The 121,896-nt window shown below is 44.6% G+C and overlaps 1 protein-coding gene across 2 annotated transcripts; it reads right to left on the minus strand.

The window, feature by feature from the left end:
* Positions 1 to 9,313: 9,313 nt before the first annotated feature.
* Positions 9,314 to 104,660, minus strand: IFT88 (intraflagellar transport 88). 2 transcript variants are annotated; one of them, XM_073662369.1, is made up of 26 exons: positions 104,510 to 104,660; positions 100,499 to 100,612; positions 96,122 to 96,184; positions 86,240 to 86,296; positions 84,157 to 84,210; positions 83,552 to 83,615; positions 83,399 to 83,468; positions 80,170 to 80,260; positions 79,976 to 80,080; positions 79,619 to 79,721; positions 72,201 to 72,315; positions 71,779 to 72,010; positions 71,123 to 71,193; positions 52,180 to 52,266; positions 51,650 to 51,749; positions 50,556 to 50,642; positions 47,523 to 47,709; positions 47,099 to 47,207; positions 40,753 to 40,903; positions 39,945 to 40,060; positions 28,885 to 28,937; positions 25,243 to 25,308; positions 23,953 to 24,059; positions 17,870 to 17,939; positions 12,180 to 12,290; positions 9,314 to 9,548 (listed from the first exon to the last, which is right to left on the minus strand). In XM_073662369.1, the coding sequence occupies exons 2-26, from the start codon at positions 100,583 to 100,585 to the stop codon at positions 9,427 to 9,429; spliced, it is 2,478 nt and encodes an 825-aa protein (XP_073518470.1). In that variant the 5' UTR covers positions 100,586 to 100,612; positions 104,510 to 104,660; the 3' UTR covers positions 9,314 to 9,426. The 2 variants fall into 2 exon arrangements, with proteins under 2 accessions (XP_073518470.1, XP_073518475.1); XM_073662374.1 differs by having other exon boundaries at positions 104,470 to 104,522.
* Positions 104,661 to 121,896: the final 17,236 nt, after the last annotated feature.

Raw genomic sequence — 121,896 nt, forward strand, 5'->3', positions numbered from 1 at the left:
GATGAGGTTTGCGCACATGTCAGGAGGAATTTTGGTCCACTCCTCTTTGCAGATCATCTCTAAATCATTAAGATTTTGAGGCTGTCGCTTGGCAACTCGGAGCATCAACTCCCTCCATAAGTTTTCTATGGGATTAAGGTCTGGAGACTGGCTAGGCCACTCCATGACCTTAATGTGCTTCTTTTTGAGCCACTCCTTTGTTGCCTTGGCTGTATGTTTTGGGTCATTGTCTTGCTGGAACACCCAGTCACGACCCATTTTTAATGTCCTGGCGGAGGGAAGGAGGTTGTCACTCAGGATCTTACGGTACATGGCTCCATCCATTCTCCCATTGATGTGAAGTAGTCCTGTGCCCTTAGCAGAGAAACACTGCCAAAACATAATGTTTCCACCTAAATGCTTGACAGTGGGGACAGTGTTCTTTGGGTCATAGGCAGCATGTCTCTTCCTCCAAACACGGTGGGATGAGTTAATGTAAAAGAGCTCAATTTTTGTCTCATCTGACCACAGCACCTTCTCCCAATAACTCACAGAATCATCCAGGTGTTTATTGTCAAAGATCAGACAGGCCTGCACATGTGCCTTCTTGAGCAGGGGGATCTTGCGAGCACTGCAGGATTTTAAACCTTTAATGTGTAATGTGTTACCAATAGTTTTCTTGGTGACTGTGGTCCCAGCTGCCTTGAGATCATTAACAAGTTCCCCCCATGTAGTTTTAGGCTGATCTCTCACCTTCCTCATGATCAAGGATACCCCACGAGGTGAGATCTTGCATGGTGCCTCAGATCGATGTCGATTGACAGTCATTTTGTATTTCTTCCTTTTTCTTACTATTGCACCAACAGTTGTCTCCTTCTCACCCAGCGTCTTACTTATGGTTTTGTAGCCCATTCCAGCTTTGTGCAGGTCTATGATCTTGTCCCTGACATCCTTAGAAAGCTCTTTGGTCTTGCTCATGTTGTAGAGGTTAGAGTCTGACTGATTAATTGAGTCTGTGGACAGGAGTCTTTTATACAGGTGATTATGTAAGACAGCTGTCTTTAATGCAGGTAATGAGTTGATCAGGAGCGTCTAACTGGTCTGTAGGAGCCTGAACTCATAATGGTTTGTAGGGAATCAAATACTTATTTCTCACTGCAAAATACAAATAAATTTATCTAATTTATACAATGTGATTTTCTTGATTTTTTTTTGGATATTCTATCTCTCAATGTTAAAATTAACCTACCCTTAAAATTATAGACTGTTCATGTCTTTGTCAGTGGACAAACTTACAAAAACAGCAAGGGATCAAATAATTATTTCCTTCAGTGTAGATCAGCAAAACTAAATACATTGCCTGACTAGAATAGAAAACCTATTTGAAATACTGGATTAGTAAATTTGGAAAGAAATGTCCCCAATATAGAACCCAAATAAACAAAGAGCACCTCTGATTCAGTATAAAAGACACCTGTCCGCAACCTCAAACGGTCACACTCTAAACTCCACTATGGTGAAGACCAAAGAGCTGTCGAAGGACACCAGAAACAAAATTGTAGCCCTGCACCAGGCTGGGAAGACTGAATCTGCAATAGGTAAGCAGCTTGGTGTGAAGAAATCATCTGTGGGAGCAATAATTAGAAAATGGAAGACATACAAAACCACTGATAATCTCCCTCGGTTTGGGGCTCCACACAAGATCTCACCCCGTGGAGTCAAAATGAACCACACGGGGGTACCTAGTAAATGACCTCCAGAGAGCAAAGTTACACAGGCTACCATCAGTAACACACTATGCTGCCAGAGACTCAGATCCTGCAGTGCCAGACGTGTCCCCCTGCTTAAGCCATTACATGTCCGGGCCCGTCTGAAGTTTGCTAGATTATTCAGATGATCCAGGAGAGTATTGGGAGAATGTCATATGGTCAGATGAAACCAAAGTAGAACTGTTTGGTAGAAACACAACTGTTTGGAGGAGAAAGAATGCAGAGTTGCATCCAAAGAACACCATACCTACTGTGAAGCATGGGAGTGGCAACATCATGCTTTGGGGCTGTTTCTCTGCCAAGGGACCAGGATGACTGATCCATGTACATGAAAGAATGAATGGGACCATGTATCGTGAGATTTTGAGTGCAAACCTTCTTCCATCAGCAATCGTACTGAAGATGAAACGTGGCTGGGTCTTTCAGTATGACAATGATCCCAAGCACACCGCCAGGGCAACGAAGGAGTGGCTTCGTAAGAAGCATTTCAAGGTCCTGGAGTGGCCTAGCCAGTCTCCAGCTCTAAAACCTTTGGAGGGAGTTGAAAGTCCGTGTTGCCCAGCGACAGCCCCAAAACATCACTGGTCTAGAGGAGATCTGCATGGAGGAATGGGCCAACATATCAGCAATAGTGTGTGCCAACCTTGTGAAAAATTACAGACCACGTTTGACCTCTGTCATTGCAAACAAAGGATATATAACAAAGTATTGAGATGAGCTTTTGTAGGTGACAAAATACTTATTTTCCACTACAATTTGAAAAAAAAATTCTTTCCAAATCAGACAATGTGATTTTCAGGATTTGTTTTCTCATTTTGTCTCTCATAGTTGAGGTCGACCTATGATGTCAATTACAGGCCTCTCTCATCTTTTTAAAGTGGGAGAACTTGCACAATTGGTGGCTGACTAAACACTTTTTTCCCCACTGTATGTCGTAAAAATCACGGTCTCCATTAAAAATCATAATATCCAATGTCTGTAAAGCACTGTGGAATATGAGGGCGCTATAGAAGTAAAATAAATGAAAAAAAAAAAGTGGGAAAGAAATATAAATATGTGACATTTTCCGCATGGTTATCCCTGGCTATGCCTGACATATTGTATGCCCCTCTTACCCTTTGAAATACCCAGTGATTAGTTGTATACTCTATGCCAGGGATGTGGAACCATTTTTCTGCCAAGGGCCATTTGGATATTTATACCATCCTTCAGGGGCCGTACAAAATTATTAACTTGAAAATTACCCTATTATATTTGGTAAAACATTTAATTAAATCTCCCTTTATGTGACGGCTGGAGCTGCTTCTCTGTGATGCGGCTGTGATGGTAGGTGGTATGGATGATGTTGCTACACATATATTTTCCAAATTTGTGTCTGTGTGGAGCGCAGGAGACTCTTTGTGATGATAAGTTTTGTAAAGAATTTGCAGCAGTTAGTGGTACCGAACACAGATGTAAATTAGGATATGTGCGCACGATGCGGATTTGAAGCAGATATTTCCTGAGCGTTTTTGCCTCTCCCTCGCATAAAAAACTAATGCGGATTTTAAAGGCGTTTTTTAAATGCGTTTTTTGAAGCATTTTTGTACATCAACATGAATGCTTTTTGGAGCTAAAGTTATTTGGTGGGACATTGCTTAAACCCTTGGATTACCATAAGAACTGGGGTGAGTATATTGGTTAATTTAAATGATTAAATAATGTGTCTGTTGTATTTCAAATAAAGTGTTTACACTGTGTGTGTTTATTTAACTCTTTACTTTAAGTTTGGTCATGAAAAGGTCTGATTGACATCTTGTCATCACCAAACAAAAGAGCTGGGTGTCAGCTAGTCCCATTCACCCAATCGTCATTAGCATTTCTATTCATGTAATTTATGCGGCAGCTGTGAGCTGCTAATTTTAGCCTGGAAAGGTGCCATTAGGCAAACATGGTCCCTGGCCATAATTAACATCTCACAGCTGGTTCGTTAGCGGCTACGTATCCCCGATCAGCACTCAGCAACGTTTTGGACACAACGTATTTTTGTTGCGTCCAAAATGCGGTGTTCTAATGCAGCATTTTTGTTGGCAGTACATGTGAATCCACCGCATATAATGACACTTCAATCGGTCAAAATCTGCAGCGGAGACTGGAGTGTCCGCTACAGAAATTTACATGCTGCGGGTGCGTTTGGGTACGTGGCCACGATCAGGAGCCGCTGCAGGTCTGACGCTGTGTGTTTATACAGCGTCAAACATGCAGCGTCCAGATGTTACAGCATAGTGGATGGGATCTCTAAAAATCCCATGTCCGCTATGTGTGCATCAGAGGCTGCTGATCACCCGTGGACACTGACATGCGGCGTGTCTTTCAGGACCGCAGCATGTGAAATTCTCTTGCGGAGTCGCTAGAGCAACAGAAATTTTACCACTAGAAAGTATTGAATGCGGTAAATCCGCATGGTTCAGTGAACACGTGGATTTACCTGCGCTCAATAGAATGCAACGTTTTGGATGCAGCAAAAAATATGCGTCCAAAGCGCTGCTACATACGGATCGTGGGTACAGAGCCGACAATGTAAAAAAAAAAAAAAAAAAAATGGCGTGGGCTCCCGCATCATTTTTATAACCAGCAGAGGGAACGCTGACTGCTGGGGGCTGATATTAGTAGCCGGGGAAGGGGCCATTAGCCAACAATGTTCCCTGGATATTAGCGGTTTGTTTAGCATTTACTGGCTAGATTGCAGAGGGGACCCCAGAAAAAAATTGACATAGGGTCCCTCTATAAAATCTAACCAGCAAAGGCTAAACTAGCTGCGGGCTGATATTAATAGCCAGGGAAGGGGCCATGGATACTAGCCCCCTCTGCGGCTATTAACATCACCCCTCAGCAGTCCCATAAAATGCGCCAAATCTGGCGCTTAGCCTCCGCTCTTCCCACTGCCCTGTAGCGGTGGTGAGTGGGGTAAAGGGGTTGGGGTTCACGTCAGCCTTGTATTGGCAGCTGACGTAAAGCCCAGGTTAGTAATGGAGGATGTCTATAAGACGCCCCCATTACTAACTGCATAGTAAAATGGTTGCCGCTTTTTCAATAAAAGACACGGCCAAAATAAAGTATTTTAATGAAATAATTCTTTTTATTACACGGGTCTTCGACGCCCTTGATCTCCTGAAAAAAACAAAATAAAAAACAACCATATTCCTTACCTGTCCGCCGTCAATGACGCAGTCCACGTACCACCGAGTGTCCAACGACGATTCGTGTCACTTCTACAGCAGTGACATCAGCCATCACTGATGTCACTGCTGTAGAATACAGCAATGTATACTGACAGGAGAGTAAAATCACCCCGTCAGTATACATGCTACAGGAGGTCACTGGGGTTGATCAGCTGAAGATCAGCTGATCAGCCCCGGTGAGGATCAGTTGACGGTCACGTGACCATCAGCTGATCTGTGACGTCAGCGCAGGTCCTGACGGTCTCATGACCATCAGGACCTGCGCTGATGTCACTGCTCAGCTGATGGTCACGTGACCATCAGCTGATCTGTGATGTTAGCGCAGGTCCTGTAAGTACCGCCGGCTGCCCGGAGAAGATCGCCGCTGGGGGCCACCGGACAGGTGAGTATAGAGGTTTATTTTTAACTTTATTTATTTTTTTACCACGCATGGTAGCCGGCTTGGCTGGGAAGGCTACTTCTCCTCCCATCCCCATGAGAAGAGTTGTAGTCTCCTCTTCATCCCGGGTACCATATGCACCGCAAATTCGCGGCCATTGAATTTAATTGAAACGCAGCAAATCCACATTTACTTGCAAGTTTGCTGCGCTTCAATGTAACTCAATGGCCGCAAATTCGTGGGGTGATCGCGCTAGAAATGGCCATGCTGTGTTTTGCAATTGAATGCGAATTTGGCACGTTAATTAACGCATCATGTGCACAGCACATCCGAATTCGCATTGCTATGCATGGCAAACCAATTAACAAGCGTTTTTCGCAGCCGGAAAAACGCTTTAAAAACGCTACGTGTGAACTTAACCTTACACTGCAGGTCTCCTCACAGTGGGAAATCCATCACTGATCACGTTACATAGAACTCAATCAGTGGGAGGTCTGCAGTATACATAACATAGGAGACACCGAGGCTGCTGTATACACATCACAGAAGGAGACACCGGGGAGGAGACCTATATATCAGGAGGAGACACACGAGTTGCCGCTGCGGTCTTCTATGGCACGGGAGCGCATAGCGCACTAACTCTGCCCACAGAGTACATCCTAGCGCTGCCACTGGTCAGAACGTAATCGTTTATTGCATGCGCTGCAGCATTCAGTAGTGAACACTGCTTGCTTGCGCAGCAAGAGAAAATTAAAGGGCCGGCAGCCGTCAAAACGCAGCTGCCGGCCCGAGCACTGTGGTCCTTGGGAATCTGCCTGAGGGCTGTAGAAAAAGTCCAGTCTAGCCATAAACAGCCAGAGGGCCTGAGGTTCCCCACCCCTGCTCCAGGCAAATAAAGCAGCTAGTGTTCAATTTCTCTACAGCGCTTCCACAGGGTAAATGAAGCATTACATGATGCCCATTGAAATGCACAGACATGTGGGGTCTTGCAGAGAAAGAGGCAACTTTGTAACCACGGATCATCCTGGATCCATGGTGGGTGGCCAGCTGTTTTTTTTTCTTTTAACTAATTCTTATCATCTGCTTTTTAATACACGCACGAATATGTTTTGCCCATAATAAATGTAGACTGTGATCCCCCCTGGTGGTCGCGGTTTATATTCACGGATGGGATTAGAATAAAAAGCAGCAGGTGTGTAATGTCAGGCTTCCGCTTTTTCCACAAGGTGGCCACTTTTTTTTTTTGTATTCCGGGAGGGGCACTGTTCTCCATCGAAGGTTACTATGATGTTCTGCCAACTCTTATAGTGTTTCCATTGGATTTAGAGGCATATGTAAAACATTACTAAGCCGTAAATTGAAAACAGCGCATGTTAAATTAATAAGGAGTTTTATGAGCAAGTCTCAGCGGTGGAGAAGGTAACATAACCCAATAAATTCTAGCAACTAACTAATCATTTCCTGCACATTACATTTTACAAATAGGGCTTAACAGTTATTGTACATGTGGGAAGATGTATAGAATTCATTTGAGTGCACTTAGAAGGGCTGTATCAAGGATAGATTATCTCCCGGCAATAGGAAAGGGGATAACTTATGGACAGAGGAGGTTCGACTGCAAGGACTTCCCTCAGATCTCAAAAACAGTGATTTGCAGAGTCTCGCAGTACTCCTTCACCAGCAATCCTGCAGACAATGAATGGAGCAGAGGTGCACATGCTCCATCTCTAAAAAGCCCCATTTTCGGGATCTGCTGGGAGGGGATATCTAAGCAGTTGAAGGCCCTGTAATCAATAAGTTATCCCCCAACCTATTGATAGGAGACAAATTATATACTTGGTACAACGCCTTTAAAACTCTCAAAGTATTAAATCTAAAATAAAAAAAAAGTTTCTCTTGGAGTGGACCTTCCAGGAATCAGAGTTCAGCTTTCAAATTTCTAAACTGAATGGGAGAAATGGACAATTACCAGTTGGTATAAGAAGTGATCGGCTGTCTATCTGAGCTATGGGCTCTATTCTGCCTGAAAATCCAGCCTTTGCCTCAATGTTCGATCCACACGGTCCCTGACGATCAGAGGAGTTTTGGATGTTCTCTGGCAGGTCTCTTCTGAAGCTGCCTGGGAACTTGTATAGAAAAAATACCCACAGTTATTTACGCATCAAAGTAATTCCTTAGAGAGCTTTCACACTGCGTTCGGTTGCCCCACCGGGGGCATACGTCCGAAATCCCCCGCAAAACGGGGTTCGGGACACATGAGCCAATGATGACTGTAATGATGCAGACAGAGTGAATGTGTGCCCGGACTTGCATCATTTTTGGGAGTGTCAGCCCATAGGAGGTGGACACTCAGACATAAGTAGACTGAGTCTGGGTGTGTCCTCCTGTAGGCAGACACTTCAGAAAGTGGTGCACGTTACAGCGCATGGTCGCTCTGCCGTCAAACAACAGTCTATGGCCCCACGGGCGCACATGTCCGGACCTCGTTTTGCAGGTGGATTTTGGATATATGCCCCGACAGGGACACATAACGCAATGTGAAAGCACCCTTGGGGTATAGTCACACAAACATTTTTTTAATTATTGATGTATAAAAATAGATGTCACACGAATGGCATATAGATGTCAAAAATGGACATATGGATAGCATATGAAAAATGAATTATTTTTATATGCTCGTGTGAACTTAGCCTTAAGCCAAAGTTAGATGTCTGTGAAACACGTTTTGTGTACGGATATACAAACTGGACAGGTCTCCCAACCAGAACTCAAAAGCCTCATAGCCATTTATGAGGCTGCTGCCTTTAGGTCGAGAGACCCCCGCCCAGTCTGTATATCATGGTCCGTACACTGCAGACTGGACTTCACAGATAAATTCAGCTTATACAGATTCTCCGATCAATAAAACAGCGGCTCGGTTCCTCAGTGTATAGTTAGGCTGCAGGGGCGGCACACAGAAAGTCACTGCTGATTCTCCAATCCATGGAAGCCATGTCAGTGATACTTTGGTGAAGCCCTTTATACATATCACCGATTTCCCATATATTACATACTTATACATAAACTATACGGCCATAAGTATGTGGACACCAGATCATCAAACCTGTATGAGCTTGCTGGACATCTTAGTACAAATCCATAAGCATTAATATGGAGTCGGGTCTCTCATTTGCAGCTATCGCAGCCTCCACCTTTCTGGGAAACTTTTGATCAAGATATCTGGACTGCGTTTGTCTGTTTTTTGGCTAAATGGGCAAAAATTGCCAACAGATATTGATTTTGGGGGAGAAAGTCTGGCTTACAACGGACTTCCCAATTTATCCAAGTTAAATGGATTTTAGATCAGGGTTCGTCCACACCAAACTCACCCAATCATGACTTTATGGACTTCGCTTTGTGCACACAGCTGGAGAGACACCGATAAGAGACCATTGCCTGATAGAATAATCTTTGCACAAGGAAAATTTTGGGCCGTATGAGTGTGGACCCGACCTAGCAACAGGTCTGAAGAAAACCTCACATCTAACTACTCTGATGGACTGGAGATGTCACCATGAAGACTAGGCATACACTGCTGATTGGTGCCAGAAAAGCTGAAGTTGACATCAAGTAGAAGATACATTGCCTACCAGCTGGAGAATCCGTTATATCTTACACCAACAGGCATCAGAAAATTGTGCTTAGTGTCCCTGAAGAGCAGTTTTCAGTCATGTAACATACTATGTGCACCTCCAGATGACACTTCCATAAATCATTACATCATATGTGAGCTTATGGAAACACGAGCTTTCCCATGACAACTGCTAGAAATCAGCTGATTGCAAGTGGTTTACTGCCTCTTCCATGGAGGGACTATGGAAAGTGTGAGTATTTCCACCCAAAGAAAGAATGAATGACTTCACCATAGATCCTTCTCCCTCAATGACACCATCAACTATTCCATGAAATCAGCACTCAGCCCTAGCTCCGTGAATATATTTTATGAAAACAGTATAAATAGTCTTGTTAATATGTTGTATAACCATACAAAAAAAAATATGACAACACATAAATAACACAATGAAAAACTGCAATAGTATTATTCAGGGAGAAGGTCGTCTCCTAATTCTTCATCTGCAAACTCTTCCTCTTCCACTCTCTTCTTGGCTGCAGTTTTCGGTCTTTCCATTTGAGGGCCGAGAGGATCTACATAGGAAACATCTGTAGGACGAAACATGAAAGAGCACAGTCAATGGCGGAGCTGCAAAAGTAGCCCTGATGCCTGAGACGAGCCAGAAGTGGGATACAGATTTTGCATTGGGGTCCTAAAAGTTACACCTCTGATCACAGTCTACAAAAATACAGGAACCAAATACTGCATTAACCCCCCTCCGTCACATATCATTTTCATTTGTGTGCTGTTTTGGGGTTTTGTGTGAAATTATGTCCAATTTGCCTTTTTTGTCTTTTTTTGTGTTGTTCTAAAACACACAAAAGAAAAATAACTGTGTATAAAAAAAAACATGTGTAATTGCAATGATTTTCTGGGAAAAATACTTCATTTTCTGGAACAATATCAAGGTGGCCAACACTTTCGGCCATGACTGCAAGTGATATGAAAAGCACAACCAAAACTAGTGAACGGAGCGCTCACGTTTTGTTGGGTAAGCCTCCCACTAGACACTTTAGAGATTGTCATGGTAGGGATTGGAGAAAATGAAAGGTGACCAGTATTGGGGAGGATCTACGTAGGGATTAGTGGTGGGATTCTAGGAAGCGTCTTTTGCATGCCAAACAGAGGATCGCTCCCCTCAATACCTTGTCTCTTAATGGTAATGAGAGGTAGGATGCAAAGCCTAAACTCTCATTAAGTTTGTTATTTGCTTTTAATTGCTTTAGATTTTTGCATTTCTATTGCTCTCTTCAGATACAGCACGATGAATGAGGGAGGTTGATATCATCTCAGTTTTGTTTGTTTTTTACAATTTGGGACTTCAAATTCATTTATCCATGAGATCTTCCCAGTGGAATTATTATTTTTTTTACATATTTGTCTCATTTAAAACTATTTTTCTTCTCACTATTTCTTATGCGGCCGCATAGTTCATCTTCGATGACCATTTGAGACTTTAGCCTTCAGCCTCAATAGTCCACTATATATATTTATACGTGGGTGTTTTTTTTATTATATTCCTGCGAGAGTATCTTTTGCTTTCTTCCTTTGGCTTCAGGTGGACCCCTTCGCATCACATGGTTATTTTTATTTTGGTTCACTTTTTTGATAGTAATACCCTATTTGCTATATAATTATTATATGTATTGATTTTTCTAAGGTATTTATGTATTAAATGTATGGTTGTCAATTTTTAATTCTATTTGGTATATGTATATATTACCACTTGATCTCACACATTGCACTGACGAGGGGCAGTACCCCGAAACACAGGGTCTGCAAATTGAGATTCTGGTTCTGGCTTTTATCCTAAGTCATGTGACAAGGCTCGTTAGAGAGTGGATATTGACTTGTAGGATTGCTGCTTCCTATAGGTGGCGCTAGAGCTCTAGTGCTCTTCTTCTCTGAAGAGACAATTTGCATTCTTGATGAAATCATGTTATACATTCAGTCCGCTCACCTAATATGAATACATCATGATTGATGCGCATGCACAGTGGTGGCGCTGGCCCCGCTCATCCAGAAGTTGTCAGAGTTTGGGCTGAAGTACTATTGTAGATATCTCCATTTGTCTTACCTATACGCTCTACGACACGAATGGTAGGTGGCGTCAGTGTTACCCGTGCTGTGTGGTCATACTGTTTTCTAGCAGATGTGCATCGGGGTGCCTGATTAGGTCTCCCCTGTATGTCTGCCTCTTTATGTCTACATGTATCTACTAACGATGGCAACTGATATTAAGGGAATTTGCATCCTATGGTTCCCACTTTGGATTAGTTGGTGTTTGTGAGTAAGGCTTTCCACTGGGGCTACCTGTTTTTTTTTAGGGGGTAGTTAATGTATTTTCTTGTTGGGTTTGTCTTACATTTATTATATGCCATCATGTATTAATAAAGTATTTTTTTATGTTTTGTAATTTTTAAAGCATGCTTGTACTCTAATAATAGCCTGTATGAGAGATTATTTGTGGCGAGATGTCGTTTTTATAAGTACAATTTCGGAGTATATACTACATTTTTGGAGGTTTAGAGAAAGAGAAGCGATCATTTTCGGAGGGTTTTTTTTTTGCCCCATTGACCATTTTCTATTTCTTCAATTTTTTAAATGGGAAAAGGAGTTATTTCAACATTTAAAGGTTTCTTTTTTTTAATGTTTTGAACCTATATTTTACGTGTTTTTAGCCCCTTCTTTACAGGGAGACTTGAACCTGCTGCTTTTATTCCCTGGTACAATACACTGCCATGCTTTAATATTGCAGTGTATAGTGACGTTAAGGATCTCCTATGAAGGCCAGACACATGCAGGGCTTCACAGTACTAACAGCGTCGACCACGGCCGTCAGCAGGCACCCAGCTGCTAAAGTAATTATTGGCGCCTCACAATTGCGTCACTGGGTCGCTGTTGGGTGGCCAATGGGAAACTTATAATACTCAGCTGAAGATCTAACTACTTAAATGGACATTGCCATTTAATCACTTAGATGCCAAACACGGGAGCCAGCTCTGTCTACTGCTATTTGAGGCAAATGCTGCTGTGTATGGAGCGGATTCAGCTCCCAAGCCCGCTCCTTACACCTGTATATAACATCTCACATACAGTAAAAAATCAGACCTGTAGGCGCTCAGTGTTGGAAAGTTTTGATGAGATAAAACGACTCTTTGTGGCTAGAAATGTCTTACCTATTTCTTGGTTATTGCTGGTCTCATAAGGATCATTAGCAGCTGGGAGTGATTTTAGTTTAGCGCTAAGACGTTCTCCTTTAGCGCTGGTGCTACTACTCTGCCCGCTGTCTGAAGTAACAGAAAACAGAAGGATTTACATGAATGGTGAAGTACTTAAAGATATCCAGATCCAGACACAACTTTCAAACAAACAGTTTATGATAAGAGGGAACTCGTTACCAGGTTTTTCCATTATAAACTGGCAGCACCATGTACATTTCAGATGTTAGTTTCCTAAAATATCTCTTTACAGGCCCAGCGTAGCTCGCAAATCAATCTTTAAACTTGTCCTGTGCTGAATGCTGATTGGTGCGGAACGGTCCTGATGACGTACCAGGATCATGCTCAACGCACCATTACTGCCTGTAGTTGCCGCCTCCTTAAATCACAGCAAAGGTAGAAAGCAGAGCAAATTGCACATGTGGTGGTTGTTAGTGATGTATCTTGCACATTTGGTTTTTTTTTCTTAGAAAAAGGAGCCAGCCCAGTGCTAAAATGCATTGGTAATATAAAAACCTTACGTTGATTGCCAAGGCTTCTTCATTCCCTCAGCGCAGCCCGCTCATCGTGATACATCCACACCTTGTAAATCTACATCTAGATCTAATTCCTCCAGCCACAAAGCAGCGATTTTCCATGGTTCTTTAGGTTTTGTGTCTTACACATTACCTCCAACTGAGCGTTACCACCACTTTTCACCCCCACCTTACTCTACCGTATTGCCTTATTGTATGCGCTTCTGTCCGTATTCAGATTTCCTCAAAAGTGGCACATCGACTGAGTAACACAAGCCCAAAACATATGCAAGTAGTCTATTTAAAGAGAATAATAACAGGGTTCTTGGTACCATCTATTGGAGGAAACAATCCTAGAAGTCAATATTGACCCTTTTAAGGGTCTGGTGACATGACTTAGAATATAAAGCCAATCCAGAATCTTCTCCAAAATGCAAAGAATGCCATTTGCAGAAAGGTGTTTTGGGGGGCTTTAGCTCCTCATCAGTGCAAAGCCAGAGTTTGATTGTCAGGGTGAGTGGCCTTTGTAAAAGGCCTTGGTTGGGGGGGGGGTGAGCTTTCTTCAAAGCAGCTGTCTGCAAATGGAGGTCATTTCCTTTTAGATAAGATTTTGGCTTGGCTTTATAGCTTCAGTCGGCTCTTTAAAAGGTTTATCATTGGCTTTTAGGTTCGCTACCTCCAATTATTGGCACTGGAGCCCCTGCTCTCTTCTGCAATGCAGTGAATATTTGCATACTTTTTTCCCAGGGAGCATTGCCTGGCATAAAAAGTGCTGCTCACCAATATTGGCACCCCTTCATTTATTTCATAGATTGTACAATATCTTCAGAAATAAATGAAAATGTACCAAAGTTATATCCTCAGGATTTTTTAATTAGTGGTCCAATGTAATACAACAATAAAACATTGTTTTGTCAACTTCCATGTTGCAATTTCAAAGAAAAAACTGAATAAACAGCATGTGCAGCAATAAAGGCATCCCTAATACTTGGTTGCACACCCTTTGGCATTGCTGACAGCCTCCAGACGTTTCTTGTAGCCATCTATAAGCTTCTTGCACTTTTCAGCTGGACTTTTCTCCCACTCTTCCTCTGCAGTTTGTTCAAGCTCTTGAATGTTTGCAGGTTCCTTTTCCCAATGGCAGATTTCAGCTCACCCCAAAGATTTTCAATGGAATTGAGGTCAGGACTCATTGCTGGCCATTTTAAAACAGTCCATTTTTTCTTTTTTCAACAATTTCTGTGTACTTTTGGATGTGTGCTTTTGGTCATTGTCTTGCTGGAAGACCCATGATCTTTGACTCAAACAAAGTTTTCTTACATTGGGTAGGACATTTCGCTCTAAAATCTCTTGATAATTCTCTTATTTCATGATTTCTGTAATACGGTCAAGCCCCCCAGTACCAGACGCAGCAAAGCAACCCCACAGCATTATGGATCCTCCACTATGCTTTACTGTTGGTAAGGTATTCTTTTCCTAATAAGCTTAATTGCGCCCTCTGTAAACAAACTGTTGCTTTGCATTACCAAAAAGCTCTATTTTTGTTTCATCTGTCCACAGAACATTTTCCCAGAAGGATTGTGGTTTGTCAAGGTACTCTTTGGCAAAGATCAGTCGTTCCTTTTTATGTCTTTTCTCAAACAATGGTTTCTTCCTTGGCATTCACCCATAAAGCTCTGCTTGGTTTAGTGTGCGGCATATGGTACTTGTTGAAACCATGACCCCAGACTGTTCCAGATTGGCCTTCAGGTCTTTGGATGTTTGACGTGGTGTTTTTTCCACCATTCGCACCAACTTTCGAAGACCTCTCTTGTCAATTTTCCTCTTTCCCCCACATCCATGGAGGCTCTTGATAGTTCCATGCTTGGCAAACTTGTTAATAACATTGCGCACTGTTGAAACTGGGATACCAAGGTCTTTGGAGATGGCCTTATACCCTTTGGAAGTCTTGTGTTTGCTAATAATAGCAGTTCTGATGTCCTCAGACAGCTCCTTTGTCTTCGTTATTGTGACAAAGGAACAGGGCCTACCATGTGACTTTTTAAAACACTGAAGTCATCATTCAGTGGCTAATTCATGTCACGTGGGCACCGACAATTAATCACAGGTGAATCTCTTTTGTGATTTACCACAGGTGAGTCAAAATGTGTTTCCATACTAAATTAATGTAAAGGGTGCCAATACCAGTGACACAGCAAGATTTAGGTTTTTCTATTTTTCCCTCCCATTGTTTTAGTTTTGAATTATTGTTTATCAATTGCTCTTTTGTATTTAACACGAGTGCTCTATACAAAAAAACTGTTTCACTTGATTCATTTTTATCAGGAGATATTTCTCATTATGTATATTCCACATCATGGGTGCCAGTAACGATGAGCAGGACTGTAAGTCTCTCTCTGCCTACTAGGTGCTCTCCTCCAAGAGAAACTATACACTCCCAAAACACATACATTGGTGGAGGGTTTGCTCGCCCAGCATTTGGTACATGTACCCTGGTGACAGAAACCCACAAACACTTTTTATGCAGAGTGTTAAAAAAAAAAAAAACCTTCATGTGAACCCTTTTACCATCCATGTGGTTTCACTTACAGTTGCTGTCATACATCCTTAAACACGACTGGCATGGCTCTAGCTACTAGAGAACCATGGATTGCATACTCATGTGCTGGTCTCTGCGTTAATATGTCAGCAATTTCATAAGAACATTCTCTGTCTTCTATACCATGTTTTTTTACTTTCATAGCTGGAAGCAGAATCAATTTTATATGTTTTTGTACAATGTGGCTGTTTTTTATACACCCCACCACACACCTAACACGGATGCATTTTTGCAAAAATGTTAAAAAGCAATGACAGCTCAGATGAACGGTTCAAGTTGTTTCCATTTGGATTTTATTATCCGTGAAAATTTTGTGGTTGTGGAAATGTAAATCCGAGCAGACCTATAACCCCACATAAAGCACAGCAGCTGTTGCATATCTTTCTGCATTTAGAAATCAGAACTACAACCCCCTGCATTGTGACAACATATCGGTCACCCACTGCATTGCCGAGCTACAGTGTGTTCCATATACGCACCCCAGAATTCATACAGCAAATCCTCTCCAGAAGACTTCTGCTCCAAACGTAACAAGACTAATGGTACATGGACATGAAGTGCAGATGCGGAGGTTTTTCCAGATTAAAAATAGGCTGCATATTACAGAAGCAATGCTATATATGAGATCTTAAGAAATCTCATGTACTCTATGTAGAAAATATAAAGATTTATGATGTGAAATTGGTGAATTTTGCAAGGAAAGAGTGAACTTTGCAGCCTAAAAACACTCAACAAAAACTAAAATTGTGGGAATGTAGCCCAAGGCTATGTTCACATGCAGCGTTTTTGGCGCATTTTTTATTCTGCAGCCAAAACTTGCTCTCTTGGCAGTAAAAACTCTGCATTCAAACACCTGTTTTTGCATCTTTTTTGCAGAATTTTTTGGGTGTGGATTTCATGTGTGTTTTGTCTACAGTGCATGTTTAATAAAGTTAGTTTGATTCACCAAAAAAGCTGCAAAAATATTTCTTGGTGTTTTTTGCAGCATTTTTTCACTTTCTCATTGATTTCAATGGGCGAAGAAAACACTGAAAGAGCTGACATGCTGGAGATTTAAAAAAACTGCAGTTCTCAAAATCAGTCAGGAAACAAAAATCAAGTACGTTTGTGAGATTTCTGAAATCTCATAGCTTTTGCTGGTAGTGTAAAAAGCAGCTTTTAGTTTGCCTAAAAAACGTAGCAAAAAACGCTGCATCTGAATTTGCAGCAGAATTTTTGCACCAAAGTGCTGCAGTTTACAGTAAACTAAAACCAAGACAAAAACAAAATAAATACCCTGCTGTAAGTAAATAAGTAAAGGCAATAGTGCATATAAATAACATTGGGTACTTAGTAAAGACCGTTTTTGATATAAAAAAAAGCGTAGAAGCCGGTCCTTCTCAGCCCTTATTCACACATGATGTCACTATGACGCAGGGTAAGGTTTTAATATGAGAGGTTAGGACCATTCCGAACTTTGGTACACCTTGACGTTGGTGGCTTCTATGTTTTTGATAAAAGAAATAAAAAAAAGTGTTTACTAAGTACCCAATGTTATTTATATGCACAATTGCTTTTACTTATTTACTTACAGCATGGTATTTATTTTGTTTCTGTCTTGGGTTTTATCTCTTTTTTGGCCAGTCTTGGCTCCAGTTTAATTTTTTTTTGGTATAGCTTTAGTTTACAGTACTAGCAAAAAATAAGGAGATTTCTGCAGGCTCATGCACACAATGCTTTTTCTTTGCAGATTTGAAGCAGTTTCATACCTGCAGCATGTCAATTCTTTCAGTGTTTTTGACCAATTCAAATGAATAGGGAAAAAAAACAGCATAAAAAAAACTTGCAAAAGTGCGTCACAACTGCGTTAATAACACGTGTATTTCAAACAGTGTTTTTCCTGCCAAGAGATATGTTTTTGGTGCAGAAATTTCTACGGCAAATACTTAATAGGTTCCAGCAGTGTCAGGACTTGTGTTCCCGGGGCTCACGTGACCAATCAGCGCAGGCGCAACTGTTCCTGCCTTCTGGCGCATAAGTAATCAAGAGGAAGTCAGAACTGCGGCTGGCCGCTCACTTCCTGTTGATTACTTATATGTCTGAAGGTGGGGACAGTGACGCCAACGCTGATTGGGTGCAGGGCTCACATAACATAACGTCACGTGAGCCCCGAGAACGCGAGTGCCGAGACACTGCTGGAATGGTGCCGGAACGGCAGGGGAGTATAAGTGTTTTTATTTTAACCCGGGTGGGGGGGAATCTTCAGATTGAGAAGGGGTTGTCCTAGTACTGGACAACCCCTTTAAGGAGGTTGTGATTTAGCATGCCCATAGCAACCAAATCTGTCTCAGGTCTACAGTTGGAGGCTCCATAGCTACTGAACTGAGGATAGTGAAGGGGCAAATTGTAACAAAATCTTTTAAAAGATTAAGAAAAATATGATTACAGGCCCAAAGCACAACTATTGCTTTCTCATCACGGCACCCATGCAGGCAGCGTCCTCCTATTCTAGGGTTATTGCAGAAAGCAATAAAAGTATAAAAGCAAGGACTTACCGCTGCTCGCACTGCCCTCTCTGCCTTCCCTTCGACTGCGGGCACTGCCGTCTCTACCAGATTTTACACGCTGTAAAAGAAAAGAAGAATGGCGAGGCAAGATACAAACATGATTGGAGGCATAAATCAAGTAAAGATATTCATTTATGTGTTGATCGTATTTCTGAAAACATTCTGCTCTTCCCCTGATCTCCGACCCCCCTGATGGATACAATGATGTGTGACTGGTACCAATGACATATGGGATCTGCATGGTTTTGGTTAAAAAATAACACATGTGGTGCCGCTTCCCATCAGATATTGCAGATTCTGTTCCCTCTTTTTTTTTCAACCAATAGCAGCAAATAAAGAGTTAGCAAAAGTGACATGTTGGCAAGATCTATGCAGTCTGGAAAAGAACGACTCCTCCTTGAAAACGCTTGCGAAAACCTTAATATGAAGAAGATTTTTAGAAATAAGATGGGAATTTGCAGAGGAAATAGCTTTTACATGGAATGTTGGCTTCAATTCGCTGAATATATATAGACCACGCTGTCAATAATAATTTATTACATCAAACATGTTTGTCTCTGTGGAGGACTGATATATATCTGGATTCAGAAGTTAAAAATACCTTTATTTTATTTTGACTTTGCAGACATAATTTTACAAAACAAAAAAAAAATACAAAACAACCCAACAAGTGTGTTATTTTTTCTTTTCTATTGCTTTTTTATGTATAGTTTTTTTTTTACAATAATGTTCTGGGATACTTACATTATTATCTACTATCCAGGTGTATTAATAGTATGCAGTCAGCTGTAAGGGCACACATAAAAATGCCCCTGCAACAGGGAATATTACTAGACAGACCCAGGGGTGTCTAGAAATATCGATGTGGCCAGTCACACATCCGCTGTATCCACATAAGACAGATCGGCAGACGGAGATTAGCTGATTGTTTTCAGATATAAGATTTGGAAAAAAGAGGGCCTTATCGTGCATTTACACTAAAAGATTATCGTGAAGAAACGTTCCTAGAAACGCTTGCTTCATGATCATCTTGCAGTATAAACAGGCTGCCAAAAAATAATCTTTCTTGGCAGCACATTGTCCTGTGTAAATAAGATTCGTGCTGCCGAGAACCAGGGCTGTGGAGTCGGTAAGCCAAACCTCCGACTCCAACATTTCCATGACTCCGACTCCCTCATACATGGCTCATGTTTAAGTGATAAATTTACTGTAGCACAGATTCATCTCAGCTAAAAGTCTAGACCCTTAGATCAGGAATAGGACAGACATTTATAGGACATGAAAAAATATTCCCCACAAACTGCATTGAACTACTGTACCCAATTTATTATATATTTTAGGAGTCGGTCCATTATACCGACTCCACCAAAATGGGCTTAGACTCCGACTCCACTGCCCTGCCGAGAACAATGGCAGTGAATGTGCACTGAAGATCTATTACCAATCATTCATTGCCCATCATTTAATGCAGCTTTTAAACGACCGCCGTTCTGTAAATATATACCCATCGGCGGTGATTCAGTGTCACCGGTCGGTGCGTGTTAGTCTCTCCCATTGCAATCAATGTAGTTTGAGGCATTTAAAAGAGCTGAGAGCAGAGGTTTCTGGTCTTGAGTCAACATCAAGATAAACAAGACCTGTCAGATCTCCTGACATGTCAGATTTAGTAAATTCTTGTACTTTCTTCAATGGTAAAGCATCTTCCACTTGGCAGATCCTCTAATTCCTCCTGGATATGTATAAACACTGATAACTGGAGATTACCTTTCCATCTGACAATAGCACGTGTACGGACATTGGGATAGAATGGGGCTGTTAGTGGATGATCAGCTCCTCCTTGCTAGTTATATAGGCACGTTTTCTTGTAAATTATATAGTGTACTGTATACATCCTCTGTGCTCACATCAGACTATGTCTTTATTGAAGCTTGCAAATTTCCACTCTCTGAAACAAGCATGAGACGCCTCAAAGCTACTACACAGTTATCCACGTAATGTCGGACGGCCAGAGACTTTTCTTGGACCCATACATTACAGGTTGGGTTATGGAAACTATAGGAGACATTATCTGGACTCATTACTAAACAGCTTCTTACACACAGACTGGAAAAGTGCAGATTTTTAGGAGACTTGAGTTTTGTGTTGAACCTGAAATTTAGTTTTATCTATTTTAGGACTCATTTGGGATCAATTTATCAATTTTCCCTGATGTTGAAAATGTTTATAGCGCAGAAGCCTGGATGACATATCGCGGTCTCTCATAATCTATTCCTTATGCTTGCGAAATGTGTTTTTCTTCTCTACTTTAGCAGACGAAACAAGCCGAGTAAGTCGATAGACTCATTCTTATTAATATTAAAAACAGGAGCTCAAAGGGGCACTAAACCTACAATTAAAAATCACAGACTAAAGCAAATTCCATAACAAGTAAGGGAATACATGACCTCCAATATTGCTGTAAACGTTAAAAACGTAAGGTAGTTAGTATTTTTTGATCAAAGAGCGCAAAAGCCTCCAACCATGTCAAGGTGACCTAATTATGAATAGCCCCTATCACTATATGTCCTACCTCTCCATGTGCCAAACCAGCCGCATCTGAATGGGGAGTAAAAAGGAAACCAGGAGGAGTAGCTGGTAATTAAAACCCTGTATGGGAAAATGGGTGGATAAGAGGGCTTAGCCCTGGAGGGGCCACACACCCTGAAGTATACTGCAAAAAAAGAAAAAAAAAATTAGGGCCTGCACACCTTTAGTATTTAATTAATGTTCCGGTGCAAGGTTTTATTTGCGAGCTACGCCTGGTTTCCTTTTCATTCCCATTCATATATACTGGTTTGGCACATGGAGAGAGAGGACATTAGTGATAGGGACCATCCATATTAAAAGGTGGGATGGTTTGGCGCTGTTTGATAAAAAAATGTTACCCGAGTACCTTACGTTTTTAATGTTTACAGCAATATTAGAGTTCATGTATTCATTAGTCGCAGTGTGCTGACGCATCGCGTAGGTATATGCTTGTATATTGGCCACATAGCCTATTTCTGCACCTGTCCATTAATTCAATACTATAGGTGTGCGGGCCCTATTTTTTATTTTTTAAGTAAGAGAGCAAAGAGAAAAGAAAAAGAATAGTAAATAGGAGGAATAAAAAAAGAAGGACATCTGCTTTTCAACAGACAGCCAGTACGATATAACATAAACCAACCTGCTGAACTAACAACTTCTGTGGATGCCCTTTTGATAGGTGAGAAAACAGGATAGATAGGTGTGTGTGTGTGTGTGTGTGTGTGTATGTGTATATATATATAGATAGATAGATAGATAGATAGATAGATAGATAGATAGATAGATAGATAGATAGATATACACACACACAGTACAGACCAAAAGTTTGGACACACCTTCTCATGTAAAGATTTTTCTGTATTTTCATGACTTTGAAAATTGTACATTCACACTGAAGGCATCAAAACTATGAATTAACACATGTGGAATTATATACTTAACAAAAAAGTGTGAAACAACTGAAAATATTGCCCTTTAAATGTAGGTGTTTTTAGCCCAGAAGAAGACATGTTTGTCCGTTTAGTTGTAGCCCAAAAGTGGCATGTTAGGCAGAGTACTTACCCATCAGGGGTAGGTTACCTTGCCGTGGTTGATGGGCACACATGAATTGGCCAATTTATGCACTAAAAACCTTCATGGTTTGTAAGTACTTGTTGCTAAGCAAAACAGTTAATATTTTCATGGTTAAGATGTATCTTGGCCACATGGAGTGCTGCTGCATTCTTTTGATATATTGTGTGTGTGTATATATATATATATATATATATATATATATATATATATATATATATATATATATATATATATATATATATATATACATACATACATACACATATACAGTGCCTACAAGTAGTATTCAACCCCCTGCAGATTTAGCAGGCTGACACATGCGGAATTAACTTGGCATTGTGACATTTGTACTGTAGATCAGCCTGGAAGTGGGAAATGCACTGCAGCAAATTTTGTTTTTGTTTTTTTTGTTTTTTTAAAACGTAAAAAGTTAATTCAGAGTGTCATTTATTATTCAACCCCTCAAACCACAAGAATTCTGTTTGGTCCCCCTAAAGTATTAAGAAGTAGTTCAGGCACCAAGAATAATGAGCTTCACATGTGTGGATTAAAGATCTCTTTTGCCAGCCTTTTCTGACTATTTAAGACCCTCCCCAAACTTGTGAACAGCACTCAGACATGGTCAACATGGGAAAGACAAAGGAGCATTCCAAGGCCATCAGAGACAAGATCGTGGAGGGTCACAAGGCTGGCAAGGGGTACAAAACCCTTTCCAAGGAGTTGGGCCTACCTGTCTCCACTGTTGGGAGCATCATCCGTAAGTGGAAGGCTTATGGAACTACTGTTAGCCTTCCACGGCCAGGACAGCCTTTGAAAGTGTCCTCCCGTGCCGAGGCCAGGCTTGTCCGAAGAGTCAAGGCTAACCCAAGGACAACAAGGAAGGAGCTCCGGGAAGATCTCATGGCAGTGGGGACATTGGTTTCAGTCAATACCATAAGTAACGTACTCCACCGCAATGGTCTCCGTTCCAGACGAGCCCGTAAGGTACCTTTACTTTCAAAGCGTCATGTCAAGGCTCGTCTACAGTTTGCTCATGATCACTTGGAGGACTCTGAGACAGACTGGTTCAAGGTTCTATGGTCTGATGAGACCAAGATCGAGATCTTTGGTGCCAACCACACACGTGACGTTTGGAGACTGGATGGCACTGCATACGACCCCAAGAATACCATCCCTACAGTCAAGCATGGTGGTGGCAGCTTCATGCTGTGGGGCTGTTTCTCTGCCAAGGGGCCTGGCCATCTGGTTCGCATCCATGGGAAGATGGATAGCACGGCCTACCTGGAGATTTTGGCCAAGAACCTCCGCTCCTCCATCAAGGATCTTAAGATGGGTCGTAATTTCATCTTCAAACAAGACAACGACCCAAAGCACACAGCCAAGAAAACCAAGGCCTGGTTCAATAGGGAAAAAGTCAAGGTGTTGGAGTGGCCTAGTCTGTCTCCTGACCTTAACCCAATTGAAAACTTGTGGAAGGAGCTCAAGAATAAAGTCCACATGAGACACCCAAAGAACCTAGATAACTTGGAGAAGATCTGCATGGAGGAGTGGGCCAAGATAACTCCACAGACCTGTGCCGGCCTGATCAGGTCTTATAAAAGACGATTATTAGCTGTAATTGCAAACAAGGGTTATTCCACAAAATATTAAACATAGGGGTTGTATAATAATTGACCCACACTTTTATGTTTAAAATTTAATAAAATTCAACTGAGCAACATAAATTTTTGGTTTGTAAGATTTATGCTTCTGTTCATAAAACCTACTCTTGTTTGCAGTTTGAAGGCTCTAACTTATTTGCATCTTATCAAACCAGTTAAATCTGCAGGGGGTTGAATACTACTTGTAGGCACTGTATATATACACACACACACACATATATATATATACACATACACATATATATACATACACATACACACACACATACACATATATATATATATATATATATATATATATATATATATATATATATATATATATATATATATACACACATACAGAAAATATATTATATTATAATACATATACATAAATATATATATATATACATACACACATATACGTATATATATATATATATTTGTTCAAAATAGCCCAACAGTCCTTCTGCCAGCCCCCCATATATCAGGTGAGCAGGAGTTCCATAACATCCGCCGGGCAATCCAGAGTAACTTCTGATGGACAAGAAAGTAGAAGAAAAAAATGACAGATAAAGCATGTGCTCCGATTGTCCAATTGCCATCTATCGTAGTCACAGAAATAGCCAAGCCAGTGCACTAGGCTGTTTTTGAAACTTTTAAAAGAGAAGGGCATGCCAACCTGCTAACTATTTATTCTCCTCCCTTCCCTGACCACCACTGGTGTAAACTTTGGATAATTTATAAAGGTCTACTCAGAATCATTTTGTCCCTAGAGAGAAAGATTACCTGTTCCTTTAATTCCTTCATTTTCTCTGCCTTCTTCAGCTTTGTTGTATACTCTTGAACTTCCTTCAACCCAATGTCTGTGCAAAGCCGCACCAGGAAGCGCAGGCCTGTGGATCATTAATGAAAAAGTAAAACATATTTTAGAGTTAGGAATTGAAATGGACACAAAAATCTTCCAGTACAAACTATATATGTGTATTAAATTTGCCCTGCATTTAAAGGAATAAGCTGGTTTGTTACACCTGTGCCTTTCAATCATCCACATGTCCTTCTAAATTAACTATTGTATATTTCGGACTATGAGACGCACTTTTTTCCTCTACAATTTTGGAGGAAAGTGGGGGGGGGGGGTTTGCGTCTTATAGTCTGGATGTACGGTACCTTATAGTCTGGCTGTGGATGGTGGGGGATGGGGAGGAGCAGCAGCGGCGGAGGAGCAGGTCACAGGAGGCAGGAGCCGCCTGCTGCAGCTAACACTGTGCCTGCTGTTACAGAAAATTAATATTCACTGCTCCCGATACCCATGGGAGTGGAGAGAAGTGAATATTCATTCTCTTTAATAGCGGGCACACTTGATTGCCGAGCAGCTGCAGGAGCGGCGGCTGTGGCTAACACTGTGAGCACTATTAAGGAAAATTAATATTCACTGCTCCCCACGCCCATAGTCCCAGGGGTGTGGGGAGCAGTGAATATTCCGGCAGCTGACCTCAGCGTGTGAGGGTGCATGGCAGTGACGTCATGCGCTGCTCACATGGTGAGATCAGCTGCTGGCAGAACAGGACGCAGTGCTGGAGCAGAGGGAAGGTGAGTAGACTTCTTTATATTTTTGTGTGCGCAGCGTGATGAGGATGAGGGTGCCATGCATACCAGGATGGGGATGGAGATGCCATGCATACCAAGATGGGGGGCCATGTATATCAGGAAGGGGATGGAACCACGTATAACAGGAAGGGAGGCCATATATACCAGGATGGGGGCATATATATACACCAGGACAGTCAGTGTCGGCGACAGACCCCCCCCCCCCCCCCAATAACAGGGCATCATGACCACATTTTTTGCTTCAATCTTTTTCTATTTTCCTCCTCTAAAACCTAGGTGCGTCTTATGGTCCGGTGCATCTTATAGTCAGAAAAATACGGTACTTCGACTGAGGCTCCCCACTATGGATGATTTTTTTGTTCGCTCCAAAATATTGGGAAAAAAAAAATAATAACTAATTCAATAAATATTTTTTTTCTTATACTGAGATTTTATAATACTGGTACTAGTAAAACAAAAGTTCCTTACATTCAACGTTGTCTGGGAACTTCTGATGAATTTCCTTATATTTATCCAGCGCTTTCTGATAGTTGCCTGAAAAAAAAAATTAGAAATGGAATAACAAGAGGCGTGGAATATTAAATGCAAGAAAAACAATATATGAGATAATTACAGCATTTCACGTCCCGCATAAAACATAACGTCTCACAAACTGGAGTAACTCAAAAACGGTTGTTACAGAGTCTTAAAAAAAAAAAAAAAAAAAAAAAAAGAAGTGAAAATACAGGGTGATTTACTCGCTACTTTACCTGGAAAAATTGCTATAACTTCTAAAAGACATGGTCGACTGTACTGAAATTTGGACTGTACATACTTTTGGGGTTCTGTGTGAGCTTATGTCCAATTTGCGTTTTTTTCTCAGGTTTTTTGTGTTGTTACAATGCACACAAAGGAAATAAACCTGTTTATAACAAAATGTGTAATTGCAATAATTTCCTGGGAAAAATACTTAATTTTTTCTGGAACAATTTCAAGGGTGCCAATACTTTTGGCCATGACTGTATAACCTGTTGGGCCTCATGCACAGATTATAATCAAAATCAGCTTTCAACCCCAGAATGAGTTAATGTAGTTATTGTATCATCAGATCATGACGTATGTGGCGAATAATAGATTGGTGCGCACATCTGGTGACTACCAAAAAGACTTCAGGCCAGATTCATCATTTGCACTTTTTTTTGTTTTTCCTTTCTTTTTCAGACACTTTTCTTTTTTTCTCGTGGCATTCGCTAATGTGTTTTGCACAAAATTTATCAAAATGGCTTGTGCTGACCATAAATTTTGTACAAAGTCAAAAATGTTTTTTTCATTCCTGTCTTTAACCATTCTTGCAACTTTTTAGAGCAAAAAGTTGCATGTTTTTCAAAACGTCATAAAAATTGCTCAAAAAATTGCTGGGGTACAAACAATTATTCTAAGAAGGGACTGGAACAAATTCACAATTTTTTATTTTTTTTCCTTTTTTTTAATGAATGAGGCGAAAACATCTGAAAACCCTAAACCCTGCACACGGTGGGGAAAAAAAATAAATAAATAAGTTTTATCTATATACAGTACAGACCAAAAGTTTGGACACATCCTCTCATTTAAAGATTTTTCTGTATTTTCATGACTATGAAAATTGTACATTCACACTGAAGGCATCAAAACTATGAATTAACACATGTGGAATTATATACTTAACAAAAAAGTGTGAAACAACTGAAAATATGTCTTATATTCTAGGTTCTTCAAAGTAGCCACCTTTTGCTTTGATGACTGCTTTGCACACTCTTGGCATTCTCTTGATGAGCTTCAAGAGGTAGTCACCGGAAATGGTTTTCACTTCACAGGTGTGTCCTGTCAGGTTTAATAAGTGGGATTTCTTGCCTTATAAATGGGGTTGGGACCATCAGTTGTGTTGTGCAGAAGTCTGATGGATACACAGCTGATAGTCCTACTGAATAGACTGTTAGAATTTGTATTATAGCAAGAAAAAAGAAGCTAAGTAAAGAAAAATGAGTGGCCATAATTACTAAAAGAAATGAAGGTCAGTCAGTCCGAAAAATTGGGCAAACTTTGAAAGTGTCCCCAAGTGCAGTTGCCAAAACCATCAAGCGCTACAAAGAAACTGGCTCACATGAGGACCGCCCCAGGAAAGGAAGACCAAGAGTCACCTCTGCTTCTGAGGATAAGTTTATCCGAGTCACCAGCCTCAGAAATCGCAGGTTAACAGCAGCTCAGATTAGAGACCAGGTCAATGCCACATCAAGTTCCAGCAGCAGACACATCTCTTCAACAACTGTTAAGAGGAGACTTTGCGCAGCAGGCCTTCATGGTAAAATAGCTGCTAGGAAACCACTGCTAAGGACAGGCAACAAGCAGAAGAGACTTGTTTGGGCTAAAGAACACAAGGAATGGACATTAGACCAGTGGAAATCTGTGCTTTGGTCTGATGAGTCCAAATTTGAGATCTTTGCTTCCAACCACAGTGTCTTTGTGCGACACAGAAAAGGTGAACGGATGGACTCTACATGCCTGGTTCCCACCGTGAAGCATGGAGGAGGAGGTGTGATGGTGTGGGGGTGCTTTGCTGGTGACACTGTTGGGGATTTATTCAAAATTGAAGGCATATTGAACCAGCATGACTACCACAGCATCTTGCAGCGGCATGCTATTCCATCCGGTTTGCCTTTAGTTGGACCATTATTTATTTTTTAACAGGACAATGACCCCAAACACACCTCCAGGCTGTGTAAGGGCTATTTGACCAAGTAGGAGAGTGATGGGGTGCTACGCCAGATGACCTGGCCTCCACAGTCACCAGACCTGAACTCAATCGAGATGGTTTGGGGTGAGCTGGACCGCAGAGTGAAGGCAAAAGGGCCAACAAGTGCTAAGCATCTCTGGGAACTCCTTCAAGATTGTTGGAAGACCATTTCCGGTGACTACCTCTTGAAGCTCATCAAGAGAATGCCAAGAGTGAGCAAAGCAGTCATCAAAGCAAAAGGTGGCTACTTTGAAGAACCTAGAATATAAGACATATTTTCAGTTGTTTCACACTTTTTTGTTAAGTATATAATTCCACATGTGTTAATTCATAGTTTTGATGCCTTCAGTGTGAATGTACAATTTTCATAGTCATGAAAATACAGAAAAATCTTTAAATTAGAAGGTGTGTCCAAACTTTTGGTCTGTACTGTATAGTACCAGTAAACGGGAGATAATCGTCAGTCCAAAGACTTTCTACATGGTCCTAAACCAAATTGTTGTCAAATCTCGCAGAGAGGACAGGGTTATATTTCCTACTGACTGTTTCCTTTCTGAGGATATAGTGATGGGGTATGGCTTAATAAAGGGGACAAACCCAGAAGTATTTTTCCTACTGCAGACAACGCATTGTAGGGGAGGCTCCTGCTGCAGCCATTGATATTACAGCCATATACCTGCAGCTAACCTTCGAGCTCCAATTTCAGTGCGAGCGGTGACAGGAAGTGCTGGGATGCGGAGGTCCGGCATGAGGCGAGTATCTGCGGCGGTGAGTAGTGTTCGCAGCCTGGTAATAGAAGTATGATACCAGGCTGCTGATTACCATTCCCCGCCGCCACGGTGTTCAAAGCACAGCAGTGTAATCGTCACGCTGCTGTGCTCAGATCAATGACACAACTTCGCTATGTCACTGTATCTGAAGGAGCCTTTACACTGACTTAACAGACCATGTATCTAATCCCAGCCTGGTGCTACCCCACAGAGCCATGTATCTCATCCCAGCCTGCATGCTACCCCACATAGTCACACATTACACTGCGGCGCCCACAAAAGTGGACAGAGCGGTGTCACCGCTAAAGTGGACGGAGTGGGGTCAAACATTACACCGCTTCTACGCTAGAAGTGGACTGGAGTAGAAAAAAACGACATAGGGCTATATGGGCAGTTCCCACAAAGCTCTTACATAAGATAGCACTATGATAGCCATACTCTACTCAGTACATCAAAGCTGTCAGGTTGTCATTAGTAAGAATAATGTAGAATGGTTTTTAGTTTCCAAACCTAAAATGTTCTATTTATTTTTTTTTTAATTATTAAAGCACAAAACTTGGACAAGTGCAACCACTAAAGCATGCTACCCACCACTTCTTCTGTGACAGCTTGCCAACATTAATTGCCATTTCACTTGCGTGGGTCTGTAAAAGAAGATAAATTAATGTACATTAATGACAACAGAGGTCATTTATAAAGTGAATATTGACACCAAATGGTCCATTTACAAAGGGAATAGACACACAGCATATGAAACTCGTCATGAAACTTTGTGTTTCGTTTCCAAAATTTCAAAAAAAGTCACCAGGATTATATTTCCACAAATGATCCTTAAGGCAAATGTCTCATGAAGGCTTATAAATAGAAGTTGGCCTGGCAATCAGCTGTAATTGTTAAACAGGTTGTCTGGTATAAAGAAGTTATCATCTATCCACAGGATAGTTGGGGGGGAGGGGGTCTAACTGCTGGGACTTGCTTCGTTTCCCCAAAGGAACAAGGGGAATGTAGCATTACGTGCCGACCACTCTACACTTGAAGGGACTGGTTCAGTCAATGTAATGTTTATGAGCAGCTCCTCCCTATGGAGGATGATATTTCTATTATGCTTTATATTTTCTCATCATTTTTAAGAAATAGACTAGGTATTATACAAGTTTGCAGTTTCTGAATATAAACAGCGATGTCATTCCCTGACAGCAAACACCATGAAGATGGTGAGGAACTAAAAGCCTAAAAGGAGAAATTTACCATCCATCCCATCTATGCCTGAAACTCTCGCCACAAAGTCAGAAATTTTGTCTCAAGTGGTACTGTGCAACTTTTTGCCATTTTGCTTTGGCCCCGGCACTTTTTCAAAAAGCGGGTGGGATTTAGCAAAATGAGTCATAGCCTATACAAAAGTGTATGCCAGTTTAATGTATGTAATGAAAAAAAAACACACATTGTAACCAAAATCTATGCTAGCTCAGATTCAATTTTCTTGAGCATGCGGTAAGCGCAAAGATTTGAGAAATTTACAGAAATTTTGGTTACAAAATTTACAAAAGAAGGGGAAAGGAGGTCTGAACGATCTGGGAGTCTCCACGGGACATCTGCGATGAGATTGATCACTTCTGCATACCAAGCTCTTCTGGCTCAGTTAGGAGCCACAAGAAAGACTAGTACTCCCTCTGTCTTGATCTTCTTGATGAGTCTGGGAATTAGCGGCAGAGGTGGAAGAGATATGGCAGGCGGAAATGCGACTAAGAGAGGACCAGAGCGTTGAAGATGATTGCGAGGGGGTAGCGAGACATGGAGACGAACCGAAGAACTCGGTTGTTCGTCCTGGATGCCATCAAGTCGACGCCGGGTGTGTCCAAACTTACGCAGATTTGCTTGAAAACCGATGGGTTCAGGACTACTCGCCTGAAGAGAAACTCTGGCAACTTAGGAAGTCGGCTGCCCAGTTGTTCACACCAGGAATGTGGACTGCTGATATAGCGGGCACTTTCTTTTCAGCCCAAGCTAGAAACCGATGGACCTCAGACATGATGGATCTGCTTCGATTTCCACCCTGGTGATTTATGTACGGGAAGGCTGTGGCATTGTCGGACTGGATGGGCATGGGTCTACCGTTAGAAGATCCTGCCAGTGCCAAAAGGCAAGGTAGATGGCCCTGAGTTTCAGGATGTTGATGGGAGTGAAGACTCCCATGATTTCCAGGGGCCTTGGACTGTGAACTGGTGAAATACTGCTCCCCAGCCGAGCAGGCTGGCGTCTTTCGTCACGATCTGCCAGTGTAATGGGAGAAAGGACCTCCCACGGGGAATGAGGGGGGATAGAAGCCACCATGTCAGCGACTATCTTACATGTGAAGGGAGAAAGATGTAGCTGTCCAGAGAGGAGGTTCTCTTTTCCCAACTAGATAGGAGTGCGAGCTGCAGAGGACTGCACGAAGGGAACAGTCTCCATTGTGGCTGCCATCTTGCCCAGCACATTCATACAGGTCCAAAGCGGATGGGTGGGGATAGGCGTCTGAGCAAACGAACCCCAAGAAGGAGATCTTTTTATCGGGTAGAAAGACTGGCTCATGCGGTATCAAAAAACATGTCTAAGAAAATTAGGCACCGAGTCAGGATGAGAGACGACTTTGCCGTGTTGATGAGCCAGTCCAAGCGAGACAGCGTGTTGAGAGTCTGTGGAGGCTCTCGCAGCAAACCCGGCAGGACGAGGCTTTGATCAGAAGGTATGTAGGGGATGATCAGAATTCCCTTGGGGCGAATGAAGGCCATGATGGTCGCCATAACCTTCATGAAGACCTTTGGGGCAGAGGCAAGCCCAAAGGGGAGCGCCGTGAATTGAAAGTGAGAATCCTGGACAGTGAAGCGAAGTAACCTCTGAGTAGATTCGCAAATTGTGATATAAAAGGTAAGCATCTTGAATGTCCACAGAACGGAGGAACTCATCTGGTTCCATAGAGGCAATCACAGAATGGAGGGACTCCATCGTGAAGTGGCGAAGTCGCACTCGTTTGTTCAAAAGCTAGAGGTCCAGGATGGGGCGGAGAGAACCATCCTTTTTTGCAGGGCTGTGGAATCGGAGTCGTGGAGTCGGAGTCTGTGTTCATTTTGGTGGAGTCGGAATAAAATTGTCACAGGTGTGTCAGAAGTGACAGACAGTCGCCCTGCAGTTGGTTGCAGGAGATCTCTACGTTTGGAATTACAGACACCTTCTTAGAGGCTGTCTCTAGGACCTAGCGGCTACCTTCCTCTGGCTAATTAACACCCTGGCCTGGGTGTATAAATACTTGTTTTGTGTCAGGCGGAGGTGCCCGCGATATTCATTACTCCTTGTGAAGGCTTCAGCGAGAGCAGCACTTCTTCCTCTTTGGTGCATGAGGACGTGAACACATTTGTCTGGAGTCGTCTAAAGCTAAGCAATTTTCCCTTGTTTCTCCTCCCTTGTTGTCTTTAGTGTTCAGAGGGGATCGACTAGTGCTCATCCCCTTCCTTCCCTAGCCAGGGCCACATGCCAGGGAAACACAATCATGGAAATTGAGGAGTTGGAGTCGGAGGTTTGGCTTACAGACTCCACCACCCTGATAGGGACGTTAGGGGAGACAGGTTGATATTCTATCAGCCAGGAGGTCTCCACCCCCCCTTTTCCTATAGTCGGGGCTTCCTTTCCCTCTTCCCATTGTGTTGCACCAAGTATTCCTCACACCTTGAGTGACAAAAATGGACTGACTCAGACTTCTAAAATATATAATAAATTAGGTACAGCAGTTCAATGCAGTATGTGTTGTAAATTTTTCATAAAAATTTGGAGAAGTTATGAAATGTCCTAAAAATGTGTGTTCTATTTCTGATCTAAGCTTTTAGTTGAGATGAATCTGTGCTGCACTTTATGTACATGCTCAGTAATGGGGCAGTGCTGTGGAGTTCAAGTTGTGGAATCAGGGAAATTGAGGAGTCGGAAGTTCGGCTTAACGACTCCACAGCCCTGCTTTTTTGGGACCACAGAGATTGGAGTAGAAACCTGAAAACCACTCCTGAGAAGGAAAGGGAACGATGACTCCGGATTGAAGTAGGGAAGTGATGGCTTGAAAAAATCCGGGAACCAGTGAGGGTTCTCTTTGGGGCTGGGATTCGAAAAAACGGTAACAGGGGAGAGATGAAAAACCTATTTTGTAACCGGTGGAGACACCCTCTCTGACCCAGGTGTTGACAACCACGTGTCCCTGAACAGAAAGGGGAGACTAATGAGGGATTTTTTGGAAGCAGCGTCTACATTCCAAGCCTTAAGCGAAAAGACTCAGCACATGGCCATAATGTTGATAAGAGAGATTGCTGAACAACCTGCAGCGCGGAGAGACACTGTGAGGAGATATTTACCACTGTGGGCAATTTCATCAGTGAGATCGGCTAGTTCATCAGGTGGGGCACCTGAAAGGATGCCTTGACGAAGGAGCTTTGCTCAGCCAGGAAACCGGAGACTCCGTAAAAGTTTGAGCAGGTCGGGAGGGAAGGGGTACAGGATATACATATGTCTCCTTCTCTGGACATCTGAAAACGTTTGTCCGGGTGCTCCCACCCGTGGGAACATATCTTGTCAAACTCCTAATGGTTTGAAGACACCGGGGAAGGGCGTTTTACCCTTTTGAAGGATACTGTCGGTTCCGTAGAAGAGGAGTCCTGTTCCTTGATGATGAGGGTCTGATTGATTACAAGAAACAGACTGTTCATCATGTCCTGCAGGTTCAACGCTTGCTCAGAATTAAGGTTTAAATCTGACTCAGAGTGGAGGTCAAACCCCTGGCTGTAAGGGGGCTGGGAGAGGAAGAGTGGGAAATAGATGCTATTCTGGAGGATGTGGATGGTGAAGGAGATCCAGAGGAAAAGGAATGAAACCGCCTCGTTGATCTCATGCATGATCTGCTATGTCGGAGTGAATGGGAGGGTGAGCCCAGTCCCTCCGTAGCGTGGAACGATCGGGGCACCAGCGTCTGCTGCTGTATTAGGCAAACATTTGATGACCGAAACCATCGTCTCGGAAACCCTGGTCAGATCGGCAACAGATTTCGATAGTGAGGCGGCCCACTTGGGGGGAGTGGTTGCACTCTCTTCCCGGGCAGTGCACATGCTTCAGGGTAGCTTGCATCACAGGAGGGCTACAGTCGGGGCAAGTGCTAGCCAGAGGGCAGTTTTTTATTACAGGAAGAACAGGCAAAGTGAAGAATGATAGGGGTGGGAGATGGGCGTGAGTCTCCCTAGAGCTGGACATAAAGCAGGTACTAGTGTGGGTACTGCTGAGGAGTGCTGAAGCCTGTCTGCCCTATTAGATGGACAGAAAAATCCGGTCGGGCAGAGGAAATTTGTGCTGTGGAAGAGTTCCTCTCCAGAGGTGATGTCAGGATGGGGCTGGCACTGCGTGCGTGGTCCGTGGAGGAGATATGTGCCAAGGATGTATCCTATTCTCATGCGGTGGACATTGGAATGCCGCCGGCAGCATGAGTGGTGCAGTCGGCGGCAGAGAATGATGGCGACAATACGGGAGGAAGGGGCAGGGCCCAGGGAGGCACGCGATGATAAGGTGACAATACCCGACCAGTCAAGAAGGAGAAAGCGGATTGGCTGCCGGGTGGGGCCACAGAAAAGAGACTGGAGAAAGCCCGTGCGAAGGCCCCAGGAGATGGGGGCGTGGCCAAGAAACGTAGGCCTCAGGAAAGCCAGGACTTACAAGATTAACATTCACGTCTGGAGAAGTGCATGGGCTGTGAGCATAGCCAAGGCCAGTAAACTGCTGGGCCCGAAATGAGCAAAATGAACAAAAAACAGTAATTCAGGATTTTGGTTTTTTATAAAATGCCGCCGTTCACTGTGTGGTAAAAGTGATCAGACAGCTTTATTCTTCCGGTCAGAACAATTACAGGGATACCATATTTATATAATTTTTTTTATGTTTTTGCGCTTTTACACATCCATTTACGGGAACGCACCGCAAAATAAGATGTACTGGTACGTCCAATGTCGGGAAGGGGTTCACTGCAGTAGGCCGTTTCAAGGCTGGCGCATAAAAAGATACATTTTTCCCAAAGTTTTTTTATTTTTTTTACAGAACTATATAATATCAGACCAAAAGTTTGGACACACCTTCTCATTTAAAGAAATTTCTGCATTTTCATGACTATGAAAATTGTACATTTACACTGCAGGCATCAAAACTATGAATTAACACATGTGGAATTATATACTTAACAAAAAAAGTGTGAAACAACTGAAAATATGTCTTATATTCTAGGTTCTTCAAAGTAGCCACCTTTTGCTTTGATGACTGCTTTGCACACTCTTGGCATTCTCTTGATGAGCTTCAAGAGGTAGTCACCGGAAATGGTCTTCCAACAATCTTGAAGGAGTTCCCAGAGATGCTTAGCACTTGTTGGCCCTTTTGCCTTCACTCTGCGGTCCAGCTCACCCCAAACCATCTCGATTGGGTTCAGGTTTGGTGACTGTGGAGGCCAGGTCATCTGGCGTAGCACCCCATTACTTTCTTTCTTGGTCAAATAGCCCTTGCACAGCCTGGAGGTGTGTTTGGGGTCATTGTCCTGTTGAAAAATAAATGATGGTCCAACTAAACGCAAACCGGATGGAATAGCATGCCGCTGCAAGATGCTGTGGTAGTCATGCTGGTTCAGTATGCCTTCAATTTTGAATAAATCCCCAACAGTGTCACCAGCAAAGCACCCCCACACCATCACACCTCCTCCTCCATGCTTCACGGTGGGAACCAGGCATGTAGAGTCCATCCGTTCACCTTTTCTGCGTCGCACAAAGACACGGTGGTTGGAAATAAAGATCTCAAATTTGGACTCATCAGACCAAAGCACAGATTTCCACTGGTCTAATGTCCATTCCTTGTATTCTTTAGCCCAAACAAGTCTCTTCTGCTTGTTGCCTGTCCTTAGCAGTGTTTTCATAGCAGCTATTTTACCATGAGGGCCTGCTGCACAAAGTCTCCTCTTAACAGCTGTTGTAGAGATGTGTCTGCTGCTAGAACTCTGTGTGGCATTGACCTGGCCTCTAATCTGAGCTGCTGTTAACCTGTGATTTCTGAGGCTGGTGACTCGGATAAACTTATCCTCAGAAGCAGAGGTGACTCTTGTTCTTCCTTTCCTCAGGCGGTCCTCATGTGAGCCAGTTTCTTTGTAGCGCTTGATGGTTTTTGCAACTGCACTTGGGGACACTTTCAAAGTTTTCCCAATTTTTCGCACTGACTGACCTTCATTTCTTAAAGTAATGATGGCCACTCGTTTTTCTTTACTTAGCTGCTTTTTTCTTGCCATAATACAAATTCTAACAGTCTATTCAGTAGGACTATCAGCTGTGTATCCACCAGACTTCTGCACAACACAACTGATGGTCCCAACCCCATTTAGAAGGCAAGAAATCCCACTTATTAAACCTGACAGGGCACACCTGTGAAGTGAAAACCATTTCCGGTGACTACCTCTTGAAGCTCATCAAGAGAATGCCAAGTGTGTGCAAAGCAGTCATCAAAGCAAAAGGTGGCTACTTTGAAGAACCTATAATATAAGACATATTTTCAGTTGTTTCACACTTTTTTGTTAAGTATATAATTCCACATGTGTTAATTCATAGTTTTGATGCCTTCAGTGTGAATGTACAATTTTCAGTCATGAAAATTCAGAAAAAGCTTTAAATGAGACGGTGTGTCCAAACTTTTGGTCTGTACTGTATATATATATATATATATATATATTTTTTTAATTGAAAATCACTCAGCCGAAATGGCCTGCAAGAATTCACAATTGTGAGGACGGTGGATCTCACACTTGTTGGGTAATAGGCAAGATATTGGGAGTGGGGTGGGTGCATAGACTTCAGGTTAAACTGGGAATAAAAGCTTTTGCTTTGCTACATTACTCTTGCCTGCATGGTTCTCAAAGGACCTTGCTCCTCTATATCCATTGTGTTACAAATCTCCATATATATACTGGACTATACACTTCTGTACACTATGGTCTTCTATGGAGGACTGAGCTCATGTAGCTTTGTTGGCACACATCCTGGACAACCTAAAAGCACCTACAATGAGTGAGCTCCTGTGCACATCTCACCTGAACATGGAATATAATATTCTTCCTGAAAGTAGTCCCTTCAGTTTTATTAAAGGGAACCTGTCAGCAGGTTTTTGCTGCCTCATCAGAGAGCAGCCTGATGTAGGCAAAGAGAAGCTGAATCCAACAATGTATCACTTAGTTTACTGGGTGCAGCTGTTCTAAAAGATCTGACGGTGTCAGATTTAAAATGAAGCAGAGCTGAGAAAGCAAACCCGACCCACAGCACAGTAAACCCCGCCCACACCAAGCTCTCCATGTGTAAAATGTATGAAGTCAATAGACAGTAAGGTGCTTTTCACAGGAGGGAGTGTTGCCGGACTAGTCCGCAATGTTAATCTTTTAGTGATAAATCATGCACGGTTAGTAAACAACAGCATGCACTTTTATAAGTGACACATCCCTGAATTCTGTATTGCAGCCTCTATCTCCAGCTGTCTTCAGATTACACAGCAAAAGCCTGCTGACAGATTCCCTTTAATAGTTGAATTCAAAGGGTGAAACATTACTAAGTTACTATTTCTCTTCCTTTAATCCAAAAATAATAATGATTACGGTTTGTGCAGTCGAGAAAGTCCAGGCAGTGCACATAAACATAAGCCTATGGATGAATGAAGTGGTTGTTCAAGTGTCCTAGTTATAAGCGGTGTATCAATCAACAGTAATCAACATTACACAGCTCTGCTCAGAGATCCTCAATGTTCAAAAAGAAATAATAAAAAATAAATACTATGGAGTTGGTCTCTTTTTAGCTGCAATACCTTAAAGTCTTCTGAGAAGGATTTTTACAAGATTTTGGAGGACTCTGTAGGATTTTTTACCCATTCGTCCGTAAGAGTATTAGTGAGGTCAGACGAGGGCTCGGTTCACAGTCTCCACTCTAGCTCATCCCAAGGGTGTTCAATAGCGTTGAGGTCAGGACTCTGTGCGGCCAGTGAAGTTCTTCGAAACTCGCTCAGCTATGCCATTATGGACCTTACTTTGTGTACTGAGTCAGTCATCGGGAACATAAAAGGGTCTTCGTCACTTAGAAATTCTATTGAAAGTCAATCATGAGACACCTCATCAATGCAGAAAGAGCTTCCATACCAGCATCATGGCAGCAAACGGAACGGCTTTCTCTTAATCTGTGCATCCAAAAGGTTGAAGAGACACATGGAAGAAATTCCAAATTTACAACTGTTTTGATACGTTCTCACTCATATGGTTCTACTGGATTGAGTTCCAAGAATCAGGAGCATACTAATCTATTTTGACAAATTACCACTGACTCATGTGTTGCACAGAAGATCTGTGGCCAGTTCTCTAAGATGTTTGGAACAACCTCCCTGCCGATTTCCTTCAAAAACTGGGGTAAATGTTTAAGGCTATGTTTGCTGCAGATTTTTATGCAAATTTTTAGCTGCGTTTTGCAGTACCAGCAAAGTCCATGAGAAACAGAATTCTCTGTTCAGACATTGTTTTTGTTTTTTTTCCGTATTTTTTGCCTTGGTTGGGTTTTTGGAAAATAGAGCATGTCACTTCTTTCAGCGTTTTTTCACCCATACGAAGTAATGGGTGGTGAAAAAAAAACGCTAAAAAAAAAAAAAGCGTTAGAAAAAAAACGCACCAAAATTCGCATCACCGTTTTTTTTAGCATTTCTGTTGGCAAAATAGAATGGGGTTCCTTTTTATTCACAGAACTTTATGTACAGTACAGACCAAAAGTTTGGACACACCTTCTCATTTAAAGATTTGTCTGTATTTTCATGACTATGAAAATTGTACATTCACACTGAAGGAATCAAAACTATGAATTAACACATGTGGAATTATATAGTTAACAAAAAAGTGTGAAACAACTGAAAATATGTCTTATATTCTAGGTTCTTCAAAGTAGCCACCTTTTGCTTTGATGACTGCTTTGCACACTCTTGGCATTCTCTTGATGAGCTTCAAGAGGTAGTCACCGGAAATGGTCTTCCAACAATCTTGAAGGAGTTCCCAGAGATGCTTAGCACTTGTTGGCCCTTTTGCCTTCACTCTGCGGTCCAGCTCACCCCAAACCATCTCGATTGGGTTCAGGTCTGGTGACTGTGGAGGCCAGGTCATCTGGCGTAGCACCCCATCACTCTCTTTCTTGGTCAAATAGCCCTTACACAACCTGGAGGTGTGTTTGGGGTCATTGTCCTGTTGAAAAATAAATGATGGTCCAACTAAACGCAAACCGGATGGAATAGCATGCCGCTGCAAGATGCTGTGGTAGCCATGCTGGTTCAGTATGCCTTCAATTTTGAATAAATCCCCAACAGTGTCACCAGCAAAGCACCCCCACACCATCACACCTCCTCCTCCATGCTTCACGGTGGGAACCAGGCATGTAGAGTCCATCCGTTCACCTTTTCTGCGTCGCACAAAGACACGGTGGTTGGAACCAAAGATCTCAAATTTGGACTCATCAGACCAAAGCACAGATTTCCACTGGTCTAATGTCCATTCCTTGTGTTCTTTAGCCCAAACAAGTCTCTTCTGCTTGTTGCCTGTCCTTAGCAGTGGTTTCCTAGTAGCTATTTTACCATGAAGGCCTGCTGCACAAAGTCTCCTCTTAACAGCTGTTGTAGAGATGTGTCTGCTGCTAGAACTCTGTGTGGCATTGACCTGGTCTCTAATCTGAGCTGCTGTTAAACTGCGATTTCTGAGGCTGGTGACTCGGATAAACTTATCCTCAGAAGCAGAGGTGACTCTTGATCTTCCTTTCCTGGGGCGGTCCTCATGTGAGCCAGTTTCTTTGTAGCGCTTGATGGTTTTTGCAACTGCACTTGGGGACACATTCAAAGTTTGCCCAATTTTTCGCACTGACTGACCTTCATTTCTTAAAGTAATGATGGCCACTCGTTTTTCTTTACTTAGCTGCTTTTTTCTTGCCATAATACAAATTCTAACAGTCTATTCAGTAGGACTATCAGCTGTGTATCCACCTGACTTCTGCACAACACAACTGATGGTCCCAACCCCATTTAGAAGGCAAGAAATCCCACTTATTAAACCTGACAGGGCACACCTATGAAGTGAAAACCATTTCCGGTGACTACCTCTTGAACCTCATCAAGAGAATGCCAAGAGTGTGCAAAGCAGTCATCAAAGCAAAAGGTGGCTACTTTGAAGAACCTAGAATATAAGACATATTTTCAGTTGTTTCACACTTTTTTTGTTAAGTATATAATTCCACATGTGTTAATTCATAGTTTTGATGTCTTCAGTGTGAATGTACAATTTTCAAAGTCATGAAAATACATAAAAATCTTTAAACGAGACGGTGTGTCCAAACTTTTGGTCTGTACTGTACATGCATAAACAGAGACAGAAGGACAGTGAAAAAAAACGCTGAAAAAACTCACAAAAAAACACAGCAAAACCTGGGTTTATGACACAGCTGATTTCCTGACAGAGATTAGGTTTTGCTGCAGATTTGTGTGAACATAGCCTAAGATGGGAATACAGTTTGACTGTGTGTAAGAAGGCACTAACGTTGAACCAAGTGACTCCATGTACTTACTGGATAAGTGCAGCTCTCTCAAAGTACTTAACAGCCTTTTCACAAAACTTCTTGTCAATGTAGTAGGCTCCCAACCATTCAATCACCTCAATGTTTGATGGAAAATAGCGATAGGACTGCAGAAAAAAAATAATGTAATTTTAATTTTTAGAACAAAAGGAGCTAAATGCAATTCCAATAACCAATCACAGCTTAGAAAGATCTTAACAAAAAGAAATAATGAAGCAGTGACTGGTATCAATTAAGAATATACAGTATGAATGGCACTAATGTACAAAAGTAGTACACAAATACAAGGAAAAAAGAAATGCAAATCGTCAAAACGCTAGCTGCTGGTACCTATTGTGGCAATGCCAGATAGGCTAGGGTTAAATCCTAGCTCTGCAGGCTTTGATTAGTGCACCGGGTTGGCTCTACATATAACCAGGCTAAGTGTTCATACAAAGCAGTCAGCTCAGAGAAGCTGACCAGACTGGATGTGTCTTGGAGCTTGAAAGAGAGAGACAGGCCAGAATCCCTCTCTGAGAAGAGTCTGCACAGACGTGTATGAGTAGCCAGAGTCTGCTCTGTTTAGTTACTGCCTGCACAAGGCTAGGGATTTATGTTTATGAGTTTGTTTTGGTGCTGCGAAATCTGTGAAAAGCAATAAAAACTGCACGTGTTTGGACCAAAACTGCATTGCTTGTGTGAACGCTACCTAAGGCCTAATGACTACCAGAGAGAGTGAATCCCTACACTATGAATTAGTTGATGTAACTATTAACTTTAGCAGTATAGTTTTGCAGATTTCATAGTACATTGAACACACCTCACAGTAGAACTGGAATGCTTCGGACTTGTCACCCTGAATATCGTACAGTTCTCCCAGTTTAGCGAGTGCATGGGAATCAGTCGGTATAATGTTTATCAGTTGTAACAGCCATTCGATTGCTTGATTAGGATCGTCAAGCATTTCATACCTAAATACACTTTGTTAAGGTATGTATGCACAATGAACAACTTATAAGGTTAACATGAAAGAGCGTTTCCATCCATGTGTGTTTTGAGGGACAAAAAAGAAAAAGTTCCCTTAAAAGGGGTTATCTCATTTTGTCAAATGAGCAAAATTGCTACTACAAAGTGCTTGTAAAAACAAAGTTGGCAATTTACCTCTTATTAAAAATCCTCTCCATTCTGAAGAACAGAGGGATTTTCAATTTTATGTACTCATGCACTGCAAAGCTGTCAGGGAAGCAGCGTCGGCTGTCCCTCTATGACTGAAAACAGGAGGCTGCCGAGGGAAATAAAGTTAATTTCCTCCTGGTTGCCGGACTTTCAGTGCAGCGGTCGTACGGCTATAGAATGCTATTAACCTGCAGATTAACCCCATATCTGCAAGTTAATAGGGTTTTTTTGACAAGGCAGGTTCCCTTAAAAAGTAGAAGCAGTATATTGTAATAGCATACATGACATGCATTGCACACTGTTATATTAGTACGCATTACAGCATGCGCGCATGTTATGCTAATTTTGGTGATCTATTAACTTTGATAATGAATTAAAAAGGACATTTTACCAGAATATTAAACTGGCCACATCAATGAATAGTGGATGCAGAGCTGAGTAATAAGTAGTTTTTTAATTTCTCCGTTGTGAAGATAAGCTTTTAAAGTTTAGGTTATAATTTATGCTAAATTTAAGGGGGAATTACCAGAGATTCTTCTCTGTGGAAGGGGAGGGGTTGCACTTTGTCCCCTGTAGGACGTTGACCAATCAATCATAAGACGGAGGCATCATGCAGGGTGAAAAAAAAGCTCCCAGAAAAGCTTAGAGTAGTATTTTTCTGTGCGAGACTTGTAATGATACACAGCCCTGCTCTCCTCCATGAGCTCTGCACCCACTGAATAGAGTAGAGCAGACCTGTGTGTTTTTTCACACTAGACACATACATATTGTTCTGTACAGATGACTTTTCAGCAGGGCTGTGGAGTCGGTAAGCCAAACCTGCGACTCCGACTCCTCAATTTCCCTTACACCAACTCCGACTCCACGATTCCGACTCCCACATATATTGCTTATATTTAAATAGATAGATAGATAGATAAAGTCATAGAGGGATAGGTAGATAGATGGAGGGATGGATAGATAGATAGAATAGAGGGATGGATAGGTAAATAGAAGGATGGATAGATGGAGAGATAGATGAAGGGATAGATGAAAGGATGGATAGATAGATAAGATAGATAAAATCATAGATAGATAGATGGAGGGATGGATAGATAGATAGATAAAATCATAGATAGATAGATGGAGGGATGGATAGATAGATAGATAAAATCATAGATAGATAGATGGAGGGATGGATAGATAGATAGGTAAATAGAGGGAGAGATAGATGGAGAGATAGATGAAAGGATGGATAGATAGATAAGATAGATAAAATCATAGATAGATAGATAGGTAAATAGAGGGAGAGCGAGATAGGTAAATAGAGGGAGAGCGAGATAGGTAAATAGAGGGAGAGCGAGATAGGTAAATAGAGGGAGAGCGAGATAGGTAAATAGAGGGAGAGCGAGATAGGTAAATAGAGGGAGAGCGAGATAGGTAAATAGAGGGAGAGCGAGATAGGTAAATAGAGGGAGAGCGAGATAGGTAAATAGAGGGAGAGCTAGATAGGTAAATAGAGGGAGAGATAGATAGGTAAATAGAGGGAGAGATAAATAGATAGATACAGGGATGGATGGATGGATAAATATATGGATAGATAGATGATAGATAGCCATATGGATGGATAGCTGGAGGGATAGATGAAAGGATGGATAGATAGATAGATAGATAGATAGATAGATAGATAGAGGGATAAATGAAAGGATAGATGGAGGGATAGAAAGATGGATAGATAAAGGGATGGATAGATAGATAGATAGATGAATACATGGAGGGATAAATAGAGTGTGATAGACAGATGACAGCTACAGACAGCAAAGAGTACATTGCACATATAGTTCACACATTGTACAGAGAGCACATAATAATCACCTACAATATTAGCATTAGTTACCTTCCTGTGACAGAGATGAGCAGTAGTACTTTCACTTTCTCCAGCTCGGGGCCCAGGAATCGGATCCTGTACAGGGCAGGCACCCCTCCCCCTCCTCTCTCTGGTGAAGACGGCAGAAGACAGGATAGAGGAGGGGAGATTGCCCCCTGCAGTCTGGAGCCAGGGCAGGACGGGAGCACTGCAGCATACAAGTGAGTTCTGATAGGTGCGTGCCCCTGCTTCTAGGGGAAGGGGAAGTTGCCCCCCCCTGCCCCTCGCTGGCTACGGCCATGATTCACACACAGCGTTTTTGTGGATCCGTTTTTTACAGTAAAATGCAGTGACTCTGGGCATCCCAGCAAAGTCAATGGGTTTCAAGATATGACATTCAGACACATCGTTTTGTGAGGATCCATTTTTGGGCTCAAAAACGGATCCTCACAAAGAATGAGCATGTCAGTTTGTGCGGCGTTTTTCTAATTTGCTTTTGCTATTGAAAACATTATCTATGAGCACAAAAACCTTTCAGGTGATGCGTTTTGTTTTAAAAAGCTGATCTGCTTTTGCAGCTGAAAAACGGATCCTCAAAAAACGCAGCAAAAACGCTGTGTGTGAATGTAGCCTTAGACCAGGAATAGAACAGCCATTTATAGGAAATTTCATAACTTTCCTAAATTCCTATGAAAAAATATTCAGCACATTCTGCATTGAACTACTGTACCCAATTTATTATATATTTTAAGAGTCGGTCCATTTTATAACGACTCCACCAAAATGAGAACCGACTCAGACTCCACAGCCCTGCTTTTCAGCAGTCTCATTATCATCACAGACATGAATGCAGTGAAGGGCAATACATCTGTATACAGCAGATAACAGGATCCATCATTCACAACAGGTAATGTCACAGCTCACCTCCACCCCCTCCCTTAACAACCTTTGCCTAAATTAAAGCATGCTGAGATAATCCCTCTAGAAAAAGAGATAGGGTCCGAGTCAGTCTATCTCTGCTAATATCCATGTGCCCAGCAGGAAGAAGGAATCTTAAATTAGGCCTAGTGACCAGTGTGAACGCTGAAAGATTTTTATAATATTTCTAGTGAGATTAATAAATTAGACAATACTGTGTGTGTGCTATACCACCTTGCATATGGTTCTGAAGCTCCCAAAAAATAAGGTCAGAATAATAAAGGAGAAAAATAAAAATAAATAGGAGAAAAACAAATGAAGATAAAGCGAGTCCTTACATATTAAATTCAGAAATATTGCTTCTATATTGAAGAAAAGAGCTTCTTCAGGATTCTGACGTTAAAGGGATTTTCCCATGAACGAAAGTTGATTTTAATCAATAGATCTTGGAATAATAATAATTTCCACAATTGGATGTGTTTAAATAAAATGTTCCTGTGCTGAGATAATCTTATAAATGTGTCCCTGCTGTGTACTGTGTAATGGCTGTGTCTGACCGTACAGGAACATGGTCTGATCATACCACATCTCCTGGGCAGGGGAGGAAGCAAAAGAGTATACAGACATTACAGCAAGGGATCACAGATCATTATTTTTGTGAGGTAAAACATTTCTCAGCCTGTTTTTAAGCAATGTTTTACCTCAAAGAAAGAATCAGCTGTAATCCCATGCTGACCTGTCTGTATACTCTTTTGTTTCCTCCTCTGCCCAGGATCATGTTCCTGCACGGTCAGACAGAGCCATTACACAGGGGCACATTTATAAGATTATCTCCGCACTGGAACATTTAATTTAAACACATTCAATTGTGGAAATTATTATTATTCAAAGATCTATTGATTAAAATGAACTTTTGTTCATGGGAAAACCCCTTTAAGTAATACATGGAGCTTCACTTCACCAGGTGTGCAAAGCAGTAGACTACCCGTCTACTACAACCCCTGGCAAAAATTATGGAACCACAGGGCTCGGAGGATGTTCATTTCAAATGGCAACTTTATGGCTTTAAGAAACACTAAAAGAAAAAGATAAAAAATGTGGTACTCAGTAGGGGTAATTTTTTTCAGACCAAGCAGAGGGAAAAATTATGGAATCACTCAATTCTGAGGAAAGAATTATGGAATCATGAAAAACAAAAGAACCCTCCAATACATCACTAGTATTTTGTTGCCCCACCTCTGGCATTAATAACAGCTTGCAGTCTCTGAGGCATGGACTTAATGAGTGACAAACAGTACTCTTCATCAATCTGGCTCCAACTTTCTCTGATTGCTGTTGCCAGATCAGCTTTGCAGGTTAGAGCCTTGTCATGGACCATTTTCTTCAACCTCCACCAAAGACTTTTAATTGGATTGAGATCCAGACTATTTGCAGGCCATGACATTGACCTTATGTGTCTTCTTTCAAGGAATGTTTTCACAGCTTTTGCTCTATGGCAGGATGCATTATCATCTTGAAAAATGATGTCATCATCCCCAATCATTCTTTCAACTGATGGGATAAGAAAACTGTCCAAAATATCAATGTAAACTTGGGCATTTATTGAAGATGTAATGACAGCCATCTCCCCAGTGCCTTTACCTGACATGCAGCCCCATATCATCAATGACTGTGGAAATTTGCATGTTCTCTTCATGCAGTCATCTTTATAAATCTCATTGGAACGGCACCAAACAAAAGTTCCAGCATCATCACCTTGCCCAATGCAGATTCGCGATTCATCACTGAATATGACTTTCATCCAGTCTTCCACAGTCCACAATTGCTTTTCCTTAGCCCATTGTAACTTTGTTTTTTTCTGTTTAGGTGTTAATGATGGCTTATGTTTAGCTTTTCTGTATGTAAATCCCATTTCCTTTAGGCGGTTTCTTACAGTTCGGACACAGACATTGACTCCAGTTTCCTCCCATTCGTTCCTCTTTTGTTTTGTTGTGCAATTCCGGTTTTGGAGACATATTGCTTTAAGTTTCCGGTCTTGACTCTTTGATATCTTCCTTGGTCTACCAGTATGTTTGCCTTTAACAACCTTCCCATGTTGTTTGTATTTGGTCCAGATTTTAGACACAGCTGACTGTGAACAACCAACATCCTTTGCAACTTTGCGTGATGATTTACCTTCTTTTAAGAGTTTGATAATCCTCTCCTTTGTTCAATTGACATCTCTCGTGTTGGAGCCATGATTCATGTCAGTCCACTTGGTGCAACAGCTCTCCAAGGTGTGATCACTCCTTTTTAGATGCAGACTAACGAGCAGATCTAATTTGATGCAGGTGTTAATTTTGAAAATGAAAATTTACAGGGTGATTCCATATTTTTTTCCTCAGAATTGAGTGATTCCATTATTTTTTCTCTTTGCTTGGTCTGAAAAAAATTACCCTTGCTGAGTACCACATTTTTTTTCTTGATTTCTTTTCGTGTTTCTTAAAGCCATAAAGTTGCCATTTGAAATGACTTTAGTTTTGTGCCATGTCTGTGATTTGCTTTTTTTCAACAACATTAAACAACTGAATGAACATCCTCCGAGCCCGGTGATTCCATAATTTTTGCCAGGTGTTGTAGATATACTAGCTCCCTTTGAGATGTACTGACCGGCTTTATCCTTGTGACTAATTGAAAGCATTTTACAAATAAAATTCTCACACTAAATAGTCGGATCTCTGCAAGCGCCATATTTAACCACCTATCTGATGGATTACATGAGAAATGTGATTTCAAACTATGATGGCACAGAAAAGACTCCTTGTAATTTGAAAAATATTGTAAACTGAGGCTTTATAACCCATGGGGCGACTTGTGTTATCGTTTTTACAGGCTAATGTTCATTATGGCCGATCTCTAAAATATGTAATCACTTTTTGATTGATGGGGACTCAATCCTGAGAATGAAAAAGCTCTACCAGAACAGCAGCCTCTATAAGTTTTCCCTGCACAATGATGCTTGTGGCCTCTCGGCCGTGCGTAGAACTGTGACTCAACCAATTAATTCTCAGGAACCAGATCAGATCACCAAATCAATATCATATATATACTAATGCTCAATTTAATTGTTTGGAATAACTCTTTACTAACCTTTAAACCCTTTCTGCGCCTGGCATCTACTTTACAATCTATACTCCCTGCCCCATAGGTATATAGACAACAAACCCTTTAACTCAGACAAGGATACAAGTTTGCGATCTGACTGACAACCTGTGCGCTGTTCCTCAGGATCGCATGAAGTTTATGAAAACAATCCAAAGCTTCCTCCAAGCGATTTAGTTTCTTGTACGTCAAACCTGTGGGGAAAAAAAAATGGTGTGTTTATATAAGACTTTAGTTTGCAATAAAATACGAAAGATCACGGCTAGGAAGCTGAGAGCAAGAAGACTACTGAGGTCACCGCAAAGCGACATGTTACTGGTTCAGAAGATACGTTGTACATGCACTATCAGTATTCTGTGACATCTGGATGATGCTCGTGTGTTTAATTTTCTGTCTCACAGTGCTATGGAGAGAGAAATTGCAATATATTACAATATAATATTGTGGTTCCTCCATTAAAGGAAACCATGGATTGTAACACACCTATAAGTTAAGAAGAGATTTCTCACCCAGGTTATAAAGTGATTCGGTGCAGGAGGAGTCATTTCTCAAAGCTTCTTTGTAAAATTCAGTTGCTTTTTCATAGTCTCCACTTACAAAAACTGAATTGCCTTTATTTGTCAGCGCTGATGGATTGTAACGATCAGCGGTAACGGCTAAATCTGCATACAGGTCGGCCTGGGAATAATCTTTTTCCTGGAAGAAAATAAAGAAGAAGAAAAAAAATAGATATCTAAGCATGTTTATAAACTAGCATGGTCATCATGAGAGAAGAAACCATTTAAAGTGGGTACGAAAAGTATTCAGACCCCTTTAAATTTTTAACTCTTTGTTTCATTGTAGCCATTTGGTAAATTCTAAACAGTTAATTTTTTTCTCATTAAAGTACACTCTGCACCACATCTTAACTGAAAAATACCAGAAATGTAGAAATGTTTGCAAATTTATTAAAAAAGAAAAACTGAAATATCACATGGTCATTAGTATTCAGATCCTTTGCTCAGACACACATATTTAAGTCACATGCTGTCCATTTCCTTGTGATCCTCCTTGAGATGGTTCTACTCCTTCATTGGAGTCCAGCTGTGTTTAATTAAACTGATAGGACTTGATTTGGAAAGGCACACACCTGTCTATATAAGACCTCACAGCTCACAGTGCATGTCAGACCAAATGACAATCATGAGCTCAAAGGAACTGCCCAAGGAGCTCAGAGACAGAATTGTAGCAAGGCACAGATCTGGCCAAGGTTACAAAAGAAATTCTGCATTACTCAAGGTTCCTAAGAGCACAGTGGCTTCCATAATCCTTAAATGGAAGAAGTCTGGGACCACCAGAAGTCTTCCTAGACCTGGCTGTCCAGCCAAACTGAGCAATCGTGGGAGAAGAGCCTTGGTGAGAGAAGTAAAGAAGAATCCCAAGATCACTGTGGCTGAGCTCCAGAGAGGCAGTAGGGAGATGAGAGAAAGTTCCACAAAGTCAACTATCACTGCAGCCCTCCACCAGTCGGGCCTTTATAGCAGAGTGGCCCAATGGAAGCCTCTCTTCAGTGCAAGACATATGAAAACCCGCATAGAGTTTGCTCAAAAACACATGAAGGACTCCCAGACTATGAGAAATAAGATTCTCTGGTCTGATGAGACAAAGATAGAACTTTTTGATGATAATTCTAAGTGGTATGTGTGGAGAAAACCAGGCACTGCTCATCACCTGCCAATACAATCCCAGCAGTGAAACATGGTGGTAGCAGCATCATGCTATGGGGGTGTTTTTCAGCTGCAGGGACAGGACGACTGGTTGCAATTGAAGGAAACATGAATGTGGCCAAGTACAGAGATATCCTGGATGAAAACCTATTCAATAGTGCTCTGGACCCCAGATTTGGCCAAAGGTTCACCTTCCAACAAGACAATGACCCTAAGCACACAGCTAAAATAACAAAGGAGTGGCTTCAGAACAACCCTGTGACCATTCTTGACTGACCCAGCCAGAGCCCTGACCTAAACCCAATTGAGCATCTCTGGAGAGACCTGAAAATGGCTGTCCACCAACGTTCACCATCCAACCTGACAGAACTGGAGAGGATCTGCAAGGAAGAATGGCAGAGGATCCCCAAATCCAGGTGTGAAAAACTTGTTTCATCATTCCCAAGAAGACTCATGGCTGTACTACCTCAAAAGGGGGCTTCTACTCAATACTGAGCAAAGGGTCTGAATACTTATGACCATGTGATATTTCAGTTTTTCTTTTTTAATACATTTGCAGAAATTTCTACATTTCTGATTTTTTTTCAGTCAAGATGGGGTGCAGAGTGTACTTTAATGAGAATAAAAATGAACTGTTTAGAATTTACCAAATGGCTGCAATGAAACAAAGAGTTAAAAATTTAAAGGGGTCTGAATACTTTCCGTACCCACTGTATGATCATGTTCCTAAACAGCAGCACAGATGTTGTGTTTCCCCATCTCCAGCACTATAGGACATAACGTCATTACACAGCTACAGCTCCCGGACTAGATAGGCTGCATACAGTCCCGAGCTGCATCCTAGTGCAGCACATGCAGGAGGTGGCACTATAGGACATAACGTCATTACACAGCTACAGCTCCCAGACTAGATAGCCTGCATACAGTCCCGAGCTGCATCCTAGTGCAGCACATGCAGGAGGTGGCACTATAGGACATAACGTCATTACACAGCTACAGCTCCCAGACTGGATACTGGAGCCTGGATACAGTCCTGTGCTGCGTCCTAGTGCAGCATATCAGCACATACTGGAGGTAGCACTATATAATATAACGTCACTACACAGCTACAGCTCCCGGACTGGATACTGGAGACTGGATACTGCTTCCTAGTGTAGTACATGCTGGAGGTGGCACTAGAAGACATAACACCATTACATAGCTACAGCTCCTGGACTGGGTACAGTTTCGTGCTGCGTCCTAGTACAGCAAATGCTACAGGTAGAACTATTGGACAGAACATCGTTACCCAGCTACAAGCTCTAGGACTGGATACTGGAGCCTGGATACAGTCCCGTGCTGCTTCATTGTGCTGTACATCCTGGAGGTAGCACTATGGGACATAACTTCATTACACAGCTACAGCTCCTGGACTGGATTCAGTGCCATCCTGCGTCCTAGTGCAGCACATGCTGGAGGTAGCACTATAGGGCATAACGTCATTACACAGCTACAGATCTCGGAATGGATACTGGAGCCTGGATACAGTCCCGTGCTGCTTCATTGTGCTGTACATCCTGGAGGTAGCACTATAGGACATAACGTCATTACACAGCTACAGCTCCAGGACTGGATTCAGTGCCGTGCTGCGTCCTAGTGCAGCACATGCTGGAGGTAGCACTATAGGGCATAACGTCATTACACAGCTACAGATCTCGGAATGGATACTGGAGCCTGGATTCAGTCCCGTGCTGCGTCCTAGTGCAGCACATGCTGGAGGTAGCACTACTAAGTGAGACTCCAGTCCCCAGACCAATTTCATGATTTCTTGGTTACAAATTACACATGAGAACTTACCAGAAAGTAGAGGAATGACAGGTTAGTTGCTGCTGCACTTTTTACTCTTGTGTCTTTTTTCTCAAAAATTTTTAAAGTTTCTACAGCCTAAAAGGAAAAAATAAAATCTTAATATAAATGACTTATAAAAACGGACGACTCCACTCTTCAGTGAAGGCTAAACAGGAAGAAGATAACATTATATCATCAGGTCATTGGATGGTCATAGAGCTAATAATGTTCCTTTAGCCTAAACCCCCTGATAGCTATTCACTAATCTACGTAACAGAACAGTGAAGTACATACCATATCGTACTGACAATGTCAAGCAAATAGTAAAAAAAAAAATTACAAAGTTATTTTAAAACATAATCAATAATAAAAAAAAAAATAAAAACTATTTCATAACTGTTCTTCTAGTTCCAGGATTGGCCGCTGATGAGGATCCACTTCTTGTAACCCTACTGATAACTAAAGCAAAGAGCCTGCCGCATTAATTGGGACACACGCATTAAGAGCAGTCCAATGTGCCACCTTCCTTTTAAAAATGGGTTGTTGAGATGAAACCACTCTTTCAAAGGCTGTTGGTAACATATAAAATGGGTTTTACAGGGAACCTATCAGCTGATTCATGCTGCCCAAACCACGATTGCAGCCAGGTATATTTTGCTCTGGAACTCTCGGGTGGTTAAGATAAGATATAGTTTGGAGATCCAGCTGGGGACCATATTTAGAGATGACACTATTCCGGCACCGCTCCTGGCCCGCTTGCCCCCGCACCGCTCTAATCCATAAATAGGTCTTTCCCTTGTGTGTATGAGAGACCTGTCAATCCCCTAGAGCAGTATGGGAATAAGCCGCTGGGCTAGTGTGGTCTTTGGCTAGGGTCATCTCTCTGCAACTGATCATATCCGGCCACCGCAAGTACTGGATATTGCTGATCAGCAGAGGTGCTGGTTGTTGCACCCCCACCGATCTGACATTGATGATCTATCCTTAAAATAAGCAATCAATATAAAAATCCTGGACAACCCCATTAATAATGTAAGGGATGAAGTTATAACAGGTATATATGTAAATCACAGAGAAAACTGAAAGCAGTGAGGAGAATATACCTGGGTGAAGTTCTTCTGTTTCAGGAACGTAATAGCTTTGTTGATCTCCAGGTCATTAGCTAGTTCCACATATTGTGATGTTTTGACAACCTCCACGCACCTAAGAGTCCAAATGACATTAAATTCATTCTTCTACATCAATATAAAGCACTGCAACGTACCAGTACATGGTGACGATATGCACCACACCACAGCCTCTATGCACCTTCAGCTATTCTTCTCACCCCCCACATCCATAGATGTTATGCGCCTTAGAGAGCATTTGAAGGAATGGGAACGTCCGGGAATCATATCCGATTAACTCTCAATCAACAAAGGGCACTATAAAACTAAACGTGTTAATAACTAATAGTTGATCAAAAAGATTCACAATGTTCTTGTCGCAGGATCAGCCTGGGCCCCAGCAGAAAACAGTCTGTGGTGATCTACACTCCTGTGCCTGACATATTGGGTACCCCGACTAAGGACTGGACGCCAAACTAGGGCAACGCAAATCTTTTTGGTCACCCTGATAACTTAACAGTTCTTACCAGTCATAGCCAACATCAAATGAGGTCTCAATAACAGGTGCTATCAATTTTGCTGCGGTCATAATATACTTTTCAGCCAATGCTTTCCTAATAGGTGGAAAAATGTGAGAGGTAAGAGTTAAAAGGAATGTGCATAATATAACACAATATGCCATTTTTTTTTATCAATAGGTTATGCCCAAATCATTGAAGAAAAATTTTAGTCACGGATATTTCCTCTAGTGAAAAAAATCCTGCAAACGACTCCAAGATCTGAGCTTTCTAGAGCTCTACGAGTATGGCACATGGGCAGGGGTGGTATGGCACAGGGGACAGGGGTGGTATGGCACAGGGGCAGGGGTGGTATTGTGGTATGGCACAGGGGACAGGGGTGGTATGGCACAGGGGACAGGGGTGGTATTGTGGTATGGCACAGGGGGCAGGGGTGGTATTGTGGTATGGCACAGGGGCAGGGGTGGTATTGTGGTATGGCACAGGGGGCAGGGGTGGTATTGTGGTATGGCACAGGGGGCAGGGGTGGTATTGTGGTAGGGCACAGGGGGCAGGGGTGGTATTGTGGTATGGCACAGGGGGCAGGGGTGGTATTGTGGTATGGCACAGGGGACAGGGGTGGTATTGTGGTATGGCACAGGGGCAGGGGTGGTATTGTGGTATGGCACAGGGGACAGGGGTGGTATTGTGGTATGGCACAGGGGACAGGGGTGGTATTGTGGTATGGCACAGGGGGCAGGGGTGGTATTGTGGTATGGCACAGGGGACAGAGATGGTATTGTGGTATGGCACAGGGGTGGTATTGTGGTATGGCACAGGGGGCAGGGGTGGTATTGTGGTATGGCACAAGGGACAGGGGTGGTATTGTGGTATGGCACAGGGGTGGTATTGTGGTATGGCACAGGGGACAGGGGTGGTGTTGTGGTATGGCACAGGGGACAGGGGTGGTGTTGTGGTATGGCACAGGGGTGGTATTGTGGTATGGCACAGGGGACAGGGGTGGTATTGTGGTATGGCACAGGGGTGGTATTGTGGTATGGCACAGGGGGCAGGGGTGGTATTGTGGTATGGCACAGGGGACAGGGGTGGTATTGTGGTATGGCACAGGGGACAGGGGTGGTATTGTGGTATGGCACAGGGGACAGGGGTGGTATTGTGGTATGGCACAGGGGTGGTATTGTGGTATGGCACAGGGGTGGTATTGTGGTATGGCACAGGGGACAGGGGTGGTGTTGTGGTATGGCACAGGGGACAGGGGTGGTGTTGTGGTATGGCACAGGGGTGGTATTGTGGTATGGCACAGGGGACAGGGGTGGTATTGTGGTATGGCACAGGGGACAGGGGTGGTATGGCACAGGGGACAGAGGTGGTATTGTGGTATGGCACAGGGGTGGTATTGTGGTATGGCACAGGGGTGGTATTGTGGTATGGCACAGGGGACAGGGGTGGTATGGCACAGGGGACAGGGGTGGTATTGTGGTATGGCACAGGGGACAGGGGTGGTATTGTGGTATGGCACAGGGGTAGTATTGTGGTATGGCACAGGGGACAGGGGTGGTATTGTGGTATGGCACAGGGGTGGTGTTGTGGTATGGCACAGGGGTGGTATTGTGGTATGGCACAGGGGTGGTATTGTGGTATGGCACAGGGGTGGTATTGTGGTATGGCACAGGGGTGGTGTTGTGGTATGGCACAGGGGTGGTATTGTGGTATGGCACAGGGGACAGAGGTGATATTGTGGTGTGGCACAGGGGTGGTATTGTGTTATGGCACAGGGGACAGGGGTGGTATTGTGGTATGGCACAGGGGACAGGGGTGGTATTGTGGTATGGTACAGGGGGCAGGGGTGGTATTGTGGTATGGCACAGCGGACAGGGGTGGTATTGTGGTATGGCACAGCGGACAGGGGTGGTTTTGTGGTATGGCACAGGGGTGGTATTGTGGTATGGTACAGGGGACAGGGGTGGTATGGCACAGGGGACAGGGGTGGTATTGTGTTATGGCACAGGGGACAGGGGTGGTATTGTGGTATGGTACAGGGGACAGGGGTGGTATGGCACAGGGGACAGGGGTGGTATGGCACAGGGGACAGGGGTGGTATTGTTTTATGGCACAGGGGACAGGGGTGGTATTGTGGTATGGCACAGGGGTGGTATTGTGTTATGGCACAGGGGACAGAGGTGGTATTGTGGTATGGCACAGGGGACAGGGGTGGTATTGTGGTATGGCACAGGGGTGGTATTGTGTTATGGCACAGGGGTGGTATTGTGGTTTGGCACAGGGGTGGTATTGTGGTTTGGCACAGGGGTGGCATTGTGGTATGGCACAGGGGACAGGGGTGATATTGTGGTATGGCACAGGGGACAGGGGTGGTATGGCACAGGGGACAGAGGTGGTATTGTGGTATGGCACAGGGGTGATATTGTGGTATGGCACAGGGGACAGGGGTGGTATTGTGGTATGGCACAGGGGTGGTATTGTGGTATGGCACAGGGGACAGGGGTGGTATGGCACAGGGGACAGGGGTGATATTGTGGTATGGCACAGGGGACAGAGGTGGTATTGTGGTATGGCACAGGGGACAGGGGTGGTATTGTGGTATGGCACAGGGGTGGTGTTGTGGTATGGCACAGGGGTGGTATTGTGGTATGGCACAGGGGTGGTATTGTGGTATGGCACAGGGGTGGTGTTGTGGTATGGCACAGGGGTGGTGTTGTGGTATGGCACAGGGGTGGTGTTGTGGTATGGCACAGGGGTGGTATTGTGGTATGGCACAGGGGACAGAGGTGATATTGTGGTGTGGCACAGGGGTGGTATTGTGTTATGGCACAGGGGACAGGGGTGGTATTGTGGTATGGCACAGGGGACAGGGGTGGTATTGTGGTATGGTACAGGGGGCAGGGGTGGTATTGTGGTATGGCACAGCGGACAGGGGTGGTATTGTGGTATGGCACAGCGGACAGGGGTGGTTTTGTGGTATGGCACAGGGGTGGTATTGTGGTATGGTACAGGGGACAGGGGTGGTATGGCACAGGGGACAGGGGTGGTATTGTGTTATGGCACAGGGGACAGGGGTGGTATTGTGGTATGGTACAGGGGACAGGGGTGGTATGGCACAGGGGACAGGGGTGGTATGGCACAGGGGACAGGGGTGGTATTGTTTTATGGCACAGGGGACAGGGGTGGTATTGTGGTATGGCACAGGGGTGGTATTGTGTTATGGCACAGGGGACAGAGGTGGTATTGTGGTATGGCACAGGGGACAGGGGTGGTATTGTGGTATGGCACAGGGGTGGTATTGTGTTATGGCACAGGGGTGGTATTGTGGTATGGCACAGGGGTGGCATTGTGGTATGGCACAGGGGACAGGGGTGATATTGTGGTATGGCACAGGGGACAGGGGTGGTATGGCACAGGGGACAGAGGTGGTATTGTGGTATGGCACAGGGGTGATATTGTGGTATGGCACAGGGGACAGGGGTGGTATTGTGGTATGGCACAGGGGTGGTATTGTGGTATGGCACAGGGGACAGGGGTGGTATGGCACAGGGGACAGGGGTGATATTGTGGTATGGCACAGGGGACAGGGGTGGTATTGTGGTATGGCACAGGGTACAGGGATGGTATTGTGGTATGGCACAGGGTACAGGCATGGTATTGTGGTATGGCACAGGGTACAGGGATGGTATTGTGGTATGGCACAGGGGTGGTATTGTGGTATGGCACAGGGTGGTATTGTGGTATGGCACAGGGGACAGGGGTGGTATTGTGGTATGGCACAGGGATGGTATTGTGGTATGGCACAGGGATGGTATTGTGGTATGGCACAGCGGACAGGGGTGGTTTTGTGGTATGGCAGAGGGGACAGAGGTGGTATTGTGGTATGGCACAGGGGTGGTATTGTGGTATGGCACAGGGGACAGGGGTGATATTGTGGTATGGCACAGGGGGCAGAGGTGGTATTTTGGTATGGAACAGGGGGACAGGGGTGGTATTGTGGTATGGCACAGGGGACAGAGGTGGTATTTTGGTATGGAACAGGGGACAGGGGTGGTATTGTGGTATGGCACAGGGGACAGAGGTGGTATTTTGGTATGGGACAGGGGTGGTATTGTGGTATGGCACAGGGGACAGAGGTGGTATTTTGGTATGGAACAGGGGGACAGGGGTGGTATTGTGGTATGGCACAGGGGACAGGGGTGGAATTGTGGTATGGAACAGGGGGACAGGGGTGGTATTGTGGTATGGCACAGGGATGGTATTGTGGTATGACACAGGGGTGGTATTGTGGTATGGCACAGGGGACAGGGGTGGTATTGTGGTATGGCACAGGGGACAGGGGTGGTATTGTGGTATGGCACAGGGATGGTATTGTGGTATGACACAGGGGTGGTATTGTGGTATGGCACAGGGGACAGGGGTGGTATTGTGGTATGGCACAGGGGACAGGGGTGGTATTGTGGTATGGCACAGCGGACAGAGGTGGTATTTTGGTATGGAACAGGGGTGGTATTGTAGTATGGCACAGGGGACAGAGGTGGTATTTTGGTATGGAACAGGGGACAGGGGTGGTATTGTGGTATGGCACAGGGGACAGGGGTGGAATTGTGGTATGGAACAGGGAGACCGGGGTGGAATTGTGGTATGGAACAGGGAGACAGGGGTGGTATTGTGGTATGGCACAGGGGTGGTATTGTGGTATGGCACAGGGATGGTATTGTGGTATGGCACAGGGGTGGTATTGTGGTATGGCACAGGGGACAGGAGTGGTATTGTGGTATGGCACAGCGGACAGGGGTGGTTTTGTGGTATGGCACAGGGGTGGTATTGTGGTATGGCACAGGGGACAGGGGTGATATTGTGGTATGGCACAGGGGACAGAGGTGGTATTTTGGTATGGAACAGGGGGACAGGGGTGGTATTGTGGTGTGGCACAGGGGTGGTATTGTGATATGGCACAGGGGACAGAGATGGTATTTTGGTATGGAACAGGGGGACAGGGGTGGTATTGTGGTAGGGGACAGAGGTGGTATTTTGGTATGGAACAGGGGACAGGGGTGGTATAGTGGTATGGCACAGGGGACAGGGGTGGAATTGTGGTGGGGGACAGGGGTGGTATTGTGGTATGGCACAGGGGACAGGGGTGGTATTGTGGTATGGCACAGGGGACAGGGGTGGTATTGTGGTATGGCACAGGGGGCAGGGGTGGTATTGTGGTATGGCACAGGGGACAGGGGTGGTATTGTGGTATGGCACAGGGGACAGGGGTGGTATTGTGGTATGGCACAGGGGACAGGGGTGGTATTGTGGTATGGCACAGGGGTGGTATTGTGGTGTGGCACAGGGGACAGGGGTGGTATGGCACAGGGGACAGGGGTGGTATGGCACAGGGGACAGGGGTGGTATGGCACAGGGGACAGGGGTGGTATGGCACAGGGGACAGGGGTGGTATTGTGGTATGGCACAGGGGATATGGGTGATATTGTGGTATGGCACAGGGGACAGGGGTGATATTGTGGTGTGGCACAGGGGTGGTATTGTGGTATGGCACAGGGGTGGTATTGAGGTATGGCACAAGGGAAAGGGGTGGTATTGTGGTATGGCACAGAGGACAGGGGTGGTATTGTGGTATGGCACAGTGGTGGTATTGTGTTATGGCACAGGGGACAGAGGTGGTATTGTGGTATGGCACAGGGGTGGTATTGTGTTATGGCACAGGGTACAGGGATGGTATTGTGGTATGGCACAGGGGTGGTATTGTGTTATGGCACAGGGGACAGGGGTGATATTGTGGTATGGCACAGGGGACAGGGGTGGTATGGCACAGGGGACAGAGGTGGTATTGTGGTATGGCACAGGGGTGATATTGTGGTATGGCACAGGGGACAGGGGTGGTATTGTGGTATGGCACAGGGGACAGGGGTGATATTGTGGTATGGCACAGGGGACAGGGGTGGTATTGTGGTATGGCACAGGGTACAGGGATGGTATTGTGGTATGGCACAGGGTACAGGGATGGTATTGTGGTATGGCACAGGGTACAGGGATGGTATTGTCGTATGGCACAGGGGTGGTACTGTGGTATGGCACAGGGTGGTATTGTGGTATGGCACAGGGGACAGGGGTGGTATTGTGGTATGGCACAGGAATGGTATTGTGGTATGGCACAGAGATGGTATTGTGGTATGGCACAGCGGACAGGGGTGGTTTTGTGGTATGGCAGAGGGGACAGAGGTGGTATTGTGGTATGGCACAGGGGTGGTATTGTGGTATGGCACAGGGGACAGGGGTGATATTGTGGTATGGCACAGGGGGCAGAGGTGGTATTTTGGTATGGAACAGGGGGACAGGGGTGGTATTGTGGTATGGCACAGGGGACAGAGGTGGTATTTTGGTATGGAACAGGGGGACAGGGGTGATATTGTGGTATGGCACAGGGGACAGAGGTGGTATTTTGGTATGGAACAGGGGGACAGGGGTGATATTGTGGTATGGCACAGGGGACAGAGGTGGTATTTTGGTATGGAACAGGGGGACAGGGGTGATATTGTGGTATGGCACAGGGGACAGAGGTGGTATTTTGGTATGGAACAGGGGACAGGGGTGGTATTGTGGTATGGCACAGGGGACAGAGGTGGTATTTTGGTATGGGACAGGGGTGGTATTGTGGTATGGCACAGGGGACAGGGGTGGAATTGTGGTATGGAACAGGGGGACAGGGGTGGTATTGTGGTATAGCACAGGGGACAGGGGTGGTATTGTGGTATGGCACAGGGATGGTATTGTGGTATAACACAGGGGTGGTATTGTGGTATGGCACAGGGGACAGGGGTGGTATTGTGGTATGGCACAGGGAGACCGGAGTGGAATTGTGGTATGGAACAGGGAGACCGGGGTGGAATTGTGGTATGGAACAGGGAGACAGGGGTGGTATTGTGGTATAGCACAGGGGACAGGGGTGGTATTGTGGTATGGCACAGGGATGGTATTGTGGTATGGCACAGGGGTGGTATTGTGGTATGGCACAGGGGACAGGGGTGGTATTGTGGTATGGCACAGCGGACAGGGGTGGTTTTGTGGTATGGCACAGGGGTGGTATTGTGGTATGGCAGAGGGGACAGTGGTGGTATTGTGGTATGGCACAGGGGTGGTATTGTGGTATGGCACAGGGGACAGGGGTGATATTGTGGTATGGCATAGGGGACAGGGGTGATATTTTGGTATGGAACAGGGGGACAGGGGTGGTATTGTGGTGTGACACAGGGGTGGTATTGTGATATGGCACAGGGGACAGAGGTGGTATTTTGGTATGGAACAGGGGGACAGGGGTGGTATTGTGGTAGGGGACAGAGGTGGTATTTTGGTATGGAACAGGGGACAGGCGTGGTATTGTGGTATGGCACAGGGGACAGGGGTGGAATTGTGGTGGGGGACAGGGGTGGTATTGTGGTATGGCACAGGGGGCAGGGGTGGTATGGCACAGGGGACAGGGGTGGTATTGTGGTATGGCACAGGGGATATGGGTGATATTGTGGTATGGCACAGGGGACAGGGGTGATATTGTGGTGTGGCACAGGGGTGGTATTGTGGTATGGCACAGGGGTGGTATTGAGGTACGGCACAAGGGAAAGGGGTGGTATTGTGGTATGGCACAGAGGACAGGGGTGGTATTGTGGTATGGCACAGGGGTGGTATTGTGTTATGGCACAGGGGACAGAGGTGGTATTGTGGTATGGCACAGGGGTGGTATTGTGTTATGGCACAGGGTACAGGGATGGTATTGTGGTATGGCACAGGGGTGGTATTGTGTTATGGCACAGGGGACAGGGGTGATATTGTGGTATGGCACAGGGGACAGGGGTGGTATGGCACAGGGGACAGAGGTGGTATTGTGGTATGGCACAGGGGTGATATTGTGGTATGGCACAGGGGACAGGGGTGGTATTGTGGTATGGCACAGGGGACAGGGGTGATATTGTGGTATGGCACAGGGGACAGGGGTGGTATTGTGGTATGGCACAGGGTACAGGGATGGTATTGTGGTATGGCACAGGGTACAGGGATGGTATTGTGGTATGGCACAGGGTACAGGGATGGTATTGTGGTATGGCACAGGGTACAGGGATGGTATTGTGGTATGGCACAGGGGTGGTATTGTGGTATGGCACAGGGTGGTATTGTGGTATGGCACAGGGGACAGGGGTGGTATTGTGGTATGGCACAGGAATGGTATTGTGGTATGGCACAGGGATGGTATTGTGGTATGGCACAGCGGACAGGGGTGGTTTTGTGGTATGACAGAGGGGACAGAGGTGGTATTGTGGTATGGCACAGGGGTGGTATTGTGGTATGGCACAGGGGACAGGGGTGATATTGTGGTATGGCACAGGGGGCAGAGGTGGTATTTTGGTATGGAACAGGGGGACAGGGGTGGTATTGTGGTATGGCACAGGGGACAGAGGTGGTATTTTGGTATGGAACAGGGGGACAGGGGTGATATTGTGGTATGGCACAGGGGACAGAGGTGGTATTTTGGTATGGAACAGGGGGACAGGGGTGATATTGTGGTATGGCACAGGGGACAGAGGTGGTATTTTGGTATGGAACAGGGGACAGGGGTGGTATTGTGGTATGGAACAGGGAGACCGGGGTGGAATTGTGGTATGGAACAGGGAGACAGGGGTGGTATTGTGGTATAGCACAGGGGACAGGGGTGGTATTGTGGTATGGCACAGGGATGGTATTGTGGTATGGCACAGGGGTGGTATTGTGGTATGGCACAGGGGACAGGGGTGGTATTGTGGTATGGCACAGCGGACAGGGGTGGTTTTGTGGTATGGCACAGGGGTGGTATTGTGGTATGGCAGAGGGGACAGTGGTGGTATTGTGGTATGGCACAGGGGTGGTATTGTGGTATGGCACAGGGGACAGGGGTGATATTTTGGTATGGAACAGGGGGACAGGGGTGGTATTGTGGTGTGGCACAGGGGTGGTATTGTGATATGGCACAGGGGACAGAGGTGGTATTTTGGTATGGAACAGGGGGACAGGGGTGGTATTGTGGTAGGGGACAGAGGTGGTATTTTGGTATGGAACAGGGGACAGGGGTGGTATTGTGGTATGGCACAGGGGACAGGGGTGGAATTGTGGTGGGGGACAGGGGTGGTATTGTGGTATGGCACAGGGGGCAGGGGTGGTATTGTGGTATGGCACAGGGGGCAGGGGTGGTATTGTGGTATGGCACAGGGGGCAGGGGTGGTATGGCACAGGGGGCAGGGGTGGTATTGTGGTATGGCACAGGGGGCAGGGGTGGTATTGTGGTATGGCACAGGGGGCAGGGGTGGTATTGTGGTATGGCACAGGGGGCAGGGGTGGTATTGTGGTATGGCACAGGGGACAGGGGTGGTATTGTGGTATGGCACAGGGGACAGGGGTGGTGTTGTGGTATGGCACAGGGGACAGGGGTGTTGTTGTGGTAGGGCACAGGGGTGGTATTGTGGTATGGCACAGGGGACAGGGGTGGTATTGTGGTATGGCACAGGGGACAGGGGTGGTATTGTGGTATGGCACAGGGGACAGGGGTGGTATTGTGGTATGGCACAGGGGTGGTATTGTGGTATGGCACAGGGGACAGGGGTGGTGTTGTGGTATGGCACAGGGGACAGGGGTGTTGTTGTGGTAGGGCACAGGGGTGGTATTGTGGTATGGCACAGGGGACAGGGGTGGTATTGTGGTATGGCACAGGGGTGGTATTGTGGTATGGCACAGGGGACAGGGGTGGTATTGTGGTAGGGCACAGGGGACAGGGGTGGTATTGTGGTATGGCACAGGGGTGGTGTTGTGGTATGGCACAGGGGACAGAGGTGATATTGTGGTGTGGCACAGGGGTGGTATTGTGTTATGGCACAGGGGACAGGGGTGGTATTGTGGTATGGTACAGGGGACAGGGGTGGTATTGTGGTATGGCACAGGGGTGGTCTTGTGGTATGGCACAGGGGACAGGGGTGGTATTGTGTTATGGCACAGGGGACAGGGGTGGTATTGTGGTATGGCACAGGGGCAGGGGTGGTATTGTGGTATGGCACAGCGGACAGGGGTGGTTTTGTGGTATGGCACAGGGGTGGTATTGTGGTATGGTACAGGGGACAGGGGTGGTATGGCACAGGGGACAGGGGTGGTATTGTGTTATGGCACAGGGGACAGGGGTGGTATTGTGGTATGGTACAGGGGTGGTATGGCACAGGGGACAGGGGTGGTATTGTTTTATGGCACAGGGGACAGGGGTGGTATTGTGGTATGGCACAGGGGTGGTATTGTACATAGCAATCAGAAGAGAAAAGAGGATATGCTTACTACGGTGATCACCCAAATAATCAACAATAAATAGATTACCATAAATATACATCAATTTATTCAAAACATGTAGATTCTGACACACATATACAGAACAAAATACCGACCAATAATTAAAACACCATAAAAAATAGTGGACAGAAGCCACTATTGAGGGAACTAGCTATAACAAAAAACCTTCCTATATATAAATAGAATATAGTAGATAGTATTGCACATAAGTAGATAAAGAATAGAATAAAGGTTACACAGGCTGAAACGGGGTATCTGTGGTGGTCAATGTTCCCCAAACTCTATATTGCATATAACAAAATAGGAAATTCCATGAGGCATACAAAATGCAGAAATGGTTAGAAAGATGTGTATATATAGCCTCAGAAAGCTATCGGTGGTTAGAGACAAAAATTATTAACATACATGGGACACCCAAACAATAACAGTAAATATGAAAAGATGTTTAGAAATGCCCATGCCCCACTCTAGACCCCACAAATGCAAGCATGTAAATGGACAACATCAAAAGCTAAATCTGCCTCAAAAGCTTATAAGGTAACCAAGTCTGCATGGAGACCTAGAGTAGGTAGGTGCTACAAAAAAATACAACCTGTGCATGGGAAGATGTAGCTGGAGCCCCCATGCCCAAAAGCTAGTAGGGTAACCAAGTCTGCATGGAAACCTAAAATAGGTAGGTGCTGCAAGAATACAGCCTGTGCAAAGGAAGGTATAGCTGAAGCCCCCGTGCCCAACGCGTGTCGCCACTCAAGGTGGCTTCATCAGGGGCATATGCCCAGACTTGGTTACCCTACTAGCTTTTGGGCATGGGGGCTCCAGCTACATCTTCCCATGCACAGGTTGTATTTTTTTGTAGCACCTACCTACTCTAGGTCTCCATGCAGACTTGGTTACCTTATAAGCTTTTGAGGCAGATTTAGCTTTTGATGTTGTCCATTTACATGCTTGCATTTGTGGGGTCTAGAGTGGGGCATGGGCATTTCTAAACATCTTTTCATATTTACTGTTATTGTTTGGGTGTCCCATGTATGTTAATAATTTTTGTCTCTAACCACCGATAGCTTTCTGAGGCTATATATACACATCTTTCTAACCATTTCTGCATTTTGTATGCCTCATGGAATTTCCTATTTTGTTATATGCAATATAGAGTTTGGGGAACATTGACCACCACAGATACCCCGTTTCAGCCTGTGTAACCTTTATTCTATTCTTTATCTACTTATGTGCAATACTATCTACTATATTCTATTTATATATAGGAAGGTTTTTTGTTATAGCTAGTTCCCTCAATAGTGGCTTCTGTCCACTATTTTTTATGGTGTTTTAATTATTGGTCGGTATTTTGTTCTGTATATGTGTGTCAGAATCTACATGTTTTGAATAAATTGATGTATATTTATGGTAATCTATTTATTGTTGATTATTTGGGTGATCACCGTAGTAAGCATATCCTCTTTTCTCTTCTGATTGCTATGTACATTATGCTTTGATATGCTAGGGGTAGATCCCGAATATTGGATGGTGCCCTCCTAATTAGTAGTGTTTACAGGGGTGGTATTGTGTTATGGCACAGGGGACAGAGGTGGTATTGTGGTATGGCACAGGGGACAGGGGTGGTATTGTGGTATGGCACAGGGGTGGTATTGTGTTATGGCACAGGGTACAGGGATGGTATTGTGGTATGGCACAGGGGACAGGGGTGGTATGGCACAGGGGACAGAGGTGGTATTGTGGTATGGCACAGGGGTGGTATTGTGTTATGGCACAGGGGACAGGGGTGATATTGTGGTATGGCACAGGGGACAGGGGTGGTATGGCACAGGGGACAGAGGTGGTATTGTGGTATGGCACAGGGGTGATATTGTGGTATGGCACAGGGGACAGGGGTGGTATTGTGGTATGGCACAGGGGACGGGTGGTATTGTGGTATGGCACAGGGGTGGTGTTGTGGTATGGCACAGGGGACAGAGGTGATATTGTGTTATGGCACAGGGTACAGGGATGGTATTGTGGTATGGCACAGGGTACAGGGATGGTATTGTGGTATGGCACAGGGGTGGTATTGTGGTATGGCACAGGGTGGTATTGTGGTATGGCACAGGGTGGTATTGTGGTATGGCACAGGGGACAGGGGTGGTATTGTGGTATGGCACAGGGATGGTATTGTGGTATGGCACAGGGGTGGTATTGTGGTATGGCACAGCGGACGGGTGGTTTTGTGGTATGGCAGAGGGGACAGTGGTGGTATTGTGGTATGGCACAGGGGACAGTGGTGGTATTGTGGTATGGCACAGGGGGCAGAGGTGGTATTTTGGTATGGAACAGGGGGACAGGGGTGGTATTGTGGTATGGCACAGGGGACAGAGGTGGTATTTTGGTATGGGACAGGGGACAGAGGTGGAATTGTGGTATGGGAAAGGGGTGGTATTGTGGTATGGCACAGGGGACAGGGGTGGTGTTGTGGTATAGCACAGGGGACAGGGGTGGTATTGTGGTATGGCACAGGGGACAGAGGTGGAATTGTGGTATGGGAAAGGGGTGGTATTGTGGTATGGCACAGGGGACAGGGGTGGTGTTGTGGTATAGCACAGGGGACAGGGGTGGTATTGTGGTATGGGACAGGGGTGGTATTGTGGTATAGCACAGGGGACAGGGGTGGTATTGTGGTATGGCACAGGGATGGTATTGTGGTATGACACAGGGGTGGTATTGTGGTATGGCACAGGGGACAGGGGTGGTATTGTGGTATGGCACAGGGGACAGGGGTGGAATTGTGGTATGGGACAGGGGTGGTATTGTGGTATAGCACAGGGGACAGGGGTGGTATTGTGGTATGGCACAGGGATGGTATTGTGGTATGGCACAGGGATGGTATTGTGGTATGGCACAGGGGACAGGGGTGGTATTGTGGTATGGCACAGGGGACAGGGGTGGTATGGCACAGGGGACAGGGGTGGTATTGTGGTATGGCACAGGGGACAGGGGTGGTATTGTGGTATGGCACAGGGGCAGGGGTGGTATTGTGGTATGGCACAGGGGCAGGGGCAGGGGTGGTATTGTGGTATGGCACAGGGGGCAGGGGTGGTATTGTGGTAGGGCACAGGGGGCAGGGGTGGTATTGTGGTAGGGCACAGGGGGCAGCGGTGGTATTGTGGTATGGCACAGGGGCAGGGGTGGTATTGTGGTATGGCACAGGGGACAGGGGTGGTATTGTGGTATGGCACAGGGGGCAGGGGTGGTATTGTGGTATGGCACAGGGGACAGGGATGGTATTGTGGTATGGCACAGGGGTGGTATTGTGGTATGGCACAGGGGGCAGGGGTGGTATTGTGGTATGGCACAAGGGACAGGGGTGGTATTGTGGTATGGCACAGGGGTGGTATTGTGGTATGGCACAGGGGACAGGGGTGGTGTTGTGGTATGGCACAGGGGACAGGGGTGGTGTTGTGGTATGGCACAGGGGGCAGGGGTGGTATTGTGGTATGGCACAGGGGGCAGGGGTGGTATTGTGGTATGGCACAGGGGTGGTATTGTGGTATGGCACAGGGGGCAGGGGTGGTATTGTGGTATGGCACAGGGGGCAGGGGTGGTATTGTGGTATGGCACAGGGGGCAGGGGTGGTATTGTGGTATGGCACAGGGGTGGTATTGTGGTATGGCACAGGGGGCAGGGGTGGTATTGTGGTATGGCACAAGGGACAGGGGTGGTATGGCACAAGGGACAGGGGTGGTATTGTGGTATGGCACAGGGGTGGTATTGTGGTATGGCACAGGGGACAGGGGTGGTGTTGTGGTATGGCACAGGGGACAGGGGTGGTGTTGTGGTATGGCACAGGGGTGGTATTGTGGTATGGCACAGGGGACAGGGGTGGTATTGTGGTATGGCACAGGGGACAGGGGTGGTATTGTGGTATGGCACAGGGGTGGTATTGTGGTATGGCACAGGGGACAGGGGTGGTATTGTGGTATGGCACAGGGGACAGGGGTGGTATTGTGGTATGGCACAGGGGACAGGGGTGGTATTGTGGTATGGCACAGGGGTAGTATTGTGGTATGGCACAGGGGACAGAGGTGATATTGTGGTGTGGCACAGGGGTGGTATTGTGTTATGGCACAGGGGACAGGGGTGGTATTGTGGTATGGTACAGGGGACAGGGGTGGTGTTGTGGTATGGCACAGGGGACAGAGGTGATATTGTGGTGTGGCACAGGGGTGGTATTGTGTTATGGCACAGGGGACAGGGGTGGTATTGTGGTATGGTACAGGGGACAGGGGTGGTATTGTGGTATGGCACAGGGGACAGGGGTGGTATTGTGGTATGGTACAGGGGGCAGGGGTGGTATTGTGGTATGGCACAGCGGACAGGGGTGGTATTGTGGTATGGCACAACAGACAGGGGTGGTTTTGTGGTATGGCACAGGGGTGGTATTGTGGTATGGTACAGGGGACAGGGGTGGTATGGCACAGGGGACAGGGGTGGTATTGTGTTATGGCACAGGGGACAGGGGTGGTATTGTGGTATGGTACAGGGGACAGGGGTGGTATGGCACAGGGGACAGGGGTGGTATGGCACAGGGGACAGGGGTGGTATTGTGGTATGGCACAGGGGACAGGGATGGTATTGTGGTATGGCACAGGGGTGGTATTGTGGTATGGCACAGGGGTGGTATTGTGGTATGGCACAGGGGACAGGGATGGTATTGTGGTATGGCACAGGGGTGGTATTGTGGTATGGCACAGCGGACAGGGGTGGTTTTGTGGTATGGCACAGGGGTGGTATTGTGGTATGGCAGAGGGGACAGTGGTGGCATTGTGGTATGGCACAGGGGTGATATTGTGGTATGGCACAGGGGACAGAGGTGGTATTTTGGTATGGAACAGGGGGACAGGGGTGGTATTGTGGTGTGGCACAGGGGTGGTATTGTGATATGGCACAGGGGACAGAGGTGGTATTTTGGTATGGAACAGGGGGACAGGGGTGGTATTGTGGTAGGGGACAGAGGTGGTATTTTGGTATGGAACAGGGGACAGGGGTGGTATTGTGGTATGGCACAGGGGACAGGGGTGGAATTGTGGTGGGGGACAGGGGTGGTATTGTGGTATGGCACAGGGGACAGGGGTGGTATTGTGGTATGGCACAGGGGACAGGGGTGGTATTGTGGTATGGCACAGGGGTGATATTGTGGTATGGCACAGGGGACAGGGGTTGTATTGTGGCATGGCACAGGGGTGGTATTGTGGTATGGCACAGGGGACAGGGGTGGTATTGTGGTATGGCACAGGGGACAGGGGTGGTATTGTGGTATGGCACAGGGGGCAGGGGTGGTATTGTGGTATGGCACAGGGGACAGGGGTGGTATTGTGGTATGGCACAGGGGACAGGGGTGGTATGGCACAGGGGTGGTATTGTGGTGTGGCACAGGGGACAGGGGTGGTATGGCACAGGGGTGGTATGGCACAGGGGACAGGGGTGGTATTGTGGTATGGCACAGGGGACAGGGGTGATATTGTGGTATGGCACAGGGGACAGGGGTGATATTGTGGTGTGGCACAGGGGTGGTATTGTGGTATGGCACAGGGGTGGTATTGAGGTATGGCACAAGGGAAAGGGGTGGTATTGTGGTATGGCACAGAGGACAGGGGTGGTATTGTGGTATGGCACAGGGGTGGTATTGTGTTATGGCACAGGGGACAGAGGTGGTATTGTGGTATGGCACAGGGGTGGTATTGTGTTATGGCACAGGGTACAGGGATGGTATTGTGGTATGGCACAGGGGTGGTATTGTGTTATGGCACAGGGGACAGGGGTGATATTGTGGTATGGCACAGGGGACAGGGGTGGTATGGCACAGGGGACAGAGGTGGTATTGTGGTATGGCACAGGGGTGATATTGTGGTATGGCACAGGGGACAGGGGTGGTATTGTGGTATGGCACAGGGGACAGGGGTGATATTGTGGTATGGCACAGGGGACAGGGGTGGTATTGTGGTATGGCACAGGGTACAGGGATGGTATTGTGGTATGGCACACGGTACAGGGATGGTATTGTGGTATGGCACACGGTACAGGGATGGTATTGTGGTATGGCACAGGGGTGGTATTGTGGTATGGCACAGGGTGGTATTGTGGTATGGCACAGGGGACAGGGGTGGTATTGTGGTATGGCACAGGAATGGTATTGTGGTATGGCACAGGGATGGTATTGTGGTATGGCACAGCGGACAGGGGTGGTTTTGTGGTATGGCAGAGGGGACAGAGGTGGTATTGTGGTATGGCACAGGGGTGGTATTGTGGTATGGCACAGGGGTGGTATTGTGGTATGGCACAGGGGACAGGGGTGATATTGTGGTATGGCACAGGGGGCAGAGGTGGTATTTTGGTATGGAACAGGGGGACAGGGGTGATATTGTGGTATGGCACAGGGGACAGAGGTGGTATTTTGGTATGGAACAGGGGGACAGGGGTGATATTGTGGTATGGCACAGGGGACAGAGGTGGTATTTTGGTATGGAACAGGGGACAGGGGTGGTATTGTGGTATGGCACAGGGGACAGAGGTGGTATTTTGGTATGGGACAGGGGTGGTATTGTGGTATGGCACAGGGGACAGAGGTGGTATTTGGTATGGAACAGGGGGACAGGGGTGGTATTGTGGTATGGCACAGGGGACAGGGGTGGAATTGTGGTATGGCACAGGGGACAGGGGTGGTATTGTGGTATGGGACAGGGGTGGTATTGTGGTATAGCACAGGGGACAGGGGTGGTATTGTGGTATGGCACAGGGATGGTATTGTGGTATGACACAGGGGTGGTATTGTGGTATGGCACAGGGGACAGGGGTGGTATTGTGGTATGGCACAGGGGACAGGGGTGGAATTGTAGTATGGGACAGGGGTGGTATTGTGGTATAGCACAGGGGACAGGGGTGGTATTGTGGTATGGCACAGGGGACAGGGGTGATATTGTGGTATGGCACAGGGGACAGAGGTGGTATTTTGGTATGGAACAGGGGGACAGGGGTGGTATTGTGGTGTGGCACAGGGGTGGTATTGTGGTATGGCACAGGGGACAGAGGTGGTATTTTGGTATGGAACAGGGGGACAGGGGTGGTATTGTGGTAGGGGACAGAGGTGGTATTTTGGTATGGAACAGGGGACAGGGGTGGTATTGTGGTATGGCACAGGGGACAGGGGTGGAATTGTGGTGGGGGACAGGGGTGGTATTGTGGTATGGCACAGGGGACAGGGGTGGTATTGTGGTATGGCACAGGGGACAGGGGTGGTATTGTGGTATGGCACAGGGGTGATATTGTGGTATGGCACAGGGGTGATATTGTGGTATGGCACAGGGGACAGGGGTTGTATTGTGGCATGGCACAGGGGTGGTATTGTGGTATGGCACAGGGGTGGTATTGTGGTATGGCACAGGTGACAGGGGTGGTATTGTGGTATGGCACAGGGGACAAGGGTGGTATTGTGGTATGGCACAGGGGTGATATTGTGGTATGGCACAGGGGACAGGGGTGATATTGTGGTATGGCACAGGGGACAGGGGTGGTATGGCACAGGGGACAGAGGTGGTATTGTGGTATGGCACAGGGGACAGGGGTGGTATTGTGGTATGGCACAGGGGACAGGGGTGGTATTGTGGTATGGCACAGGGGTGGTATTGTGGTATGGCACAGGGGTGGTATTGTGGTATGGCACAGGGGACAGGGGTGGTATTGTGGTATGGCACAGGGGACAAGGGTGGTATTGTGGTATGGCACAGGGGTGATATTGTGGTATGGCACAGGGGACAGGGGTGATATTGTGGTATGGCACAGGGGACAGGGGTGGTATGGCACAGGGGACAGAGGTGGTATTGTGGTGTGGCACAGGGGACAGGGGTGGTATTGTGATGTGGCACAGGGATGGTATTGTGGTATGGCACAGGGGACAGAGGTGGTATTGTGGTATGGCACAGGGGACAGGGGTGGAATTGTGGTATGGAACAGGGGGACAGGGATGGTATTGTGGTATGGCACAGGGGTGATATTGTGGTATGGCACAGGGGACAGGGGTGGAATTGTGGTATAGAACAGGGGTGGTATTGTGGTATGGAACAGGGGGACAGGGGTGGTATTGTGGTATGGCACAGGGGTGGTATTGTGGTATGGCACAGGGGTGGTATTGTGGTATGGCACAGGGGTGGTATTGTGGTATGGCACAGGGGACGTATTGTGCCAATAGCTTTTAAGGTTGAATGTAGACATAAGTCCATCAATTGCAACCTGATTGTTTAAGTTTAGACCAGTATGTTTATATGCAAAAGTAATTTTCCATTATATCCCTGAATTATTTCATGTGTGGAATGTTAGTTAAGTTATCGAGACACTAAACCAAGAGAAATGTCTTTCAAACAAAGGTTGAACTTGATGAACATAGGTGTTTTTTAAACGTATGTAACAATGTAAAACAGAAAGAGGAGTAGACTTATGTATATCTGGCATAAGCCACTACATCAACGGCAGAGATAACCAGGACACCCTAAAACCCTTCTTGGCAAGTCTTTCAGAATATTCGGCAATCAGTAGGTTTGCTTACCTTTCTCGTTCCATTCGATAGAGACTGTCATTTTTAATAGCTTCCATCAGTAAATTTGTATGAGGATCATCCTACAATAATGAAAATGAGAATATATATTAGGAAAAAATGAAATGATATCCTTAAATAAAAAATTAGTCTGGGATCCCATAATACAGGTGGCACCCAACTGCTGTTTCACCTGCAAGATCAACAATCTTTTAAGGGTTTGCAGCTGCAAGATGACCGCTGTGTGTGAATGTAGCCTTATAGGTCGAACCAAAGAGCCCATTGACTTTAAGGCTGGGTTTAGAGGATGAATTTGTTAGTGATACAGGTCGTAAATCCAAAAATTGCTCTATGCCAATACAATGCTCACATTGAAAGGTACGGTGACCATGACAAGAAAGTTAGCTTCCCGATCTGGCAGCCTGATGGATGAATCTGGGTTTGGCAGATGTCTGGAGAACACTGCCTACCACAATGTAAAGTGCCTACTGTAACATTTGGTGGAGGAGGTATAATGGTACGGGGTTGTTCTTCTGGGTTTGGTCCCTTAATTCCAGTAAAGGATAAGGTTAATGCTACATTTTTCACAATTCTCAATTCTAACTTTGCAGCAACAGTTTGGGGAGAGCCCTCTGCTGTTCCACCATAAGAAACATACTACTACTTACACCAGGTGAAATATATTTGTCTTCATCGTCGATTCCAAGAGGTGCGGATATTAACTTCTGAAAAGCTTTTTTCATTTTGTCTCGGTCTCCGACAGCAAAATAAGACAGGATCAGATTGAAACCTGCCTTCAGATTTGGAGACTCGCTCATGATGTGCTCAAAGGAGTTGATGGCGTCTGCGTACTGACCGGTCCGGACGAAAGTCACGCCGATATTCTGCATGATCTTAATCCTGTATAAACCAATGCAAAAGTCAATATTCACTAGCCATGTGATATTGCACACAGTGTATATTTATTGCACTCTTCAGTATAATATTTTGCATGAATTATAGAGTCAATGTACTTAGTGCAAAATAGCTTCAACCTATAGAAACACTAGTGATGTAATATAATATAATAAATAATAAGACAAAGACTGGCCTCATCTCCTTATGGGCACCCGGGATTTGATCAAGAGCCATGCGATAAAACTTAATTGCTTTGGAGTAGTTCTTCTGCTTCAGATAAATGTTTGCCATGTTCACTTTTAGGCGACCTAAAAGAAAAAAGATATTTTAAAATCAATATGTTATACTTTATGTTTAGTTTCATAAGTAACATTAAATTCACACTTCCAGCCAATCATGTGCAATAACTGAGCACACTTGATCTCTGCTCACGTTCCTCATGACTTCCATTTTTCTGTTGTATTTTACTATATTTTTACCGCCTGTTGGGAGAGGATTTCTCCTCTAATATCAGGCAATAACCATTTGGCTGCCGATGTTTCAAGCCTTCCTCTGGCTTAAGACATTAGGACTATTGGTTGAATTGATGGACTTGTATATATATTTTTTTTCAATCTTAAAGGGGTATTCCCATCTCCAAGATCCTATCCCAATATGTAGTAGACGTAGACATAATAATATATTATTATTATTATTATTAGCAAATACCTCCAATTAGAAATATAGTATAGTTCTTCTGATTCGCTATTTTGCTTACCCCATGTGCAGGGCATTGCAGTAGCTTAGGTATCCATGGTTACGACCACTAACAGCTAACTGTCACTATGAGTGGTTGCAAACATGCAATGCCCTGCTCATGGGGTAAGAGACATAGTGAATTAGAAGACTACATTTTGAGGTATTTGTGAATATTATTATTATTATTATTATTATTATTACACCTAGTACATATTGGGATAGGATCTTGGAGATGGGAACACCCCTTTAACAAGCCTGTACAGATCAATGCAGGAATAAAGAAAAAATGGTGGAGGTTCGATCACACTGTTCCCTGCCACTATAGCTGGTTATATATTCTATAAGTGATCTCAGATGGACGTTTCCTGAATGACTTGTCCTCGCGGTTAGACTGTAAAGTTGTCATTCTGAACCACAAGCACCAATAGGTCATATGTGGTCTAGTCTGGGGCTTCCAATGATGCAGATCTGTAATTGGGCATATAGCACCTAGTCGAAAAAAAAAAATCTACCTGAATGGGCCAGCATCTGACACAAGAGGTGCTGATCGGCAACAGAAAAAGGTCTAAATTGGTCCAAAAAGCTGTAGTGGATGCCGGTCTACACTGTACAGAGGGACATTAGGAATTGAGAGACCAACCAAAGAAGAGACTGAACCATTATTAGAATCACATCTCTTGGCTAGTTACACTTTTGGGAGAGGGTATAGTTCTAAGAACGCAAAAGATGTTCTTATAAAAATGGACCCGGTTGCGTGGACCGACCAGTTACAGTAAACAACGGCCAATCGGTAAACATATACTGAACAGCGGCCGTTTAATAGCCTGTTTACACTGGCAGACCGCAGTAAATGACGCGCACTGAATGATCAGTATAGGATTGCTCAGTGCACACAAGCTGCCATGGTTTTTGGCAGTGTGAATCCTGTTTACACGAGACGGTGTGCTGCCGAGGACAATGTTCTTTTGTGCTGCACAAAAGATCATTTCACCCGATAAACGAGCATTTTGCTTCAGCAGCCTGTTTACACTGAAAAATGATCATGAAAGAAGCGTTCTTGAGAGCAATCGTTCACGATAATCTTTCTGTAAATTCAATTTAAGTTTTTCCTTGTTGGGCTAAATTCACATGTTTAGTTTTATGCAGTTGTTTTAAGCCAAGAAATGATACAAAAGAGAAGAAAAAGATTTCCGTCCTTGTATTAAGCTCAAAAAAGTTGAATACGTGTAAACACTACATCATCTATACTGCCCAATATAACATCATAGCTGAACAAGGTTTCTTACCAATAAAAATAAGTGTCTGCAAAATCAAGGCATGTATCTGTAGGTAGAAATATATTAATTGTATAAGCAGAACGTCACCTCATCCTGTGACATGGAAATCACGTGCTCTTGGGGTTTGGACAGTAAATTAGACCCTCGAACGCAAAACAAGCCCTACCCTGTGTCCATCACATTCCTGTGGCTGAAACACCGAGCGATTCCAGGCCAAGCGCACACTACTAACTCTGTTTTTCTGGCTTGAAAACCCAATCTGAGACCTACATCCCCCTAATTTTTACAGTGTGAAATCAAGAAAAACATTTTATTTCAAACGTAGAGAGTTAGCAGAGCTGAAGAGCATCGCTCTACGTTGTCACACCGCTCAGTGTGCAGATAACATGGCAGATTTATCTACCGGTCTATGGATAATCACAAACAGAAAATAGGACATCATTAAAGAGGTTTTTTCAGGATGAGGTTTATATTGGCCGCTGGCTTGCCGAGGCAGAAAATAACAAACATGGTTATATTCACCCTTCCAATGTCCAGCGCTGCCTTCTCTGCTGCTCCAGTCTTTGCTCACAGGCTGCAACTGTGACTGCAGTGCACAAGACCGGTGCAGCCAATCACTAGGCTAAGCAGCTATATTGGCTGCAGGGGTCACATGTACTGTAGTCGTGAAGCCACCGCTGCAACCTGTCAACAAATAGTGGGGCAGCAGCAGACATTGCTGGCCCTGGGGGGAGTGAGCATGGCAGAGATTGTGATTTTCTACTTCTGTACCACTATAGGCTATTAAAAGTTAAAGTGATCCGGTTATCAGATTCATGCTGCTCAAACTATGGGCAGCATTAATCAGTCACTAAATGCACAACTGCAGCCATGTAAGCTTTAATCTGAAAACCACGGCATTTCAGAGCAAACCTACTATGAAAAGCCATCCGGAGACTTGGTGTCTCGGCTGACTAGTCCAAGGCTGGTCCTCAGTAGCTTCTCCATTCCCCGCTCCAGCAGACAAACAGGTTTCTCCCTATATTTATATGTAGTAAGAGACCTGTCAGTCAAAAGAATAAGGCAGAGGAGAAGTGGGTCGGGGACCAGCCTCAGACTAGTCTGTACAGACGCAGAGTACTATCCATCTGGGTTTTCAAAGTGTGTTTACTCTGAAATGCCGCAGTGATTGCAATCATGATTTCAGCAGCATTAATCTGATGAGAGGATCCCTTTTAAAATGCCAGATTACAAACTTATTTGGCTAAAAAAAAAGTTCTGCTACATCGCCTGCGTCTGAGCTAATTAAACATTGACAAATCCCCGGCCCAGATGGCATTCATCCACGGATACTGAGGGAGTTGAGCTCGGTAATTGACAGACCACTGTATCTCAAATCCTTAGACTCTCTTGTAACAGGGGTAGTGCCACAGGATTGGAGGATAGCCGATGCGGTAACGATATTTAAGAAAGGTAAGAAGGTGGATCCAGGTAACTACCGTCCAGTAAGTCCGACATCAGTAGTGTGCAAAGTTTTTGAGGGCATCATAAGAGATGACCTGCAGAGTTATATCACAGAGAATAATATAATAAATGATAACCAGCATGGATTCATGAAAAATAGGTCGTGTCTAACCAACATGTTGGGGTTCTATGAAGAGATAAGTGCAAATCTGGATGTTGGTAATGTGGATGATGTGATTTATCTGGACTTTACAAAGGCATTTGATACGGTACCACATAGCAGCCTTATACTGAAGCTACAGGAGCAAGAACTTGGGGGAACTATATGTAGATGGGTAAGGAATTGGCTAAATGACAGAAAACAAAGAGTCATTACATTCTCTAAATGGGATATAGTCAGCAGTGGGGGCCGCAGGGTTCTGTGCTAGGACCAATTCTTTTTAACCTTTTTATTAATGACCTTGGGGAAGGGATTGAGAGTAAAGTGTCAGTCTTTGCTGACGACACCAAACTATGTAGGTTATTAAAATCTGATCTTGACATTACGATATTGCAGAACGATCTGGATAAGATGACTGAATGGGCAAACACTTGGCAGATGAGGTTTAATGTAGATAAATGTAGAGTAATGCACCTAGGATGGAGTAATCCTATTGCTACATATACATTAAATTGGAGTATACTCAGGACTACAGAACAGGAGAAGGACTTGGGTTTTCTGGTTACAAGTAAGCTGAGCAGCAGTACTCAATGTCAAGCAGCAGCCGCAAAAGCAAACAAGATTTTAGGATGTATAAAAAGAGAAATAAAATTCCGCGATCCCAATGTATTGTCACCCCTTTATAAATCACTGGTGAGGCCACATCTGGAATATGGGATCCAGTTTTGGGCTCCACATTTTAAAAAGGATATTCAGAAGTTCGAGTCAGTTCAAAGGCGGCAACTAGATTATTACATGGGATGGAGGTCTCTCCTATGATGAGAGGTTGAAAAAGTTGAGTCTGTTTAGCTTAGAAAAATGACGCCTCAGAGGGGATCTCATTTACATGTGTAAATATGTGTGTGGTCAGTACAAAAGACTGGCAAATGACTTACCATATTTTTCGGACTATAAGACGCACTTTTTTCCTCCTAAATTTTGGAGGAAAGTGGGGGGTGCGTCTTATAGTCCGAATACTATCTACTTGTATATACTGTGGCTATGCGTGGTAGGAGGTGTGGGGGAGCGGCTGCGGGGGATCAGCGAGGCGCAGGAGGCAGCAGCCGCTTGCTGCAGCCTACACTGTGCCCGCTACAAAAGGAAATGAATATTCCCTGCTCCCCACGCCCATGGGCGTGGGGAGCAGGGAATATTCATTTTCCTTAATAGCCGGAACACTGTAGCCGCAACGCGGCTCCTGCTGCCGCTCTGCAGTCTGGGTGCCCGCTATTAAAGCTCATGAATATTCCCTACAACCCACTCCCATGGTAGTGCTGCGGCTACAGTGTGCGCGCTATTGAAGAAACTGAATGGTCACTGCTCCCCATGCACACAGTCCCAGCACAGCATCTCACATTGTGTGAGGGCGCACGGCAGGGACGCCATGCGCACCCTGCCATGAGCGGCTCACACAGTGAGAGTGTTGGCAGCTGAGCGGGACAGCGCTGGAGGAGAGAGGAGGTGAGTAGAATTGTTTATTTTTTTGTGCGGGCAGCATGATGAGTGATCAAGGGGTGCCATACATACCTGGATGGGGGATCAAGGGGTGCCATGCATAACAAGATGGGGGATCAAGGGGTGCCATGCATACCTGGATGGGGCTCAAGAAGTGCCATTCATACCAGGTTGGGGGATCAAGGGGAACATGTATACCTGGATGGGGGCTCAAGAGGTGCCATACATACCAGGATGGGGGATAAAGGGGTGTCATGAATACTAGGATAGGGATCAGGGGGTGCCATGCATACCAGTATGGTAGATCAAAGAAGTGCCATGAATACCAGGATGGGGGATCAAGGGGTGCCATGAATTCCAGGATGGGGATGAGGGCCGCGTATACCAGGATGGGATGGGGGCCACGTATACCAGGAAGGAGGGGCCATACATACCAGGATGGAGGATATTAACAGTATTGGGGGACATTACCCCAATACCAGTGTCAGCAGCAGACCCCCTCCCCCATAACAGGGCATCATGACCACATTTTTTGCTTAAATTTTTCTTCCTATTTTCCTCCTCTAAAAGCTGGGTGCGTCTTATAGTCCGAAAAATACGGTATTCCTTCCAAAGACCATACTAAGGACCAGGGGGCACTCATTAAGGGTGGAAGAAAGGTGATTCCGTCACCTAAAAAGGAAAGGTTTCTTTACAGTCAGAGCAGTCAGACTGTGGAATGCCGACCACAATATGTAGTAATGGCCGACACTATGGCTGTGTGCCCACGTAGCATTTTTCAAGCGTATATGCTGCGGAATTTCCGCAGCGTAAACGCTTGAAAAACGCATGGTAATCCGCACCCCATGGTCCCCAATGGGATTCCGCAACTTCTATGCACATGCTGCGGATTTTTCCGCAGCGTTTATGCCGCGTTCAAAAATCCGCAGCATGTCATTTAATTTTGCGTTTCCACAAGCGGAATTGCCTTAGTCCAATGCATAAAAAACGCAAGGCAATTCCGCATGTGGAAAACGCGTGATAAACGCGTGCGGAATTCCGCATGCGTTTTTCCGGGAGAGGACTTGCATTTATGCAGCAGAAATTTTCTGCTTCATAAATGCAACGTGGGCACATAGCCTATAACTGCTTTCAAAAAAGGGATGGACGATTTCCTCAATACACATAACATTGTGGTCTACAGTTAAATTAGACAAAATATTACACCTATAGTAGTACATTTAGTACGGTAATAGTAATTACATAACTAGTAATATAATTAGGTTTGATCCAGGGTTCTAGGACTGATCGCCTTTTCTCAGGGTCAAGAAGGAATTTTTCCCCGTGATGCAAATTGGCTGAATGTGTCCTAGGGTTTCTGCCTTCTTCTGGATCAACAGATTTAGGCACAGGGATTTTAGTAATACCATTATTAAAATCACAAGAGTAATACAAAATATAAAACTAATTAAAAAAAATTAAATTATAAACGGGTACATTTTTAATTGTAATAGTGCAGCAATAATAAAAATGGTAATAATAATAATAATAATAATACATTTGTGAGGCCAAGTCCCAGTAAGTTAGTGTAGGGAGTACAATTGGGGGAGAAAGTTTGAACTTGATGGACCTAGGTCTTTATCCAACCTACGTTACTATGTTACTATCTGTAAAACACAATTCAATAAGATGGACTTTACATGTACCAACTCAAGAAGTCATTTATGAGGGGGAGTGCTGGAGTCAGATGCTCCCGATTCATTAAATGGTTTTCCCACAAAGTTCATTTTAATCAATTGATCTTGAAATAATAATAATTTCCACAATTTGAAGTGTTGAATAAAAATGTTCCTGTGCTGAGATAATCTTATAAATGTGCCCCTGCTGTGTACTGTGTAATGTCTGTGTCTGACCGTACAGGAACATGGTCTGATCATACCACAGCTCCTGGGCAGGCGAGGAAGCAAAAGAGTATACAGACAGGACAGCACGGGATCACAGCTGATTCTTTCTTAAGTAAAACATTGTTTCAAAACAGGCAGGGAAATGTTTTACCTAGTAAATAGAATCAGCTGCAATCCCGTGCTGTAATGTCTGACGTATACTCTTTGCTTCCTTTAATGAGAGTCTGACCTCCTTGCCATAAATCTTACTCCAATCAGGGACTGTAGTAAGATTTGTGGCGTAAGGAAGGCCACAAGCTCATCATGAATTAGATGAGTTGTGGTATCAAACCCCGGCATACTCCTACCCTGCCCATTTTGGCAGTGCTGTAGGAAACTGCCAAAAGTTGCAACTCCGCAACTTTTCAAAGACATTTTACTCCAGAATTATGGCCTAGTCGCTTTGATGAATCAGGGCCATAATGATACATAAGTTAATGAAGAACTTGCAATAATAATGCTTTTATTACTCCAAGTTACTACTCGCAAGCATCTACATTACAGTTCAAACAGCTGCCCTAATTGTACAAATTCTGATTCTCACCCCAATGCTACAAACTGTGCACAAAGTACAGACCTGCGTTACTGAACATTTTATTCTTCACGATCACTTGGTAAGTGTTGAGCGCTTCGGCATACAACTCATTGGCTGAATACTGGGTTGCCAAATTAAGCAGCACCTGTTAAATAATCCATAGAAACAAATAAATAAATGATTTAGCCAGTAAAGGAAAAAAAGATATTAAAGAAATCCTGATTTTATTAATAATGTTGACCCACATGCTGAAATTAGTTCCTAATGTAAAGTAACATTTTTATGATGCAGCAGTGATGCCACTGTCATCGTGGAATTTTTCTGTAGGTTTTATTATTGTGATATCAATTTTACTTTTGAGTAATTAGATGAAACTATCACCATCATTATTACACTTACAGAGTATGTGAGATCCAGGTTAATGTTCTCCGGGGACAGAATCTCTTCTCTCTGTCTGACCAAAACCCTCTCCTTCCTCCCGGCTTCCTTTGCTTTCTCCAGGGCCTGTAGAGCAGCATTAAATTCATTATGCACTGTAGTAAAATGTATATACACAAAACTTGGCGTACAACCTCCCTGTAACCACTGCTCACCTGCTTTAAGTCACCGTTACTGTTGGCAATACAACTTTCTTCTATTAATTCATTCACCTTCTTCTCCAATTGTCGGATTTTTTCTTCTGGCCTATAGGGGAGAATCCAAGAGGTGATTATCAGAAAGCTACACTACATTGAGGTGCATTCGTTTGCATTTGTAGAGCATTTATAAAGTTCTGCACTTATTTATCACATTTTTCCACCAACCAGTGTTGGCAATATTTTATCCCAATCAGGCTGAATAGGAGGAGACCTCGCTGGGTTCACTTGTGGCCTTTTTTTTTTTTACTGCAAATAATTCCCGTCTTCCTGAGAAAAATGATACTGGCACCACCATTAAAACACAGGAATTGTGCAGATAGTCATTGTGACTTTCCCTCACACCATGTAGGCTGTATCGCCCCAGTCTAAAGGCCTTATACATGTTAGGGTCAGCCGAACCTGCCGTTTGTAATGTGTATGGGGCCTCCCGACTCTCCATCAGATCCTTTTGATCTTGGGAAAAAAAAAAACAGGTTTAATCCACTTTCCCTATTAAAAGTGCATGCATGCTCAGCCAATACGAGTAAGCATGGACATGGAAAGGGGTAGAAGAGCGGCCAGAGTATACACAAGTACATGCCGCTTCACTGAGCGTGCATGTGTTGTGAATGAGAAGAGAGGATTTAGCTGGACCTTCTAACAATATTTTCTCTAAAACTTCAGAGTGTTTCAGAAATAAAAAAAATACCTGGTGGCCAGTGGCATAACTTGAAGCTTGTGGGCCCGAATCCAAAATCTACAACGGGGTCCCCAACTATCACAGTTCTTTAATAGTAATTGCCTTTTCATATGGGCCTTTGGACCCCCTACATACTAAGCCCATGATGCGATTGCAACCTCTGCACCTATTACAGTTACGCCACCGCTGGCAATATGATGCCGCCAGGATTGGATTCATGGTGCCCGTGATTTGGGCAGCATTAACCAAGTGATGGGTTCCCTTTAACAAATTTAAAAATAATAAAAACATCACACAGCAGACTATATACTAAATGTGTGTGCGGATCTTTGTATAAACCTCACTAGGACATTAAAAAGTTCTTTCCAGTGTCTGCATGCAATGGCGCCCCCTAGTGTACCTATTATCACACTAAAATTGTGCAAGAAAATTGTCCATGCAAGTGACTTGTGCAAAACTCCTGCCCTACTGAAAGGAAGTATTTTTTTTAAACAAATAAAGTTTATTTAGGATACAAGTTCAAATTCACATTACAAGGATAAAAAGGCAAACAGTACGGGCTTTATTCAATATACCACAGTCATTGTCAATCATGTATACATAGAAAAACATGCTTTTCCCAAAGAGGGCAAAATAATTGGGAATTAAAAAGCCCCACTTCCCACCATAGAGAGTCACCGAACTCCACATCTGAGTTACGAGTAAACAATATTAAAAAAAAGCTACATTACTATGTGTATGGCTGATTTACTCTCATCAAAGTTAACAAATATAGAAAATAAAGAACCAATAAACCTTTTCCCCTGTGCGTAGTGGGTCTCATTCACACTTGGGCGTCTATAGAGCACATAACTAAACCTTCTAAGTCCAAAGTGGTATATTAATGGGGAAAGATGTAAACTAGATGGTATAGTCGAGGGCGACAAATATTCCAGACACTAAGGAGCACCTAGGGAATGAGAACTGGTCCACCCATGCCACATCTTATCAAACTTCTTGGGGTAGAACATGTGGATATAACTTTTTCCAAAGCAAGTGAGAAATGTATTTCCTTTGTCCAGTCAAAAATAGTAGGAATTCTTTGGGACATCTAAAATCTAACCTTGAAGGCATATTTTTTAGGAGCCGCAGCAACCCCATCACGAAAAGAAGACCACACAAGGTTACAGAATTGGGTCACCGAGTGCTGAGGAGCAGAACGGAGACAAGTCCCCAACGCTCTGTTGACTCCATAACTGCAGAGTCCAAACCTCCTCTGTCATTAACATCAGCACCGACACCGCGCCCCCGCCGGGACCTTCATGACATGGGTTTCCATTGCCGAGCAGCAGATGCAAGCCTTAGGGTGCTTTCACGCACCCATTAGTTGGTCCTGTCGGGACTTATGTCCGAATTACCCAGCAAAATGGGATTCGGGTGTATAAGCCGAAGGAGTCCTAGACTATAATGGTGCTGGGAGAGCGAACATGCATCATTTTCGGGCGTATATGACTACTGGAGGTGGACACTCAGCCACAGTCAATGGTGTCTGGGTGTCCGCCTCCAGTAAGCGTACACACCCGAAAATGATGCACAGCAGAGGGCACGTTCGCTCTGCCGGCACCATTATAGTCTATGTCCCCATCAGCGCATACACCAGAGTCCTATTTTGTGGGGGTGGTTCGGACGTAAGCCCCGACACGACCAACGAACGGGTGCCAAAACGCAGTGTGAGAGCACCCTTACATCACCAAGCACAATGCCAAGCATCTGATGCAGTGGTGTAAGGCTGCCACCACTGGACTCTGGAACAGTGGAAACGTGTTCTGTGGAGTGATGGATCACACTTCTCTATCTGGCGTCTAATGGACGGGCCTGGGTTGGTGAATACCAGGAAAACAATACCTACCTGACTGTATTGTGCTGCTGTCAGGTTTGGTGGAGGAGGGATTTTGCCATGTTGGTTTGTCAGGGGTTGGTCTTGGCCCCTTAGTGCCAGAGAAGGGAAATCTTAATGCTTTGCCATACAAGACATTTTAGACAAGTGTAGCTTCCACCTTTGTGGGAACAGTTTGGTGCAAGGACCTTTTTTTCAATGCCCCAGTGCACAAAGCAAGATCCATATAGACATGGTTGGGGAGTTTGGTGTTGAAGAACATGACCGGCACAGAGCCTGGACCTCAACCCCATCCAACACCTTTGGTATGGACAACAGCTTAGATCATGAGCCCGGCCTCCCCCAACATCAATGTCTGATCTCACAAGTGCTCTTCTGGATGAATGGGTAAATAAAGTACCTTTACACCAACTATGTTTGTGCTTATTACAGATATTAAAGTTAAGGTTAGCAATTATGCATATACCGATGTTAAATTTGCAATCATTGTTGCCCGTAGACCTAATGTAATCATCAGTGACGAAGATATAACGTGCCACACCATCAAACAAACGTGGGGCTTTTTTTCTTTTCCCATCAGGTTAACAATATTTCCATACAGAGAGATTAAGAAGCAAACAAAGACTTACGAGTCTTCATTCTTGGCTTCCAGCGGAGGAGCAGGACCTCGGGACTGACCCAGGGGATCAAAAGAAGAACCTGCATATGATGGAAGTGTCCTGCATAAACAAACTATTTGCCATGGTTTCCCTTCCCAAATTATCCACAGAATGCAAACATACCACGAAATGCTGCTTTAGTGAAGCCAGCCGCACGGACAGCTGTCATCGGTCGGGCTGCTCCATCCTGCAAAACATATATATGGACATATAAAAAATAAAACAAGACAGTGTCTGCACCAAATAACCAGCTAAGACTCCATTCATATAACGTTCAGCCCTGCATGAGTATTATCTGCCAGAAACTAAGTCCAAAAGTGTCTCTTTATGACCTCCATCTGGCAGGTATACCCTTATATATCAGTAGACCCTTTTTTTGGTGGTAAAGAATAGAAGTGGACTGAGCCACTCACAAAGGTAAAAAAAAAGATAAAAACAAACCTATATTGAGTGGGGTATACTTTTAACGAAGCTTATGGGTGACCTATCCCATTGTACGCTGACACGGCACAGCATTCTGTAGGTGTACATCCAAAGATCCTCCCAACGTACACCTTTAATGAAAGGCTCTTAACATGATGTTAACAGTGCCTTAGCCAGTCATTGGACTTGGTATTATAAAGAACGAGACCTCTAAGGCCACTGGTGACAGTCTCATAAAGATGTACCAATCTGAAATAGTCCGACTATAATCATTTGCCTCAGTATAAGTATCTGTCATACACTACCTGGACAGCCCCAGTCACAGGCCTTCCCATGGATGAAGAAAGGTTCACTCTGGGCTGTAACAAGAAAACATCAGACACATAAATAGAATATTTTATAAGAAAATCTATCTATCTAGCTTTTATCAGAATTTTCCATTTTACCCCCTTCACCCCAGGGCGATTTTCCGTATTTTCACGCCCCCATTTTCCAAGAGCCATAACTTTTTTTTTCTGTCCACATAGCCATAAAAGGGCTTGTTTTTTTGCGAGACAAGTTGGACTTTTTGAATGACAACATTCATTTTGTCATGTGACGCACTGGAAAGCGGGAACAAAATTACAATTGTGTTGAAATTACAAAAAAAAAAAAAAAAAATGCAATTTCAGCATTTTTATTGATAATTTAATATGTTCGCTATAGGTAAAACTGACCCGGCAATATGATTCTTCAGGTCAGTATGAGCATGCAGATGCCAAATATGTATAGTTCATTTTATTTAAAGTGTTGAAAAAAAAAAAAAACACAAAAAAAAACAACCAAACTTTGCTTGTGCCGCCTTAAGCTGAGACCCAGAACGCTTTATATTTTCAGGATAAAAGGCTGGGTGAAGGCTTATTTTTCGCACACTGAGCTGATGTTTTTACTGATACCAATTTGGGGTAGGTACGATCTTTTGATTGCCTCTTATTGCATTTTCTTGCAATGTTGCGGTGGCCAAAAAAAAGCAATTGAAGCGTTTTTTTATTTTTTTCCTCATTAAGCCGTTTGCCGATAGGATTAATTTATTTTATATTTTGATAGATTGGACTTTTACGAACACAGAGATACCAAATATGTGTATTTTTATTTTTTTATTTTTAATGCAGCAAAAGGAGGGTGATTTGAACTTGTGGTTTTTTTTCATATTTAAAATAAATAAATTTAAAGCTTTTTACTGTATTTAATAGTCCTCTTAGAGGACTTAAAGCTGCGATCGTCTGTGCTATACATAACAGTGCATTAGCACTGCTATGTATAGAAAAAAAAATCACAATCTCCTAAGAACGCCAGCTACAGGCTGACTTCCACGATAGACATTGGCTGACTGTCAATGCTCCTTCCCATAAAACTCACTAAAAACTTTACTGATGTTGTCCTTGTAAGAAAATTCACAATTAAGTACGACAAGCAAAGAAATGGGAATAACATAGAAAAACCACATACATTGAAAATGTAGAAATAACGTAATAACAAAAATGCTTCTATATCAGAAACTTTATGTGATAGAGCAAAACTAAGCATATTTTTGGAATCAGCACATCAAACTCCATAAAACAGACATATTACCTTTGCTGATGATTTTTTTTGTGTTGACCAGTGTAATCCTCGAGACAGGCACAGGGGTCTTCAGCAGACCACTGGCTGTCATGACAACCCATTGGCGTACCGAGATCACGTCATAGGAAGATGGAATTACACGCCCCTCTGCTGTCACATGTTAAATGTTGCTGTCACAGATTGACAGCAGCATTTAACAGGTGCAGGCGGAGCTCCGCTCTAACCAGTTGTTAGAGGCACATGATGGCTGATTAAATCAGCCATTGGCTGATTGGCTGCAGGGTTCACGTGACATGATGTTACACGAGCCTTGGGAGAGCAGGCGCCGATGTCGCTGGAATGACACCAGTACCACAGGCGAGTATAGCTACTGTTATTTTACATGGGGGTATTATGGTGATTGAGAAAGGGTTGTCCGAATATTGGACAACACCTGTAAAAAGAAGTCTGGTAACGGCAGCAATATGAAGCAACTTTTAAGAATACTGCTGGGGGGTTACCGTTTACTACAGCTTTGTCCCATACTAGGGACCATGACTGAACTTTAATACCAGGCACAGCCGCTAATAAGGTCACAACCTTGCATACAATGAAGGGGATGTGGCACTCGTCAGAGTACTGCAGCCCCTTAGAATAGCTGAGCGAGCAGGGGTGCCAAGAGCCAGAGTCTCATTGATCTCCTAAGAAGAACACCTTTCAAATCTTACAGTTAGATTTTACACATAATTTATTGGAGTACCTGAAAAGATAGTTATTATCCAACCTCAAGAAAAATAAAATACTTACAGCAAATCCAGTTCCCAATGGACGGGCTGCTGCAGTTCCTGGTACTTTGGCTGTAATCTAAGAATCGAATAAAACAGACACGTGTTACAATATTGGGGAAAATGAATAAACAAATCAGACATCACTCGTTACTAGTGTTGAGCATTCCGATACTGAAATATCGGGTATCGGCCGATATTCGCGGTATCGGAATTCCGATACTTTTACAATATCGAATACCGGAATCGGAAGTTCCCATAATGCCAGCGCTCTGCAGTGTCTCTGAAGGATGACAAGCTGGATGGCAGCGCTCAGCTGAGATCCAGCCTGTCATCAGAATGCCATCCCAGCTTCAAATTCTCCTGATTGTTTAAAAGCCGGCAGCGGTAAAAAGCCGCCGGCTTTTAAACAATCACACAGCCCCATACTGCTTCCCCGCAGCCTCCCACCCCGATCCCCCGCTCCCCTCGCCACCTCCCATCCCGATCGTAAGTTAGGACCGGGCGGGGAGTGCAGCACCAAGGAGCGGGGAGCGAAGGACCCGGGCGGGGAAGCCGGCAGTGAAAAGACTTCACCGCCGGCTTTCCCATTCTGTGCTTTCCCGCCGGTTATTTCAAATGAACAGCTGAGGTATCAGGTGATGCCGATCAGCTGTTCATTTGAAGTCGCCGCGGTGCCCTCAGAGGGTTCATGTGAGTTCACGCTTCACTGCATTGCATGAACACACATGAACTTTCCCACGGCCGCACAGGTCAGCCACACCTCGCAGACCATCAGCCCGTCATGATTGGTGTGTGCGGGTGTCTGTGCGATGTCTGTGCGATGTCTGCGAGTGTGTGCGGTGTCTGTGCGATGTCTGCGAGTGTGTGCGCTGTGTCTGTGCGATGTCTGCGAGTGTGTGCGGTGTCTGTGCGATGTCTGCGGGTGTGTGCGTGCAGGCAGACATAGGCCGATGTGACACTACTACTCCCATCGGCCTATGTCTGTCCCCCGTCCACTCGTGCCAGCAGGATCAGCTCGATGGGAGCAGTAGTTCCCATCAGCCTGATCCTGCTATTTAAATTGCCCTACTGTGTCCCCAATAAATGTTAAATACATGTCATTGGTGGCCAGTGGTTACCTACAATAAATTAGTTTATACATTACCTGTCCCCGCCGATCGCCACCTAAAATAAAAAACTACACCTATACTCACCTAGACACCTAATTCCCCGAAGCCATCGATCTCCTGTAATAAAATGTAAAATAATAAACCACAACCTTATCCTTACCCCTCCGTAGTAGTCCACGAGTGTCCCACGAAGATCTCCAGTTTAGAGCAGCCACATAGAATGTGACCGCTCTGAACCGCTGTCGCCGCTAGAACGACGGGGCCGTAAAGCAGCCCCGTCATTGCATAAGCGGGTTCGCCGGAGTTCAGGCAGCGCTGCTCCGGTTAGCTCCTTTACGGCCCTGCTGTATCGTGAGAAATTCCCACGGTACAGCAGTGCCGTAAAGGAGGTCTCCGGAGCTGCGCTGCCTGAATGCACTCCGGTGACCTCAGTCAGTGGCTCCCGCTGCCGGGAGCGGACGTGTTCCTGGCAGCGTGAGCTTACAGCAGCCATGCACAGCTGTCACCATCTCCAGATGTGACAGCTGTGCATGGGAGATCAGCGCAGGAACATGGACAGGTAACTATTTTTTTTTAGTAAACTAAGAATTAAATAAAATTGTGTGTTTTATTTCAAATAAATTATTTTTTTCTGGGTGTAGTGTGTTTTTTTCTTTTTAACACTTTGTAGATTAGTAATGGGGGTGTCTTATAGACGCCCATCATTACTAACCTGGGCTTCATGGCAGCTGGCGCTGACATGAACCCCAACCCTATTACCCCCTGCCACTGCACCAGGGCAGCGTGGAAGAGCGAGGCTAAGTGCCAGAGTTGGCGCATCCTATGGATGCGCCATTTCTGGGGCGGCTGACGGCTGGTGTTTCTAGCCTGGGAGGGGGCCAATATTCATGGTACCCTTCCTGGGCTATTAATATCAGCCCCCAGCTGTCTGCCTAGCCTTTGCTAGCTATTAAAATAGGGGGGACCCCATGTCATTTTTTTTGGGGGGGGGGGTCCCCCATTTTAATAGCTAGTAAAGGCTAGGTATTCAGCTGGGGGCTGATATTAGTAGCCTGGGGAGCTCCGTGGGTATTACCCCCTTCCCAGGCTTCAAACATCTGCCCCAGCCGTCTGCTTAACCTCCGCTAGAGACTAAAATTATGGGGGATCCCACGCCAATTTTTTTTTTAAATAAATCCTTTATTTTAACACTAAATGACACTTGAGGAGTTAATAAAGATGCAGTCCCTAAATTATTATTTATTTTTTAATTAATTTTTCCCAAAAATTTTGACGTGGGCTTTGCCATATTTTTGCATGCCAGCCAGGTACAGCATCCAGCTTCTATGAATGCGCCATTTTCCGGGGTGGCTGCGGACTGCAATTTGCAGCGGAGGGGGCAGAAAGCTTGGGCCTCCCTGCGCTGCGGATTCCAGCCCCCAGCTGCCTAGTTGTACCTGGCTGGACACAAAAATAGGGAGAAGCCCCATGTCAATTTTTTTTTAAAAATTTCAGGAAAAAAAAAAAATACGTAGAGCTTCGCCCTACTTTTGTGTCCAGCCAGGTACAACTAGGCAGCTGGGGCTGGAATCTGCAGCGCAGGGAGGCCCAAGCTTTCTGGGCCCCCCCCCCCGCTGCAAATTGCAGTCCGCAGCCACCCCGGAAAATGGCGCGTTCATAGAAGCGCCATCTTCTGGCGCTGTACCCAACTCATCCAGGGCCCTGGTGTGGTGGCTCACTGGGTAATAAAGGGGTTAAGGCCAGCTTGGCATTATCAGCTGGCCCTAAGCCCGAAAATCATGGGGGTCACGCCAATATTAGACATGACCGCCATGAATTTCTAGTAAAGTATTTAAAAAAAAAAACACAACACCCAGAATAAAGTCCTTTAATTGAAATAAACACACAATTCTTTATTGTTCTAAATTAAACCATACTTACCATCACGCCCATTCCAGCTGAAGCCAACGATCTCCTGCAATAAATGAAAAATAATAAACCAACCTCATCCTTACATTTCCATGGTTCCCAGGACAGCTTCAGCTCTGCTACATCGAGATGACAGGCTGGACCGCAGCAGAACGCTGCCATCCAGCCTGTCATCCCGCAGACACTGAGAAGCGCAGGCTTGCTTGCGCTCCTCAGTGTCAGGCTGTGACGGCATCCAGATGAGCCGAGTCTCTCACGGTCACCGCATGCGCAGGAGAATTCTCCCACGCTGTCAGTGACGTGCATGAGGTGAGCTGAGTTCATTGTCGGCTCATCTGGATGCTGTCACAGCCAGACACTGAGGAGCGCAAGCAAGCCTGCGCTTCTCAGTGTCCGCGGGATGACAGGCTGGATGGCAGCGTTCTGCTGCGGTCCAGCCTGTTATCTCGATGTAGCAGAGCTGAAGCTGTCCTGGGAACCATGGAAAGGTAAGGATGATGTTGCTTTATTGTTTTATTTTTATTGCAGGAGATCGTTGGCTTCAGCTGGAATGGGCGTGATGGTAAGTATGGTTTAATTTAGAACAATAAAGAATTGTGTGTTTATTTCAATTAAAGGATTTTATTCTGGGTGTTTGTGTTTTTTTTAACTTTGACTATGGGGTTATTAATGGGGGTGTCTTATAGACGCCTCTCCATTACTAACCTGGGCTTGATGTCAGCTGGCATTATAAGCTGACATCAACCCCAGCCCTATTACCCCACTGCCACCGCTACAGGACAGTGGGAAGAGCGACGCTAAGTGCCAGAATTGGCGCATCCTATGGATGCGCCATTTCTGGGGCGGCTGACGGCTGGTGTTTCTAGCCTGGGAGGGGGCCAATATTCATGGCTCCCTTCCTGGGCTATTAATATCAGCCCCCAGCTGTCTGCCTAGCCTTTGCTAGCTATTAAAATAGGGGGGACCCCAAGTCATTTTTTGGGGGGGGTCCCCCATTTTAATAGCTAGTAAAGGCTAGGTATTCAGCTGGGGGCTGATATTAGTAGCCTGGGAAGCTCCGTGGGTATTACCCCCTTCCCAGGCTTCAAACATCTGCCCCAGCCGTTTGCTTAACCTCCGCTAGAGACTAAAATTAGGGGGAACCCCACGCCAATTTTTTTCTTAATAAATCCTTTATTTTAACACTAAATGACAAGTACAGTAATCAACACTATCACTGTACTTCATATATATGTGACTGACATGTTTCTATCTATCTAATCTATGTGTGAAGCTCTATTCTTTCTGTTATAAATTGTCGGGTACCGGTATATGCCGCTGCTGAATTGCCGGCTTTTCATGTTTCATTGTGAGCACTGTTCCCATCGATTTGGGCAACCACCTCCCCCAATACATTCTACATTAATGTTAGTTGTTTTCCTTCATGTAGAATTAACCTACAAGGAAAGAAAGGGTTTATTTTCATTCCGATATTTGTGTCCCATTGACTTGCATTGGTTTCCGGTATCGGAATCGGCGATATCCGATACTTTTTGGGTATCGGCCCGATCCAATCCGATCTGATATTTCCTGATATCGGAAGGTATCGCTCAACACTACTCATTACATAACTGTCGACACTTTTTCACTTTCTGGTATTGACCATATGCATGTTATTACATGTGTGTTAAGATAAGCTCCTTCCACATATTATGTGTACATATATAAATGCCATAGTGTTGGTTTCTTCATGTAGGACCCCTTCATATTACCTAGCTTGCCCTGCAGATAATAGTGGATGGCTAAGCTGACGTCAATCTAAAAAAGGGTGTCCTGCTGAGACTTCCTATTAAAGAGGTATTCCCATATCCAAGATCCTATCCCAATATGTAGTACCGTATATTCCGGCGTATAAGACGACTTTTGAAGACTGAAAAATCTTCTGTCTAGTCTGGGGTCGTCTTATACGCCGGTAATGTTTTTGAACTTTCAGAAATTGACATGCGGGGATACTCTGGGGTTGTTAATAAGCTGCCGTGGCCGTATCCCTGCCATGTGGGAGTTAATATAAGGTGGAGGGAGTTAAAATACGGCGGCGGTAGGTCCAGACAGTCAGCGCTTCTGTGCTGAAACTGACACATCGCTGCGCTGTGTCTTCTCAGGCCTGGGACACAGCGCAGCGTATTCCCAGCAGCGGAGACAGACAGAACCTAGCGAACTTTTCTGACACATCGCAGTGTCTTCCCAGCTCCGGACACAGCGCAGGGCTTCTGTGCCGACAGCTTTCACTTGTCACAGAAGCGCTGCGCTGTGTCCGGAGCTGGGAAGTTCGCATCGCTTCTGTGACAAGTAGTGTTGAGCATTCCGATACTGTAATATCGGGTATCGGCCGATATTCGCGGTATCGGAATTCCGATACTTAATTCCGAAACTTTTACAATATCGAATACCGGAATCGGAAGTTCCCATAATGCCTGCGCTCTGCAGTGTCTCTGAAGGATGACAAGCTGGATGGCAGAGCTCAGCTGAGATCCAGCCTGTCATCAGAATGCCATCCCAGCGTGGGAGAATTCTCCTGATTGTTTAAAAGCCGGCGGGCGGTAAAAAGCCGCCGGCTTTTAAACAATCACACAGCCCCATACTGCTTCCCCGCAGCCTCCCACCCCGATCCCCCGCTCCCCTCGCCACCTCCCATCCCGATCGTAAGTTAGGACCGGGCGGGGAGTGCAGCACAAAGGAGCGGGGAGCGAAGGACCCGGGCGGGGAAGCCGGCAGTGAAAAGACTTCACCGCCGGCTTTCCCGTTCTGTGCTGCGCTTTCCCGCCGGTTATTTCAAATGAACAGCTGAGGTATCAGGTGATGCCGATCAGCTGTTCATTTGAAGTCGCCGCGGTGCCCTCAGAGGGTTCATGTGAGTTCATGCTTGACTGCATTGCATGAACTCACATGAACTTTCCCACGGTCTCACAGGTCAGCCTCACCTCCCAGACCCGTCATGATTGGTGTGTGCGGGTGTCTGTGCGTGTGTCTGCGAGTGTGTGTGGGGTGTCTGTGCGATGTCTGCGGGTGTCTGTGAGATGTCTGCGAGTGTGTGCGGGTGTGCGCGGTGTCTGTGCGATGTGTCTGTGCGATGTGTCTGTGCGATGTGTCTGTGCGATGTGTCTGTGCGATGTGTCTGTGCGATGTGTCTGTGCGATGTGTCTGTGCGATGTGTCTGTGCGATGTGTCTGTGCGATGTGTCTGTGCGATGTGTCTGTGCGATGTGTCTGTGCGATGTGTCTGTGCGATGTGTCTGTGCGATGTGTCTGTGCGATGTGTCTGTGCGATGTGTCTGTGCGATGTGTCTGTGCGATGTGTCTGTGCGATGTGTCTGTGCGATGTGTCTGTGCGATGTGTCTGTGCGATGTGTCTGTGCGATGTGTCTGTGCGATGTGTCTGTGCGATGTGTCTGTGCGATGTGTCTGTGCGATGTGTCTGTGCGATGTGTCTGTGCGATGTGTCTGTGCGATGTGTCTGTGCAATGTGTCTGTGCAATGTGTCTGTGCAATGTGTCTGTGCAATGTGTCTGTGCAATGTGTCTGTGCAGTGTGTCTGTGCAATGTGTCTGTGCAATGTGTCTGTGCGGTGTGTCTGTGCGGTGTGTCTGTGCAATGTGTCTGTGCAATGTGTCTGTGCAATGTGTCTGTGCAGTGTGTCTGTGCAATGTGTCTGTGCGGTGTGTCTGTGCGGTGTGTCTGTGCGGTGTGTCTGTGCAATGTGTCTGTGCAATGTGTCTGTGCAGTGTGTCTGTGCAATGTGTCTGTGCAATGTGTCTGTGCGGTGTGTCTGTGCGGTGTGTCTGTGCAATGTGTCTGTGCAATGTGTCTGTGCAATGTGTCTGTGCAGTGTGTCTGTGCAATGTGTCTGTGCGGTGTGTCTGTGCGGTGTGTCTGTGCGGTGTGTCTGTGCAATGTGTCTGTGCAATGTGTCTGTGCAATGTGTCTGTGCAGTGTGTCTGTGCAATGTGTCTGTGCGGTGTGTCTGTGCGGTGTGTCTGTGCAATGTGTCTGTGCAATGTGTCTGTGCAATGTGTCTGTGCGGTGTGTCTGTGCGGTGTGTCTGTGCGGTGTGTCTGTGTGATGTGTCTGTGCGATGTCTGGGGGTGTGTGCGGTGTCTGTGCGATGTGTGCGGTGTCTGTGCGATGTGTGCGGTGTCTGTGCGATGTGTGCGGTGTCTGTGCGATGTCTGCGGGTGTGCGCGGTGTCTGTGCGATGTGTGCGGGTGTGTGCGTGCAGGCAGACATAGGCCGATGTGACACTACTACTCCCATCGGCCTATGTCTGTCCCCCGTCCACTCGTGCCAGCAGGATCAGCTCGATGGGAGCAGTAGTTCCCATCAGCCTGATCCTGCTATATAAATTGCCCTTCTGTGTCCCCAATAAATGTTAAATACATGTCATTGGTGGCCAGTGGTTACCTACAATAAATTAGTTCATACATTACCTGTACCTGCCGATCACCACCTAAAATAAAGTAAAAAATAAAAAACTACACCTATACTCACCTAGACACCTAATTCCCCGAAGCCATCGATCTCATGTAATAAAATATAAAATAATAAACCACAACCTTATCCTTACCCCTCCGTAGTAGTCCACGAGTGTCCCACGAAGATCTCCAGTTTAGAGCAGCCACATAGAATGTGACCGCTCTGAACCGCCGCTGCCGCTAGAATGACGGAGCCGTAAAGCAGCCCCGTCATTGCATAAGCGGGTTCGCCGGAGTTCAGGCAGCGCTGCTCCGGTTAGCTCCTTTACGGCCCTGCTGTATCATGAGAAATTCCCACGGTACAACAGTGCCGTAAAGGAGGTCTCCGGAGCTGCGCTGCCTGAATGCACTCCGGTGACCTCAGTCAGTGGCTCCCGCTGCCGGGAGCGGACGTGTTCCCGGCAGTGTGAGCTTACAGCAGCCATGCACAGCTGTCACCATCTCCAGATGTGACAGCTGTGCATGGGAGATCAGCGCAGGAACGTGGACAGATAACTATTTTTTATTTAGTAAACTAAGAATTAAATAAAATGGTGTGGTTTATTTCAAATAAATTATTTTTTTCTTGGTGTAGCGTGTGTTTTTTCTTTTTAACACTTTGTAGGTTAGTAATGGGGGTGTCTTATAGACGCCCATCATTACTAACCTGGGCTTCATGGCAGCTGGCGCTGACATGAACCCCAGCCCTATTACCCCCTGCCACCGCACCAGGGCAGCGTGGAAGAGCGAGGCTAAGTGCCAGAATTGGCGCATCCTATGGATGCGCCATTTCTGGGGCGGCTGACGGCTGGTGTTTCTAGCCTGGGAGGGGGCCAATATTCATTGCACCCTTCATGGGCTATTAATATCAGCCCCCAGCTGTCTGCCTAGCCTTTGCTAGCTATTAAAATAGGGGGGACCCCACGTCATTTTTTGGGGGGGTCCCCCATTTTAATAGCTAGTAAAGGCTAGGTATTCAGCTGGGGGCTGATATTAGTAGCCTGGGAAGCTCCGTGGGTATTACCCCCTTCCCAGGCTTCAAACATCTGCCCCAGCTGTCTGCTTAACCTCCGCTAGAGACTAAAATTAAGGGGAACCCCACGCCAATTTTTTTTTAAATAAATCCTTTATTTTAACACTAAATGACAAGTACAGTAAGCAACACTGTCACTGTACTTCATATATATGTGACTGACATGTTTCTATCTATCTAATCTACCATATGTATGATTCTCTATTCCTTCTATTCTAAATTGTCGGGTACAGATGCTGAATTGCCGGCTGGCTTTCTTAAAGAGACGGTGCATGAAAACACTATTATTTTTTTAAATAAATCCTTTACACTAAATGACAAGTACAGTAAGCAACACTGTCACTGTACTTCATATATATGTGACTGACATGTTTCTATCTATCTAATCTATGTATGATTCTCTATTCCTTCTATTCTAAATTGTCGGGTACAGATGCTGAATTGCCGGCCGGCTTTTTTAAAGAGACGGTGCACGAAAACACTATTATATTTTTTAATAAATCCTTTACACTAAATGACAAGTACAGTAAGCAACACTGTCACTGTACTTCATATATATGTGACTGACATGTTTCTATCTATCTAATCTATGTGTGAAGCTCTATTCTTTCTGTTGTAAATTGTCGGGTAGCGGTGTATGCCGCTGATGAAAATGGATGATAGTAATGTTTTTGTTGTATGCCTTATGTTTATGAGTGACAGTTTTCCTGCTATATACCTGCATGTCATAAGAATTTAAATTAAAAAAGGACCATGTTAAATTCAAATCTGTTTTTTTTAAATTTTTACCGGTGTTTGGTATGCGTTGGAAAAGGGGTAGTCTTATACGGTGAATATATCCTAAACTCTATATTTTAACAGGAAAGTAGGGGGGGTCGTCTTATACACCAGGTCGTCTTATACGCCGGAATATACGGTAGGCGTAATAATAATAATAATATTAGCAAATACCTCCGATTACAAATGTAGTATAGTTCTTCAGATTCGCTATGTCGCTTACCCCATGTGCAGGGCATTGCAGTAGCTTAGGTATACATAGTTACTACCACTAAGAGCTAACTGTCACTATGAGTGGTCGTAACCATGGATACCTAAGCTACTGCAATGCCCTGCACATGGGGTAAGCGACACAGTGAATCTGAAGAACTATACTACATTTGTAATCGGAGGTATTTGCTAATATTATTATTATTATTACACCTACTACATATTGGGATAGGATCTTTGAGATGGGAATACACCTCTAAGCCTTAGGTGCTTTGAGCTGCATAAAATCATGGAACTCGCGTATCGTTGAAGAAAGAGCTTTCAAGGTTTCTATTAGCAAATGTATTCACAATTGAGAGGATAGAGGTAACATCATACCGGTGGTCTCCGTCCATGACTTGTCTTGACAGCCTGCTGAAATGCCGCATCGTTATCTAAATCCTTAAAAGACAGAGAGAGAAAGAGAAATTTTAAAAAAAAAATGTTGTTCTATTATTTCAGAGTTTCAGTACTTTTGCTGCCATTTACTTTTTCACAATTATCATATGCCATTATATAATTACCATCTATACCAACCACATTCTAAAATATAGCGATTATAATATTTTGGTTTCAGATGTGCAGCCAGAAATATAGCATTTTTTTTTTTTTTACCTTTTACCTGCTCTTTACTGGAAATACATTGCAGCATTATCAGGAACTCCTGCTGTGATCTGTCAGCAAGATCAAACCCCTAAACTACATACTGGGTCTTAGAAATGTAAATCTATTGACACCTCTATATTCTCTATCTGATGCTGTATCTCCAAGTAATTAGCTTTATCATTCATATGCAAATTAGGCATTAAGTGCTGTAAACAAGGCAGCATGCATAAAGGGGGTGTCCACTACTCAGACAACACCTTCTCAATTACTTTATTCCCCCTCATGTAAAATAAACACATCCTGTACTCAATGGCAGTGTCCAGTCTCCTGGGGCTCCAGTGACAGTGTTATGTTACATGAGCCCTGCAGCCAATCAGCAGCAACAGCTCTCACTTGTTTCGGCTGAAAAATGTGAGCGAATGGGCCCATTAGCGGCCATAACAATGTCATGCGAGTCCCAGCGCCGACACCACTGGAACAGCACCAGAGGTGACTAAAGGCTGTTTTTCCATTACATAAATATAATAATTGAGAAGTGGTTGTCCGAGCAGTGGATAACCCATTTAAAGGATTATTCCCAACTTGTATATTCGGGATTCTGCACAGTCTTCTGCTTCTTTGTCTCAGAGAGCTGGACTCTCCCTTGAGTGACAGTTCTGGTCCAACAGCTTTGTCTTTCTGCTCAGCTTATCCAGCTACAGTAATACATTATGTATGGTATGTTCCAGCTTCTTCTTATCACCATCTTTCTATTTAGAGATAACAGGGTCTTTGAAAAAGATCAAGACTCAGGGAAAGTGAGAGCAGTGATTAAGAGTACAAAGGGGCAAGGGGTGGATTAGGAAAACAGGTCAGAAGCTGAGAGGGGAGGGAGGTGAGCAGCTAACTTCTGTACAGCAATCAATAGGCTGGAGAGAGGAGGCCGGGATCTCAGCGGTTAATTCCTCTACTGGACTGTAACTACTGTGAATACTGGCAAAACCTACAAAAGACAAAAAATATCTCTCATACCCTACCATCATTATATATAAATGTAAAGCAAAGTTGCATATGACATATAGGGTAATTAGTGAACTATTTTTGATCAAAAAAAGTATACAAGCCGTCCCACCAGCGACAAGGTGACCCCAAATTGGGACGGTACCTACTCTGTCTATATTAAAAACCTTACTGTATATCAAAGTTGAAGTAATGCATATAAAAGGGTAGACAAATAGAACCGGGTCAAAAATAGTTCACTAAGTACCCTATATGTCATATGCAACTTTGCTTTACATTTATATATAATGATGGTAGGGTATGAGAGATATTTTTTGTCTTTTGTAGGTTTTGCTTCTTTTTGCTAGTGTGAACATGCTCCTATTTCTTGCATGTCTACCATCTTAGACCTCAGTTCACATTGCTTGGTTTTTTGTCTTGTTTGCATTCTGTGCAAATTAAGGGTGTGGCATCCCCCTTGTTGAGCTGATTAGTATATATGTAGCTTACCACGGGCCTAGGTGGTCTGATATTGGGACCCGGTCCTATTTGTCTACGCTTTTATATGCATTACTTCAACTTTGATATACAGTAAGGTTTTTAATATAGACAGTGTAGGTACCGTCCCAATTTAGGGTCACCTTGTCGCTGGTGGGACGGCTTGTATACTTTTTTTGATCAAAAATAGTTCACTAAGTACCCTATATTTAATATGCAACTTTGCTTTACATTTATATATAATGATGGTAGGGTATGAGAGATATTTTTTGTCTTTTGTAGGTTTTGCTTCTTTTTGCTAGTGTGAACATGCTCCTATTTCTTGCATGTGTACCATCTTAAACCTCAGTTCACATTGCTTGTTTTTTTACTGTGAATACTGGGCCAGGCTCTAGTGGTTGGTTTCCTTGACAATAAGCAGTACACCATGTAAGATAAAAGCTTCCATAGCAGAAGATTTGCAGCAGATAGAAAAAGCAAGTCAATCGCAAACTTGCTTATTTCCATTTTGTCTAACAAACTAAAACAAGAATACTCCCTTAAAGAGTCTCTGCTGTCTTCCCCAGTTATTTTCTCACCCAGTATCAGCCTTTTTATCTTGATCTATAGCTCAGTGATTGATCCTGCCCACTTTCCCCACAGAAGTCTCTGCTGAAGGACATAAAGATTGTTAATCTCTGACCCTCAGTCATTCCCCAGCTATAAATGAAAGCCATGTGTTCTGTCAAGGATTCCTACATCACTGTTTTCTTCAGGAACATGCAGATACCCTTACTGTCTGTCAGTGCAGGAGTAAGACTATCAACAGGTTTAATGATGCTTTAAAAGGAGTCTGTCAGCACAGAATGACCATCAATCCAAGCCCAGGCATTTCTTGTACCATTCCACCTACTTGTCTTTCATCTATCTCTGTCCCGCTCTTCATTGTCTGACTGATCTTAGGTCACGAGGGAACACATAGATGAAAAACAAGTGGGTGGGACTGACCTGTTTGGCCATGCCAAGAGTGCTTGGTTTGAACAGTCATTCTGTGCTGACAGACTCCCATTATCTAGTGAAGGCTACTTTACTTCACCGTGTTGTTAGCAGGGTTTTCCCAGAAACAGACTTTTCTAGAACTCCGGAAGAAGCGAGGCGAAACAGCATTGGGGTAGTGGGACACGGAGCCTGAGAGCTCTTAGGTGGCGCATTAACTATAGGTAACTTTACCCTTACATGTTTTGTATTGTATGTATGCTACTTTGAGGTAATATTGAACCTGTGAACACTTTAGGATAGCAGTTTGAGTAGGGATAAGTATACCCCTTATTATAGCACAGCACTGGCACTTTAGGATCTAATATCCTTGGCTTTTCCTAGATGTGGATCTCTATACCATGTTTTTTGGTTGTTCAGATATTTTGTGTGTCCTTGTAGAGGTTTTCCCTGTCATTTTTAATATATAACTTTTATGCATTTATTCAATAAACATTTAATGTTTTAATATATTTGCTTGAATCTCTTCTTAGGGTATGTGCACACGATGCAGAAATGAAGCAGAAAATTTCTGCATCATTTCTGCATCTCCCTGGCAGAAAAAACGCATGCAGATTGTGCATGCGTTTTTCCTGCGGAATACATGCGGATCCACATGCGTTTCTGCATGCAGATTGACAAGCGCTTTCCAGGCGATAGCATCACTTGGAAAGTGCTTGACAACTAGGTCACACTATATAAATCCATGCAACCGGCATGGATTTATATAGTGTGACCCGAGAAAGTGTATATACTTACCTCCGATGGCCCGCGCTGTCCTGCTTTACACTCCGTTCTCCCGGCTGCCGGCAACTTTGAATTGAAAGACCTGCCGACGTCAGCGTCACGTGACCCGTCACATGACTCTGACGTCAGAGTAGGTCCTTCAACTCACTGCAAGTGCCGGGAACCAAGCAGGAGCGCTGCGCGGGCCGACAGATGGTAAATATATATATATTTTTTATTTTATTCTTGTTTTACAGCTTTTTTAATGGTACCTGGGTGTGGATGAGAGTCTCCTCTTCTCCACACTCGGGTACCATCCGCACATTAGAACGCGCCAATAACGCCAGTACAGATGCAGCCTTGCGGAATTGGCGCGTTCTAATGCAAGTCAACGGCGGCGAAAACGCCGCGTTTACGCAAAATTAATTGACATGCTGCGGATTTTTGAGCGCAGCGTTTACGCTGCAGAAATATCCGCATCATGGGCACAGCACATGCGGATTTCAATTGGGGAACATTGCTTCCCTTCTACCATGCGCTTTTAATGCGTTTCCGCGGCGTTTACGCAACTGCAAAAACGCTGTGAACTCAGCCTTACTCTGGGATATGAGTGTACTTCTCCCAGGTTTTTTGGGGAATATATTTTATAGAACATGGACTAGTGATCCGAGGTGAACCCCAACCAATTAGGTTTTGACAATACAGTGGCATGTAAAAGTATGGGCACCTCTGGTCAAAATCTTTTACATTTTAAAAATTACAAAAATGACAGTGGGCCAATGCAAAAGTTTGGGCACCTTGCATGGTTAGTAACCTACTACTGAAGATTTTTTATATATACATTGCAACAGAAGATAAATAGAAAAAAATAACCCAACACAACCCCAGTCTAACCTCGGTGTCATAGGTTGGGTTGTAATCATTGTAACCAGAATATAAATCCTCTTCATCCTCCTCCGTTGCCAGATGAACATGTCGCATTGTGCAGCAACTGGGGGACCTGGAAAACTGTACAATAACAAGAAAGGTAAAATGCAAATGATTTCTAACACATCCTTAAAAATTACAGCTAATGGAAGGCAGATAATAAAGGACAGCTTTTTTAAGGCCTCATTCACACAGTGAAAACTATATAAAAGTTCTGCACACTATGTCCAATCAGTGCTGACCCTGCCGGGCTCTGTGGGGACACACCTCATTGCCAATAGAAAGGTAACACCTAGTTGGAAAATGATTCATATCATTAGAGGAAGGAATACTAGAAGAATAGAAAAACACAGAGCTCTAAGATAAGATGCTCCAGAATAAGTTATTTCACAGGGAATATAAGGGTATGTTCCTAAATGATTTTTTGAGATGGTTTTAAAGTGGATAAACTTCAAATACTTTTTGATGTGAATTGTGAAACGGATCTGCTTGAAAGTCATGTAAAAAACTAAGTGGGATTATACCCTAAGGATTTACTAAAACAGACAAGTCTCTGGAGGACTCAGTGTGACTACGGGGCGGCAGAAGAAATGTGCAGTCATCTACAGAAATATTGTAGAAAATCGCGGCACTGCTGGAAATAGGTGCGCAAGTAGAGTCCAAAACCATTCAATAGAAAATAAAACTTGGCACTCGGAGGGATATATTTTATAATATGTAATTGCAGTCCCTCCAACACGGGTACAAACGTTTCGGTCCTCATGACCTTCATCAATGTAAACCGACTGCTATGGATATACTGTAGGTCTAGGTAAGGGCAGGAAGGACACAGTGTCCAATGGATAGACAGGATCCAGTAGAGGCATAGATGCTGCGACAGGCGTGGAACGCGGTATCCGTCGCTGGTTCCTGATGGTGCCATATATACATATTGAGATGTGATTTTTGTTTTTCAAAAATGGAAAATTGTGGCATTTATGGTCTGTCAATAAAAAAAAATAACATAAGACCTGATTTTTTATGCCCATAACTTTTTATTGCCTACTACTTACCATTCCCCGCATGCAAATGTTGTTGCATTTGTTTTCCTCCTTAAAACCTTGATGTTCTGGCATATACTGTATGTACATGTTTTTAATACATTTATAACAAAAGTTGTTATTTTATGTGGCTATGCTTACACCTAATGTTTTGGTTATATATTGGAGTACTCCACTGTTGATTACATTGGGAGGGCGTTTATATGTGATTGGACATGCTCTCAACCAAATCACATTTTTGTGTTACATGAATTTTGCCTTAGTCTGCTCTCAGATTGGGTACAAAAAACCCGATGACAAATTCTCTTTAATATGCAGAAATAGGGCTATGTAACATAATGGAGGTGATTTGGGAAGGGGGATTAAGACACCTGACAGGTTCCCTTTAAGATCAGCTAAAAATAAACTTTCATAAACTTAGGCACAGTCAGCCTGATGCTTTTAACTGCACCACCAGCCTCCATGGCCCAGGTCTGATGCTCTCGTGCTTTCAGATGTGGACAGGGCTCAGTGTGGCCCTCTCAGTACACAGCCCCGCACACGTCAGGCTGCGATGCTCTGCGTGTCCTGACACCGTTCTCAGTACACAGCCCTGCACAGGCCCCAGCGTCAGCACCCGGCGCACCTGGGCAAGTGCCGGGGCCCTGAGCAGGCGGGGGGGGCCCACTCACCATCGGGCACCCTGGCGTGCTATGGGACCCGTGAGAGGAGCAGTGCCGGTGTCAGCAGCCCGCCCCCCACCCTCCGCTTGCTCAGGGCCCCGGCACAATACTTACCTCTCCCCATGCCTCCACAGCAGCTCTGGTGTCTTCCGCGGCTGCTCCACTGTGACGTCTTAGGTCAGAGGGCGTGGTGACGTCTTTATAGAGCGGGAAGACGCCGGCGACGCTGAGGAGTCCGGAGCAGCGGCAGCAGGTGAGAAGTGAAGTGAGTATTTGATTTTGATATGGGGCATTACATGGCGGGGGGGAACAAGTGACATCCTGTATGGGGCATTATATGGGGGGGGGGAACAAGTGACATCCTGCATGGGGCATTATATGGGGGGGAACAAGTGACATCCTACATGGGGCATTATATGGGGGGGGGTGACATGCTGCATGGGGCATTATAAGGGGGAGGGCGACATCCTGCATGGGGCATTATAAGGAAGGGGGGTGACATCCTGCATGGAGCATTATATGATGGCCAGTATTCTGTAAGGAGCATTATGTGGGGGCCAGTATTCACTATGGAGCGTTATATGGGGACCAGTATCCTGTATGGAGCGTTATATGGGGACCAGTATCCTGTATGGAGCGTTATATGGGGACCAGTATCCTGTATGGAGCGTTATATGGGGACCAGTATCCTGTATGGAGCGTTATATGGGGACCAGTATCCTGTATGGAGCGTTATATGGGGACCAGTATCCTGTATGGAGCGTTATATGGGGACCAGTATCCTGTATGGAGCGTTATATGGGGACCATTATTCTGTATGGAGCGTTATATGGGGACCAGTGTCCTGTATGGAGCGTTATATGGGGACCATTATTCTGTATGGAGCAATATATGGGGCGCATAATACTGTATGGAGGACTATACTGTCCGGTCTGCACTGTGAGGAGGATTCGTCGGTTTCTGAGCTATTGTAGAATTTACAATAGATATCGCTCATGTAATGTAAGAAGTGAAATCTTTGGCATTGTACTATATATATATATATATATATATATATATATATATATATATATATATATATATATATATATATATATATATATATATATATATATATATATTTCTCTGTGGTATCTGTGCATCATGAATCGTGGTATGTGTTAAAGGGGCCCACTGAGACTCTTTTGCCCAGGGCCCACAAAAACCTGGAGGCGGCCCTGGCCCCGCACATATCAGGCTGCGATGCTCTGCGTGTCCTGACACCGTTCTCAGTACACAGCCCCGCACACATCAGGCTGCGATGCTCTGCGTGTCCTGACACCGTTCTCAGTACACAGCCCCGCACACATCAGGCTGCGATGCTCTGCGTGTCCTGACACCGTTCTCAGTACACAGCCCCGCACACATCAGGCTGCGATGCTCTGCGTGTCCTGACGCCGTTCTCAGTACACAGCCCCGCACACATCAGGCTGCGATGCTCTGCGTGTCCTGACGCCGTTCTCAGTACACAGCCCCGCACACATCAGGCTGCGATGCTCTGCGTGTCCTGACGCCGTTCTCAGTACACAGCCCCGCACACATCAGGCTGCGATGCTCTGCGTGTCCTGACACCGTTCTCAGTACACAGCCCCGCACACATCAGGCTGCGATGCTCTGCGTGTCCTGACACCGTTCTCAGTACACAGCCCCGCACACATCAGGCTGCGATGCTCTGCGTGTCCTGACACCGTTCTCAGTACACAGCCCCGCACACATCAGGCTGCGATGCTCTGCGTGTCCTGACACCGTTCTCAGTACACAGCCCCGCACACATCAGGCTGCGATGCTCTGCGTGTCCTGACACCGTTCTCAGTACACAGCCCCGCACACGTCAGGCTGCGATGCTCTGCGTGTTCTTGTACCTTTTTCAGTAGTGACACTCCCCATGTGCACCCATACCCCGCTCGTCCTATCTAGGATCAGCGTTAGGGTGGGCTCCCAGGCCCTGCAGCTCTGGAGGTGCCCAGACCCAGCCGGCTGCCATCACCCCCTGGCATGGGCAGACCCTTACAGATCATTGCCCCTTCCTCCTGCTTCCACCCTTCATGTACTGCTGTCCTACTGATCAGGCAGAGGATCACAATGGAGAAGGCAGCACAGCTTTCTTTATGAAGGCCCTCAGCAGCACATGACAAGCCCTGCACAGAATGTAACATGAGCCCTCCTAGACTGGTAGTACTACAAAACCCAGCCAGACCTCCAAGCAATGTCCCGCTCTCCGCCGCTGTTCCTATTACCTCAGAGTCCGCGCCCGGTGCAGACGTCAGTTTTTGTTGATGCCAAGCAAAGCTCCAAGGCGATGATCCCCAGCATGCCCTGCGTACTGTATCATAGCGCTCTGATTGGTCAGCCCTGGATCACGTGATTCTGACCTTACGGAGCCCTCTAGTTGCTGGGCAACCGTGGAAGCAAACTGAAAGAACCAATAAAGCGAGAGGAGGCGGGGAAAGAATGGGAGCACGCGGGTCCTATGGTGTCTGGCTCAGGTAGAGTAAGTGGGCGGGGCTGCGCTTCACTTTCCCGCTTTCGTTTAGGGTCTGCACATGCGCTGTGTAGTTTTCTGCAGGGCACCTGGAGCAGTGGAGGGATGTACCTCATGGCCAGGCCTGCTGCCTGCTGCGCCCCTTCACCTGTATGCAGAGGACCAGCGCAGTGTCCACAACCCCTATTCATTTCTATCAGAGATAATGTGATTCTCCTGCTCAGTACCGATACGGTGACACCAAACTTGGATAGTTTTTTTGTTATTATTTTGGTGACTTAATAACAATTGCCGTATCTACGACAAATGGCTTTCTATTGCTTTCACCAGGAAGGTGCGGTGACCCAAAAAATGCCAATTCTGCCATATTTTATTATATATTTTTTACAACGTTTACCCGACGGGTTAAATAATGTAACACTTGGATTTGCTGAACTTTTCCAGATGCAGTGATGCCAAATATGATTATTTTAAATTTCTTTATTTTTAAATTGGTAAAACTAGATTATTCAAACTTGTGGGTTTTTTGTTTTTTTTCTTTTAAATTTTCTCTTGATTTTTCATTCCACTTGTACTATATCCTGCAATACTTTTGCTGTGAATCCTATCCTGTGACTATACTTTACAGGAGCACTAAGATGGTGGCCATATTGGCCTGCTGCTGGCTGCCATGGCAACCCGTCAGCACCCCATGATCACATCGCAGGGGGCACCTGAATGGATGCCACACCAGGATTTTTAACGCTGTGGTTAGAGGTAGGTGCCAGCAGAATATCACACGGTACCTGGCCTGCATAGTGTGGGATCAGCTCCTGAACCTGTTCCATGACTAGGGATGAGCGGACTTGTGGAAGTTCGGGTTCTGGTAACCGAATAAACTTTAGTTGAAAGTTCGGTTTGTACCAGAACTGTTCCCGGACCGGATCCGAACTTTGGAGCTGGAAAATCTCTCTCGCACTCACTTTCCCTCACCAGCTGTAAATCTAGGAGACTTTCAGAGTTCAGTACCGGACACTAGGCGACCGGTACCAACCCAAAACTTTACAGTTCAGGTTCGCTCATTTCTATCCATGACGTTATAGTATGTTATGGAGCAGGAGGTTAAAAACTGAGGGAAAGAAACCTTTAAATCACAATTAGTACATAGTATTTATATTCAATCTGTTTTATTAAACATCAGTTAAGCATTAAAGAAGTTGTCCACTACTTTATATTATTCCCCAGTGTATCCCCCCGGGGCCCCTAAGAATTTTTGTAAATACCTTCCGTTGCAGATAATGCCTGTGAGTGGCGCTATTGGTGGCCCTTCACAGGCATCACGTGACCCCGCGCTGACGTCACGACAAGTGAGGCGTGACTCAGCGCTGGGGTCACCGCGGTAGCTGCTGGGTTGTGGGCTGGGTCCCCCCCCCACCCCAGTCATACCCAGCATCCACCGCGCGCTTTCCCATTGAATGGGGAGAGGCAGAGCGCGCAGTGGATGCCGGGTGTGACGTGCGGGGGTAACCCTGCCCACAGCCTGGCATCCACCGTGGAACGCAGAAGAGAGAGACCCCCGGCTGCTGCCAGCACTTGTGACATCAGCGGATGTCAGAGACGGCTGCAGCCGGAGGTCACGTGATGCCTGTGAGCGGCCACCGATAGCACCGCTCACAGGCAGTACCTGCAACGGAAGGTATTTACAAGAAGTCTTAGGGGTCCTGGGGGGGATACATTGGGGGATTGTAATCTAAAGTAGTGGACAACTCCTTTGATTATTAATCATTTTACATTTTGCAAATCAAGAAAAATATATTGTATTCAATTTTGAAGAAACTATAACAAAATAGAATTATAGAAAAATGTCCAAAGTTCAAATGGGATCACTTTTTTTCAAATAGTTAAAATGGTAGTATATTGAACAATATAATATTTGTAAGGTAACCGCCTATAAGAGAATCATATGTTGAGGAAAATTCTATATTTTATCTGAAAAGCACATATAAGAAGAGAAAAGAATGGAGAGAAGAAAAGGCAAAGGGTCAAGGGGGAGGTCCTTATAATAATCTTTAATAATAATCTTTATTTTTATATAGCGCTAACATATTCCGCAGCACTTTACATACATTATTGTCGCTGTCCCCATCGGGGCTCACAATCTACATTCCCTATCAGTATGTCTTTGGAGTGTGGGAGGAAACCGGAGAACCCAGAGGAAACCCACACAAACACGGGGAGAACATAAACTCCTTGCAGATGTTGTCCTTGGTGGGATTTGAACCCAGGACCACTGAGCCACCGTGCCGCCTTATGCCTGCGTGACTAATTATGAACGCAATCACATGTATCTGTTGAAACTATTAGAACAGGGTAAGAAAATCAGATGAGTCCTGGAACAGAATCCATCTGCTCCAAACCCTTCTAAATTTATCATTGGTTCCATTACATTCTGCAGACAACTCTTCCATTCTGCATAGATTCACCATTTCCTTGTACCAATCTAATATGTTATTTATTTATTTTACTCACTTATATAGCGTCATTAATTCCGCAGCGCTTTCAAATACATTATGTTAGGGGGGGTTTAAGTTCCCAAAACCATGGAATTACCGTCCGTGCCGCTGTTAAGCAAAATCAAAGTAAATCCTTCTTTTGTACACCTATTGAGGAAGGGAGGATTGATAATATAATGCCTCATGCAGGATGTCACCTCTCCCCCCATATAATGCCCTATGCAGAATGTCACCTCCTCCTCATATAATGCCCTATGCAGGATGTCACCTCTCTCCCACTTATAATGCCCCATGCAGGATATCACCTCTCCTCCCATATAATGCCCTATGCAGAATGTCACCTCCCCCTCATATAATGCCCTATGCAGAATGTCACCTCCCCCTCATATAATGCCCTATGCAGCATGTCCCCTCTCCCCCCCATATGATGCCCCATGCAGGATGTCCCCTCTCCCCCCCCCCATATAAAGCCCCATGCAGGATGTCACCTCCCCCCCCCTATATAATTCCCCATGCAGGATGTCACTTGTCCCCACCCCATATAATGCCCCATGCAGGATGTCACTTGTCCCCCCCCATATAATGCCCCATGCAGGTTGTCACTTGTTCCCCCCCCCCATATAATGCCCCATGCAGGATGTCACTTGTTCCCCCCATATAATGCCCCATGCAGAATATCACTTGTTCCCCCCCACCATATAATGCCCCATGCCTCCATACATATAAAAAAAAAAAAAAATCAAATACCTCACTTCTCCTCACCTGCTGCCGCTGCTCCGGACCCCTCACCTGCGTCGGCGTCTTCCCGCTCTGCGCTGCCTGTGACGGCTCAGGAGAGGGCGCGGTGTAAAGACGTCACCGCACCCTCTGACCTGAGAAGTCACTGTGCAGCAGCCGCGGAAGAGACCGGAGCTGTTGCGGAGACATGGGGAGAGGTAAGTATTGTGCCTGGGGCCCTGAGCAAGCAGGGGGGGAGCGGGCGCTGACACCGGCACCGCACCGCTCACGGGTCCGAAAGCGCGCTGGGGTGCCCGATGGTGAGTGGGCCCCCACCCTGCTCAGAGCCCCGGCACTTGCCCGGGTGCTGACGCCGGCCCTGAGTGCCAGCATTAGTGAGCTTATGTGTGAAGAGGAACCCTTTTGCCCACTCAAGAGGGGATAAACTAACCCCCAAATCCCTCTCCCATGCTCGCTGAAATGCCAGTTTCTCCGTTCCCTCCTCTCTGCCCAATCTCTCATATATCATAGAGATAGCATGAGTCGGGCCACTTTCCTGAAGGAACATGTTTTCAAAGAAGGTGTAGTTTGAGAATGAATTCACGTTAGGATTGTGTGCTGCTAGAAAGGATCACATTTGAAAATATTCGAACCACTTGATTTTAACATTTAGGGATTTTGTTTGTAAAGATACAAAAGTAGGTATCATGCCATTTTCCAAAATCTGAAACAATTGGGTGTCCTCCACTGCCCTCCGACCGAGGAAAGATCCGGGTAGGAAGGAAGGGTTATAGAATATTGATGTGAGTGGGCTAATAGTTCTACCTGGAAACATATTTTTCCTCAGAGAGTGCCATGTTTTAAGTGTTTCCCTAGTTTGATTGCATTTGGCCAAGGTCACTGAGTCTTCTTGGCACCATGGTAAATGTCGTAAAGGGACTTCTGAGCCCTCCTGTTCCACCCCTACCCATTGTTTACAGTCGGCATGAAAGTGCCAATCTAAAATCCTCGTCAAGGCAGAAGCATGAAAGTACCTCTAGGAATTCGGAAAGCCTGCTCCTCCTAATGATTTGTGACGAGAGAGAACCCGTATGTTTATGCTGGGTTTAATCTTACCCCAAATTAATTTGATTAAAGCTGATTTTAGTTTATGAAAAAAGCTATGAGGTGGAGAGATCGGAACTGATTGAAAAATATATAAAAAACGAGGTAATATATCCATTTTGATGGCATTCATTCTTCCAAACCAAGATAGCTTCAGTTTGCCATATTTCAATAAATCTCCATATGTTCTGTGCAATAAAGCTTGATGATTAAGCTTAAATAATTTATTAGGGTCCGAGGGATTATGAACCCCTAAATATTTCAATGATTCTTTCTGCCATTTAAATGGGAATTTAGTCATAACTTGTGAGATTTCAGTCTGTGGAATAGATATACTCAAGGCCTCTGTTTTAGAGTAATTGACTTTAAAGTTACTAACTGCTCAAAATCTATCAAATTCTTTTAGGATCATTGGAAATTATATTTGTGGTTGGGATATGTAAAGAAGCAAATCGTCTGCATAAATAGCTGCTTTATAAGACTTAGATCCCACTTTGTATCCATGAATATTACTATTGTTTCTGAGGGCATTGGCCAAATGCTCCATTACCACTACATGTCCCCATTGTTATAAGGGGCACCCTTGTCTTGTTCCATTGTTAATTGCCAATGGGGCTGAAGAAGAATTGTTTACTCTTACCCATGCTGATGGGTTTTTATACAAGGCCATTATTTTCTGTAGGTAACAAGGGCTGAAGCCTATCTGTTTCAAGCCTTCCTCATTAAACCCCCAGCGAATAGTACATAGTATTTAACAGACCTGAAAATAAATACTGATCCAACCCCATCTGTAACAATATAGATCCCAAGCCAGAATCCTCCTCTAGTCAGACCCTCCCCATATACAAACTCAAGCCACCATCCACCCACCTGTATACATTAACCTTGTGTACATATCATACAAACACGAGACAGGATCACCTGTCAGTAGTGCATCTACTGTATATCGGACTGAGTGTTCAGATACTAGCCCCTTGACCCTGTCGTTTTGTCTGCTCCCACGCACCTTAGTCAGGGATGTCTGGCCTCTGCTCAGTCTTAGAATTGTGATGCTAGTCACTACTCATGGACGTGCCATGAGGCAGGTTAGTCAAAAGGTCCGGGGTCAGTATTAAAAAGGGCTCGTAATAGGCAAAGGGAAAAGAAAAAAGTGTAGTCAGATCACAGTCCGAGGTCCGAGTATCAGGAAGGCAGCGGATAAAGACAAAGGGGTAAGTCAAATGGATGGTCAAAGGTAAATCCAAGGTCGGCAATGGAGATCAGAATACAACTCAGAGCACAGAGCAAACATACACACCACTTGAGCAAAACTACAATTGGCATTGGTCTGACCATTATTAGAGTGCTAAATAGCCCTTTAATCACCCAGAACGGACGAAACCTGGAGGAGATCCAACAGATCCAGCCAAACAGGATGGCTGAGCTGTCAGTCACAATACTCACGCCTCAGCCTCAGATTGGGCGGTTGACCTGTCAATCCAATGTCACTCAGCATGCCCTCGATTCCATAGGGCAACAGAGCTGTCATTCACAACGTCCATAGGACACAGTGACTGGTGAAATCGTGACAAGAATATTGTCTATGGGGTGATAAGTAGGTGGGGCATCTGGCAGCCTTTTCAGGTCTTCTGGGAATCTCACTCTTTTTTTTGCAGTCTCCTCAACATTTCAGTAGGTTTGCAAACTAGCAGAAGTATAACTTAAAAGTGGGGTCCTGGATCAAAACTTTTAACAGGATAGGCTTAGTTTGTAATAAACGTGGTCTTATAGATTCATTTGGGGAACCTCAATTTACTCAACCTTAGAGGACCTGCGGCCATAGCTGTGTAGCATAGCCCCCACCAGTACCATTGGACACACTGTTAGCGAGAGGCCATTTACCCCTAGAGCTTATATCAGGGCCAGTGTGAGGCACAAACATACCAACTTTAAAGGAGTTATCTGGGACTGTTTTTTCTACTGTGGGCCTAAGAACTAACAGGCAGATAGTTGCTAATTACCTGCCTGTTGTATAAACCTAAACGGTTATATATTAGCTGGAAGCGCAAAACACAGCAAACCTACAAAGAATACTTCCATACAAAAACTCATTTAAATAGTTAATCTTTATTTGTATACAAAGAAATTATAAAAACAGGTAAAAAAGATATACTGCAGAATGAAAACAGCTTGGATACAAAACCTATGTGTGTCACATGCATAGAATAAATTCAGATTAAATACCATATAAATATGTTCACTTATATGCAGAGAGACATATATGCACACACATGCCCCCTTAATATATACAGGTAAATATAAATAAACCAATATAAATACGACATCAGTAGAGAAAAAGCATGTATATTAATGGAGATTGTAACTCCGATATGTAGAAGAAGATCACTTGAACATTTTGCCTAGGTAATTTAATTTGGTAAACAAAAATGCAAATGTAAGTATAAATAAATTCTAAGGCAACCACAAGTGCTTCTTGGTAAAGCAGATGAATACAGTTATATGAAAAAGTTTGGGCACCCCTATTAATCTTAAGCTTAATGTTTTATAAAAATTGGTGTTTTTGCAACAGCTATTTCAGTTTGATATATATGTAATAACTGTTGGACACAGTAATGTTTCTGCCTTGAAATGAGGTTTATTGTACTAACAGAAAATGTGCAATCTGCATTCAAACAGAATTTGACAGGTGCATAAGTATGGGCACCTCACCAGAAAAGTGATCCTCCTTTTGCAAAAATAACAGCCTCTAGTCGCTTCCTGTAGCTTTTAATGATTTCCTGGATCCTGGATGAAGGTATTTTTGACCATTCCTGTTTACAAAACAATTCCAGTTCAGTTAAGTTTGATGGTCGCCGAGCATGGACAGCCCTCTTCAAATGATCCCACAGATGTTCAATGATATTCTGGTCTGGGGACTGGGATGGCCATTCCAGAACATTGTAATTGTTCCTCTGCATGAATGCCTGAGTAGATTTGGAGCGGTGTTTTGGATCATTGTCTTGCTGAAAGATCCATCCCCTGCGTAACTTCAACTTTATCACTGATTCTTGAACATTATTGTCAAGAATCTGCTGATACTGAGTGGAATCCATGCGTCCCTCAACTTTAACAAGATTCCCGGTGCCGGCATTGGCCACACAGCCCCAAAGCATGATGGAACCTCCACCAAATTTTACTGTGGGTAGCAAGTGTTTTTCTTGGAATGCTGTGTTTTTTTGCCGCCATGCATAACGCCTTTTTATATGACCAAACAACTCAATCTTGGTTTCATCAGTCCACAGGACCTTCTTCCAAAAATAAATTGGCTTCTCCAAATGTGCTTTTGCATACCTCAGCCGCCTGTTTGTAGCGTGCTTGCAGAAACGGCTTCTTTCGCATCACTCTCCCATACAGCTTCTCCTTGTGCAAAGTGCGTTGTATAGTTGACCGATGCACAGTGACACTATCTGCAGCAAGTTGATGCTGCAGCTCTCTGGAGGTGGTCTGAGGATTGTCCTTGACTGATCTCACCATTCTTCTTCTCTGCCTTTCTGATGTTTTTCTTGGCCTGCCACTTCTGGCCTTAACAAGAACTGTCCCTGTGTTCTTCCATTTCCTTACTATGTTCCTCACAGTGGAAACTGCCAGGTTAAATCTCTGAGACAGCTTTTTGTATCCTTCCCCTGAACAACTATGTTGAATAATCTTTGTTTTCAGATCATTTGACAGTTGTTTTGAGGAGCCCATGATGCCACTCTTCAGAGGAGATTCAAACAGGAGAACAACTTGCAAGTGGCCACTTTAAGTAGCTTTTCTCATGATTGCATACACCTGGCTATGAAGTTCAAAGCTCAATGAGGTTACAAAACCAAAAAAAGTGCTTTAGTAAGTCAGTAAAAAGTAGGTAGGAGTATTTAAAACAAGAAAATGATAAGGGTGCCCATACTTATGCACCTGTCAAATTTTGTTTGAATGCAGATTGCACATTTTCTGCTAGTACAATAAACCTTATTTCAAGGCAGAAACATTACTGTGTCCAACAGTTATTACATATATCAAACTGAAATAGCTGTTGCAAAAACACCAATTTTTATAAAACATTAAGCTTAAGATTCATAGGGGTGCCCAAACTTTTTCATATAACTGTACATGCTTTTTCTCTACTGATGTCGTATTTATATTTACCTGTATATATTAAGGGGGCATGTGTGTGCATATGTCTCTCTCCATATAAGTGAACATATTTATATGGTATTTAATCTGAATTTATTCTATGCATGTGACACACATAGGTTTTGTATCCAAGCTGTTTTCATTCTGCAGTATATCTTTTTTACCTGTTTTTATAATTTCTTTGTATACAAATAAAGATTAACTATTTAAATGAGTTTTTGTATGGACGTATTCTTTGTAGGGTTACCTGCCTGTTGTGCCCGGCGCCGATCTTTGCCAGCACAGAGCGGTCACAGACCGCTCCTGACGGCGATTCAGCAGCTTTCACTGACATCATGTCAACCGAGCAGCGGCTTCTCATCCGATCTGCTCTGTCGATGGGCGTGACTGTTGATGTCATGCTGATTGACAACCGGCTCAGCCTAACCCTGCAGAAAGTCCGCTGTCAAGCAGCACGACATCAGCAGTCACGCCCATCGACAGAGCAGCACGGAAGAGGAACAGATGCTCTGTTGATATGTAGCAGATGAATGACCACTCCGTTTGGGCACCGGATAGTTAGCAACTACCTGCCTGTTAGTTCTTAGACCCATAGTAAAAAAAAAATAATAATCTTGGATAATCCCTTTAACAGTAAATCTATAGATAGCTGTGAATCACTGATTAGGACTGCCCACATGGCTCATAAGTACAGAAAGAGCAAACATTTAGATGATGGTGTGCATAGATTGTCTGAATGAAGCCGGACCCTGGACACATTTTCTACAGGATTGATTTATTGACACATTTTTTCATCAAAAGAATACAATAATTTCCTGACTAATTTCTACAATCAGAAAATAAAAGTAGATGCACAGTTTACAGGAAGGTATTGCTATACCTGCACTGCAAGGACTTGACCTAAAATTGACCCACTATCACAGTGTGGATGTTATGCCCATGTGACATTGTTGTCACTTTGTTGTGGGTTTGATATCTGCAAGGAGTTTGTATGTTCTCCCCGTGTTTGCGTGGGTTTCCTCCGGGTTCTCCGGTTTCCTCCCACACTACAAAGACATACTTATAGGGAATGTAGATTGTGAGCCCCCAATGGGGACAGTTCCAATAACATCTGTAAAGCGCTGTGAAATTAATGGCGCTATATAAGTGAGTAAGATAAATAAATATAAAAACTCAATGCTAAGCTAAGCAAAGTTGTGACCTCAGTGACAGTATGTGCAGCTTGTGCTGGATCTTTTTGCAGCAGGGGACTTTTGCATTAAGTTTCAGCATGGTTATTACCATAACTGTCCTCTGGCCAGTTCCTTTATCACTTCAGTAATTCTGTTACTCTGTGAAAGAGTTTAGTGCTGGTGTCTGTGGGTCATTTTCTGTGTGAGTTACTTTTTAGGTTACTAACTACAGGAAATTTCTCTCCAGAAAAGAAACAGTAGTAGCGAGGTAGTGGTTTGGTGTAGTAGCCATAGAGCAATAAGCATTCCAGAGGAAGGAACGAGGGTGATCGCTTATTTACTCTGTTGCTCCCTTTTCTAAATTGTATATGGAAATGTGGGGCAGTCACAGCTGACGTACATGACTGGCTTTCGGCAGATATAAGCCTAAAAGTGCACACAGCTTAGCTGTTAACCAAAAACTAAAGCTGGCCATGCACATTAGATTTATGTCAGGCCAAACTTTCCAATAGTGGCAGGTCTGGCCGACTGTCTAATGTGTCTGCAGTTGCTGGCCAAATTATGGTTGGGAGAGATGTTGATTAGGCATGTCCGATTGCAGACTGACGATCACATTTTTCTCCCGGAGGTAAGCTGCCGGAGGTGTTAGTCGGCAGCTTTCTCTTAGCGAACACAGAAGCTCTCAGCCGAACAAGCACTCCTGCATTCGGGAGAGTTAGAAACCCAAGAGAAAGAAGAAAGAACGCCGAACATGAGGTCATAAGGTCCAAGGCATGAATGGAAAAATAGAAAATTCTTTATTAATAAGTAATTGATTACATGGTGGCACAACAAAACGGATGCCCACACTACATAAAATGCATGAAATAAATACAAAAGTAGTTAAAATTGTATAGCCTGAACCACCAAAAAAACATATACATGGGTAAAGGGGAAATCCTGTGGTAGGGCTAGCATAGCAAGTCAGACTAACAGACTTGCACATCCCTAATTGATCCCCGTCCATACACCTATATATAAATAATTGTGTTTTGTACTTGTATATATATACTGACTGTATCCCCATATTTAGAATGACGTCCATTTTGGCCGGAGCCGTGCAGTGTACATCTTGCGCAATGTATGCATTCCGTGAGCAACCGCTCGAGGATCCATACGGCTGCGAGAGATGTGAGCATATCGTGCACTTGGAAGCCCAAATTCTGGATCTAAGTGCTCAGATAGCGGTACTGAGGAGCATCGACAACATGGAACGGAGTTGGCTGCTCACCGAGCAGACACTCAATGGGTCAATACTGGGGGTGGAGCATAGAGGGGAAGTGCAGGCTGAACAGGCAGGGAGCTGGATAACAGTTAGGAGGGATAGAGGGAAGAAGTATAGGAAGGCTGGTTCAGAACCGGCATTATTGGAGCACGACAGATCCTCTGACCGCCGGGGGAGTGTATGCTCCAGTAATGAGGGGGAGGGGGGAAGTGTAGGGCAGGCAAGACAGGTTCTGGTAGTGGGTGACTCTATTATTAGGGGGACAGACAGGGCAATCTGTCACAAAGACCGGGATCGCCGAACGGTGTGCTGCCTCCCTGGCGCTCGAGTCCGGCACATCGCGGATCGGGTTGACAGGTTACTGGGTGGGGCTGGCGAAGACCCAGCGGTCATGGTCCACATCGGCACCAATGACAAAGTGAGTGGTAGATGGAGGGTCCTTAAAAATGATTTCAGGGACCTAGGTAGGAAGCTTAGGGCAAGGACCTCCAAGGTAGTTTTCTCAGAAATATTACCAATCCCGCGAGCCACACAGGAGCGCCAACGGGAAGTTAGGGAGGTGAATAAGTGGCTAAAGAGTTGGTGCAAGGCAGAAGGGTTTGGGTTCATGGAGAACTGGGCCGACTTCGCGGTCGGCTACAGGCTCTACCGTAGGGACGGGCTGCACCTCAATGGGGAGGGTGCAGCGGTGCTGGGGAAGAAGATGGCTAATAGGTTGGAGGAGTTTTTATACTAGAGACGGGGGGGGGAAACCAAGGAAATAGGTGGGATGTGAGGCAAGCAAGGGGGAAGGGGAGAAGTGAATATAATGAGGGTGGAGAGGGGGGTGGGGATAGTACAGTTAGATCGTTAGAGAAGAATAGGATGCTAAATAACCCCAAAGTTTTATCTTGCATGCTGACCAACGCAAGAAGCCTGACTAATAAGGCGGATGAGCTGCAGGCGCTTATATCGGAGGAGAGGTATGACATCGTAGGTATAACAGAGACTTGGCTAGACGATAGCTACGACTGGGCGGTAAATTTATTAGATTATAGTTTATTTAGAAGGGACCGGAAACAGGGGAAAGGCGGAGGAGTCTGCTTATATGTAAAGTCATGTCTAAAACCCAGACTAAGGGAAGATATAGGAGAGGGAGAAGAGGGGGTCGAGTCCATGTGGGTAGAGATAGAGGGGGCAAAAAATAATAATAAAATATTACTGGGGGTCTGCTATAAGCCATCCAATATAACAGAGGAGAATGAGAATCTGCTATTAGGACAAATAGACATAGTAGCAAAACATAATGAAGTGATTGTAATGGGGGATTTCAACTACCCGGATATTGACTGGGAAACAGAAACCTGTAGATCTCAAAGGAAAAAGGTTCTTGACAAATATTAAGGATAATTATCTCTCCCAACTAGTGCAGGAACCAACGAGAGGGAAGGCCGTGTTGGACTTAATATTGACTAATAGGCCTGATAGAATAACTGAGGTACAGATAGGGGGGCACCTAGGTAATAGCGACCATAATATTATCGACTTCAAAATGCCCTTCAGTAGGGTTATCAATAAGGGAACAACAAAAACATTAAACTTTAGGAGGGCGAAGTTTGATCAGCTGAAAGAAAGCCTTCAACTTATTGACTGGGACAAAGTTCTTAATCAAAGGAATACGAATAGTAAATGGGAAACCTTCAAAAGAATTCTGAATACTCAGTGCGAGAGGTATATACCGTATGGGAATAAAAGGGCCAGAAATAAGAGGAAACCAATATGGTTGAACAAGAACGTAAAAGGGGCGTTAAATGGCAAAAAAGAGGCATTCAAGAGATTAAAACAGGAAAACAGTAAGGAGGCACTAATGTGTTACAAGGAAAAAACGAGAACCTGTAAAAAACAAATAAAAATAGCGAAGGAGGAAACAGAGAGACGTATTGCTAGGGAAAGTAGATCAAATCCCAAACTGTTCTTTACGTATATAAATAGTAAAAGGATTAAATCGGATAATATTGGACCGATAAAAAGTGAGGAAGGCAAAATCATAGAGAAAGATGAGGATAAAGCTAATCTATTAAATAATTTTTTTTCGACAACTTTCACAAAGGAAATCGAACTAACAGGAGAAATGAGAAGTGACAAACTTAATCCTCCACTAAGTATGACAAATCTAACCCAAGTTGGGGTACAGAAACGCCTCAGTAACATTAAAATAAACAAATCACCAGGACCTGATGGCATACACCCACGGGTACTAAGGGAACTAAGTAATGTGATAGACAGACCGTTATATCTTATATTTAAGGACTCTGTTGAGACTGGGTCTGTGCCACTTGATTGGCGACAGGCGAATGTAGTGGCAATATTCAAAAATGGAGCGAAAAGTGACGCCGGAAACTATCGGCCGGTGAGTCTGACGTCCGTTGTGGGCAAAATTTTTGAAAGCTTCATTAAAGAGGCAATTACGGAGCATCTTGATGCTAATAATCTTTTAATCCCGAACCAACATGGATTCATGAGGAATCGCTCCTGCCAAACAAACCTGATTGACTTCTACGAGGAGGTTAGCTCTCGAGTAGATCAGGGGGAACCAGTGGATGTCGTGTATCTCGACTTCTCAAAAGCGTTCGATAGCGTGCCACATAATAGGTTGGTATACAAAATGAGAATGATGGGGCTGGGGGAAAATGTCTGCAAGTGGGTAGCTAACTGGCTAAAGGATAGAAGGCAGAGGGTGGTTATAAATGGAATATACTCAGATTGGGTAAGCGTCACTAGTGGGGTACCACAGGGGTCTGTTCTAGGCCCAATGTTATTTAATATCTTTATTAACGACATAGTCAACGGGATAAATAGTAAAATATCAATATTTGCAGATGACACAAAGTTATGTAAAACAATTAATACAAAAGAGGACAGTGCAGACCTACAGAGGGATTTGGATAAGCTGGGTAGGTGGAGCATTAAATGGCAAATGAGGTTTAACGAGGAGAAATGTAAGGTCATACATATGGGAAGGAAAAATGGAAGTCACCAGTACTCACTGAATGGGAAATCTTTGGGGAATTCAGAGATGGAGAAGGACTTGGGCATCTTGATTGATAGCAAACTAAATTGGAGTGCCCAAAGTCAGGCCGCTGCTGTAAGAGCAAACAGGGTAATGGGATGTATCAGAAGAGGTATAGCTGCAAAGGATGAGAACATTGTTCTTCCACTGTACAAAGCACTGGTCAGACCACACTTGGAATACTGTGCTCAGTTATGGGCCCTAATATATAGAAAGGATATAAATGAGCTTGAAAAGGTACAAAGGAGGGAAACAAAATTAATAAAGGGAATGGAGGGACTGCAATACCCAGAGAGGTTGGCAAAACTAGAACTATTCAGCCTGGAAAAGAGAAGGTTGAGGGGGGACATAATAAATGTGTACAAATATGTTAGGGGACAGTATAGAGATCTTGCCCGGGATTTGTTCTAAAGGAGGAATATTACGGTAACAAGAGGGCATTCACTAAGACTGGAAGAGAAAAGGTTTCAGCACCAGCATAGGAAGGGGTTCTTTACGGTAAGAGCAGTGAGAATATGGAATTCACTGAGTGAGGAGACGGTAATGTCGGATTCACTACACCAGTTCAAGCGGGGACTGGATGCATTTCTAGATACCAGGCAGATTTCAGCATATACTTAAAAATAAAATAAAATAGTAGGTTGATACAGGGATTTATTCTGACTGCTGGTTTCAGAGTCGGGAGGGAATTTTTCCTCAGGTGAAGATTGGCCAAATCATTTGGGGTTTTTGCCCTCCTCTGGATCAACTTTAGCAATTACAGAACTAACAGGTCGAACTTGATGGACGCAAGTCTTTATTCGGCTTTACAAACTATGTTACTATGTTACTATTGTCTGACATGACAAAGTATACATTGGCCATAAATCCTGAATTATGAGACAATAAGAGATATCCAGTGTCTTAGGATAAGTGCTGAGTGGTATAATGAAAGTAAGAATACGTGCACACAACCAGATCAATGTGGAGTACATTAGCCAATTGAGCCAGGAAGTCCTATATATATGTGTAAAAGAAAAAGTATAGAAAAGCAGGCAGACGAATGACAAGCAATAGGTAAACAGTATATTACCAAGATGGTGCAAGGTCTTAAGTGTGGCGCACTCCCCGACGTGCGTCTCTGATAATCCTTCTTCAGGGGGTCAGACAACATATAAGTCAGCTGCATTCTCTTAGCGAACACAGGGGCGCTCAGACGAACTAGCACTCCTGCATTCGGGAGAGTTTGCTGATATGGCGGTCAGCTGAATGATCGTTCCGCCATCTGATGGCCATCTAATGTGTGTGGCCAGCTTAATTCAGCAAGCAGATATTCTTTACACACCACACTAGATATGCTTGCTTTGTTTGGCCAATGGTGCATTTTTTAATGGGGATAGGTGTCAGGCAGTGGTTTATAACCCAGGGAAACAATAGGACTATGCACTTTGGACTAGGAACTGGAGTGTAAGTTTGTGTGCCCACGATGAGTCTTTGGTGAGTTTTTGACTCTGCATATTTTCACTGCTTCAAAAATGCAGCGTCTTACAGTTCCAGCAAAGTGCAACTGTGCTTACTTTTTACTCCGCGTAAACTGACCTGCGGTGATTGTTTCAAATCCGCAACATGTCAATTTCTCTTGCGGGTGCGCTGAGTTTCATGTGCAGATTTTTCCCATAGAATTGCATCAGATACAGAAAATCTGCAGGTAAAAAACACACAAGTTTTTAGTTCGTTTCTACAGTGGAAGCGCATCTAAAATGCATGTAATCCGCACATGACTGTATCAATAAAGTTTTGTCAAAGTCAAACACCAGGAACTTTCAAAAACAAAGCAGCTTTATTTAAAACATTTCACAGCATCAAAAGACAAAAAAACTAGCGTGAAGAACACGATAAACATGCATGTAAAAAAATGCACTGAAATACGTAATGAAAAAAATGCAAGTAACCTAATTTACCTAGTAGATGCAGACATTCTGCAACATCAAAAACTCACCAAAAGCTGATTGTGGGAACATAGCCTAACATTCCCAATCCTTCCGCTGACTTCATCTATAGGGAGAGTCAAAAGGCAGTGTTCTCGGCGGTGCATAGTGCTGCCCAGTAAAATAGCAGCCTATATGCACTGAGTGATCTAGTAAAGATCACTCCGTGCGCATCGTTTACTTTGGTCTACCTGTGTAAACAGGCTATTAAATGAACGCCGATTAGTAAGGCTATGTGCCTACGATGCAGAAATGAAGCAGAAAATTTCTGCAGCATTTCTGCATCTTCCTGGCAGAAAAAACGCATGCAGATTGTGCATATGTTTTTCCTGCAGAATACATGCGGATCCACATGCGGATTCACATGCGTTTCCGCATGCAGATTGACAAGCGCTTTCCAGGCGATAGCATCACTTGGAAAGTGCTTGACAACTAGGTCACACTGTATAAATCCATTTATACAGTGTGAACCGTAAAAACGAATAAAGCTATACTCACCCCCGAGGCCCCGGTGTGTGCTGCAGCTCTCGTTCCTGTCTGGTTCCCGGCTGCCGACATATCGCGAGACAGAGCGGTGAAGGGCCTGCGGTCACATGACTGTGACGTCACCGCAGGTCCTCAAGGGATGCCGGCATTCAGAGAGAAGACGCCGGACAGGTGAATATAACTTTATTTGTTATTTTATTCTTTTTTTTACAGGTACAATGGTACCCAGGTCTGGATGAGAGTCTCCTCTCCTCCAGAACTGGGTACCATCCGCACATAGAAACGCATAGAAGCCGCTTGTAGAAATGTACAGTCGCGGTTTCTATGCGTCTCAATGCAAGTCAATGGCGGGAGTTCCGCTGCGCTTCCGCAAAATTAAATGACATGCTGCGGATTTTTGTACGCAGCATAAACGCTGCGGAAAAATCCGCAGCATGTGCATAGAACATGCGGAATCCCCTTGGGGACCATGGGGTGCGGATTACCTAGCGTTTAACAAGCGTTTACGCTGCGGAAATTCCGCAGCATAATCGCTTGAAAAACGCTACGTGGGCACCCAGCCTAAAAGTTTGCCGATCAGTAAATGTTTACCAATCAGTGGTCATTTGGTGCCGACAATCGATCATTGTAAACGTACCCTAACTCTTGATTAATCTGATAATATAACATCCTCTCGACTATTATCAGTTGTAGAATACTTTTGATTTAAAAAATTGTCCCCTTAGTGCCAGCATTGTAT

This window comes from Phyllobates terribilis, unplaced genomic scaffold (assembly GCF_046119375.1).
Source record: "Phyllobates terribilis strain yellow unplaced genomic scaffold, ASM4611937v1 Scaffold_2__4_contigs__length_985480577, whole genome shotgun sequence".
Classification (NCBI taxonomy): domain Eukaryota; kingdom Metazoa; phylum Chordata; class Amphibia; order Anura; family Dendrobatidae; genus Phyllobates; species Phyllobates terribilis.

Excerpts from the sequence above, each read along its gene's own strand:
- IFT88 (XM_073662369.1), bottom strand. The coding sequence starts at position 100,585 with ATGCGACATGTTCATCTGGCAACGGAGGAGGATGAAGAGGATTTATAT. Across the intron at positions 47,710-50,555 it reads TGTCATTCCTCTACTTTCTG|GAAAAAGATTATTCCCAGGC; the intron begins GTAAGTTCTCAT and ends ATTTTCTTCCAG. Across the intron at positions 40,061-40,752 it reads CATTCCAGTTCTACTGTGAG|TCCTATCGCTATTTTCCATC; the intron begins GTGTGTTCAATG and ends TTTTTTCTGCAG.